Source organism: Canis lupus, chromosome 21 (genome assembly GCF_003254725.2).
Source record: "Canis lupus dingo isolate Sandy chromosome 21, ASM325472v2, whole genome shotgun sequence".
Taxonomy (NCBI): Eukaryota; Metazoa; Chordata; class Mammalia; order Carnivora; family Canidae; genus Canis; species Canis lupus.
The window spans coordinates 38,953,911-39,075,806 of record NC_064263.1 but is presented as its reverse complement, the minus strand read 5'-3'; the positions used below and the strand labels follow the sequence as shown (position 1 = coordinate 39,075,806).

General features: G+C 46.3%; 1 long non-coding RNA gene across 2 annotated transcripts; it reads left to right on the top strand.

Moving 5' to 3' along the window:
- Window positions 1–3,890: 3,890 nt before the first annotated feature.
- On the top strand, window positions 3,891–116,053 carry LOC112667681 (uncharacterized). 2 transcript variants are annotated; one of them, XR_004807868.2, is made up of 5 exons: window positions 3,891–4,659; window positions 104,785–104,882; window positions 105,603–106,594; window positions 112,405–112,485; window positions 115,090–116,053. It is a non-coding gene; the product is annotated as an uncharacterized LOC112667681 (long non-coding RNA). The 2 variants fall into 2 exon arrangements; XR_004807869.2 differs by having other exon boundaries at window positions 3,891–4,664.
- Window positions 116,054–121,896: the final 5,843 nt, after the last annotated feature.

Here is a 121,896-nt window from a genome sequence, read left to right as displayed (position 1 = left end):
GACATGATCCTGGAATCCTGGGATTGAGTCCACATCAGGCTCCCTGCATGGAGCCTGCTTCTCCCTCTGCCTCTCTCTCTGTCTCTCTGTCTCTCTGTCTCTGTCTCTCTCTCTCTCTCTCATGAATAAATAAATAAAATCTTTAAAAAAAAAAAGTACCCAGCACAATGCCTGGCATGTATAAGGCACTGAATTAATATTTCTTGAATTTCTGCTGGTTTGAAGAGGTTTATCTGCAGAGACCTTCACATTGGGTTTTGGTAATGCATTCACTGAACGGTCCATTATACAACCAAAGTTCCTGGCCAAGCACCTGCTACAGCCAAGGCCCCGAGAAAGGCTGAGGATGTCCCTTGGCACACGGGGCAGTAGAGGCGGGCCAGAACCCCCTTCCTGCAGGCTCATGTTTGCCTACGATGCCATGCTGCCTCCCCAGCTGGGATGGTGGGAGCCAAGGTCCAGGGCTGGCCTGAAGCAGGAGTCTCTGTGCTCCTGAGGAGAAGCATACCTTGCTAGCATGTTTTTGAACAAGAAACAAGAGGAAGGTTTCATCATGCAGCACATGGCGGGCCTGGAGTGCTGCTTCTGAGTGAGGGTGCTGTCCCCCTCGCTCACAGCTGGGACCAGAGCATCCCCTGCTTCTCTCTCCATCCCACTGCTGTGTTCACACAGCCTCCCCCGCCCCTGCCCCTGCCGCCCTGCTTCCACTTTAAGTCTTCTCTCCACCAATTATTTGCCTGGGGTGACATCAGTGGAAAATGTGAGGAGATGGGAGCAGAGCCGAAACCCTAGCCTTCCCTGGGAGGCCAGAAAAGCCTGTTTTTAATGCTTCTTTGGTACCCGATTTCCCCAGCTCATTTGTGCCATGTAATGCCTTCGGCACATCGAAGCAGTGTGCCTGGGGTGATTCGAGGCCACCGGGACTTGGGTCTCCCTGCCTACCAGCCAGATGCTTTGCTGTCTGGCCTCCTTACTTAGCGGGGACACCCCGAAACCAGCCCCAAGGAGGGTTACTACGGCAGACAATTCACGTGATAGGGCTTCCTTCGCCCCTGGAGTGCATGCTGCAGCCTCCAAAGCTGTGGGTGGGGGGGCTTGTCACTGCCTGTCTTCCTTCCCTCCCAGGCTCCAATCTTCCCACCCCTCTCCTCTCCCTATGAGCTTCAGGCCTGTCTGCAGGCTCTGGATTTTCTGCCAAATTTGGATCCCTTGAAAGGAACATTGTTCAAATTGGAGACTCGAGGAAGGTGCTAATCTTCCACTGCTTATCAAATTTGAGCAAAAAATGTCGACATCCCACTTTTCCAAGTGCTAGCTCAGCTCTTCTGTGTTTAACTGCGAGAGGGACCAGCTGTGTGTCTAGCTGGGGATAAAGACCCTCCTGGACTCCCAGCCCTTCCCACCAGCCGTGCAGGACCCAGAGGCCAGCCAGGGTCGTGGGTGGCTCTGAGGTCTTTCCATCCCCGGTAGCACAGCCCTGCTTGACTCCAGGAGAGGCATCCCTTTCCTCACTTCTGTCCCTGCTACTGCTGAAATTCTCAGGGAAAAAAAAAAAAAAATTGCCACTGAGAAGTTACTGCTCTAAATGTGGAGAGAGCTCTTCATTTTCTCACGATGAAAGACATATTTGGGATCATCTGGTTTTCCAAGCAGATGCCCAGTTTATCTCACTTTAAATCAACTCTTTCTGACTGGACCCTTTCCTGGATGAATTAATTGAGCGTGGCTAAAACCAAAATGCTCTCGCGATTAAGGAGCTAGGCATCGGGGCGCTGTGTCAAGGATGTCAGCTTGCGAGGAGGGTGTCGAGTTGTTTACTTCTATTCTCATAACAGAAGGAACAGGCAGGCTCAGCCCACTGGAAATAATTTTGAATAATCTCACTCTATTACTCGAAGCGAAATTGAGTCTGCTCAAGCTACCCTAGTGATCCGACATTTCAGGGAAACGGGGAAACTAATATCCAATTCACGCGGCATAAAATAAGTGACATAAGGAAGAGCAGGATGAAATCTGGAAGTTTGTAGTCTTCGATTTGTGTGGCTTGTCTTCTATTAGTGGATCAGCTCACGGATGTGGCTCACGTTGGGGAGGGGGATTCATTAAGCGGCTGGTCATTAGTGGTGGTGGGCGTATGTGCGTGTGTGCGTGTGTGCAAGTGCGCACATGTCGGGGGGCAGCTATTGATGACTGATGCTGCTCTCTGATACACATTGCCCTGCATAAATCAAATCTAAAAAGAGAATTTGTCTAAGAAATGGAAGTGGAGCCCTGACTTACCAACTGGAGCTCTTCTGGCGGAGGGGGCAGATGGCCTGGAATTTAGATTTGACCCTTTAGAAAATGCTCCCAGTGTGAGAGGATCGGCTCATTAGCTTCACTCACCCACCAGCCCTGACACGGTCTGCACTCCCCCGTGCATGCTCTCTGCTAAGGGAACTGTCATCCTCCGAGCCCAGAGGAAAACCTTAACATCTCTCTTAACTCTCTCCGTCTCAGCCCTCACACCTCACCAGTCACTCAGTAATTGGTTCTGGCTTCAAATTATGGATTGGTTGCACTCTCTCCTCTCCATACCGTAGTAAGACTCTGATCCCACTTCTCTAGTAATCCTCATGGCTCTTTACCCTGCCGATACCCCCCTGATGTCATCCGGACCCTTTCTGATTGTGAAGTCATCCTGGGCACAGCTCTAATATGTCACTCCTTGCTCAAAAGCATTCCATGGCTCCCTATTGTCTGGTAACTCAATCCAAGCCTCCAGACCTATCTTCCAAAACTCTCTGCAGTTTGGCTCCAGGCATCCTTTCTAACTGAATCTCAGACACTCCTGGTCACTCATCCTGAGCTGAAGCCAAGTAAAAGTCATCCTGACTCTTTTGCACACACCCAGTTCTCTGCTTCTGTTTTTGCTCACAGTTCCCTCTGCATGGGGTATCCTGCTCTGCCTGCCTTTCTCCGTATGTTTAGATCCTACCCCTCCTTGAAAATCTAGCTTGAGGTGATACCTCTTTCAGGAAGGCTTCCTGGATCCCCCGGTTGGAAATCATACTACCTCCTCCTTTATCTTTTCTTCTTCTACAGGCACCTCATTATCTTCTCCCCCCATGGCCCATTCTTGTCCAGACACACTATCTCCAGTCATAATCAAGTGCTAGGGAAATCCAGTCATTCTCTAAATGAGAATCCTAGTTGTGGGACCTTGTGCATGCCATTTACATGCCCTGTGCCTCAGTTTCTCTTCTGTGACAGTGTTCACCTCGCAGAGAATTCTAGGGAATGAAGTGAGGGACAAATGCAATGCACTTAGCATGTTGCTGCTTACCTGGCAAAAGTTCACCAAGTGTTTTATCTTAGACACTTTCTCTTCTGCAGTAGTGCAAGCTTTATGAGAATTGTTTAAGCTCATCCTTTCTTTAACTCAGCATTTACTGAATGCCTACTAGAGTCTTTTTTTTTTTTTTAACTCATTTGAGGCTGAATAGAGAACACTCAGATATATTACCTTCCCTCAAGGAGCTCATGGTCAAGGGCAGAGGTACTAGTAGTAACCAGATTATGGCAGCACATTTGGTTAAAGACTCCGATAGAAGTGAGCACAGGTGAGGCAGTCTGGTGAGGGGCCAGACTCCTGGGGCTGGAATCCCAGCTTGGGCACTTCCTCACTGGTTGACCTGGGGCTGTGTAATCTGTGTAAGCAATCTGTCCTTTGGTTTCCTTGCCTGTGAAATGGGAAGAGTAAATGATAGCTACCTCAGAGGGTGTTGTAAGGATTCCACGGCTTGAGAACCCAATCACTCCTAGAACAGGGCCTGACACGTTTTAAGAGCTCAGTGATGGCAAGTTACTATCTTGGAGCTCTTTGAGACCTAACTGATGCTATGGCTTTGGGCGATTTCTTTCTCTGCCAGAATGGTGCGCTTTTATGAGGATGCAGACATCACTGTTTGTAGAAGTTACCATCAGAGGGGGCATAAGCCTTTGGCCTCTGCCTCCTCCAAACTGACCCCCCTCATTTTGGAACACACACTCTCTCCAGCCTGTGTCTTGAATACGGAGAACCCCCCCCGCCCCACTCCCTTTTGCTGGGTGTGGTTAGCACGTGTCTTTGGCCAGAGTCCTTCACTTAATCTTTTATTAAAGTTTCCAAGTGCTGAGGAGTCTGCTTCTGCCCTCCTGGGCTTCTGTCCAGACAGTTTCTATTCAAAGAACCCTGCCCCCACTCCCTTCATTATGCATGGACATAGAGATATTATAAGACAGGGAAGGGGTGGGGCTTTATCAGGCAATTTTAACTGGCCTCAGCTCTTGGTACCTGCTTTTGTGGCTCTGATCATCGGACCTTGTGAAAAATAGCAAGTGCTCCAAAGCCCACAGCTTCATTTCCCAAATCCTCATCTCTTCACACCCTACGGGAAGTTCTACTTGGTTGAGAAGGGCTGGATTCACAGCCCTGGGAACCCTTAGTCTGGGGTTTGCTTTGGGTCCTTCCTCATCTGAGATGACAGCTGAGGACATTCCCAGACACCACCATGGTCCTTGGAGACCCTACCTTTTGACCAAAACAGGGCACATCCATCTCTGACACGAGTCTGGTCTCTGCCAGTCACAGAGAGAAGCATCAGAAACAACGGGAGCCCATAAAGGTCTGGAGAAAAGGTGCGGTAAGTGTTGGGGATAAAGTGGAGAACCCAGGTGATAAAATAGAGGATTATACAAACAAATCTTTTAAATAGCAACTCCAACAAGTGGAAAGGAGTGAAAAGACTGTTTTTCATTCCTGAAAAGTCAGGCTTTGTACAAACAAGACTGGGTCCAAGGCGTGTGTGTGTGTGTGTGTGTGTGTGTGTGTGTGACTTGTGGGAGGAGAGAGCAAAGTTAGCCTGAAGTTATTGCTTAATTGCACATCCCTCATTTCTTGAGTTCACCTGCACTCAGTGAGGGAAGCCCACGGATACCTGGGTATGAACGTAGAAACCATCCTGACTCCCCCACTGGTCCTCTCACAGCTCACGACTCACTGGCACTCCTTGGTGGGCATTTGTGTTCTGCAGCTCCTGTCTTGGATACTGACCCCCTGTTTGGATTCCTCTTGCTCTCACAAAGGGGGGCCAACCCATCATTTCAGTTAGAATTAGACTGTCACTCAGATGCCGCCCCCTGTGTGGTGGGAAAGGATTTCCTTCCTTCGGTGTCTCAGTTCACTTTTTAGGCTTCCTGAGGAAGGACTTTGCCCTTTTTCCTACATACTTTTTTTGACTTGAGGACCTTGGGGCTGAGTGATTAGAAGCCCCTTGAGGGATATCACCCAGTGTCTCTTTTCAAAGCCCTCTGGCCCCCTGGATCTCCCTGTATTGTAAAGCAATGCCCATCTATCTGGGTAACTGGAGAGGCAGATTTTGACTTCTGCCTGGGATCACTGGAGTGACTCGTGGCACCCCACCAGTCCAGGGCACCCCATCCTGCGTCAGTAGAACACATACCATCCTGTGTCAGTAGAACACATACCCATGTCACTGAGCAGGGCGCCCTAGGACTCAGTGTGAGAGTCTTGGATGTGTCAGGCAACCCAGCTTCCAACCCCACCTTTGACCTATCCTAAGCAAGTGACTTTGGCCAAGTAGTTGAATCTTTTCAAGTCCCATTTTTATTAAATATAAAATAGAAATATCTTCCTTGCAGGATTGCTGTGGCAATTAGAGACGGCCCATGTAGAATGAGTGGCCTGGTGTCTGGCAGGTCATAGCAGTGATGATAGTAGCTTGTTTTTATTTAGTTGCTTACTAAGTGCCAGACGCTATAATGTGCTCTTTATATATTTTAGTAGTCATAGTTTTCATAGGTCACGCACTCTTAGTCAAATATCATTCTCTGTATTTTCCTACAACTTCTATTATTTTTATTAGTTACTCACTCGTTTATAAAACTTTAGGTCAAACCCCCATTCTGCATGATGGCTGACACCCAATCCTAGTCATCACAGGGGAATCACAGTGACTTTAGTATTCTCTGAGTTGCACTGAGTTCGGGAAACTTAGAATATTTTCCTTTTGCTCCTTTCCCTTAGCATGGCATTTACATTTTTGAGTAGTATTCTGGCATGAGTGTGGGTGAAGAAAAAGCTGAGGCTTGTGGCCAGAGGTCATTTTTTTCCAAGGATGGTGCTTGCCCAGATGTATCTCCCAGTGTTTGATCACTGGTATCCTTGCCCCAGGCGTACAGACACTGCTCTGTCCCAGCTGGTCCCTGGCCACATGGTCTCTGACATTTTCTGCTGTGGCATCTTTCTCTCCTAATTATGAAACCATTCTGTGGAGTATAGGAAAGCCTGGCTGTTATCCAGTGCCATGCTGGGGTCACTGGAAACTCATGGGCACCCAGGGTCTCTGCCTTAGGAAAACTAGCCTGACCACTCTTTCCCTCTGGCAACCGCCTCCCAGGGCCGGGGAGGCTGGTGCAGAGTGAAAGAGCCACTACTCTGAGAGTCCTATTGCTTTCTCTCGGATGCTCTCTTCCTCTTCCCACCTTGGAAGATTTTATGGGGGTAGGTGGTGGTGAGTCAAGAAAAACTAGGTCCAGTTGATCACATATTCTCCTAAGTATTTTCTGTCTTTTTTTTTTTTTTAAAGATTTTATTTATTTATTCATGATAGTCACAGAGAGAGAGAGAGAGGCTCAGAGACACAGGCAGAGGGAGAAGCAGGCTCCGTGCACCGGGAGCCCGATGTGGGATTCGATCCCGGGTCTCCAGGATTGCGCCCTGGGCCAAAGGCAGGCGCCAAACTGCTGCGCCACCCAGGGATCCCAGTATTTTCTGTCTTACTTCTGGACAGAGAGCATTGACCTTAATGGCTAAGAATGGGATGTCTCTGTTCACAGGCTCTATCATGGCACCTTTCCTAAAGTGGTAGGAACTTCAATCTCACTGACCCAGTGAGCGAAGGTTGACATGAAAGCAAAGAATGCAAGGTGGCCGGGTAGATACACTCTCATGGCACAAAAACAGTCTTACTCAGTTTTTCACGTAATCCTATGATGTGGTTTCTATTATCAACTGCATGTTACAGACAGTGAGCTAAGGCTTAAAGAAATGACTTGGGTGTTGAACTTAATTCATTCAGCCATGAGATATTTAGAATGTCCACTCTGTGCCAGGCAGCCTTCTGGGTTTGGGAGAATATGGCAGTAATCAATACAGAAAAAAATCCCAGCTCTCCTGGAGCTTCCATCAAAGTGGGAAGGTTGGTGGTGAAGGGGGGTGGGGGGCAGGGATTAGGGAAGAAGCAGCAAGGAAAAAGATCAACAGGTAAACCATATAGTTTATTCAACTGTGATAAGTTCCAGGGAGAGACATAAATCATGGAAGGGATGGGTTGCCTGCGTGGCTCAGTGGTTGAGCATTTGCCTTTGGCTCAAGTCGTGATCCCAGGGTCCTGGGATCAGGTCTCACATCAGGCTTCCCTCGGGGAGCTTGCTTCTCCCTCTGCCTATGTCTCTGCCTCTCTCTCTGTGTCTCTCATGAATAAATAAATAAAATCTTTTAAAAATCATAGAAGCGGGCTAGGAAATGCCAAGGAGGATATGGCTTTGAACAGCAAGACTTGAGATGATAATATGAGTGAAGATGATAAGAGTAGGCAGTTAGTTAGTCATGAACTCAAGGCAAGAACCATGGCAAATAAGTGACATATTAGAAGACTTGGGGCACAACATCCTGACTTTGTGACATCCAAGTCCTCTCAACATCCTGGCTTTATGGCTTCCAAGGCCCCTGAGGTTAACAGACTAAGACCAAGATCCACAGGTGCAGAACATGCGCTCTTCTCTTCCACCTCTGCCCCAGGGTAACCCCTAAATTCTGTGTAGTGCATTTGCATTATGGTATTAGCCCCATTCCCCCATGGGGTAAGGCTGCCATGATGGTTCCAGTATAAACCTTGTAGGCTCAAAAACTCCACTTCCCAACCAATGGGAGGAGTCCCCCAAATGATTAAAAGCAGCCTCCATTAGAAACCACTCTGTCAGAGCACCTGGGTGGCTCAGTGGTTGAGCGTTTGCTTTTGGCTCAGGTCTTCATCCCAGGGTCCTGGGATTGAGTCCCACATCAGGCTCCCCGCAGGGAAAAAAAGAAAAGAAAGAAATCACCCTGTTTATGACCCAAGACCCTGCTCACATAAAAGTCCCATGTAGCCTCAGAGTAGTTGCCACCTCTAGGACTGGTACCTTCCTCAGTAAACTGATCTACTACTTTCCTTCTAGCTGTCCTTATTCAAGTGTGGATTCTCAAGTAAATCTTTTGTGGGGAATCCAAGAACCGAGACCTCCACTCACACAATACCAGTAACCAAGAATCCCATGTTGGAGGGAAACGAATCCCAGGGAGAGAGATCAGCAGGCACAAAGGCCTTTAAGTGAGAATCTGTTTGGCTGAATTGCTAAGAAAAGGAAAGGCTGGGGTCTGAATGCAAAGTCTGTATGCTTCACTACCACCCTGTGGGGCTCAGATTATGACAGTCGTTATTGCTATTATAATGTCTCTGCCATTGGCCTGACATCAAACCCCTCTTGCATGTGAGACGTATTGGTGGGTAGTTGAAAATTCCAGATACTCCCTCCTAGCACTGCCTGTAACTAAGGATGGCTATAAGCCCCATGTGCAGAAACACCACCTGGGTTTCAAATCAGGAGCTAGCAATACAAGGAGGGGAGACTGAGGGGAAGAGGCTCTCGGGGCCTGGCAGTCGAGGACAGGAGCATCATTCGTAGCTGAGTGGGAGCCATGATGGACATTGCCCAGGGCTGGTCAGTTCATCAGTGTGAGCTGCAAGGTCAGCTCTAGGTGAGGCAGGACTCGTGTCTGCGCTCGACCAGTTCTATGCGTGACCTTGGGTGTTCCTCCTGGCTACGAAGCCCTGAGCCAGGTCCCCGAGACTTCACGGCCATTCGTTGAATTAGCTATTATCCATCTGTTTTCTCCTTCAAAAGAGAAACACAGATTTTATTTTTAGTTAAGAAAAAAAAAAAAAGGAAAAAGACTGATGGCAGAAACATTTTCATCCTGCCACCTTATCCCCCAAATTTGGGGTTTGCAATTTTTATAAGGTTTGCATGATGATAAATAAGAAATAGAAAAGTTATTAAAGTTGAAGTGAATTTCCTTTCGGGATGTGGAAAATAATGAAAAAGCTATTTCATCTGTTTTCTTTCCTATTTCGAAATATTGAATGGAAGATGAGGCTGCTTGCTGTTTTGACATTGTCAGGCATGCCCCAAATGCCCTCAGTGTTCTCACGTTACTCCAGTGAGGCTTTGGAGCAACCGAAAGAAATGGGTCCTGTTTCCCCTCCTCTGTGCTGTCTTCCCAGAGCAGTAAAAAGACCAACATGTCCTTGGAACATTTCATGTCGTCTGAAATACAGTCTTTTTCTCCTCCCTAAAATGTATCAACTAAAATAAACTAAGTGCAAGAAAAAGTGAACACAACTTGGTATACATTGCCCCAAAAAGATTACAATACTTGGGGTAAATTCATAACCCACACCGCAGGCCTTTCTCAGTATTATATTTCCCTTTTAAGTTCTTTTGTTCATTTTTATTTTTTTTAAATTAAAGGTAACTGGAAACACATGGAGAATTAACTTTATAAAGCCAATTACACCAAACTGATCACTCTGTCCTCATCTCTCCATCATCTCCCTCTTAGAGGCAACTGCTTTTCCCAAAAAAAGCTGACAATTTTGTTACTTATTCCCTCATTCATATGACTGCTTTCTGAGTGTTTGTTATAGGCATCATCTAAGGATTGTTCCATGATGGAAAACAGAATGTAGCTGTCTCTGCTCTCCTGAACCCACTTCACATGCTTCTCATACCCCACATCCTTCTCATCATAATACAGAACTATTATAGTTTTGAGAGAGAAAAATCCAGTATTTATGTTATTGTTGCTTGTAATGATCTTTACAGGTGATTCATTTAGCAAACTGATTATTTTTCCTTTCCTTCACAACATTTGACTTTTCCTAGAATTAGTATTTGTCATATTTTTCATTTGCCTAGGATTGCACGTACAATCAGTAATTGAATTCCAAATTCTTTGCCACATGTCGACACTTAAGACATCCATTCATGTCAAGTGTTTCATCATTTTCTCTCCCAGAGCCTCCTGACCTCTTTCAATCACCTCTGCCTTGTGCACAGCAACTCTGCAGGCATCTACCTTTCCGGCATCTTAGGGGGTCTGCCCTCACCTCTCTCCCACAGTGGCCTTCTCATTAATTGTGCCCTATGTCATCCTCTTTTTCTGATTACTCCCTCATTTTATTGGAGCACATCCTCTAATGGCTTCCTGAGAAAGTAGAATGGAAGGCAATTTTTTTTTTCTTTGTGAATGTCCTGATCTAGAAGTGTTTTTATTTTACCCTCACACTTTATTTATCTATGTAGAGTTTAGGAATAGAATTCAAGATTGGAAATTACTTTCCTTCAGAGTTTTGAAGGAATGATGGCTCCACTGTCTTGCATCTTTCAGTTTGGTATTGTTCTGTACCATTCTGATTCCTGAACCCACATGACCTGTTTTTCATCACCCCATAGGGGAAACTTAGGGAATTTTGTCATGAACTTATTATTTGGAAATTTCATAATGATATGCCATGGTATAAGTCTTTTTTTTTTTTAGTTTAGAAATTCTGTTATTTAATTATGAGATCTCTTGGACTTGTATTTTTATTTTATACTTTACTTGGTGATTTTTCCTATCTTTACCTGTCTACTTTCTTAGAGATCTTACTTTTAAAACTTTCCGTTGTGGTTTTTTCATTTTTATTACTTTATTTTTTAATTTTGAAGATCTCCTTTTTGTTCCTTGGATGTTTTGTTTCCATCTTCCTGTGCATGGTCACAATAGTAATTTTGAAATGATATAAATGAGAGGTATTCTTAAAAGTTTGCCTTTCCCCAACCTCTATATTCTCCATGTTGCATCATTTTTTTCTTTTATTAGATAATAAAATGATGCAACATTTTATTGATGTTATCAGAACATTTCATGAAATGCCTGGATTTCTGATAGTTCTCAGTTGTCTTATCGTATTTCATGATGGGAGACTTCAAAGCTGAATAGAGGCTGTAAATAGTATGGGCTTTGCCAACTGGGAGACTCAAGGTAGGGTGATGTGAGTGGGATTTAACTTGTAGAACCCTTCATGTCAGTATCTTATGGTTGGTCCCTTTTGTGTTTGTTAGATGTCACGGAGAAGACGCTGGTCCCTTTCCCAGAATCTGTGTACTTTATCTGCCAGCATTCTGGAGTCACGGAAGAAATAATGCTGAGGGTCAACAATTTAAGTGAACTTTTACTAACTCCTCTTATTTTTAATATGCACATTCATCTCACTTATGCTTAATATCCCACAATTCAAAAACCCTTTGTTTTAGAGCAGTGATTCTCACACTTCACCTATAGGCCTCGTTAAAAAAGTTAAAGGGGGGATCCCTAGGTGGCGCAGCGGTTTAGCGCCCGCCTTTGGCCCAGGGTGCGATCCTGGAGACCCGGGATCCAATCCCACGTCGGGCTCCTGGTGCATGGAGCCTGCTTCTCCCTCTGCCTGTGTGTGTCTCTCTGCCTCTCTCTCACTCTCTCTCTCTGTGTGACTATCATAAATAAATAAAAATTAAAAAAAAAATTAAAAAAAAAAAAAGTTAAAGGGGTGCCTGGGTGGCTCAGTTGGTTAAGCACCTGACTCTTAGTTTCAGCTCAGGTCATAATCTCAGGGTCCCAGGATCCAGCCCTGTGTCTACTCCACTCTGCAGGGAGTGTGCTTGAGGATTCTCTCTCTCCCTCTCCCTCTGCCCCTCACCCCACTCGCGGGTGCACACACACACACACACACACACACATACTCTCTCTCTCAAATAAATAAATCTTAAGCAGATTTAAAGTTTCTGTTGTAGGAAGTCTGAGGTGGGGCCCAATAATTTCCATGTGTAACATTCTCAGGCGATGCTGAAGCTGCTGATCCTGGGACCCTACAGTGAAGACCACTGCTTTAGAGAGTGAAACTCTAATCTTCTGCTGGGTGAGCAGGAGCGGCTGCCTGGCTATGAAGAATGGTGGGATCTCACTGATATTAAATAGACTTTCAACCCAGTTCCCCAGTTTTTAGCCTCATCTTCCTCTGGAGTTCGGAAGTTCTTAGTGGCTGTGAGTTTCTGAGCCTTTGGCGAATTCTGGGATATAAATCAGGTTGCCTCTTCACTTTTCCCACCACTGTTTAGGATTCAGCTTTCTCATGTTTATTGAGTCAGATTTGGATTTGGATTTGTAGCTTCCAAAATTGTGTTGCTATTGCCTTCTCTCTTGTTCTTTTTTGTTTTGCTAAGTATATGGCTTTTAAAATCCTTTTACTGTCATGTTACTGAGACTTTAGGAAGAATAGAAGTATAATGAATGTACCTAGTCCTCTATGGTTAGCCAAAAAGTCCTCCTATCTTTCTTTAATCCTCTTCTGTCAAGTGTTACTTTTCTTTCATTCTATTATCAAAAATTCCAATTACATGTATTTAGAGCCTCTCAATCTGTTCTCTGGGTCTGTTAATAGTCCTTTTTATCAATTAAAAAAAAAAAAACATCTTTTTTCTCTTCCTGCTAAAGTGAGTGTGAATTCTTTGTTGTGAACTTTAGTTAATTCTCATTTCAACAGTTTGATTAAGTTCAAGTGTTTGAGTAAGAGTTTATTTTATTTAATATTTTATTTCAAGGACTACGTTGTTCACCTCTAAGTTGGTTCCTTTTCATATATACTTCACATTCATTTCCTGATTTTTTTTTTGTTTCACCAATTCTTGCATTTATTAAATAGAATTTATTTCTTAGTTGTTCTCTTCGAGAATTTTAAGTATTCGTACTTTAATATATTTGGTAAACTGATTTAAAATCAATTTTATATGGAGAGAATACATGTTCTGATTTTTAATTTTGTTGGCTTCTTTATTAGTTTTGGGGTTTTTTAAATGTATTTTATACTTTTGGTCAATAGAGTCATTTTAAGTGCAGGTTTTGTTTTAGGCTGTTTTCCATCTCTTTCTAGGTGCTTCCTTTTCTCTAGATGCTGGTTCTCACAGTTACTTTTACTGGGAGCCAATTCCCAATCGAGAATCAGGTCTCCTGTGTCACACAGCAATACTTTACCCACGGGGATATTAGATTTATTAATGAATGAATCACTAAGCCATCAGCCTCCTTATTTGGGGGATTAGAGCTGTCCTCTAACATCTCTGGCTTCAGTGTAAGGTGGGAAGCATTTCAAGTCAAACAGCCATATCCCAGCACAGGCCCTCATCTTGTGTTGAGCACTTTCAGCCCCCCTTGCTCTGCTGAAGCCAAACTGGTCAGAACCTAATTTCTGACCTGGCCTTTCCACTAGGGGTTCACCTTTCTTTTCTGTTTCTGATACACAGCTATGGTTACTTATTTTATAACAGTATAGCCTAGCTATACTGTTTTGAAATCTTGATTTTTATCTTTTGTCTAGTAAGACTCTCAGATGAGGATCTAGTGTCTCCAGGCTTCATGCTGGCTGAAGCTCCACTAGGGGAAGATCCCTGTTCTTTTGTCCCACCCTCTATTCCTAAGACTGGTGATTTGGGGGGCCTGAAGCTGAGCATGGCCAGCTCAGTCCCCTCCTCCCTCTCTTTTTTATCTATCTCTTACAGATATTATAGATCCTTCTCTCCTTCCTCATGTAATTTTTATAGGGAAAGACTCTGTCCCTTAGTGGGGGGACTTAAGGGGGTTTAATACTATCCATCACTGGGTGAGCCAGTCAGCCTGACTTCTGGGCCTCCATGCAAGCAAAGCTGTGTTGTCTGTCACACAACTGAGAATACCATGGAGCAGTTATCTGCAATAAAAGTAATACTTTGATTTCCATATATCTGGTTGCTGTGCCTGTGTCTCAATTGGTACTGAACTTGGATGGGAGAAGGGAGAGAAAATTATGTATTTTCCCTCTAAAAGCCCTAATATTGCCAACATGTTCAGAGAAGAAGGATCTTATGAAAGCCTGAACTAACAGATCCAACTTTTTTATGCTTACTAATATTTAGGAGGAATATCTATATATCTATATAGATATCTATATAGATATATATGATATGTATTATATATTCCTATTCTATAGAAATAGAACAGAAATAGACTAATATATATTTATATTTATTTCTGTTCTATTTCTTTTTTCTCATTTTGCTTTTTATTTCCTCTGATTTTTTAAATTCCTGCTTCTTTTGTCAATCCCTGTCTTTTAATGAATTGACCATGTTTTCTTTATCCTCTAACCCCATCACAGGTTTGGAAATTTTTCATCCTGTATCTTTTCTTGTAGTCATTACTCTTAAATTTTTTAACATGCTTGCCTGATGTCACCAGAGTGTAAATATAACAGCAGCAGCCTTAGCACCAGTCACCCTTCTCCCTTTCACATGGTCTTTTGCCCTCTGTGTTAGTTTCACTTTCTTCTTCTACATTCAGGTTAGTTGTATTGTAATTTGTAATAATTTAATGTTTATTTCAATTTATTCACATGATTTCCAAGTTCCTTACTCATCATTCATTTTTGCAACTTGGTCACCTTGATCATTTCTCTCATTGCTTCTGAGATCTTTCCTTTGGAATTACAAAGTTTCGTTGTAATGTCTCTCATTGTGCATATCTATCTATCATCTATGTATCTATCCACCTACCTACTCCTCTATATATCTAATCTCTTTCCTATGGCTACTTGTGAATCTCAAATCTTCTTAATCTATAATCTATGCCTTTTATTAAATACAGAATGTGCTCCACTATTAGCTATTCACATATTGCATCTCTTTCATTCTCTATATTGTCTCTCTATGGGACTTGTCTCTCTTTGGGACTCCGAGCAGACATGTCATAGAGTTTCATTCTGGTCTTTCAACTTGCCTTATCTGTTTTCATTTCCTTCTTTCTTTGTGCTGCATTCTACGTAATTTTCTCAGATATACCATTGAGGTCACTAGTTATCTTTTCCTTTCCAAGTAACGGGTTCTTTAACTCATGGAGGTTTTTGTTTGTTCATTTCAATACCTTCATTTTTTTTTTTTTTTTTTAATTTATTTATGATAGTCACACACAGAGAGAGAGAGAGAGAGAGGCAGAGACACAGGCAGAGGGAGAAGCAGGCTCCATGCACCGGGAGCCCGACGTGGGATTCGATCCCGGGTCTCCAGGATCGCGCCCTGGGCCAAAGGCAGGCGCCAAACCGCTGCGCCACCCAGGGATCCCAATACCTTCATTTTTTAAAAAATTTCTATTACTGTTATTGGTTCTTTTAAAAATCTGTGTGTTTTCCTCAATGTCTTGTTCTTTCTGCATGTATTATATTTTTTCTTTTGTGCTTCTAATCACTTAAACAATTAATTTATAATCATTTTTCAACATTTATATTATCTAATTGTTTTTTGGCAGCAGCCTGGCTGTTTATTTTACCCACTGACTTAACTCATGGTATAGTTTCCCCTTGTTGCATTAGTTAGGATTTGTTTTTACTGTGAGTTACAAAAATAAATAAAATAGAAATTTCTTTCCTTCTTGTATCAATGTCCTCATGTGATATAAGCAGTCCAGTGTTGATAAGGTAACTCCACAGCTGTCCTCATGGTCTAAGATGGAGCAACAGCCATCACATTCATGTTCAAACAGCAGGGTGGAAAGAAGGAGCAAATTTTGGGGAAATTTATTGGAAGCTCCCATACAATACTTCTGTTTGTAATCTACTGCCTAGAAGTCATACGGCTACCCCTAGCTGCCAGAAAATTTGGTAACTTTTAAGATCTAAGCAAGGGAATATGGAATTCTTGAGATAACTAACAAGGTATCTCTGCTACACTCAAATACTTCATAATATTGAGTTATGCACACATCTTTAGTGGATTATATCTGTATGACTGTATGACCCCAGTACCACTTGGATTGAAGGCTCAGCTCCTTCCACCCATTTTCCAGTCTTGTTTCTGCCAGATTCCCAAAGTATCCCTTGTTTCAGTCGAGTTTTTCTGTTAATTTCTTATATTGGGAGGACAGGATAACATGGATAACATAAATTTGAATTCCAAACCTGTGTGAGGCATGCCCTTATGGTTACATATTCTTAGAGAAGATTTTATTTTTGCTCCCAGAACTCAGTCAAGATAGACAAGCAAACTTATAAACAAAGAATGAATTGAGTGGATTCTTAAGTCTGTTCTTTTACCCAGAGTGTCCTGGCTTTGTGCCTTTGTTCAAGCATCAAATTGTGCTGGGTCACTTCTTCCAATGTAGGCATAAAAATCCAAGCCTTTAGGTTGATAAGACCAATATCCCCATGCCCCTCCCCACCCTACTTACCAGGGAAGTTGCAGGGCCAGCTCACAAGGTGTAGTTTTCCCTTTATTATAATCCCCTTGGGCTTCCTCTTAGTTTTTAAAAACTCTTCTAGGCTCATACACATTTTATAATTTCCTTCTAGCATTTCTAGGTATTTTTTTAGCAGAATAATTTCACATCTGAAATCTACCAGTCTACCCTTTCACACTTTTAATCTAATTATAATAGCCAGAATGTGTTTCCGTTGCTTGCCACCAACACTACTGACAGATGTAATTTGTGTTTTAGAATCTGCCCCCTTGCGTCTGGGCCTGATTCTTGTTGACCCCTGAGGTTTAATGTTTTACTGGCAGGTGCTAGCTAGAAAATGACAGACAGGCCTCCCAGGATCCTGACATGTTTCCCCACTAGAGCACTTTGTAAAGAGTATCCTATTCCAAGCCAACTTAGGCAGACCCCATGAACTCAGCCCTCAACATGTATAAGCTTTGTGGAGCTCCAGTCCCAGTGCTCTCCTATCTGAGCAGCTTAGGGATTCAGAAAACCCTAGCAAGAAGCTCATGTAGTACTTAAACAGGAACTAGAATCCAGCCCATCAATGCCAATTGCACAGAGTAATCAGAATTTGGCAACAAGGCTTTGGAGTATAAGGATGAAAATGTATTCATTCTGTCAGGGTGGGGCAGGCCCCTAAATGCCTACAGCTGGGACAGAACTGGACCAGGTGCTTCCCTGGCAGCCCTGAGCAGCCATGGGGTGGCAAGAGGCACTGGGGGGTAGGAGGAGTGCCCAAGGTGCTTGGACAGAGGAGTTAGGTTCATCTGCCCTTTGGTCTCAGGCCGGCCACTCATCTGCTAAATCACTTTGGGCTCACCCTGCCCCCTCAGGTTTTTTTGGTTTTGGTTTTGTTCTTTGCTGAGGAAATGAAGATAAGCTCGCCAGCCATGCCTACTTTGGGGTGTTATGAGGACCAGATCCCTGGCAGATGTTACATATGTGTGGGAGAGAGTTCATGTTACCATCGTCATGTTACAGATCGAAGAAGCTGACGCCCAGAGACATGACATGAGTTCTCCGACATCAGAGAGCCAGTGAGTAGCAGAGCTGGGGCTCAGATCTGAGGCTTCTAGAACCCAAGAACTCACTCCCTTTCCACCATGCCACCACTGTATAAACATATGGTAAAAGAGGGGAGAAGGGGATTCACAGTTGGTGAGCACCTCCCCTCTGCCAGCTGCTTTATGTGCAGCATATCATTCACTCTCCATACAACAGTCTTGAGGTTATAGGTTAGTTTTCTTATGCCTATTTTACAGATGAGATTTCCCGTGATTTCTCCATTTAGGTAACAGTGATTCAAGAATGAGGATTAGAATCTGAGATTGTCTGATTGCAAAGCCTGTGCTCTCTCCGTTTCTTTTTACAATAGTCTCCAGATATTGGCATGCTCCCCTAAAATCCATATGCATTTAGACAAGGTTCAAATCAATTAGTTCACACTTTGCTGCTGAGGCTCCTTTGTGCCAAAGGTGATCAAGGTGCTTCCAGTTTTATGCATTCAAACCCAAGGAGGCCTCTTTCCCGTACTTCTTGCATGACAGCCCAGAATTGAGAACCACGGTGCATATGGTGTTTGCAAAATGCCAGTTGTGTATGGGTGTTTAAACTTTAGTTTTGCTGCTTTTAATTTATTTATGCAAGCAAGCCGCCTTTCATGAATTTTAATCTGCGCTGCCTTAAAGAAGTGCTTTCCAAATGGGACAGCATTTGTGATCACCACTAAGCCATTCTAACTGCTTGCAGGCCTGGGGAGACAGGCAAGGGAGAATATTAGCAAGCTCTGAGCAGTCCCTGTGTCATCCCGGGCATTGTGGCGTAAAATGCGCTTCGTGTCTAGAAGAAAAAAACCCGTGACTCGAGTCTTGGTTATTTTTAATGCTGAGCGGCAGAACCACGGGGAATATTATGAGTTCCCAGATTTCTGACAGGAGGGACTCGCAGCGAAGTGCTTTCTTCAGGAGAGAGAGAGAGAGAGAGGGAGAGAGAGAGAGAGACTGCTACAAGTCTTTATTCATTTATTTATCATGCTTCAGTTCCCTAAAAAAGAAAACACTTCTCCTGTGCAGGGGAAATTGCTTCAATGGATAGATTGCATTTAAATAATTTAAGTATAAAATTACTCGAACAGGCCGACTGATATTTCGAAAACGAAACAGTCACAATCACTTAAGTGCACTGGCGAAGTTCGTGATTCGGTGTGTAGATGAGGTGTGAGCAGAGGCTTCTGTCTGGCTGGTCTAGGAGCTCTGTCCTGCCTGTTGGCTGCCCTGGGGGAAGGGGGTTTCTGATCAGGTCCTGCAAGGAGAGGACCAGCAAGGAGACGGTGGGTCTTGTAGATGCCCATGCACTTGAAAGATGGGGGAACTGCTTGCAACTTTCGCCCACCTTTCTGGGTTTTAGTTTTCATGGGAGCAGTGAGGAGAAACAGAGGAGGCACTGGATTGGTGTCCAAGAGACTCTTATCTTGTCTGCCTGAGCCCACTGGTCAACCTCCATGGTCTCTGATTCCTCGTCTGGCCATAGGAAGATAATGCCAAGCTCACCGGGCTGTCCAGGGCAAAATTAGCTTCCAGAGAAGACCCTGCATGGTGCCTGGCACATATTGGTCCATCGCGTCATGTCTACAGCACATGCTGGAAGACCATTCCTGCTGAGGTGCCATCTGGGCCTAGAAAGAGCCTCTGCATTCTCAGAAGTCTTCATCTGTGCCAACGATCTAGGCTCTCTATACCCGTGCAAAATTAGACCGAGGTTCTCCCTTTGCTTCCACAGAGAGCATTCCTTTAGATGGCTTTTATGGTCCACTAAGACCCTGAAAAGCCTGGCACGGAAACATCTGTGCGGTCAAAGGCATTTGCAAAAAGCAATGCCCGATTGGCCCTTTTGGAGATTCACCATGCACTCTGGCTCTGAGAAGTCCTGCTGACAAGAAGCCTTTTTACTTTAAAATTAACTCCACATTTATTAGTCTTATTTGGCAGTGAGAGCCTTCCCATCCCACCGTCCATGCCAAGTGCCCTATTAGTATCCTTTGGAATAGGACTTACTGAAATATACTGAGAGAAACTGCCCTAGGATGCTGCTTCCTCCTCCCATCCAGCTCTACTGCCTCCAGTCTCATTTTTCGTTGGACCAGGTTTAGAAGTGTCTAGAGGCCTCTTCTGTTTACTATTAACTAATTAATTAAGCAAATGCACAAAGTGCTGAGTTTAGGGTCAATAAAGAATCATCAGTATCATATCACGTAGAATCAAGACTGAATAGACACATAACTGGGAAGGATTGGTCCCTGGGCAGATGGTTAGTGGTGTGTGTGTGAAGTAAGTGAAGGAAGCGCTGGGCAACAGGGACACCTCATGACTGACCTGGGAGCATCAGGTGGGGTACTGGAGGAGACGTCACATCCTGTTGTCTGGCGTCTGCTGTGCCTGGGGGGAATTTTGCCTTGGAGGTATTCTAAATTCTAAGGAAGCAGCCTGTACGGGTAGGGGTGGCAGCTTCTCAGCAGCACCAATGTTTACTTTGAAGAGAAAATGTCTGCTTTGTAGGCAAATGTTTTCAGCATGGAAATGATCATTGCAATTGCTGTGGTTGTCACAAATGTTTCATCAGAGCCGATAAAGCAGCTGAGTGTTGGCAAAATCGATGAAAACATCTTGAGAAGTGTTCGCTGCCTACTTAGCCGTCTGTGGCTCATCTGGTGTGAGGGAGGAGGGGGGCAGGCGGTGAGCTGAGGCCACACATGAGACTGGGAGGCAGTGTGGCATGCTGGACTGGCATGCAGGCTCTGCAGTCAGACTGCTTTGTCTGCTCCCCTAAGCTCTGTGACCTTGGGCCGATTACCTGACTTCTCTGTGCCTTCATTTCCTTGTTTGGAAATGAAGTGCTAACTTCATTGTCATTGTGTTGTTATAAATATTTAAGTGAATCAATACATGCTTAGCATTTAATAAATATTAGTTCACATAGTAATTCTTGGAGATTCAAAATTCTTACGTAAACCCATCATCTCATCCAATAGAGAGGCTTTCTCAGCGCTGTTTAATCAACAAGTATTCATTGAGCATCTTCAATGTGCCAGATCCTATCCTAGGGGCTGGGGACCCAGTGGTGATTGAACCAGGCCAGGTTACTGTTTTCTCAGAACTTTCTCTGTCCTAGGGTAAACAGACTAATCAGATACATAAATAAGATACCTTGAGAGAATGACAAATGTTATAAAGAATGTAAATCAGAGAAATGAAAAGGAGATGCAATGGAGTCACAAATTGCCATTTGTACTCAGATGGATACAGAGAAAATATATTTTATTTAAATTTCTAAACTTCTCTGGCATTCTTCATGTGTTACCTGATGGTTAGACTAGAAAATAATTAGGGTTTTTAGTCCACAACCTGTAATTTTGATCTCATGCAAGAAGCTGAAGAAGCCCCTAAGAAAAAAAAAAAAAAAAAAAAAGAAAGAAGCCCCTAAGATTGGGCTTCTTTACCATTGACTGCACATCAAGATGACATCTAGGTGTATCTGTCATCTTATGCTATTCTTAGAGAATGGGCCTCAGATCTTGGAGGCTTCTTGTGCTGTCCTCCGGTCTCTGGAGTAATGATTTCTTCAGTCTAATGGCATTCATCCCACTTATATCTGAGTCTGTGGCAAGTATTTAGCCTTGTTTTCTGTCCCTCGGTTTAATCTGGACCTGGTAGCTTTTCCTGCCAAATGATCGTCATCTCAGCATTTCTTGGCACTGGAGACCCCTCTGAGGCTCTGCATCCGCCAAAACACCACTGGCCCTGGCCTCCATTCCGAATCCTCTGCTGGGACTCACCACTCTCATTTTTACAGTGGACTGCACAGCAGGTCCATTTGCCTCCAAATCAACTGCATTTTGAGTCCCCCTTTCAGAAACTTCTAAGTCCACACCCCATGGGAACCAAGAGAAACCTAGGAAAGCTATAAGCCAGTACCTCTTTCTACTAACTTTTCCGCACTGTCAGAGTGCCGGGGTCAGCTGCCAGGAGATGTTCTGTCCTGTTTCAGATACAGGGAAAGAACATGCCCTTCTCATGCCAATCTTGATGTTTCTAAGTCATTTCTCTTAAATTTCAGTTGTGAAATGAAGGGGAGAAGAAATGAAAGCCTTGGGGCAGCCCTTCCCCTACACCTCCTCTGTCTCTATTCTTTTCTTCAAAATCCCCTATATATTTAAAAAAAAAAAAGGATAGAATTATCCATCTTCTATGTCATAAACTTCTGCTCTAAGGTTAAAAATGTTATGTAAAGGGCTTACAGATCATTGCCTCCATCTTTACAGCAAAAAAGAGAGAGAGAGAATGAAACATGAATGACTTTTCTTAGGCCACTCAGAGTGAGGTAACAGGGTAAACAAACATCCCAAGATCTGGGGAGACTAGTGTATCCAGAGAGATACAGGTGATATCTACTTACTTAGAGCTGAAGTTGCTGAGCCATAAATTCGTGGGAACACGAAAACAGTAAGCGATGTTGATGAATAGTCTAAAGCTGCGTGTGGGTCAGCAGGAACATGGAAGAGTCCTGGGGGCTGCAATCTTGGGGAAAGCAACACACATTCATGAGCTTTCCCTCAGGAAAAGTGAAAGACCCAACAAGAATTCCCTAGTGGCTCTGGCAGGAAAAAAGGAAAAATAATTATTGTGAAATATTCCCAAACCATTCTCCACAACAAAGGCTTATTTACTTTCCAGGAGGGAAAAAATTACCAGAGTCTTATCCTATCTGGGAGTAGGGCAAGTTGCCAATTCCAGCTCCCTCTAGTTTTCTTGTCCCTTGTAAAGGTAGAGGGAGCTATGCTAACATAACTTAGCTATGTTATGTAAGTGTAAGTATATACTTCGCATAAGTATAAATACTTGCGAAGACCACAGCTCAGTCACAAGCCTACTAAAAGACCGAGATGTAATCATTAGACAATTAGACAATGCTATCCCTCCTACCCACCTTAGCACCACACCAGCAGGCCTCTGACATAATAGTGGATTTTAGCTAAAAGAACTGTAAGACTCTCTTTAGGAAAATTATTTGGGGAAGCCCAAAGATGACAGAGGAGACTCTGTAACAAGGACATGGGGAAAATGTGAAGCCTCTAGCACCTATAGCAAACATTAAACATAGCTTAAATTCTACCCAGATTAACCTAAATCCTCACATTTTTTTTGTTTTAGTTCCCTACCCATAAGCATGTCTAGCTATCAACAAAAAAACTACAAGCCATGCTAAAAGTCTTGAATGAAGCCAGGGTGGGAGATGGTCATGGGAGACTTTACCTACCAAAGAATAAGATAAGAATAAAGGAGACGTCTCATTAGAAATCATTTAGGTAAAAAGAGAATGGAGTGAAGTATTTAAGTCTTAAAAGAAAAAAAGTATCTATCTAGAACTCTATATTCAGTATAATTACCCTTTGAAAATGAAAAAGAAATAAAGATATTGTCTGATAAACAAAAACTGTAAGAATTTGTCACTAACAAATCTTTGTCACAAGAAACATTAAAAGGAGTTTTTTAGGCAGAAGAAAAATTTTCTAAGTCAGAATTTGGATCTACATTACAAAAGGAAAAGTATCAGAGAAGGAATAAATGAAGATAGATAAACAATTTTAATATTTCTTACTTTTAACTGATAAATGCTTAAAGTAATAATAGTAACAATGTATTTGGTGATTACAGCATATGGATAAGGGAGGGAAATGAATGACAATCCATAAGGGAAAGGATGGAAGAATTAGGAATATTCTGCTCATGTATACAAATGAAGTCATATAATGTTATGTGAAGGTGCAATTAGAATAGTTAAAAATGTATATTGGAAACCCTAGGGAAACCACTGCAGTTGTTCTTTAAAAGAAGTATAATTGATATGCTAAGAGAAGAGATAAAATAAAGGTAAATGAAATGCCATTCCAATTATATGATATTCTTGAAAAGTTAAAACTACAGGGAAATTTAAAAGATCAGTGGTTTCCAGTGGGGAGAGAGGAAGGGTTGAATAGATGACCATTTGTCAAAACCCATAGACCTTTATAGCAAAGGAGTAAATTTTAATTGTATAAATTTTTAAAAAATTATTTGGGAGGTCAGAGGTTCCCAGAATGGAATGTAGAATGTGGCAAACAATCTAACTTTTTAGTATGTGTATGAAACAACTTCATTGAACGGGTTAGGGCAGAAATGTGATGACATCTGTAACATTGGAAATGAGTAGAGTCTGGAAGACCGAAGTTAACAGAAACTGAACATAAGCACTGCTTTCTAGTTGATAAAGTTGTTTCCCATGCTGGTATGTGTTAACAGTTTTGATACTACTATCTATATATCTGGAATTAAGCAACTAAATGAATAGTGGATGATGAGAATCAGATTTCATACTGCTGGAGTGGGAGGTTAGAGATAAGAAAAGGGAAGAGACAAGAATGATCCATGTGGTGATTGAATAAAGTTGGAGACATCAGTATGAATTCATGTTTAAGCTTCATATGGATATAGATGGTTACATATGGAAATAGGTTATTATACACACATATAATTCCTTGCCAGGTCAGCCATGGGGTCTAGAAGCAATGACAATCCAGCAGTGAGCATCCCTAGTATCCAGATCTTGATTTCTAGTACGATTCTCCAATAAAAGGAGAAATGGCTGATTCTAGAAGTGGGACTGAAAATACACAAGGTGAACATGAACATTTTGTATTGCCAGAAACTAAGAAATTGCTAAAAAAAAAAAAAAAGATTAAAACCACACACACACACAATGATAGAGATTATGTCAAAGGGTCACAGGAGCCAACTGAAAGAGATCCCAGTGTTCAAAACTGGAGTAGCTTGAGCAAAAAGTAAATAAAATAGTGTTGGATTATAACCCAAGGCATAAAAAATATTTGTGAGTCCATACTAATATGAATAAATGAATACACTACTGAGCTGAGAGAATGGGAAGCCAAACCTTTTAAGGGATGAGAATAAAAACAGGTATAAGTGGTTCCTCAGAAAGAGGGAACATCATGAAAAAAATATAAGAAAATTTGACATATCTGGACGATTTTGTTAGAATTTGAATGAAGCGTGAGTAAAAAGGAGAGAAGAAGGAGGTGAAGCTGTATGGGCAAGAGATGGCCTTGAATGCTATTTTAGGAAGACTGGGTGTAAATCCTCTTTAGTGGTGATGCAGTGAAAGTTCCCGAACAGGGAAATCACATAGTTGGATTTCTTCTTTTTGATGATCATGTCGAGGTGCTCAATATTTAACAGCAGACAAGGCTGTTATGTCTAAGGACTCACCTTTCAAGGCCCACAAAGCCTACCTTGGCCAAGGTGTTTTTGTTTTTGTTTTTCTTTCCTTTACTGATATTTGCTTGCTGGCTAGAATTCCTGGTGTTGTGGAATTCTGGGAAAGTCACCTGACCTGACAATTTACCCATAATACCCGAAATAATGTTTGTTTTGCTTTTTTTTCTGTGTCAAAATGTATAAGACAGAGACTCCTATTCATTAAGAGATAATCACAGAGTAAGTTCTTACAAGCCATTCAAATGAGGTAAAAAATAAACAATTTAATCAGACTATTGTCCTCACAGCAAGCCAAGATTAATTCTTCACCTTGAGGAGAAGGGGAGGAGAAAGGAACATTTTTTATGAGAAGGAAGAGTAAGGAAGGAAAAAAAGAGATAACTTTTTAAGCATGAGGAATGAAGGGCAAAATATTAAACTTGTTTTCTAGAAGTTTCCTCATTTGAAGAACTTCCTTCAGCTAAAAACAATAATGCCAACTTCCTGAGGATTTTTTAAAAAGATTTTATTTATTTATTCATGATAGACATAGAGAGAGAGAGAGAGGCAGAGACACAGGCAAAGGGAGAAGCAGGCTCCATGCCAGGAGCCCGATGCGGGACTCGATCCCAGGACTCCAGGATCACGCCCTGGGCCAAAGGCAGGCGCTAAACCGCTGAGCCACCCAGGGATTCCCCCTGAGGATTTTTTCAATAAGGATTAAATGAGATAATAAATGTAAAGAGCTTTATTATTGTCATTGTTGTTCTTATTGCTATTATTACTGTGTATTTCTGTGTAACTTAACCCTGGCTTATCCATCTCTATTATGCTTATCTCTATTTTCCTTCTACCTCATATCCACACATCCTCCTTTTGTTATACTGCAGTATTTCTAAAAGTTGTTTAAAATCAGAATTGGAGCAATGTCCTTTATAAGTAAATGTTATAGATTGTAAACAAAGCAAGAATACTATTTGCCAGCCCTGTGTTAAACCCTCTTGTGGAATCCTGGAACAGAGAAATTTATACTTAGGTACTATCTGGCTTAAGTGAAATGGTATCTGTGTTGAATGAGACCCCTCTCCTACACTTTGCTGTAGCTCATCTTTGGGCAAGAACTCAGCTAAGGACTAGGAGTAGAACTAGCATCATACAGTGCAAGGCCCCTGCCTAATGCCCTCATGCAAGGCAGAGAGGAAAAGAGTATCCAGCCAAAGGCCCTGCTTTCAAGCAATGCTCGGCCAAGGGCTGCTGCTAGGGAGAATTTGGGAAGAAATAAAAAGAAAAGAGAAGTGAAGTTGAAAGAATGACATGTGGAAAATGATCATAACAACAATAGGCCTAAGAAGTGACTTCATGACTCGTGCAGGCGAGACATTTAGCTCTTGGTGCCCATCTTTCATCTGTGAAATGGTGATTGTGATTAAGGGGAGACCCGTATTATATCTTGAAGGGCTTCTTTTACATTTTGTTGTTGTTGTTGCCTTGGTCTCTTTTGGTAATCTGCTGACCTGTCTATTGACCCTATCTTTGGATTCTTCCAGAAGCCAATCTCAAATACAAATAATTTATTTGAGAGGTGAAGGAAATACCCACTGAGAAGTGGGAAAGGAAAAGCAGCCAATTAGGTGGACAACTGGCCCTTAGTTCTCCAGGCTATTCTGGGTCGAGGGATGCAAGACCGCTTCTGAGCAATCTCCCACCTGAAGGGAGAGGGAGCTGGGGTAATTATACACCTGCTCCCAGGGTGTCAATGCCCTGGCACTTCCAGCATGCCACACGTGGGCAGCAGGCAATGCTCCTCTGCATCATTGGTGGAATGGAGAGATCTCAAGCACAGGAATACAGATGCTGGCAGTTGGAAGCCAGCCCCAGCACACAGAAAGGTACAGGGGATATGCAGAGGGGCACTTTCCAACATCTGCTACAGACCCCCTTCTCAGAATAATGTTTTGAAATGCATAAAATAAAATTCATAGGATTACAAAGAAAACCAATTATATTGAAATTCAGTTCTATCCACAGACCCCTCGGGGGACCCCAGGTTAAGAAGCCCTGCTAGGGTTTCTTTTCAATGTGAAATTATATGGTTTTATGACCTAAGAGCATGGATTGTGTTACTCTGCCAGGAGGTGGTTGAGTAAAGCTCTGCGCAGTCTGTGTAGAAACCATTTCAGAAGAAAAATGCGCTCACCCAACCTGACAATCCCCCACAGCTCAGGGACTCTGAACGCTGCTGCCGGCCTCTCTCACTCCCTTTTTATATTTTACAGTGTTTGTTTTGCATTGTTTATGTTTTTGCATTCTTCACGGGTCCTTTGTTGGCCTCCAAAGCACTGCGGGGCCTCAGTTCGCCCGCACTGCCCTGGCAGCCGCTCCGTCCTCCTCCGCTGTCCCTGGGAAGCTCTGTCCCTAAAGCCACGCCTCTGAAGCACCAGGGCCCTGCAGCCCTCCTGCCATGTAGCCACGGTGGGCCAGGGCCCGTCCTGTGGCCTGGCGGTGCCAACAGGTGGCTGCATGCCGGGTGTCAGAGCAGCTGCCCCCCTGGGAGCTGCGCGCCACTGAGACACCATCCACCTCCTAATGTGCCTCCGTGGCTCTGTTACTCACAGCTAAATTACAGTATTATGACTTCATTGTTGAATCCCAATTCTCCTAATTATAGCCTAGAGATCTATTATTTGATTTGGTAACACCAAGTGCTTCTTTTCTAAATCATGTAATCTCTTGTAGCTTATTAATGTCAGGTTTGCGCACACGCGGGGACTTGGTTGTTTGCCAGGCAGAATCAAATTTTCAAATTTTCGCTGTGTTATGTTACAGGGCTTTGCTTGTTACAATCTAATTATATTGGCACTGAAATACCGAAAACCAATTTATATTAGAAAGCTCTTTAACTCTTTCTTTGGAGAGAATTTACATGCGTAAGTGTGTGCCACACCATTGGTCTTTTTGTTTCTCCACCGGGAACTCCCTTCGGGGAAGGAGGTAAAAGTCACAGTCCCTCTTTATTAAAAGGTCTGCTGATCGAGGACCAGAACTGTGAGTGCGGCCAGTCTCTGGGTGGAGCTCGGGGAAGGGAGGAAGCACCTCTTCCATCTCCCTGTGGGCTACTCCAGGCCTCCCAGCTGGGGGCGCCCCTCGTCCCAAACACCCAGAAACCCATCTGTTGGTGCATATCACCTGGTGGCAGTACCATCCCCAGCCTTGGACCAGTTTACCTCCTCCACGTCCCCTTCTCTCCTTCAGATATATCGCCCATGCTCCGTCTGCTACTAGGGCCCCAGTGGATTCTCTGTCCTGAAGGCATTGCCCTTTGCAGACCAGGGGGCGGGGCTTGCAGCCTAAGGAAATTGTTCTGGCAAAGGGGCCTCCCTCTGTCTCCTCAAGGGGTGCTGTCGGGTTATTTGTCTTGTCAACTCTGTCCATCTCCCCAGGGATGACCTCAGCTTTCTGGCCCCAGGCGCGCTGTTCCTCGTCAGACTGTTATCACCAGGCAATATCCAAATATATCTAAATCATCCAGTATCCCACCTTTGAAAAGGAGCCCCAACCTCCTCCTAGTTTTTTTTTTTTTAAGACCTTATTTTTTTTTAGAGCGGTTTTAGGTTAACAGAAACCTCGAGATGAAGGTACAGTCCCACCCCCACATGTGTGTGGCTTCCCCCATTATCAGCAACCCCCTTCCCCGCGGAGTGCTGCCTATGTGGCCTGGCTCTAATCTCACTCCCCTGTCATTCAGAGCTGTGCTATTGCTCACTCATCAACTCCAGCAACACCGTTTGGTTTGGTTTGGTTTGGTTTGGTTTGGTTTCTTCCCGATTGCTCTTTTCTACTCTATGGTATTGGTACGCATTCTTTCCTCTGTCTGCAAATACTCTTGGCATTTATGGCTTCTACTCATTCTTCACACCTCAGATAAAATGTCACTTCCTTAGAAAGAACCTTCTTTCCTTCTATTTAACCAGATACCCCCACAAACACTCCATTTCATTTATCCTATCTTGTATGTATTGTTTTCTTCCTTATTATCCCTCCTCCACTCTTGACCAAGACTGTAAGATCCGTGAGGGCAGAGATTTTGTTTTGGTCGGCGGTTTACTTCCTGTGCCAAGCCCAGTGCCTAGCATACAGACGGATATCAATCAATAGCTGCTGAGGAAAGGCCCCCAGGTCATGTATATTGTCTCATAATGGAGAAGAATCAATATTTTTTGACTCTTTGGACTTGTCTGGCTCTCCTTCATCCTCCCTTGGTCAACCATGTGGACATCCTTCATTCTCCTCGAGGCTAGAGGGTAAGGCCCTGTCCTCCTTTCCTGAACAGGAAAACAAGGAACCATCACAGGTTGGCACAGCTGTGGATTACTGCTCCATCTCAACTTTTCTACTGGAGCCTGGTCCAATGACTCAGATCCTATCTGAACCAAATGCCTTGTCTTCCATGGCACCTTCCCTGGAGGTGGTTCTCATGTGGTGACTGCATGTGCCACTTGACCAGTGGCTAGTGGCAGCACCGGGCCCATCAGGGGCCATGTCAGGAATCACTCTTATTTATCTAGGTGAGGGGTAAAGTGGTGCAAAGTCAAGAACCCCCTCTCATGGTAGTCAGTGAGTCACAGAAGGGTTCAGACGGATGGGAAGTCAACGAGACCACCCCCAAAGCAGGGAGAGAAGTTGGCCAGGCACACACTGCTCCATGGAAGAGGCCCACAGGAAACAATGACAGAGCAATCTCTGCACCCATCATGCCTCTGAATAATACAGTTGTGGAGCTGATATGTGGAGTAATATACCTACTTAATTATAATTGTAACAAATCATTGATCAAATTTATGAAACTAGCTAACTCCTTTTTGCTCCTTCTTCTAGTATGTTCTCCATAAAAGTGAAAGGTAAGGGGCTCCTAACCCACATAGGAGTACAAGAGAAACCCCACCCCCTGGGATGAAGAAAACTGAGGGTCTCTCTTCCCTAACCTATGGGTCTCCTAAAACATCCAAGATGCATTAAGAATTGGAAAGGTGTCCTCTATTCAGAAATCTCAGCCTTGAAACACATGTCACAAGACAACCACTATCTCTTATTTAGAGAGCCTGTTTGCTTCTCACTGCCATATCTTTGTCCCCTCTGCCCAGAGTGGTCTCCTGCCCCCACCCCATTTCCGCTTATGGAAATTTAATCCATTCTTCACAGCCTGATAGAAAAGGCATCTGCTCAAGGGAATAGTCTCAGATCTATGCGGACAGAATCACACTCTGTCCACACTGGCCCCATAGTCAGGTGCTTGTGCTGTTTGTGGATGGGTTGATCATACATCCTAGTTTTGCTTGGGACAGTTCTAGTTTATACCTGTCATGCCAGCATTCATTAATATTAATAATTAATAATTCACTTTCAAAAATGTCACAATTGAACAATAGACTGTATAGCATGGTGGAAACACCCTCGGGTGACCACCATGAGGTCATATCCTTTCATCCTCTTCCTCTAATGCAGACAGAACCAGTGATTTGCTTCTGGCCAATAGAATGTGGCAAAGGTGACAGGATAGCCACTCCCTTGATTATGTCACTTTTCACAAGACTGTCTTCGTGACAAAAGAGAGTGATTCCCCTCCAGGCCTTGAAGAAACGAGGGGCTGTGATGTGAACCACCTGTGGGAAGGGTCTCAGGAACTGCAGGCAGGACCCCTAGGTAGCCTTGAGATGCCAAAGGCCCTGCTTCTGGATGGAAGCAACTGAGTTCTGCCCCAGTCATCTGGGCCAGAGGAGGACCTCAAGCTCCAGAGAGGAAAACCTCTGACCCCTCGATTATGGCCCCTGAGATCCCAAGCAGGGGACCCAAGTGAGCGGTGACTAGACTCTCCTGACCCACGGACCCTGTGAGGTAAGGAATGGGTGCTGGTGGAAGTTTTGTGGTCATTTGTTTGCAACAGTCAGATCCATGTGGCTGCTCATTGTACCCTAACCAAGAGCGCAGACGGCCTTCTCTCCCTGACAGGCTGGTATTTCCTTGAAGTCTGGGAGCATAGTCGTATGTGCAGAGCAGGAACTTCCCACCCTATAGGTACCACACCACATAGTGTAACAGAGTACTTAGAGGAGCACGGTTTCTGGGGTCCTGGTTCCCAATTTGAACCCCAGCCCTGCCACTTAGGAGCTCTGTGGTTTTAAATAAATTATTACCTTCCAGGGCCTCAGTGTTCTCATCAAAAACTTGGGTTACAACATAGTGCTTCCCTCTGTAAGGTAATATCATAGTGAGGGTAAATCAACTCACCATGCAAGTGTTTTATGACCCATGGCACATAGTGCTGTGTCAGCTTACTGTCACATTCTTTGTTCTGCTTCATGCTCGTGTCACATCTGCTATTATCATCCCCGTTTACAGATGAGGAAACGGATGCCCAGAGACATGAAGCGACTTTCCCCAAATTGCCCACTTCCTACATGGCAGAGAGACTCAACCAAATCCACACATGCTTTTCCCCCACTCTCCACACCTGCATCTTTCTTGTGGACACACATTTAAAGCAACAAAACCAAAGAGGACTTTATGCAGAATTCCACAGTGGATTTCCCAAGAACCGGGTCACAAACACACAGATGTCAAGTTTGGCTAAGTAAGTCCCATGTTCTAGAGCCACCTCTTCAGTCCCGTGGGTGGGTTTTCAGAAGCGCCAGCAGACAACTTAGTTTAGTGGAAGCTGGTGACCCATAAATGAGCTCTGGGGCCATTAAGCTGACACACGACCTGACAAATGACGGGCTTTTAGACAATTCCAGTCTACTAAAACCTGGATATTTACATAAGTGCAGATTATCGGGATCCATAGATAATTTGCTACCTGTTCATTTTTAATGTGTTTGTGAACACTCATGAGAAGCTCATTAGTTGTAAGTGTCTGTAAGCTTACTGGGATGTAAACCAAGGTTGACAGCACAATAGTCACCACTCAAGGGAAGTGGCCCCTTTGCCAGCCAGAGGAAGCAGACATGCAAATGGGCCAGCGGTGATGGACAAGATAGCTGGGATGCACCCAGACTCCTTACCTGAGCCGGTTTTATGTCCCCAACCCAAGGCAACCAGCAAAAGACCCAAATCGTTGTCCTGACAGTGATTCTAACTGCATTTCCTGTGGTGGAGTGACAGGGTCAGCCACCAGGGCCCAAATAATCGGGGAAATCTGTGAAGGCCATGGCCTGACAAGGCTCAAATCCATTTGTCATTCTCTGCTTGGGATGCCCTTGCTCCTTTTCTAGACTGGCATGTTCCCACTCATCTTTCAAGACACTTCCTCCTCAAAGTTTTCTCTGACTTTGCCAGGGACAACACTTCACCTCTGGAGCTCTGAGAGCCCCTTGTCCATCTTCTGGAATCACTCTAACTATATGGGTATCTGATATGCTTGCCTTTTCTCCATGCCCAAGGAGCAGAACTCAGAACTTTGTAGGGATGCCCATCCAGATATGCTACTCAACGGAAGCACTGGTGAGCAAAGCAGACCTTGTGAATAATACAGTAACCATGGGGAAGGAACCACACCGTGCAACACCTTGGCTTTTCCCATTTCCCATTTTGCTTGCTTCTTCCCCTTTTGGGCCCGTGGGAGGGAACCTACTACTCTCCTGGTCTCACAAGGGAGGGGCTACAGAACTGAAAGCCCTGGGTGGGGCGACCTCATCCTGCCAGGCTTTTCAAATATTTATTTATTTTTAACAAAGGTGAGTTTCTCTAATAGTACCTTATTAAAGACTGAAATAATATACTTGTATTGATCTTATTATATGTATTCACATGTATATTACAGCAGACATGGGATTCCAGAGAGGCAAAACATCCATTGCACTTCACAGGTACATGACTGAGGGGCGCCTGGATGGCTCAGTCAATTTAGCATCTGACTCTTGATCTCAGCTCAGGTCCTGATCTCAGGGTTGTGAGCTCAAACCCCGCATTGGGCTCCATGCTGGGTGTGGTGTCCACTAAAAATAAGTAAATAGATACATGATTGAATCCCTTGACAGGCTAAACTGCTACTAACAAATACGACCAGATAATGTAATGTCACCTCTCACATGACAATGCCACATGGGCATCCAGGGGACGGTCAGCTCTCTTCCATGCAGTGATTCAGGGATCCAGCCTTCTTTCATATTCAGACTCCATTATCTTGTAGGGCATCATCTTCTCCTGCACCAAAGCGGCAGAAATGGAAAGAACATGGAGTGAGCCATGTGGGAGGTTCTACGGCTCTGGCCTCAAAATGGCCACTTTGTTACTTCTGGTTATATTCTACTGGCTAGAACTTAGTGACATAGTTCTGCCTAACTACAAGCACAGCTGGGGACCACCATTTGCTGTGTGCACAGGAAGGAAAGGAAATGGATGTTAGTGAAGAGCAAGCAGTCTGTGGCACATCCATCTAAGTTAGTTCTCTCCTGTCTCTCCCTCTTCATAATCTGCGTGGAGGACACAGATTATAACTGCAGTGGGTTGCACATGGCCCCTCCCACGGGTGTCCCTTATATTTGAAGCATTCCTGAAGAGCTTCATGTTTCCAAGTATTATTTATATTAATCTAAGTATTTCCCACTTATTTCTATAATAACTTTGGAGATAGGTCACCAAACACAGAATACAAGTCCCATTTATGAATTCTTATATTTACACCAACCAGATACCCAATTTTGCCAATAGTTGATTCCCTGGTATATGGTAGCCAAATGTACAATTTGTTTCTCTGATCTTGCAGAAAGATTTCAACAAATTAATGTGTTGAGACATAGTACACAGCAAATGGCCATTTTGCTAACTCTGTGGGGCTTGACTTTCCTATCTATCATGACTACTTGGCCTTTGTTGTAGCACAGAACAAGAATCTCTAACTGCAAGAACCTCTTGAAGGTGTTATTTCAGATGCATCCAGGCAATATCTTTGACAAATGACAAGCTTAGTCTCTCTCAATGGAGTTTCTGAATAATGGGCCATTTGATCGTATGGCTGTTTGGCCAGACACTTACCATTCTCAGTGAGCAGGGCTTCTGTAATGGCTGCAGGAAATGACTTATATGATCTACTCAAACTTGGGAGTTCCTGGAACATGCTGGTGTCTGCTCTTAGTGACACCACAATTATGCAAAATATAAGACTAACCCAGTTAAGGCCCATTATATGTCTTTCAACTATTGTCAAATCTGCTGGAAAAAGTTAATAACAGGAATGAGCTGAAGGGAAATATTAGCCCTTTGTTCTATGTTTACTTAAGAACACTTTTAGCTGAATATTATAGACTGCCCCCATCTGAAAAGCAGCTTTCAAACATTCATTCAGCTCATATAACAAGAAGTTAGAAGACAAGGCTTTGAGTCATCTTCTCTGCAATTTCTTGATTTTCTCCTCATGGTTCCAAAGTGGCTGCTGCAGCTCAGTGCATCACATCTTCATACAACATCTAAAACAGGAAGTAAAGACCAGGTCTTTCCCCTGGAGTGTTCTATTTCTTCTTGTCAGAAAGTTTCTCTGCACACTCACTCTAGCACACTGTTCTTTCGTCTTATTTTTTGTAGGCCAATTTATTTCTATACTGGTCACTCCCTTATGAGAATGCAAATAGCATAATTGATTTAGAATTAGAATGATTCATGTTCTGGAAATGAGTATATTGCACCAAATTTTGTCTTTTACCTGGAAAAAAAATTTTGGTTGCTGCTAGTAGGAAGAAGCAGGGATCATTGGTAGGTAAGCAATCAGTGGTACCTACCACATTCCTCAAGGAGCTTACAGCTTTTTTGTTGTCCTAAATCAGATGAAAAGAAAACACTATTTCTTTGTTACCACTGTGTCCACTTACTGAAAAACTTTCATGAGACCATGTTTTAATGTCATAAATCTCACCTTCCACAGAAACATATTGTTTTATTGCTAAAATAACAACTACAATTACTGAGTGCTTAGTATGTGTTCAGTGCTATAGTAAGGGATTTATGTGCATCATCTGATGATAGAAACCAAATAAGCAAGTTGAGGTTGATACTATGAAAGCTTGATTTTGCAGATAAGGAACATGAATTTTTTTTTAAGATTTTATTTATTTATTCATGAGACACGGCGAGGGGGCGGGCAGAGACATAGGCAGAGGAGAAACAGGCTCCCTACAGGGATCACGCCCTGAGCTAAAGTAGACGCTCAACTTTAATTCATTTGCTTTTTTTTTTCCCAACCAGAGATTCTTTTTTTTCTTTAAATTTGTTTGTTTATTTAAGTAATCTTTACCCCTAGCGTGGGACTTGAACTCACAGCCCCAAGATCAAGAGTCACGTGCTCTTCCAACTGAGCCAGCCAAGAGCCCCAGTCAGAGAGTCTTCATAAACTTTGCTCTCCCCTCATCTTGTTTCTATTTTTTATCTGTGTCTTTTATAAATCTTTTGACCCTAGTATATCCATTCTTTGGTCAGAAGCCATTTTAGAGGAAGAAAATGATAAAAGCAAATCTAATAGTCATATGATGTGCGAGTTGAAGGTTAAGGAGTGAAAAGTACTAATGTCCAGAACTTATTATGAAATGCATCAAAAAAAGTTAAATTGATGCATGGATGGAGGGATGGATAAGTGAATAGAAAAGATGCATGATGAAGCAAATGTAAAATATTAATTGTAGGGTCTAAATTGTGGACATATGGGTTTCACTGTATAATTCTTTCAACTCCTCTGTGTTGAAAATTTTCATCATAACATGTGGGGAAATATGTCAGTAAGATATTAGATACATTTTTATAGAAGAATATCGCAACAGGATAATTCTGAGTCACAACAGCTAAGCAGAGGTCAAATAATGGAGAGTCCTATAGACTGGGACTTAATCCTCAAAGTAATCCAGAGACTCTGGAGGGTTTAAGCAGAGGGCTAAAATGTAAGCCGGACCTGGGGGCGTGCTGGAGGGATGGGTAGGAGCAAGATGGAGAGAGAGAAGCCAGTCAGGGGCTGCTGTAATAGTCCAGACAGGAGTGAATGATCGTATCCGAGCAAAGGTGGCTACAGAGATAGAGGTGATTTCAAGGAAAAAACTCAAGAGAAAAATAAAGGAGACTTGACACAGGAAGACATGTAGGCCCATGGGGCTATCTAGTATGACTCAGGTTTCCAGCTGGGGGCAGGGGGAGGGGGAAGGCCACTCTTCACTTGCTGATAGGCTGGCAACGCAAGGAAGCCCCCATAACCTCGGCACAGACCTACCTCCCTCTGGGGAGCCCACCAGCCCCACTGTGGCCTGGGATCTGCTGAAGCTCTGAATTTCTGCCCCACAGATATTTTTCCTTTTCCTGCTTCCAAGTGAAGTGAATCCATGCTCTGCCTTCCTCCACAGTCAGAGCCTGCTGAGAAAGAGCACTACAAATGGCTTCTGAAATGCTTCCCCAGCCATCTGGAGCACAGGCTCAGAGAAGCTCCCCGCCACGGGCCCAGCTCTGATTCCTGGGTCCTTGGCTTCACACCCCTGTCTGCTCTCTGTCAGAAGCAAACCCACACTTTATTATGAAATTAAAATTGTTTCCAAGGACCTCAAAGGGGAAAAATGAAATTGTTTTCAGCTTTGAGTATAGTCATAATAAAATAGCTATTTAGAGAGGGGATTGCGTTATTCTTGGATAAATGAGAGAAAATACTCTTTTACAGTTTGTCATAAAGACAGCAATAGCATTTTTCATGACAAACACAATCAATGATCAAGGGAAGCTGAGGGCATCTATATTTGTCCTTCCTTGGACATCATGCACAGTGGCTTATTTGGTCTCTCCCAAGTGGGGAAAGTGGCAGGACAGGCTTCTAGTGTGCTTTCCCAGTGACACCAGTTCCCTCTAGAGCTCAGAATCCTGGCAGCTGGCCCCTGAGGACTCTGTAGACTGGATTGTGGGTCTTCTTCTCATTTCCTGTACCCCTTGCCTCTTTCTTATACCTCTTTACCAGCTTCCTTGTTGGCATTAGTGTCTGGAGCCCACGCCAGGTTCAGCTTATTTAGATGGAGCACCAACCACATAGGCTAAGCATGCACAGAAATTCTCATGTGTCACCTCATCTGATCATCACAGCAACTCTGTAAAGTAAGGAATGGCCAAATAAGACCAAGATCCAAGAGACTGTCCCAACCAGTAAATACAGATCCCTAAAGTTCTCTTCCCTATCCCAAGCTGCCTCTTCTCCCCTTTGGGATCCAGCCATTGTAGGACACCAGCGACTGGCAATGTCTAGTGGAAATCATGCAGCATTTAGTGACTGAGCCCTGTGACCTTGGGAAAGCCATTCTGAGACTTTTTGTGTCTTGGTATTCAAATTGGTAAAAAGGAAAGAAATCTCTTTGACCTTGGAGGGTTGGATTTTGTAAGGAGTTTGTTAGAACATATATAAAATGTCTGCTGAAGAGTAAGGGCTCAAAAAAAAAATTTGTTCTTAATGAGGCATTGGTTAGCTTGTTCTAAGGTGACGTAATGCCTTAAGTCTCATGAAGACGGGGGAAGAAAAGATTTTTTTAAATGGTACTTAAAGAAAGCAAGTCCCATATGATATCCCAGCACAGGAAGTGGGGGTTACTTTGAGCCCAGGTCCTGGGAGTAACCTGTCAAATCCCACCAGGTTGTCACCTGGTCAGCGGCCACTTCCTTCGTCAGTGCTACACCTCTCACTCTATGTGACACATCACCACACGCTCTCCCTCCCCATCCTGAGCTGCAGCCTGTGCCCAAAGGCAGAAATCAGTAGAGGCACTTCTTTCTCTCCCATCCTGAAAGCAGGACAGTCTAGTCTGTTGCAAAGTGCATTATGTGCTGCAAGAGAACTTCCAAAAGTTAAGTCTCTAACGCGGAGCAGAGTTTGCCTCCCAGATGATCCAGGTGAGTAAGCCTTTTTGACACTGACGACCAGTTTTGAAAAAAAGGCTGGAGTCTCAGCACCCTGAGTTTGGGACCAAGAGCCTCCAGCCTGCCCCTTTCTAGGAGCTGTGTGAAGACCCACAGCAGCCTCGCCACCCTGGCTCTAGGAGGAGAGGAAACAGCAAGGACTATGGCCTTTGTACCTAGCATGGCGCTTTCCCTCTGTTCCCACTTAGGCCCCCTTCAGAGACTGACAAACAGCTCGCATTGCCCCCTGCCACCCTCTCGCTCCTTTCCCTACTTAGTTGAATGACTCTGCTTTGAACCAAGCTGGGGACTGCAGGAAACATGCCACCTCCTAATGCCCAGCGCTGCCCTTCCCAGGCCGGGTTTTGCACCTGTAAGCTTGAGTTGATGCCGAATTGCATGCCTCTTTCTCTATCTCTCTTTTAAGCCTACACATTTAAAGGCCTGGCTTGGACACTTCGTTGGCATAAAGTGTCTGGGATCTTTAACTTTCCAATAATAAATAAAACAGAAATTCGAGGAAGAGCAGCTAAATCTCAGAAATCGGCCCCTGGTTTATCGCAAATCTCCTTATGTATTCAGATGCTTTGGATATACACATTAAAGTCTTTGGCCCATATTTATGATTTTGAACACTGTGTTAACTTTTTACAAATATATCAATAGCTGACATAGGAATAGGGAGGGACCCACTTTAGCTGATGCCCTAACCGTTGGCCTCTCTTGGCAACAACTACTGATGCTTATGAGGAATTAAAAGCATCATGGAAAAATCCAGATTTTTCTCATGTCTCCTGGGAACTCAGACACCCCTAGAGAAGTAAAATTATCCTTAGCATAATCATCAGAAGACGAGGTAGTTAAGAGTCCTCCCGTATGAAACAGGGCAAGGAGGGTTGGTGCTAGGAGGATGAAGGGTTTGCTCATGTAGAGTCTTATCAGGGCCTTCTGGAGGCCCACCCCCTCTCACTATCTTCTCTTGCATTTGGATTGAATTCAATAATATGGCCTTCCATGCTCAGAGCTATTAGCGAGGAGGTGAGTCAGGGACCCATGAAGGCACAAAGAGTTTGAGATTGGGGTGGGAGAAGGGAAGACACAGAACTGGGGAGAACTTTATCACCTCCAGAGTTGGCCTTCTGATTGGAACAATGACACTGTGCAAGGCAGGGTACATGCAGACTAGAGAGACCAGGCAACAGAGAGGATGACAAACCATGCTGGGAGTAACTGAAGAGCCCAGGGCTTCCGCTTTGTGTAGTGGGAAAGGAAAGATGGCAGAGGGGCAGCGAGAGATGTTTATCAACGTCTGCCATGTGAATGTGTGGTCAGAGAAACCAGAACCAGAAATGCACAAAGGGAGATATTCCCACATTTTAAGGGTCCCACCAGCGATGGAGGGGAAGTGGGACTAGTACCATTGGCTGAGCACCTATGATGAGCCAGGGTCTGTAGGAGGCATTTTGTGTCTTTTTTGATCATGAAGTCCTCATCTTGTTTCTGAAACTATATGAGAGAACTGAAAGCCAAAGAAGTGATGGGACTTACTCAAGAGCCGAGAGCTAGGGAAGAGCTAGGGAACAGCATGTATTTGAACTCCCACTTCACTCTGACCCTATTACAGTAAATGACCAAGCAGAGGCTGCATGACCTCATGGCGAGGGATTGATGAACTCAAACATGGAGCGAGGCTCACACTAGCTGCTCTCTAAGGTCCCTTCCAGCTCTGAACTTCTGTGCACAGTCCTGGTGGCCTGGCGACATGTGACTGGAGTGCTGCAGAGAAGAAGGCAAGGGGATGCTTTGTGGGCAAGTCATCTGTTCAGCAGAATGAAGTGAATGACAAATGGGCCTCCCTGGAACTGATTCCCTCTAAGTGTGCCTAACAATAAAATGCTTCACAAAGAAACCTGACAATTCAGTTGTTAATTTAAAACATCCTTCTCTAAGCTGCCTATAACTATAACCTAATTGTTGCAAGATGGTGGTTTATAAAAAAAGAAAGTAAAATCACATAAAATACAAATGTGCATTTCTTCTGCAATAATTCACTCTATTCTTGTGTTCATTTTACCCCGTACTCTTTCATGTTACCATCAGATTCTTAATCTGCACACTAAACATTTATTTCTATAAAAAGTCTAATGTAATTTCAAGAATTTAAAGGATTCCTCCTCTCTCTTCTGAGAGTCAACTCAGTGGTAGATACAGCCTGGGCCTTGGACCACAGGATGTGATTTTGGCCTGGCTCTTTAACTTCTCTGAATTTTGGTTTCCTCATCTATAAAATCAGATTATAATATCCACATTGTAATTGTGTTGGCAGGGTCAACTGATGAAGTCTATGAGTAAGTCTTTTAAGCTCTAAGAAGTATTACTAATATTTGTTTTTCTTTTCTAGTCAAAGGCTTGGCCTATTGCTATGCTCCTGGGGTGGTTACGGACTTACTGATTTATTATTCATCTGTCACCCATCCAAGCATCCATCCATTCATCCACCCACCTACCCACCCATCTGTCCATCCACCTATCTAGCTTTCTGTCTGTTTAACAAACGTTGATTGAGTTTTTGCCATGTACCAGATACACAATCAGGAGCCAGGAATTTAGGCATGAATTAGATATAGTATGGTTCCTGACTCCCAAGTCTTTCTTTCCAGAGAGAGGAACAGATACATTTATATATAATGATGTAATAAAGTAGCCATGGTGTAAGACTGTACCTCTTAAACCATGGGAGATATGTGAGCATCTCCGATCATTTTGTTTTTCTAATTGTCTATCAGAAGCAATAGAGAATATGGCAAGAATTTCGATGTCAGTTGGTCCTGGAGTGGGAAGTAGAACAGGCCTTGGACGTAAAAGTGGGAAAGGCTTTCTCTGGACCTATGGGCTGGAAGAGGAACGATTCTAGTAGCAAGTGTTTCTGACTCATGGAGCAGGCTGGGTGAGCAGTGCCCCCATTTCTATTTGTTTTCCTCTTCTTGGGCCATCAACAGGAGTGCCAGGGACAGTAACTATGGTGGGTGCTTTGTTTCCAAATTGCTTATCTCGACAAGCAACAATTCAGAAAACAATAATCTGAGGACTCCTGGAGAACAGGTACCACCCACAACCATGGGGGAGAACTAGTCCTCCGTACAGTGCTACACTCAATCCCCGTCTCCCTGACACCGGGGGGCACACCTTGGGAAAATGTTTGCATGTGAAAGATTAGCCTAGCTGGTTGCACGAGCAAAGCAACTGGAACAGGATGATCTTCCTTATTTGCTGGGAAAAGTTCCTTCTCTGCCCCTAGCTGAAAACTTGGACTATCCCTTGAATTTCCTGGACACTGTTTGGTAATTTAAAAAAGAAAAAAGAAAAAAAAAAAGTTTGCCAGTCACTTGAAGTCTCCAAAAATATTCTCGATTTACAAATTAGATTGTCCAATCTCATGTAATTGTAGAATTTTCTCCCTAGATTTACAAGGCATAACTTTTCTCCTCTTCCCACCCTGGATCTGCTGCAGAGGGCAAGGCTGCACCAAGAGAACAGGCTCTGAGGGGCCACCCTTCCCTTGCCCATTTAGGACCTTTATTCTTCTCTCCCTTTCCTGCTTTGTCTATCTCCAGGGCTTTTCATATCCCAAATGTAGCTGTCTCTCATTTGCTCCTCCATGTGAACAGCTGCCTGGGCATAATATCTGCCCCTGTAGATTTATTAGACATGGCCACACCATTGAAGTCCCCCCGACCCCTGCCCATAGGACACATATTAAGGGTGGCTAGTCATGTCTTTGAAATTCTTCTCCTTTGACTTGAGGTCAAGGTAGAAGGGTCTTCCAGTTCTCTCCCTTAGAGATCTCAGGCTCAAAATACATAGCCTCACCTACAAAATTCACTTCTAAACTCCAACTCAACTCATTTTCAGTTTTGCTGTGGCTGAGAGTTAAGACTGATATAGCCTAACTTTTGCATACTTTTTGCAAATCCTGCTCTATGGCTTCTCACCTCCCTTTGGAATGTTGCATATTAAGTTAAAAAAGAAGAACCAGGGGCACCTGGCTGGCTCAGTCAGTAGAGCATGTGACTCTTGATCTTGGGGCTATGAGTTTGAGCCCTACATTGAGGATAGAGTTTACTTATAAAGAAGGAGAAAGAAAAGGAAAAAAAGAGAAGAAAGAAGAAACCATTTTAACATTATATGAGTTGCACACCGTGGAGGCTAGATGACACGGATGGAACATACAAAATTGTGCTCTCTTGAAGGCTTGGGTTCCTGATTTTTTTGTGATCCTTCTTCAAGACAGTAAAGAAGGTATGACATGTCAATTGCTCACTACAAATCCCAGGCTGGAGAATCACAGATAACATTCCCTCCCTCTCCCCCTGCCAAAGTTAATGCTTCAAGATATAATGAGAAGTAAGGGGCAGCCTGGGTGGCTCAGTGGTTTAGTGCCTGCCTTTGGCCAAGGGCCTGATCCTGGAGACCCAGGATCAAGTCCCACGTTGGGCTCCCTGCATAGAACCTGCTTCTCCCTCTGCCTGTGTCTCTGCCTCTCTCTCTCTGTCTCTCAGGAATAAAGTTTTTTTTTTTTTTTAAGTAAGACGATGACTTGTGGCAAAACTGCTTGATATAAATGAGTAAAATAAGTGTTAAACGACACAGAAAGGGTCATGAAAGAAAATATGTTTCAAGAATGAGAGAGTGTTCTTCACTCCATGATGGATTCATTCATCTTTACACCTTCCTAAGCCCCCAACGCAGGGCCTGGCACATAATAAGGGCTTATAGATGTAGCTGATTTTGTTCCAAATACAATCTCAGGCATTGACTTCTGAGCTATGGACATGGTCGGTTAGTTCCACAGTTTGCTTATGTGCCTCGGGCTGGTTGTTGAATTAGGCCAAATAATCTAAAAGCATCCACTCATGTCCCCCACCTACAGTTATTACCTACTGTCTTCCAGGCCCTTCCCTTCTGCTGTTGAGGATTTGGAGAGTTGATCACAATCTTTCCATTCCACAGTCTCAGGGAATTCTAATATCTACATCGGACACCTATCGAACAGTTAGTTTCATCAGTTCTGGGCCCCCTGGACTCCTATTACCATCCTCTCTACAACACTTCAGAGCCACATCTTATCACATGGGACTGTTCCCTCGAAAAGTCCCCCTCCTGCTTCTCACTTTGACCATAACCGTCAATTCCTTCGAGCAGTCTCATCCCCTGCTCCTCACTACACCTGCACAGACTGGCCCTTGGTCCTGCCATTCTCTCCTCCACTCCCACATCCATCAGGGATCCCATGGCTCATCATTGCAATTATTTTCTCAAAGGCATTCTCAGTTTCCTTGCCTTCCATCTTTCTGCCGTATCTGTGTCAACTCTAGATTTCCTTCCTTTCTACTTATTCATCTTCTACATCTGTACAGCTGAGTGATGTTGGAGAAGCAGCAAATAACCATAAACTTCAGTAGTCTACAGTTTCATGGTCTTAATCACCATTGGTTGATTTCATTTAGCATCTTCTTTAAAAGTATCCCAATCTTCCTCACCCTGCAAGCCTCCAAGTCAGCCTCTATCTACCCCACCTCCACCCCCACTCTCAAACAATAGCATTTTCTTGTACTTTATCAAGATTCACCATGTGCTTGGAGCCTGGACATGGGATTTTGTAAAAGCTCCACTGGTGATTGTGATGTGCAACCACTATTGAGGACCACTGATCTAAAGGAGCCCTGCGAACACCTGAAATCCTGCTTAGGGGATCTGTTTCAGGCCTCTGGCTCCAAATCACCTCCACTTGTTGTGATCACCACCCTTTCAGCATCCCATGGTCCCAGCTGGGCTCATTTTGGCTCCTTTTATCTCATTTTGTTCCATTAGTATTTCCTGACCTAACTTGAGACTATGGACCTGTGTACTGCAATGATAAACCCATGGGATATTTGTGATAGTCTCAGCTATGCGCTTGGCATGGGACACCATGCTTCTGTGTTCCTGTCTATATAGGAAGGAGTATCAGGCCAGAGGGATTGAAATGTAAATCCCTCTTAAAATTAGGCTGCAGAATAAGACATGTCAGCCCGGAGACTGTGTTCTTTGCAGCCCCACGCCCAAGCCCTTCTGAAGATGAATCTCCTTTCCTGTAGAGTTTTGGGTTAGTCTGCTGACGAGAAGATGCGTGGGGTTTGGAAGGTGAAAAAGAACCAGTTGTTTTTCTCAGGAGGCTGTGGTGGTCCCACATAACAGGCCTCCAGATCTCTTCTCAACCCCTCCATGGCTGCAACCTGCCTCTGTTCATCAGGCTTCATCCTGCTGAGTGTATCTGATCCTCAGACGGTATAGCCTTCTAGACCTTCATTTTTCTAGCTCTTCCCACACTGGTGTAGGTCCTATATTAATGACCTTTTTATTCTCATAATGACATAAAAGCTCAATCTTTTTTTTTTGACTGAGCCTAGGCTGATACAAGGGCCTAATATCCTGGATGATGGAGAACTTCCAACCATTCTAGGGCAGAAGGCCACACCATAAAAGGAATACTTAGGGAAAATTGCATATTGGGAAGCCAGAAACCTATCCAACAGTGATGTCGATAAGTACCTCAATTTTTATATGATCTTGCTTTGGAGATGCCAGCTGGGGAAGGTCTAATGTCTGAAGCCGAGGCCAGCTCTGCTGGCAGGCCCTTCTCCCCTGGCTCTGGTTGAGGGCATGTCGGCATGTGCATTTGTGTGGAATGGGGATGGGACGTGTGAGGAGAACTCGGTTCAGCTCTCTGTTTACACCAGTCCTTTTCTGTCACCAGCCCGCACACACAGCTGACATGAGTTCCAGAACACTTGGCTCTGTCTCTTGTCAGCCATGTGTCCTCGAGCATATCACTGCCTCTGCTGATGCTTAGTTCCTAGTTTCCTCATCTGTTAATTGGTCAAACAAATCAATTACCCGGAGGTGCCTTTCAGCGATAACATTCCTCACTAGACAGCAGTTTGGTTCCCTTGGCTCAGAACGTCTCACCAAGCCAGGCCTGTGGTAAGAGCAGCCGGGGCAAGGCCAGGCTTCGGAGCAGAAAGCCTTCTCCTGGGCCTCTGGGGGCTAATTTATGGACACGACCTTGTTCTGGGATGGGATCTGAGGGCAGCCAGCAAGGTGACAACCCACAGGCACTAGACAAGCAAACAAATGTGCCTGCTCAGTCAGAGCCCAGGGCAGGCTTGGCCACACCAGCTGCTGACAGATGGACAAATGGACAAACATGCCTCATCTCACCTCTTGCCCCTTCCCTTGCCAGGGCTACTGCCGCCTCTCACTGAGTGATGAGTAGGTTAAGGATAAGGTTCAGCATACACTTATGGGGTCTATAGGCCACCTGGGTTTTCTCAGGGAAGATTCTTTCACCAACCCTCTCTCTCCCTCATCCCAAGACCCCAGACCTTAGTCACACACAAATCCTGTTTGCATCAGTTGTCTGTTCCTTCAACTGTTCCGATTTTCCCTCTGAAGACACATGCTTTTCTCTACATGTTTTATTATTCCCCCACTGCCTCATTTGCTCACGAGTCCCTTTCTGGGGAGCTGGGACACAGCCAGCATCTTCTTACAGCAAATAGGCCCAGAACCCACAAGAAAGCCCCCTCTTCTCTTCAGTGTGTCTCTTCTTGTCATTAAGGGGAAAAAAAGACAATAAAAATCTCTCTTCCTCCTGCTTCTCTTTATAGATTTTCTCATTAAGAGAATTAAGAGCAATCAAAGCCAAATCCATAGCTGCTTCTCTTTACACAAATCATTTTGAAACTCTTTGACTTGAAACTCAAGTCAAAAATGATGATCGTTGGCTGCCAATACTGAGCTCCTAGGGTCAGCTTCTCATCCCCTTTCCACAGTGCAGCCTAGTGACAAGGAAGTTGGTAGCATTTGAGGCTGCATGTTTCTACCCAAAAACCATTCTCTTCTGAGGTGGAAGGGAGCTCTGTGCTCGGTTTCCAATTAGTCTTCTGTAATGGACCCATATAATTTCTCTTTCTGGAAGCCATCCAGACTCAAAATGGATTGAGGTAGTGAGCTCCCCATTCTTATAAAGGTTTGCATAGAAGACAACTGATCCTCTGTTGGCCGAGCATTCACACTGGATGACTGCTGAAGTCTACTTTTACATGGAAGTCTCCTGAATCCAGGGCCATGTGCCACCAGTCTTACAATGGTGTCACAAAAGCAGGTCCAACAAGAAAGAATCTAATGGAATATAAGGCCTAGCTGGAGCTATCGGGGATGGCTGGGTCCTCAGGAAGAGGAGCCCATGGCAGGCAAGGGGAAACTCTAGGTCAGGGTATCTATAAAATTCTATGCCAAACCAGAACTTCTCAGGGCAATGGTGGGCATTCCATAATATGACATGCACAATGCAATGCATTGTCACATTGCAATGTAGGTTCCAGTACATGAAGAGAATTTGGTTATGGTGACATTAGCTTAGTGGATGAGCGACACTACATTATATTGGAGCATTGCAACCTTCTGAGAGGAGAACTTGCTTACTGTTCTCCTTTTGTGTGTGCTTTTGGGGAAAGTACTGTCCCTTTGTAGATCTTAATTTCCTCATCTGTAAAAATCTAGGATTGGTCTCTAGCTCCTTTCCCAAAGAAGGTTCCAGGGAAACTTAGTCCCACTAACGAAATCACATAAAATGATTTCATGGTAAAATATGCTTGGAAACCCCACGTAAACCACTACCCCCCTTTGGGAATGACAATGCTGATGTGCCCGTGAGTGGCTCCAAACATCCTGCAACAAAAATACCTGTTTCTCTGTGTTAAACCTTGTGTGTCTGGAATGGTCTTTGAACGTAAATGTCTGTTTTCCTAGTACATGCCTTTATTGCCCAAGGGATTAGTACTCCTCAGCACACAATCAGAGAAATAGTGATCTAGATCATCTCTGTGGTTCCTTAGTCCTAGGATATTCGGTGCTTCTCTAATCAACAGGAGAATCATCAATGAAAAACTAGTTCATGATGTGCATGAGCAAGACCCAGGGCACCTGCCTCTCTGGGTTAGCATCGCTGATGAGTGTCTGTTGCGGGCTTCTGCTGACACTCTTTCCTCTGCCTGAAACACCTTCCATACTTTGTAGTTGGCTAACTCAGCCTTCTCATCTCGGCTTCACTGGTATGTGCACTGGGCTGCCTTCCCCATGCCTCAGCTCTGGCCCAGTTACCCAACTGATAGGTCTTTTACTTTCCAGACCATGTCTCTTCACTGGAATAAAAGTTCCATGAGGGCCAGAGCCTTGCATGTCCTGTTTTCTCCTTCCCCAGTGCCCATTACTGGGTTTGACACACTGGAGGCCCGATAAATATTCATGGAACAATTAGATACAAAGTAATTGACTTCTGGGATTGCTTCTTCAGTTGGGACAAGGAAACAGTGATGACCACTTATGGGGAAGGAGGAAGAAGAGTCTTATTTTCTTGATACACCACAGAAGTTACAGATAGACATCAGAGTTGTTCTAGAAGGAACTGGCTGCCTGTCTTAAGAGAGAGCTTCCCATGACTGAACATGTTCACGTGAGGGTAAAGGAGACCATTACCAGTAAGAATTTTGAATGAAATGACTCTGACATTCCCTTCAAATGCCAAGAATCTCAGACTGACTTCTTCTTTAATCAGTATTGTGTGTAATTTACATATTCCTACATATTCAGGGCTTTTTTTGGGGGGGGAGGGGATGGTCACATATTTTTTTTTTTTTGAGAACTACAACTAAATTTAAACAATAATTAGTTTACTAGCCATCTATTATATTAATAATAGCAATCTAATGCATTAATAAAAATGCAGTTTAAATGCTAGTCAAGGAACAATTAAGCTATATTATGCAGCTCTCAGTGATAATAGAGACTAATTTTTTTAAGTTTATGATAAATGTTAATTGAAAATATGTAGAATTAAACAAGCATTATATGAACACTATGATTGCAACCTGGCTGCATGCAGAAGATTAAAAAAAAAAAAAAAAACAGAAAACAAACCCTAGAAATTCGGAGTATTTGGGTAAGAAAGAGGGGGCGAGAGGAGGTGAAGTTTGTCCGTTTTATAATTTGCTTCTGCAAAAATTTTCTCAAATTCCTATCAATGTGCTTGTCTTATTTGTAAATTTTTTGAAGATAAAAGTGAGATTGGAAACAACAGGAAATATATGTTTGCTGGCTTTGCAAACATGATTTTGATTTTTTTTTTCCACTGAGGTTTTGGGGCCTTGTTCAAAGTTGACTGGACCATAAGGGTCATTCTGGTCTCACTCTCCTTTCCCAGCTGTCTCGAAAGGCCCTCTGGAGCAAGACAGAATGACAGCCATCACCCCTGACTCAAATTCTTCCTGGAGTCATTGACAACTGCCAAAGGCATGTGGCTGGAAACTAGGTTAGAGTGTAAAGTTGAGAGTTTTGGACTTCACCTCCCCTCATTGCCATTTGTTACTTGTGAGTTATGTTGCTTTTTTTGGAGGGGGGGGTGGGCAGTTGTCCCAGGTCAGTAACCTTTTTTCTTTGTCCCAAGATAAATCCCCAAAGCAATTACCAGGAAAAAGAAAAAACAAAGTTTCTGTTTGGCTTTTTGCTGCTCTGGCCATAAACAGCAGTCTGGGATCAAGGGCGTTGTGGGTGCGCAGGATTTAATCTCCGCCAGGTTTTCATCCCATAAACATCCTTTCAGCTGTCCTGGCCCCAGACATCTTTCCCTTTGTGAGGCTGATACATGGCTTTCGATGGAGCGGCCTGCTACCATTGCTCTCCATGGACCCAACTACCATGGATTCTGACCCTTCAAGCCTGGAAAATCTCAGCTCATTCATGCTTGAGATATTTGGACCCAAGACAGTCCCTGACTTGGCAGTTAAATATAATTCAATGGAACAGAGAGGCCTGGCATAGTAGAAAGAGCACGGCTTTGGGGAGTCAGGACAATTTAAGTTTGAATCCCAGTGTCTCTGCCTACAAACAATGTGACTTTGGTTAGGCCAGTTACTTAACTTCCAGAAGCCCTTATTTCTCCTCTGATTCCTTCTACGAGAGCTGTTCCACAGATTGAATAAAGTATCACTTGCAAAGTGAGTGGTGGAGTAAAACCGAGTTCTCATTCCCTTTGGTCGCTAGTGTCACAGACTGCAGTGTTGAAACTACACTTTCAAAAGGTCTTTGATGAACTGAACTGAGTCCTGAAGAAACTAAGACAATGAGGGGTCCAGAAGCCAGGCCCTGGGCTGGGTGGGCTTAGGAACTGAACATTCAGTGTGGAGAAGATGAGGGAGCTGTACTACTGCTTTCACAGCCATGACTCACTTGAATCTGAAAGCCAGAGCTGACTTGGTCTACCTTTTTCTCTTCTGTTGGCAAAGAAATATTTGTTGGATGTCTTCCATGTGCCAGACTCCATGCCAATCATGGTGGGTACTTTGGGGGAACGAGAGATCTTGTGACCTCCTGGAGCTGAAAATCTACTTAGAAAGACAAACACCCAATGAGTAATTTTAGGTGTGGTTGGTAATCAACAGGGGAGAGACAGGAGCATGGAGGGGTTTTATGACTGGTCAGAATTAGGACCAATGAATGTGATCTCTAGTGTGATTAGGGTCAACATAGTAGTCAAAAGAGAGGCATGTAACTGCCAACAGTGGGTCCGTTTGTGTACTGCACGCAGTTTGTACTGAGGTGTGATGAGGACTGAAACCTGTGCCTTCCTTTACTTTGTTCTTTAGACAGCAACCACAGGGCTGTCTCTGCCTTGCGCTAGGGCTTTTTCCAATTTGCACAGAGCCATCACAGAGTCCGCTAGTAGCCCCGAACTGAGGTCATCAAAAGGCATTGTCTGGGCTACAGATATTCTTTGTTGGCCTACCAATTATTTTTCTTTGTTTTTGTGTTTAGTTTGAATTGGCTGTCAGATTTTAAAGTTCGGGAGATTTCCCACTAGCATCTAGATTTCTGGCACCTGTGGAAAAGTTGGGAAATATGGTAATACTGGCCCCCACATTCCAACAAGGAAGAAATTATCTGGTGGTAAGTGATGACAGTTCCCCACTCCAATCCTTTCACTCAAGTACTTTCCCATCCTGGGTCCTGAACACTTGAGTTGGCCACCCACCGCTTCTTACACATCTAGAACTACATGGAATGGGATGTCCGATGAAGTGATGGACTCCATCTCTGCTGCTGTTCAAGCTACAACCACAGGCTCTCAGTCAGAGATGCCAGGAAGGAGCCTTGCATTCCAGGTGTTTTGGACCAGGCTTTAGATTTCACAGATGCCTGAACTGTGGATGAAAGTCTGTCCTTGGTCTCATGACATTATGTACGTGGTGCCAAAATGTATGGACCAAACTAAGAGCTCTCCAAACTAACATGTCTATGTTTTTGACATGACCAAGCCAAACATCTCCATGTATTCAATACACCTATAGTGAACTCCCAGCATGGACCCAACACTACACTGTGTGATATGGAGGTTTACAGAATTACAAACTTAGTTTATTTTAGCTTTACTCTTCAGCCTACCAAATGACATAAGGACCAACTAACTAGCTAACTAACTAAACTAACTAACTGATGTGGACTAATTGTGTCCTCCCTCCCCTGAAAAATATTCAGGTGCGATGAATTCCATCCCTGGTGCTGGACACAAAATATGGATTATTATCCCCCTACCCGGCCCTCAGAACATGCTTATATTTGAGGATAAGGTCTTTAAAGTCAAACGGGGTTGTTAGGATAGGCCCTAACCCAGAATGATCAGTGTCCTTATAAAAAGAGGAGATGAGGACACAATGGGAAAGTGACCATCTGCAAGCCATGGAGAGAAACCTGAGAAGAAACCAAACCTACTGACACCCTGATCTTGAGCTTCTAGCCTCCAAAGTTGTGAGGAAATAAATTTCTATTGTTTAAGCCACCCAGACTGTGATATTTTTTGTTATGGCAGCTGCTATAAACTGAATGTTTATAGCTCACCAAAATTCATATGTTGAAGTCTAATCCCCACCTTGATGGTATTAAGAATCGGGGCCTTTGGGAGGTGAGGAGGTCATAAGGATGGAGCCCCTGAGTCCCATTAGTGCCCTTATAAAAGAGGCTCCTGAGCCTTCCCTCACCCTTCCACCATGTGAGAGCACAGTGAGAAAACAGCCCTATCTATGAACCAGGAAGCAGACTCTCACCAGACAGTGAATCAGCTGGAGCCTTGATCTTGGACTTCTGACCTCCAGAACTGTAAGAAATAAATTTCCATTGTTTATAAGCCACTCAGTCTATGGTGTTTTGGTCCAGGAGTCCAAATGGAGTAAGACAGCATCCTTAGCAAACCAATACGCTGGCTCACTAGCTAAATAATACAAACCCAATTTCCGTCACTCGAAGAGTTGCTATTACAGGAGGAAAGGTTTATTTGTAAACATTTCCATCAATAGACAGTGAGGTCTTACAGTGAGAACTAGATCGCATCATTCCCCTGTCTTCAACCCTCTGATGGCTTCTCCTTGTCCTTGGAGCAAAACCAAGCACTGGCCTGCAAAGGTCTTAGTGTGGTCTAGTACCTGCCCAATGGCTCACTTCAGTTTGTTGTCGCCACCCTCGATCTTGCTCACAACACACCCACAGCGCATCCACCCACAAGCTGACACCAGGCTCTTTCCCACCTGAGGTCTTAGCATGCTTTGCTCTTCCACCTGTCCCATTTGAACTCACTCCCATCACTTCTCCCAGCCAACTCTAGAGGAGTTCTATTAAGAGAAAGAGACTTTTCTGAGCAACAACTGAACACGGCAGCCAGGCACTGGGCTCAGTGCTCTGCATTCATTATATGAGTATACACAAAACTTTATGATGTAAGTAAGATGAACCTCATTGGACAAATGAGGGAACTGAGATACAGAGGAGTCACAAAGCCGAAGTAAGAAGAGGCCATGGGTGGAGAACTTGGAGACCTAAAAGGTGATCCAGTGCATAGCCCATAGGTATAGACATTAACCTTTATCCTAGCTGGGGTCAGTGTCCAAGGAGATCCCAGCTGGTGAACAGAGCTGTGCTCTCTAAGCAGTGAGTGATGACCAAAGTCCAACAGGTATCGGCCTTCAAGTCGGAAGTGATCATCTCATTGAGAGCATGACACCAGCCAACGAGCTGGGACACATTGATTCTCTCCTGTTTCCCAAGGAGAGGGGTCAGGAAGAACTAGACAGTTGTTGGGCCATAGTCAAGTAAGCTAGGGTTGAAGGTGGGCTTGGGTAACTAGTATCCTGAGTGGGAAACTGAAGCCAAAAGCCAGATGGGTAGAAAGTATAGCCTGTGGATGCTGTGACATGCCTCTGCTTCCCCCTTCAGAGAGCTTGTTGCCTCACCTCAGAGACTCTCTTGCACAAAGTAACATCCTTTATCAAAGCTTGACTGGCCTTGATCAATCAATGATTGATCAGTGCAGGGCTGTAAAAGCCTGGTCATCTCACTGCATCCAGGATTCTGAAGAGCCATTCTATATCCACAGGGCCCAAGGGGTTGGCCAAGTTTGTGGTTGGGCCTGCATGGCAACTAGACTTACCCCTCCATCCTCTCCTACTTTCTCCCCTTTCCTTCCCCAAGTGTTGAACCCAAGGGTGCCTTAATAAACATTGTGTGTGTGCGAGACTCTGCCTCAGAGTCAGTTTCCTTGGGATCTCAATCTACAACATATGCCCCTTAAAGTTTAAATAAATATATAGTAGATTCTAGGGTTCTTCTTAGAAAGAGAGGATGCCAGGGCTCTGATGGCACGGCTCATTCCAGATATTATAGGCTGGTCCCTTCTGTCATTTTTAGGGTTAGCTCAGGGATCGGACAACACGAAGTAGGCAAATAGAATTGTCAGTAAATGCATATGAGCAGAGATCAGAAGACAAGCAGAAAGGGCAAACGCTCATGGGTTCACCATCTCCCACTGCTCAGGGTTTCATGCATAGAAGCCACACACTCAGGCCCAGAGTCTCAATAGTACTAGTTATCAAAGGTGAGGTCTTCCAGGCCCAGGCCGTGTGTTGCAGATGTTCTTCCTGGACTGCCAGGATGCCAAGTGGACAAAGCCCTGAGTTGATAGAACCAAGACATGTCCAGGAGCCATCCTGGGTCCTTCTGATCAAAACTAATAGCAACAGACCTTATAGTGAACCAGAAGACACTGTGCTGAGTGCACATCATAGATGGTCTCATTAATCCTTGCAACAAATCTGTGGGGTAGATACTTCCTGTCTCCACTGTACAGATGAAACACCCGAAGCTCAGGGAAGGAAAAGAACAAATTTGTACTCCCAAGTATTCTTTTATTGGTGTGGAATTTGTCCCAGGAGACCCTTCGACTTCAACTTCACAAGCTGGTATCTTTGTGAGAGATTATATCCCCCCACGCCGCGCCTTAGAGGGGATGAATGGAGTTAGTTATCTGTAGGCATCAGGTCACCCTGGGCTTCCTAGTCTTTTGGACACAAGAGCTGTCATCCTGCTTATCCACAAAGAAGCTGCATTTGTTCCTTCCAAGTCATAGCATCCTAAGTCAAAACTCTGATCAGAAGCAATGGTGTACCAAAAAGAAATCAAGATGGGAGAAGATCAATCATCAGATTAAAGGGCTTATCTATGATGGGAAGAAGGTAAACGTTTGTTAAATAAATAAAAGTATTGAATGAATAAAGGAATTTACTTGAGCTTATGAGTTAGAGGGGTTTACTATGTATGTGTATGAATGTGAATTATTGGTCAAACCCTGGTTTTTGACAAGCTGCAAGAGAAATCAAGAGAAAACGCTGACATCAAAGCAGTATTTGGTTTGAGCTATCTCTTTGATTGCATTTATTCATTTATTCATCCATTTGATAGGTTTTTAAGTACTGTCTTAGTCTGCTCAGGCTGCTATAATAAAGCCTTATTTCTCCCAGTTCTACAGATGGGAAGGTTCAAGACCAAGATGCTGGCTAATTCAGCACATTGTGCAGACTCGCTTTTTGGCTCAGATGGCCACCTTTTTTGCTGTGTCCACACATGGAAGAGAGAGAGAGAAAGACAGGGAGAGAGAGAGAGTGCATGAACCTTCTCTGGTCTTTTCCTATAAGGGCACTAATTATATCATAGGGACCCCACCCCAATGACCTCATCTACACCTAATTACATCTCAAAAGCCCCATCTCCACATATCATTTCATTGAGAACTAAGACTCAACATGAATTTGGGGGGAACACAATTCAGTCCCTCACCAGTACCCATTCTGTGCCCGATACAGTTCTCGAGCATTGAAATATGTCAGTGAATAAAACAGATAGAAATCTCCGCACTCAGCAACTCATGTGTGTGCGTTGTGCGTGTGTGTGTTCTGTGTGTGTGTGTAGTGGGGCGAGGGGCAACAATGCAACAGACATAATAAATTATTTTAGAAAATGATAACAGTCAAGGGAAAGCAGAAATAGAGGAATTAGCACAGGAGATGGTGTGGGCTGTTCTGTATATAAGAGCATCGTCAGGGAGGGCTCTTGAGAAGGTGACATTAGAGCTGAGACTTTACATAGCAGAGTGGAAGGTGTGCACTACATGGAGACCTGGGAGAAGAGGGTCCCAGGCAGAGGGCCCAGCTGTGATAAGGTACTACATATGGTGGGGGCGCACCTGGTGTGTGGCAGTAAGGACACCAGTATGGTTGGGGGAAGCGGCCAGGAATTAAGAGAACAATCAGAACGGTAAAAAGAGGCAGGATCGCATCGTCTTCATTGGTGTTTCCACTGAGTGAACCGGGGCTTGTGGAGGGTTTTGTAAGAAGAGTGACGTAATTTAACGTTGTAGAAGGATCCCTCTGGCTGCTGCAGGGACAGATGGTAGGGAGAGCACGAGACGTGGGCACCACTGCTTATCTTGCAGCTGCTCCCCCGTCAGAGAGGAAGGCCCCACTCATTGACGCTGCAAATGTTTGGACTCTCATGGGATTCTGGGCTCTCCTCCAGGCTTGGGGGTTCCAGGCCCACGCTGCATCTGTGGGGATGGTCTGTCCTGCTCCCCTCCTTCTGGACAAGATCGGATTGCACCCAAGGGAGGCGAGATTGCATGGTTTGCTCTCATTCTCTGTGGACTCAGATGCTGGCCTTGCCGCAGAAGCAAACAGATCCTTCTGCTGGGTCCTCACTGCCTTTTTCACAGTTGTCTTTACACTAAAGGGTACTTTGGGCTGAAATTACTGGCTTTTTTGTCTGCTTTTCAAACTGACTCTGCAGAAATAGAAACTTCCTCATTTTTATTTTAATCTCAAACACTAGCAGAATGTCTAATACAAACAGTTTCGTTATATGTTCAATAAGTAAAAGAGTGAATGAGCAGAGTCGGTCTTAGATTGCTCAAGTTACTATAGGAAAATACCATAGACTGGGGTAGCTTAAACAACAGAAATTTATATCTCGAAGTTCTAGGGGCTGACAAGTCAAAGATCAAGGTGTCAGGAAGGTAAGTTTCATTCTGATGCCTCTGCTCTTGCCTTGTGCGTGACATCATCTGGCTGTGTACCGCCTCCCCTCGGCGCACTGAGGAAAGACTGAGCTCTCTGGTGTCTCTTCTTATAAGGGCTCTAATTCCATCACGAAATCCTCACCCTCATGACCTCACCTAACCCTGATTATCTCTCCAAAGTCCCATCCCAAATATCATCACATTAGAGGTGAAGCCTTCACCACACGAATTTGGGGAGGACACAGCAGAGCCTATGAGTGGACATTATAGGATATTTCAGCCAATTAAAAAAAAAAAACAGATTTAACACTCAGAGCTTTCCAACAATGTCCCATCACTGGGAGGTCAAGCAAGGCTGGATTAACAGCTTGGTGGGGCTATTAAAGACAATCCAGTGAGGGTTGAATTAGATCTGGAACGCCATCCATTAAAAATGATCTTGTGTAAGCTCCATTTTAAGGATGCAGTTTAAAATATATATATATAAAATATATATACAGATGAAAGGTCCTATATATATATATATACACATAAAGGGTACTATATATATACATATATATGTATATATATAGGACCTTTCTTTTTTTTTTTTTTTTTAATTTTTATTTATTTATGATAGGCACACAGTGAGAGAGAGAGAGAGGCAGAGACACAGGCAGAGGGAGAAGCAGGCTCCATGCACCGGGAGCCTGACGTGGGATTCGATCCCGGATCTCCAGGATCACGCCCTGGGCCAAAGGCAGGCGCTAAACCGCTGCGCCACCCAGGGATCCCTATATAGGACCTTTCATCTGTGTCTTTAGAGGAGAGCTTGAGGGATATGGAATAGCCTATTTGGTAGTAAGAATTTGGGGGTGATATTAATCCCATCTCTCTTCATACCATAGGTCAGACCATTTGAGAAAGCAGTTAGAGTCAGAGAGATGGAGATACAAACACTAGGATAAAGCTAATTGGAGAAAATTGCTTGGATCTTTACCCAGACTGACTCCTTCATTCCTCCTGCTCTGGACTGAAGCTCCCTCTCCAGTTCTGGGGAAAGGTGGAGGCACCATGACTGACCCTCCAGGTAGACATCCAGGACAGAACTCAGAGGTGGAACTACACAGGCTGGTATCCTTCTTCTTCATTCCATCTGCTCCTTGAGGAGTAAGTAGGGGCAGGAGAAGGGCTCCGACTTTGCCTTCCTTGGAGTAAAATGGTAATTTGCCCCCCTGGATGAAAAGCTGAGGATGAGGAATGAGAAATCAGCCCCCTAAGCTCTGTGAATGCAATTAGATAGCAAATTGGGTTCCCTTTTTTTTGCGGGGGAGGCCCTTTGCCAGTACCCCTGGCCTTGAGGCAGCTGGATCCTGCAAGGGGTGAAAAGCAGGAGCCTTGGTTCTGTTTGATGGGGAGGAAGGGCTTTCCCACAATGGAAGCTTTTACCTGAAAACACAGTAAAAGACACTGGCATGCTGTGTAAGCATTGTTCCTGGCTGTAGTTATTCCAATTATGTTTTATGTTTTCTCCATAAATGAGGAGCATATCAGACACTAGCTCAAACACGGAGATACCTATTTATGCTTCAGAACAAACAGTTTAAGGGCATTATATACAGATGTCTAAATATTTAGAAAGTGTCTGTTTATGGGAGCAAAATGAAAAGTACCTGTTTTCATTTGAAGGATTTTATGTGACATTTGCATGTAAAAAAAAAAAAAAAAGGCAGCCCCAGTGGCAAAGGACTGTTAGAAGTATGTGCACAGGCATGAGGCTGAGGGCCGGGGGGCCGGGGAGGAAATGTGGGGCAAGTGCTGCCTTGGCTGTCTCTGGCCCTGCCCTGACCCAGAGTCCAGAATCGGTGGGAATCGGCACGGAGGCTGGGCGATGCTTCTCTTAAGGGGGTTGCGGGGGTTGTCAGTAAATGCCTTGAAGACATCAGGGTGTCTCAATGACCTAACTCACATTATCTTCTTATCAGACACTCTTTTTAGCCCCAAAGAAACATTTAAAGAAAAATAGGATTCTGATTGCTTTGGAAGAGTGTAGTAAACCGGGGATTGTTAGATTATTTGGGGGCGCTCTGGGTGCTCCCAACCCCTAAATATCAGAAGAGTGCTCAGTTGCCAAAGCTGAGAGAGAGTCTGACACTTTACCTCGCGCGAAGGCAGCTTTCAGCCCAATGTAAAGGGGAATATAATATGTGAAGGTGGTGATGTATGACTTTGTTAGGTAGTGAGCTCACCGTTTGCTGAGGCAGTCTAAAATGTGATGACCTCTGATCAGAGGTATTTTAAGGGCATCGCTGGAGGGCGACCTATCTGGCACTCTCAGTCCTCGGGACTCAGAGAAGTTCAGGAGGCGCTGTCCTCCTCCAGGATTCTGATTCCTGGAGGCAGGCTGCTTGCCTCGGGCACTTGCCTGGATGTGGGCGTGGGTGAGAGAGCCACAGCTGTCCCTGGAGTGACTGAGAAGCCTCAGCGCCCCTCCGAAGCCCTCCACCCACCGTTCCAAGGACTCCACTCCCTGCCGAGGGGTCTTTCTCTTGCTTGACTGACGAGGTGGCGTCAGACTTCTCTCCCCCTCTCCAGATGGGGTGGGACCTCGTATCAAGTGTTCTTAGCAGAACCAGAGATTGCAGGGTCCTGTGAGAACAGAGGCCTATGACCCAGGGACAGAGTGGGATTCTTGGCCTTCTCCATTTATTTGCCTGATCTCTCAGGGAGGTGATGCTGCTGACACGGGACCTCAGGGAGCCGTGGGGAAGTGTGGAGTTCCACAGAAGCCTCACTCAGTCCTGTCCCCTCAACCCTCACAGCGCAGGGATTTAGGGAACGGCAAAGGGCACCGTGGAATCAGTGGTGGGGCTAGAGGCAGAGGTAAAATGCCCAGTGCTTCTAGACCCCTTTGCACTCATGATTGAGAGCTGTACCCTGGAAACACAATATGAGTAACTGGGGGAGCTTCCCAGGGACTCTGCTAATGAGGACCTGACCCCAGAACGAGGGTCCCCGCCAGGTGAGGATGAGACCCTCCTGGGGTCCTCACCTACCAGGGTCACCACCTGGTGACCTCACCTACCAGGGTCCTCACCAGGTGGGGACGTCCCTCCCATTGGCAGAAGCCTTGTGCCAGAAGGGACGGACTGGCCAAAACAAGGGGAGACAGGAAAGAACTGGGGTGTTGGGCATCGGGGATGGCGTGGTGGGGACAGAGAGCTTAGGCCACGATGGAGATTGTTAGGATCCACAGGAGGAGCCAATCAGAGAGAGTGCAGAGTAAGAAAGAGACAAAAAATGAGATTTCAGGCTCCAGTCTCGAAGGCTGTGTTCCCACTGTTTCCCTTGTCCTGTGGAAGGTGAGCTTTGAGGCCGGGTGTTCATCCTTTCATTTATGTATTTGACATTTCTTCAGTGGCATACACAAGACAGGCCCTATCCATATTCTGGAATGAAACCCCTGTCCTCAGTGGTCCCTGAACTTGCCAAACCCTAGTGGGGATTTTATACTCAATTTGTCAAAGCCAGAGGTAGCTAGCATCTGGAGCAGACCCTAGTGACCAGCTGGGGGTCAGGAGTAGCACTGCAGTGACCAGGGAGAAGAAGCTGGCAAAAACAGAGCAGCTCTCCCTCTTAGAGGAAACTAGTGAGTGGAGAGGCCACCAGAACTTGGGGCCAACTGGGCTGGTCTGGTCCTAAGAACACCTAGCCAAAAGGTCCAGCTCAAAACCCGAGTTTTGTGGAGGTGCCTTAGCTAGTGGGAGGTAGGAGGGGGGCAGCCCAGAACCTGGGTGGTAACACAGACCACCTCCCAGGTCAGCCAGTGGAGAGGCAAGTCGGGAAAAACAGTGGGATCCTGAACTCAGTCCCGGGAAATGACTCAGACACAAGGTCAATAAACAGAGTGAACAAACACTAAGCCCCATTGGACTGGGTTCTGGAGATGCTTAAGGACTTCCTGCCTTCCTGGTACGATTTGGTTTGGAGCTGGGGCAGGGCCAGGCCTGCAGGTGGGAGCAGCATGAGCCCCAGCTGTGAGTCACTTGGGCCTCTTCCTTTCTCAGCCAGGGAACCGGACACCTATGCTGTCAACTGTTTCATAGGGAGATTGGCATTTCCTTGTGCTCATCCTCACACCTTGCACATAGGGATGAAGGAGAGCCCTTTGCTCCTGGGGGTGCAGGACTCTTAAACAGCCAACTGCAATCAATGTGACAAAGGCCCTACATGGATTTGGATGGATTTGCTCACACAGAGGGAGGAGAATCTGCTGTACAGTAGGCACCCAAACAATACTCACTGAGTGAATTAACTATTATTAGTGTCATTATCATCACCTTTATTTAGTTATTTGTATTTTGGGGGTAGAGGGAAGACTGGATTAAAGAAGGTGTCATAAGAAAGGTGAAATTTGATCCTGGATTTGAATGATGTGTAGATGAGGAAGACTAGTCCAGGCAGAGGGAACTCTTCACACAGTGGTGGGGGGGGGGAGGCTTGGGAAGAAGGGAGTCATTCAGTGTGGTTAGAGGGAGAGGAGGCTAAAGAGGGGGGGTGAAGACAGATGGAGCAAAAATCTTGAAGACAGCGTTAGTCAGCTTCTGCTGTGTAACAAAAAGCACAGAAAAAAATGGGCATTGATTTCTTGGACTTGCATTTTCAGTTCACTGAAACAGCGCTGCTTCAGGCTTGGGGGTGAGTTCAGGTCTGCTCCATGTGTCTCCCCATGGGTCCATGCCAGAGGGTGACAGTTCTTGAGAGTGTGTTCACGCGGGAGGTCAGAAACTCTCAGAGGAGCAAGTAGAAACATGTGATGCTTCACAACACCAAGGCTCAGGAATTAAAAACTGTCCCTTTTACAAAAACAGGTCATGCGGCCATGGCCAAAGGGAATGAGGGAAACAGATGATGGTCAGGAGACTGAGTTAACAGTTGTTTAATAATCCTCTAGCCTGCCACGATACCATGAGATTTTGTTTTGATTAGGGAGAAAACAGGGGGGCTGTTGCCAGGATAATTTTAATAGGAATGTCTGGGAACACCTGCCATAACGCACAGGGACACTGTGTTCATGCGTGGATGTAGTTAACACACTCTACTTTGTTTACAGAGTGGCGTTTCTGAAGGGCAGGGACCGTGATTCATTTTTCTCTCTAACCTCAGCACCCGGTGTCGCACCCAGCACAGAGGAAGCGCTCATAGTACCTGCTGATAGACAGATGGCCTCACACTGTCCTCAATGTGTGGTTGAAATTTAATAGGAAATGCACTTCTCTGGCCTCACTGCAGGTCAAGGTCAGGGTGGGGTGGTAAATGAAGAGTAGTTCTGACCCACTCTGAGGTGGGAATAAAATCGTTGAGCAGGGAAGCCAACAGTGGCAGGAGGCAGGTGGCCCAAAACCCAGCTGCCATAGGCAAAGGGCCATTTGACAATGACAGCCAAGAAGGACTTCTAAATAATGGACTTCTTCAGGTCACTGTCAACTTGAATGGTATGGATTTCTAATGAGACTGGCTCACATGTATGGAATGCCTGACACAATCTTAATACATTTTACATATTGTTTCATTTTATTGAACCCTCCAGTGGACCACGGTTATTTGTAGGGAGCAGCGTTGATGGTGACGATGGTTTGTTCCTGCGGTGCCGGAGTTGCCGTTTTACGTGCTAGTTCCATGGCCAACCATGGACATGCACCATGGACAAAAGCAACATGCAAATACAACTGACTGCTGTACGCACCACTGACAAAGCCAGCAAATGATGAAGTAAGGTTGTGCAATTGCAGACAAGAGGCAGAGAACGTACTGCAAATCATTTCAGCTCTCAGACAAAACCATGAGCAGGTCAGTGGACAGCAGATGACGAAGATAAAGGAAAAAGGGGATGGGAGGATTCTCTCTCGGTCACCTTTGGTTCACAATTCCATCCGTGTTCTGGCAAAGAGAGATGGGGATCCCATGCCCCCCACTCCCGGCAGCTGCACTAAACTGATCTTCAGACCCTGGAGGGCAATGATGTGGTTGTGTTCTTCTGGTGTCCCAGAGCATGGTGTGGGGATAGCTACATGGTACACTCAGTACATGTCCAGGATCTGAACTCTGGCCTCACGTAGGCCAGAGGCTTTTGAAAACCCACACACCTCTGAACCTAGTTTCTGTAGACAAATGCCTCTTCCTGCCCCTCTGGAGATGTCTCAGTGGTAACAGCACTACCACCCCAAGGAGGCTTAAGGGTAACTACTCTTCTGTTCTCTCTTTTAATATCAGAACATAACCTTTGCTCCAGCCCTGCCCCCATTCCTCACTTCTGGCCCCAGGTGGCAAGAAGCCGCTGGGGGCTGGGGAAAGGCCTCCTGTGCTCTGAATAGTGCCAGACTGTGAGGATGTACTCAGAGGTGTTGCGAGGATGATACGAGGAAACACAAAGCCAGTTCTTTGCCCTGCAAGGGCTGAACGGTGTGAGCACCTCAGTCCACCACCAGAAAGGGTGTGTATTTCTCCTAAAACATTGAGAATACAAAAGTGGTACCAAAAAACAAAAAACTGTTTTCAAGTCCACCTTGAATGGAGCCCCTGGTTCTCCTCCACCATCTTCGTCTCTCTTCCTCCTTCTTTATCATCTTGCCTTGGAAGGGTCTGGGCTTTGTCTACTGTGCTCCGAAATGCAAGTTCTGTTCCAAGTTGTTTCCTCCTCAGGCTAAATTGGCAAGTCCTACTTATTTTTAAATGAAAATGCAGAAGGGATCTGTTCGACTCTCCCAGGTTGACCACACTTTAAATGAGGAAGATGGAGAACAAGCGGGCTCAAACAGGGAACAAGAGAGGGCAGGTACAGCCAAGACCCTGCCCAAGAATGGTTGGCTTGGAACCATGCTGGGGCCACTGTCTTGGGACACTTGGGCACTTCCCAACACTCCCACCATGTTGCAGCTCTGGGATGCTCGCTGCTGCCTCTGGAAGTGATCTCTGAAGACAATGCCCTTTTCCTTTTTCATTTCATACTTTTCAGAGATGTTTGCAAACTTTTAAAGTGAGATCATCTGGTTAACAATACTTTGATGTATTAAACAAAACCAGCACACACACACACACACACACACACACACACAAACACACACACACTCTCCAACTCTCTCCTAGATGGAGATGTGGAAGAGGGTGGAGTACCTGGTTCTCCTCCCTGCATAAAGTATCTGTCACATAGCAGGGGACCAATAGATAAATCTCTCTTTGTGACATATGCTGAATGACTTCCCTGGGGGGTTCTTGTCCTGTGGGTTTTCAGTTTTGACCACACTGATCCATGGTTGGCAGATGCAGCTGGTTGTATTAAGCAAGTTGAGGACAGCCTTGCACTTAAAATGTCTTTGCTCCTTGGAGCTGAATGTTAAGAAATACCATGAAGGAGGAAATGAGGCCACACCAAAGAGAGCAAGATGGAAATCACTCCATGGCTGTTGTGATGTTGAAGTTGTACCTGTGAAAGCCCGCACCCCAGTCCCGGCAATGCCCCTATTCCTTTACCCATTCACTCACTATGTGGTTTTTAATATCTGTTATGTACAAAATACCCTGAACCATCCAGGAAAGATAAAGAAGATTCATGGCCCTCTAGTGGAAGAGTCAAGGGGATAAGCCAGCCTGACTGTGACATATTATGGCAGAGGCAGCCCCAGAGCACCTCGCACACACAATGAAAAGGGTGTGGGATTGGGGCAGTCTTCAGAGAAGAGGTGCCACTGAGCTCAGTTTAAAAACAAATGTGCATATTCCGTAGCCTGGCAAAAGAATGAACTGCTTTCTGGGTAGCGTGAAGGGCATTTATAGGGGCATGGGGGACTGAAAATGCATATTTGGGGAACTCCCAGTATTTCTATTTGGCTAGGGTCCATGGTCTCCACATGGAAGCATGCCAGGGGACGAGACTTGAAAGAAAAATAGAGTCGCCTGACGACTTGGGTACATTATGTGCCACTGAGGACTTGAAGTAAGTTCATTTATATAATTGGACTAGAGGTCCCGCCCTCCCCTGATTCACAGGGCTAAGCTTTGGGAGTATACAGGAGACCAGGACGGGGATTTCAGGGCCATCTAGCACAGAGGTTTTCTAGCTGACTTTGGGCATGCTTCTATTGGGATGAGGGTCAGCCGCCTCAGGACGGGGACCTCAAGGCTGGTCGCAGTGGGGAGAGGTCTTACCTCCAGCTTCCATCAGAGCAGCTGCACTTTGCCTTGAGTATGGGGCTCCCGGCTGTGAATTGAGGGGAGAAAGGGTAAGATTCCCCTGCTAACAAGTGAAGTCTGGAAACCACTGGGCTAGTCCAAGCCTCCTACTTTGTGGAGGAAGAAAAGGGAGAAGCAGGAAGTATAAGAAAAGGACCTGTGGGATCCAGTGAGCCTGCTCAGTGGGCTTTGAGAACAGACTGGGTTTCACAGAACCAGAAGCCACATTCTCACACTGATGTTCTTAGGCAGGCTCCAGCCCACAAGATCTTCCACAACACTTAAAAGACAAAAGATCAAAGTGCAAAAACAAATGCTAATGCCCCCAACCTGCTGCCCACCTGCTGGGCCCAAGAGGTTCAAAGCTTGCAGACCAGGGAGGGGAAAGCCCAGCCCCTCCTATCACCTGGGCTCCCTGCTGTTTCGCTGACCACCACCCCGACCCCTCCTTCCACGTGACTTTCCAGAGCTTTCCTGACACCCTGGGCCCAGAGAGACTCCCAGAAGGCTCTGCCCCTGAATGTCTCCTTACCCCTGAGGCTAGGTGTGCGCCTGGGGTTGAGGGCAGTGGACGAAGAAGGCCTCCATCTGTTCCAAACATGTTTACAAGGTGCAGGCAGGGAAGAGGACTGAAAGTACACATGCTTCAGGCCGCTGAAGAATTTAGTTAAAGTGCTCTGGGTGTTTTTGGGCAACCCACTCCAGTTTTCTGGGTCTTGGCTTTCCACTTTTGGAAATGAGCAGCTGGTGGAGTTATTTCCAAGGTCCTTATCGGCTGACGAATGCAGCTCAGCCTTGGTCTTTTCTCTTCTCTTCAGGCATTCTTTGCAGAGAGCTTTCCCACAAGGAAAGTGCTTTGGAGGGGAAAATATGTCAGGTATGTGTTCCCTGTGGTTCTGTCAGGTCAGTTTGGAGTACAGGAATTGGAGACGACGGGAAGGCGAAGAGGAAGGAAGAGTCATGCCAAGTCGGGAATGGGAATCCCCTGCTCCTTTGGAAGCGGGGAAAGGGCCCCTGTGTAGGGAGCTGGGCTCTGAGCCCCTCACAGAAGCCACGGAAGCCCAGAGATGGCTTGATCTGTTCAGGGTCTTAACTGGCCCAGTCCGGCCCCCATAACTGGTACCTGACCCCACTGGACTGCAATGAAATTAGAGCCAGGATGCATCCTGAGATTAAGTAGCAATGAGCACAGGGTGAAAATTAGTGAGAGGCCATCGTCTCTGTGCTGTGTGCTTTTGTAATTCCTGCTTTGGATGTTCTTTTAATACTCATAAAAATTCAGGTCAGTCCCTTTTATGTCGTTATTTTAAAAAGCCTCCCGCAGGCAGGGCTGATAGACACCGGTCCACACAATTCTGGGTAGTAGAAATCAGTAGAAATCAGATCAGTTTCTGATTTGATTATCAGTGCAGTTCTCTGCAATACTGGATTGTTACATATTTTTAATATCACCCACACCTCCAGGACATTTTAGCAGAGAGACAAAAACCCTTAGGGAGGGCAGCCCGGGTGGCTCAGTGGTTTAGCGCTGCCTTCGGCCCAGGGTGTGATTCTGGACCTGGGATGGAGTCCCACGTCAGGCTCCCTGCATGGAGCCTGCTTCTCCCTCTGCCTGTGTCTCTGCCTCTCTCTCTCTGTCTCTCATGAATGAATGAATGAATTAATGTATAAATAAATAAATAAATAAATAAATAAATAAATAAATAAATAAATAAAATCTTTAAAAAAACCCTTAGGGAGCCTTTCCCTAACTACACCCAAATTTACTAAGCACCTACTGTGTGTCAGATCTTTCAACGTGACCGTAGTCCCTAAGCCTCAGGTCTTCTCCAACAGGATGCTCTCAGGAAGGAACTAGGATTCCTTGGTATTATCAAGTCCTGGAAAGGGCTCAGTAAGAAAAAAGGCTGCAGAACCAGCCCCGACCAAATCCTAGAGTTCCTTATGCTGTACTAATGTCCTCTCCCGGCTGCCTTCTGGGTGGAGCCTGTGCGGGCTCTATGCCACCAAGTTGTTTGCAATTCCCCAAAAGGGAAGGGAAAGGAATGGCAACAGTAGGGTATCAAGTCCTCCTAAACTTTGGTTATCCCCCCTTCTTTACTCATCTTTTGGGAAGGTTATCTTCCCTTTGAAGTTTTGTTTTCAGATATTTTTTTAGAATTGACTCCAACTTCTTTCGTGCTTCTACCACTAGCTGTACATCAACCCTCACAGTGCCCATAACACTTTTCCAAATCACTGCTTAAAATGTCTTCCCCAAGGGATCCCTGGGTGGCGCAGCGGTTTAGCGCCTTCCTGTGGCCCAGGGCAGGATCCTGGAGACTCGGGATCAAATCCCACGTCGGGCTCCCGGTGCATGGAGCCTGCTTCTCCCTCTGCCTGTGTCTCTGCCTCTCTCTCTCTCTGTGTGTGATTATCATAAATAAATAAAAATGTAAAAAAAAATGTCTTCCCCAACCAGACTGCATTTCCTCTGAGAATGGACCAAATCTGATTTGTCTCTGCCTTCCCAGTGACAAACAGCGCCTGCCACATAATGGGCCTTACAAATACTTGTTGAGTGACAAACAGAGTGACTAAATAAAAAAAAATTTTAGGGGATCCCTGGGTGGCTCAGCGGTTTAGCACCTGCCTTTGGCCCAGGGTGCGATCCTGGAGCGTGCTTCTCCCTCTGCCTGTGTCTCTGCCTCTCTCTCTCTCTCTGTCTATCATGAATAAATAAATAAATAAATCTTTAAAAAAAATTTTTTAAATGAACAAATAAATCCACCCTTAGTCTGTTGCATGAAGGCATTGCTAAGTTATGTTGCCTACCTGGCTCCTGGTGGCATTTGTCTTCCAGACGCCCCGTGGTAGATAATAATTCATTAGAACTGGCATCAGCTAGAGTGTCAGTAAACCCTGAAATATTGATGGCTTAATCAGAATAATAGTTTATTTTTTTTCTTATGTGACAGTTTGGGAAAGTAGGGTTTGTAGAGTGGCCCATGGTATGTTTCTGTCTTACCAGTGCATGACACCTTATGGCCTAGAAAGGTTACTCCAGCTCCAGCCATCACATCTGTATTCCACCTTGCAGGAAGAAAGTATATAATAAACAGCACACTATTTTCCTAATTTTAGGACACTGCTAAAAAGTCACTCACTCCATTTCTAGGTAACTCTCACTGGTCAAAAAAAGGAAAAAAAAAGGGGGGTTGGGGAGCGCCTGGGTGGCTCAGGTCATGATCCCAGGATCCGGGATCAAGTCCCACATCAGGCTTCCTGGGAGGAGTCAGCTTCTCCCTGGGCCTGTGTCTCTGCCTCTCTCTTTCTCAGTCTGTGTCTCTCATGAAAAAAAAAAATAAATCTTTTTAAAAAAATCTCACTGGTCAGACCCGGGTCATGTGGCCATGCCCTACTGCAAAGAAGGTCGGGAAATGTGATCTTTATATTGGAGCAGCCTTGGGACCCCCTCAGCGATTTAGCCTCTGCCTTCCGCCCAGGGTGTGACCCTGGGGTCTCGGGATCGAGTCCCCCTTCTGGCTCCTTGCATGGAGCCTGCTTCTCTTTCTGCCTGTGTCTCTGCCTCTCTCTCTTTCTCTCTCTCTCTCTCTCTCTCTCTGTCTCAGGATTAAATAAATAAAATCTTTTTAAAAAATAAGTGAATAAAATAAAAATAAGATCTATTAGAGCCGCCTCCTAAAATGCGAGGGTTGTACTAAGAAGATCGGAGATTGAAGAACAAGAGACCATCTCTGTTGCAGGAACCACTTGATTTGGTTTTTGCTTTTGTCTTTGTTATTTGGTAAAGGTGCACCTGGCTCGCATTAATAACTTAGATTAAAACGGTGCCTGGAAAGGAGGAGAGATTAGAGGAAGGAGATGGGAGGCAAGGAGACGGCAGGAAGCGGTCCTGCAAGGCCAGGCGGGGGATGAGGGGGCACGACCTTGGGCAGAGCAGGGGACAGAAAGAAGGGGGTGGGCTTGTGAGGAGGTTTGGTGTTGAAATAGGCGATGCCCGCTGTGGTGGCTGTGGCAGGAGGGGACCCGAGCCTGGAACCCGCCCGAAGCCAGGCAGTCGCGAGGATTTGGAGGAACGCAGGGCCCTCGGGCGAGCCCTGCTCTGAGCCCTGCTCGGACCTGAGGCCCCCAGGGGCTGGGCACCTCCCAGAAGGGAGCCCCAGGGGGCGCGCGGGCGGTGGCGGGGGGGCAGGGGTGGGGGAGCACGAGCCCCGGGTGGGGCCAGCCACCTCCCGTCCTCCCCTCCCTGGTAGCCTGGTTGCCGCCCCGCCAGCACTGCCCCCGGCCTTCTTGGGGGGCCAAGGACGCCTGCAGAGTTCCGAGACCCAAGGAATTTCAAATCCTCTCTAATTTAAAGGAGCTTCATGCACTGGGAGCCCCGGCTGCGGGGGAGGGGAAGGGAAGGAAGGGGGAGGGGAAGGGAAGGAAGTGGAGGGGAAGGGAGGGGGAGGGAAGGAAGGGGAGGGGAAGGGAGGGGGAGGGAAGGAAGGGGAGGGGAACAGAGGGGAAGGGAAGGGAGGGGGAGGGGAAGTAAGGGGTAGGGGAAGGGAGGGGAAGGAAGGGGTAGGGGAAGGGAAGGAAGGGGATAGGGGAAGGGAAGGAAGGGGAGGGGAACGGAAGGGAAGGAAGGGGGAGGGGAAGGGAAGGGAAGGGGAGGGGAAGGAGAAGGGAAGGAAGGGGGAAGGGAGGGGGAGGGGAAGGAGAAGGGAGGGGGAGGGGAAGAAGAAGGGAGGGGAGGGGAAGGAGAAGGGAGGGGGAGGGGAGGGGAAGGGAGGGGTAGGCGAAGGAAGGGGCAGGAGGGGCAGTCTCCCCCACCCCCAGGCCGGGGCGCGGACCCGGGGAGCAGCGAGCAGCGGCGCCGGAGCCCCGCGTGCCCAGGGAGCAGCACACCTGCGGCTCTGCCTGCCGTTTGCCCTCGGCCTGGCGGACCTAAGACCCGCGCTCGGAGCCCCACGCGAGTCCTGAATCGGGAGCAGCGCGGCGCCGAGGCAGCTAAAATCGGGGAAGGCGACCAGGAGCGGAGTCCCGGTGTTGCTGGGGTCGTGGGCGGACTCGCGGGGCGCCCCCAGCCGCAGATCCTGAGACCCTGGGCTGCAGGGACGCGGCGAGGTGAGCGGCTGCTCAGCCCAAGCCCAGGTCAGAGCTGGTCATTTCCTAGATCAAAAGCTGACCCGGGGCATCCTTGTCTCTAATGCCACGTTTTCGGGTCCAGCAACTGCCCCCCACCCCTCGGCCACCCCGGCCAGGCTCAGGGCATTCCGAGCAGCGGGAGCCCCTCTCTCTTGGGTCTCCCCCTGCAAGCCCAGCCCTCCATTTGCAGGGCGCCCCTCTCCGCTCTCAGCCTCTGACTTGGCCTAGAAGGTCCCCTGGGTCACCGCCTGGGGCAGCTGTCACAGGCCATGCTCCGGGCCCCCCGCATTTCCTTAGGGCTGGCACGCCTCGGCTGCCCCTTCACAGTTCACCTGCCCATTCCCCCCGCGGCCTGTGAGCCACCCGAGTGGAGAAGAATCCTGTCCGCGTCTCTATCCTGGCAGCTAATCGATGCCTGGCACAGAAACGCTCTTAATAACCGTCTGTCCAAGTGAGCGCACGTCGCTTAGTGCCACCACGGGCTGCCTCAAATGTGCCACCGTTTGAACGCGCTTGGATGCTAGAGGCGAACCCCAACTCCCGCACCTCTGACTAGCCATGTCCCCTTCCCAAGCTGCAGTCTGCTTCTTAGATTCCATGAGGGCGACTCAAGTGACAACGCCCTTTCTTGTGTGCTCACCTTAAGTTCTCTAACGCATATTTATTTTGTTCATGATGATCATCATTAGAAGACAGAGCTCCAATCTGGGAGGGCCTCTTGGATGGGGCACCCAGGAGGGGCGCCTCTCAGAAATGTTCTCCTGAGGCCAGATTTTTGAGAAGTGCCCCTTGTGGGGGTCCCAGAGTGTCATCCCCAGGAACCTCTGTCCACGCATTTCCTACAGGCCAGGCCGTAACCCCGCACTCACACTCTGGACATCTCCTCTGACCACTGTGCCTGGTGGGCAACGGCTCAGAGTGGTTAAGCACGTGGGCTCTAGAACCAGACAGCGTGGGTTCAAATCCCTCCTCCCCTTGACTGGCTCTTTCTTTCTCTCCCGGTTGGAGCACTCTCCCATTCCTGGCCTTGGGTGCAATCCCACACCATGGAATCTGATTTTTGGAAAGTACTGCTTTCAGACCGTGGGCTGTTGTGCCCAAGATTGCGAATCCGAGAAACCACCAAGGAGCCGACACCGATGCAAGCGCACGAGGGTTTATTAGCAAGTTCGAGCTTGGGTCCAAGTGTGCCCGACACAGCGGAGCAGGGACTTGGACCCCGAAGTGTGTTACAGCTGGGTTTTTTATAGGCTGGTCTAGGGGATTTTCAGAAAGGGTGGAGGAATTTCTCAAGTTCTGTTTACATTCTGATATGGGGCTTTCAAGGGCATTGAGCACTGTTCTCATTCTAATATGGGACTTTCTACCACGGGCGTGGGCTCTGTTGTCTTTCTGATATGGGATTCTCTGCCGAGGGCAGTTCTGAGCTCTGTTGTCTTTCTGGTATGGGATTCCCTGCCAAGGACATTGAGGACATTCTGCAGTTTTTCCCGTAAAGTTCAGCTCTTACTCACAGGGGCCTAAGATGGCTGTACTTGTGCTAATGCTAAACTTTAGGTGGGATGGCCTTAATTTTTCTCAGCCTCCACAGGGGAGCCCTGCCCTGAGCCCCACACTTCAGAGGGCTCTACTCCGGTCCATCCAGGCCAGTCCCCTTAAAGAGAGGAATTTGAGGAACTGAAGGGATGTGTCAAGCTAGAACCTTCACCTTCTCCATCTAGACTATGTTATGGGCATCTGGCACCCCATAATTCCAGCCTAGATGACCCTGAGTCTACTTCAAGGCCTACAGTGGCCTATACTCCCTGGGGGGACCCCACCTTCAGTGTGCACACCCCTAGGCCTGGAGGCTGGCCAAGCAGTGGCTGTTTATAGAGGTTGTGAGCAGAGCGGAGTTCCCATACATGGTGTAAGACCAAGACAGGGCATGGGGAGCACAGGGGTGAGGGCAGAGGCTGGGGGCCAGAACTGGCTCCACTGTACCTAAGCAGGCCTGGCACGGAGTCCTGAGAATTCCAAATTCTAAAGTAGCCTTTCAGGTCTTTGCAAGGGCATGTGGGATAGGAGAGAAACATTTTATTCATCAGTTTATTCTCTTGATGTATGACTTCCAGATATTTAGGTATATGGTATGTGAGCCTCTGTATCAGTCATCAGGCTGCCATAACACAATACCATAGAAACTTATTTTCTCAAAGTCCTGGAGACTTAAATCCAAGAGCAAGGTGTCCACAGGGCCGGTTTATGCTGAGGCCAGCCTGACTGCTTGTAGATGGCTGCCATTCCACTGTCTTCACCTGTGTTCCTGGTATCTTTTTGTGTCCAAATCCTCTTGTCTTACAAGGACACCAATCAGATTGGATCAGGACTCACCCTGAGGGTGTCATCTTTCACTTGATCACCTCCTTACAGGCCTATCTCCAAGTTCGATCACATTCTGAGGTATTGGTAGTTAGAACTTCAACATACGAATTTTGTAGGGACGTCATTTAACCCATAGCAGCCATTCTCGAGTGCTACCTCTTTGTAGGGCGACCAACTCATCCAAGGCTGCTGGGATTTTCCCAGCTTTAGCACTGAAATACCCACATCCCGGGAATTCCCTCAGTCCCAGGAAAACTGGGAAGATGGGTGACTAGCTTGTGCAGAAGCCTTACCTGAGTCTTTGTCAATATGTAAAACCTAGAAGGAACAGAGAAACCCAGTATATACGCAGAAGCCATACTTCTGAGTGAACTCTGACATCCCTTAACTTCCTCAACGTTCACTTTGGCCTTGTGAGGCAGGTGGGGCAGGAAGTAATATTCCATTTACACAGATAAGGAAATGGGCTCAGAAAGGTTCATTTTTTGCCCCTGACCCTATTTATCTTTCTCCTGGTTGTTTCATTACTCGGTGCTTCCTTAAACAAGAGCCAATCACGGTTATGCTTCTTGTCACCTGCCCCAGGGCCTGGACTAGAGGTAAGTACCAGGATGTATCAGTGAGGAATTACTGGCATTATCTTTGTATTCATGTGAATTAAAGAAATTAAACTGACCATCACACCTGTACTGCTTGGTGGTGGTATATATGGGGCGGGGGGGCGGGGGGCGGGTGACAGGTGTACCACAGGCTGGGCCTTGTAGAGCAATTGCCTCTTACTGGAAAGCAGGGGGGTTTGGAGGGAAGCAGGGAGAGATGTAGGCTGTTTGATGATCTGCTCTGAAAGGCAAGGAGGGAAGCCATTGATTAGTGAGCTTTGTTTGATGTGCTCAAGGATCAAAGGGACAAACACCACGTACAAAGATGAAAGTTGAACTGGAAAACCTGCGTCCCAGCCCACTGGGATGCCAGGCTGCCCTGGGCCCACAGGTCATGAAAGACTCTCATAGGAACCATGGACACGATTGTAAGCCCACCTCTTCCTCAGCTTGACCCCTGACCCTCTCCCCACCACTGTCTTTCAGAAGGGCTTCCTCTTGCCCCTTGGGCACTCTCTGGAGTAAAGGGGAGCCCAGGGTTGTAAGGGAGCCCAGGGTTATCACTGTAGGGTTGAAGGATTAGATTACTTCTGAGCAAGCAAGTAATAATGCGTGATGAATGCTATGGTTAGGCTGAGCTTGGGGAAATGAGGGCTTACCACCAAGAAATCCCTCAACCTATCCTGGGAGTGGAGGGGCACAGAAGAAGGTAGCCCAGCTGATATCTCAAGGAATAAGTGGTAGGTGGAGGAGGTTTTTGCTTTTTGTTTGGGAGGTGGGAGAGGAGAAGGACACGTGAAAAAGCAGAGGAGGCGATAGACACCATGGTACCCTGGGGAGCAGCCAATATTAACTGAACGCCTAATGCGTGCCAGGACCTACATCATCTCAAGAATCCTAAAGGCCTCCAACGAGGTAGGCCCTAGGATTATTCTCTTTCATAAGGGAGGAAAATGAGACTCACAAAGGTTGAGTAACATGCCTATGGACTGTTGGCATCTAGCAGAGTCAATTGATTTGAACCCAGATCTGCCTACTTGAAAAGCTGGCTTCTTACCAGTAGAGGCAGTCTTATCCGGCGTAATAAGTGTCCCTCGGGTTCTGATGTAGAGCGGAGGGGCAGGAAGTAGAGATGGAGAGACCATGTAGGACGTCACTGCAGCAGTTAGGCAGCTGGTAAAATCTGCCAGGCCACATAATGAGGTGTGCAAACAAACAAACAAACAAAAATGGAGTTTATTTTCTACAAATTTGAACCCAAATCCACTCTTGGCAGAAGTTTAGTCTTAGTTCAGGCATTTCTCCCTCTTGTCCTTCTCTGCGTGTTTGTATGAAGTTCTGTGTGGGGAGGGGGTTTACATAGCATGAAGCTAGGGGGTAAGGACAGGATAGGGATAGGGGGGCAGTGGCAGTGGCTCTCATCTCTTTGTGCTGGCATCTGCTGGGACACCCAGGCTCTTATCTGGCAACAAGCCTGATGCACACAGGTCGTTGTGTGGCCTTCTCATCTTCTAGACACCAGGTCCTTTTGGTCCACAGCATTCAGATTATTCTGGAAATTCTCTGGCTACTGTGAGAAGTTCAAGGGATCTGAGATAGGCCTTATGTCTAGATTTCCTAAGCAATGATACCAACCATTCTGTTTCCATTCCTGGGGTGTGGGGGTGGGAATCAGAGCTCTGGATGCTACCATCTTGTCAGGCTGAAGATGAGAAGTGGGGCCCAGGCCCTGCTTGCTCTCAGATCCCAGAACTGAAGAGGTGAACAATGGCCTCCTCCTCACCCCTGGACTCAGCTGGGCGGGTAGGACACAGGGACCCCTCTCAGAGACCCACACAGGCATCCACTCTGCTCATTTCCTCTCTGACCCTCTGCCCATTCGCCCAACTCCATTAAACCTTATCCTTGCAGTAAGCTTTCTAATCTACTATTGAGCATAGGGCTTGGCTGCTACGCCAATAAGGAATTTCCTTATTTCCCCTTGCATTTCTGCTATAACTACCTTAGTTTGAGGCAATGGATGTTCAGGCTTTATGTTCTCGTTTTAATGAGGGAGAAATAATGATGTACAGAAATAATAATGGGAACAAAATCACTGGGTTAAAATTTCAAATCAGTATTCTGTTCATTCCTACAAGGTATTTGAGGATCTGAATTACGCCAGTGGCACTGGGGATAGCAGTGAGGGGTTGGATTAGAGAGAACTTCCAGTCAGATGCCAGATGTTTTGTGACTGATTAGATGCAGGGGATGAGGGGGAGGGAATGACTCGTATGTCTCATTCAGTTGTCCCTTCATCCCTCGCGAGTCTTCTCAGAATGTCTGGAATTAGCCACCAGAAGTCAGGCTAGGTAGGCTCTGCTGGGCTACAGCATAGATGCCAAAGCAAGGCTCCTGGCTTACTGAGGTCTGGCCCCAAATTTGGTTTCCTTTTGTCATTTACTTAGCCCCCTGGCTCTTTCTGAGATGAATAGACACTAAAGCCTGATGCAAATTCAGGGTGGCTCAGCTGAGAGTCCATTCCGAGCCTGGGACCCAAACGCTCCCAGTAATGGGGGCAGGGGTGTCACAAATTGGTTCCCACCTAAGCCGTTGCAAGTTTAAATCTGCAGTCAGGGATGGACCTGATGAAGATCTGAAGGAGAAAAACTGGATCTAAGCATGGGGAGAAAGCTGTTATGGAAAAGACTCCAATGATAAGGGGGTGAGGCAGTAGAGATACTGACTTTGCTCAGAGGAATCTAGGCCCCCACATCTGGATCGCCACTGGAGTCCCAGAAGAATAAGTGCTGGGGGGGAGGGGCGAGGCTTGCCACAGAGGCCAAGGAGGTAAGTACCGAGGCACATCGCTGATTCTAAGTATATGGATAATGTGTTTCGTGGTGGTAAGTGCTATGAAGAAATGCCAGTGAGAAAAGGGTGCCGAGTATGGCAGGCCTGGGACTGTGGCTTTTACAACAAGGGTTAGAAAAGGCCTCTTGGTTAAGATAGCATTTGGGAGAGAACCAAAAAGAATGAAAAAATCCTGGGAGTCCTTATTGAAGAGGGATCAGCAAATGCAAAGATCCTGTGGCAGGGACAGGCTTGACATGCTCAAGGTGCAGCAAGAAAGGCAGTGGGGCTGGAGGGGAATGGACAAGGGAAGGGAGACAAGAGGTGAGCTCGTACAGGGAGCAGAGGGCCACACTGTGGAAATCCTGAGTGCAGGGTAAGGGCTTTGGATTTATTATTATTATTGTTGTTGTTGTTATTATTATTATTATTATTTTAATAAGATGGGAAGCCACTGGAAATTTTTAAGCGGGATGCCTGGGTGCATCTACCTTTGACTCAGGATGTGATCCTGGGATCCAGGATCTAGTCCCACATCGGGCTCCTTGTGGGGAGCCTGCTTCTCCCTCTGCTTGTGTCTCTGCCTCTCTCTCTGTGTCTCTCAAAAATAAATAAAATCTTTTTTTTTTTTAAAGAAACTTTTAAGCAAAGAAATTGACATGATGGAATTAGGTTTTGACAGATTATCTCCATGACATGTTGAGGAACAGATGGTGGAGGTCAAGAGCACAAGTATGGTGACCAGTTTGGAGACGGGTCCATATTGCAAATGGGCCAGGAAAGAGATAAGGAGATAATTTCATACCAGAGTGGTAGCCATGGAGGTGATGAGAGATGATGACATTTGGGCTATATTTTTAATGATTTTGCTGATGTTTGGGTAAGAGCTGTGACGGAAAAAGGGATATATGGGAACATCGGAGTACTGCCGAAGGATGCTGCTATACGTCAAGTTCCCTGGGAGACAGATTCCAAGTCTCTGAGGTTTGGATGCATGACACTGCTTGGGAAGTAATCTTAGGAGCAATACCTGGGTGCCAGGGAAGGAAGCTGGAGCGAGAAAGAGGTTGCACTGTGATGTGTGATGCGGGTGCAACAGAGGCCTTAGCTGATCCCATGGAAAGTTGTGAAACTGAGATAACCCTTTATTATTTCCCCCCTTAGGGAAAAGGGGTGGACATTTATACCCTCATACCAACCAGTTAAAAGCAGAGAGGCCCTTCCCAGATGTATTTGGACGCAGGTTACCCCCAGGGAAGGAGTGTACCCATGGATGAGGTGGCTTCTTCCTGCTGAGGGCAGTTCAGGAGACAGATTCTGCTGTGAGCTGTCAGCAGCCAATGCCCCCAGCAGCTGGGGAGAGAGCACCTCAGTCCTCAGGAGAGAGCTGGGTGACGAGCCACACTGTCCTTACAGATGCCACTCCGGGCTGGTGTGGGGAGGCTCAGGGAGGACTGCCAAGAGGACTTGATAGTTAGACTGGTTTTAAAGGACTCCATGCTACTTTTCTGAGTCCTGTGATTTTGCCCCATGAAAGAGAGGGCATTTGAACAACTTCCAAACCGGGGTACCAAGACTGCTTTGTGTACTCACTTGTCAAATGTTTAATGAAATTCAAATCGGATATTAATTGCCTTTTAAACTAAAGTGTTTTTAGCTTACAAAATTGTAACAAATCCCTCTGATTTATAAGTTAGGCAGAGAGAGAGAGAGAGAGGTGTATATGTGTGTGTGTGTGTGTGTGTGTACACACCTCTCTCTATATATACACATACATATATACACACACATATATATGTTCTATTAGTTCAGGACATATACCAATTTTCTGAGGCAAAATTGATATTTCAACCGGTTCAAATTTCTGGCAACCAAGTATTCCTCATTGAACAGAATTCTAATGTGCTGATATTTTCAATAGCTCTTAGGGGCAAGGAGGGCTTTCCAAGAGCTGACACAAATCCTGTTTGCTACAATTTTGGACATTTCCTCTCGATTTTTCTACAGAGGAGTTGGCGAATGGCTGGCATCAGGATCTGTGTAATAAGCTATTTCTGCACTTAAAGCCTATTTATGAGGATGATTCTCACCTTTCTGGGAGTAAAATATTGGATTCAGGCCCTGGAAGCTAGCAGAATATATTATAAGGAGCATATGCTCCTGTGTGAGTAAGCATGTATATGTGTGTGTTCATGTACTTGCCTTTTTAGGTACATGTTTGGCTGTGTGTATGTGTGCACATGTGAGTGTGTATGTAGGCAAGTGTGATGAATGTAAGGGAGCATATGCGTGTGAGTATTTTTGCTTGTTTTAGTATGTGTGAGAATCTGCATGTGTGGAGGTGTGTTTATCACGCATGTATGTCCAGGTGGGTGATACAGGTGTGTGTACATATTTAGGTGTGTGTGTGTGTGTGTGTGTGCGCGCACATGGGTATATGAGTGAGAGTGAACATGTGTGGGCATGTTCAGCAGCTCTCCCAGCTGCATGAGGTAATGGGATTCACGGTCACACGGCAGGAATATAAATGCCAAGGTCAGGTTTCTCGCCTGCGGCAACTTTCCTCTAGTGATCCTGTTCCAAACATTTTCCTTAGGGGCCTCTCCAGTTCTTCCCTCTCTTCCCACCAGGGGTTGACGCCCAGAGGGGCCTCAGGCAGCTTCCTGGCCTTTGGAGCTGCCTCTCTGATGTCCGCCCCAGGAGCCTTGGCTGTGGCAGTCCTGTCATGTTGGACCCTCTGCTGTCACTGCCAAAGTGACAATTGATGATCAGAACTAGAGCTGCCCAGAAACCCAACTTCTGCAGAGCCCTTTGATCTGCCCAGCCTTGGAGTGGAGCAGGGCCTGGCCCAGGCGCCTTTGATGGGGCCTGGCCAATGAGGGGGCTGCAGGCTGGCCCAGCCTGTCCCCACTGCCTTTGCTGCAGAAGCAGGCAAGTTGGGGTAGGAGCCAGCCACGCTACTCCCTCTACCCTGGCCTCTGTGGAAAGTCACTGTCTGCGTGCTGGGCCTGGTGATGCTCAAACCTCAGGATGCAGAAGCCAGTCCTTAGCAATGTTGCTCTTTCAACCACCCATTTATGGATTCAGCTAGTATTTGGAGCACAAGGTCATTATATATACACAGTTCTTCCAGCCAGGAAGCTAGGATTAAACTTGGCTAATTATTAGTTGTTCCAACTTGGGTGAGTTACGACACTTGCTTGTGCCCCTCTGTACCTGCATTTTCTCCTTTCTATGGGGTTGTTGTAAGCACTAAGGTAGGCAGGCAAGTCAAGGCTCCTGACACCTAGTAAGCCCTCACATGTGTGAGCTATTTTCATTGCAGGGAGGCTGCATGGTCAAGTAGTGAGGGTGCATCAGCCCTGAAGTTGTATGACTTGGATTCAAGTCTCATGGCCCCATCACATTCTAGTTAATTCACCTCATAGGATTATTATGGGGATTAAAGTGGTACAAGGGCCTGCCTGCACAGGACTGTGAAGGTCTTTGCCACTTCCTCCCAGAGAAATCTTATTCAGTCCTATGGTTTACACTGCACTCCCTGACTTCCCCGTCCCAAATTCGATCATCCACTCCTCTGCTTAAATTCCTTTAGTGGACTCCATTATCCAAAGAATAGTCTAAACCACTTGACATGGCATTTCCAGGTACCCTACCTCCTGTCCTCTGCCTATAATAATTCAGGATCATAATTTATAACCCCTCCTCTTCCCACCTCGGGTGTCTCCACCCTCCAGGCATACTGGGCTAATTGCAGGTCATGAGAATGTAGGCTCTTCTGCACCTTTATGTGCTTGGCACTGTTGTCCTTTCTGCCCAGAATACCCTTTTCTGTACTGAGGGCCCATGAACACCTTCCATTCCTTGAGATTCACATCTCAGACCCTTCCTATAAAAAGCCTTCTTTGATCATTCCCCACACAGTACAGTTGGCCATTACTTCTTTCATGCTATTCCCTAGACCCAGGACATGCGTCAGCTCCTATGACATGGTAGGATACCTACTGGTCCATCCCCCTTTGAGACTGTGCAGTCCTTGAGTGGGATCCTGAGTTAGCCCCTCTGGATCACCCATTTTGAACACAGCGCTTGCCACATGGTGGACACTCAGTGAGCATGTACCCAACAGATTAATTCAATCTCTCTCTCTTATCTCTGGTCCACTGACCTCCTAGACATCTTTCCCTTGGGAGTTCCATGGTCCTCAAGCCATGGTACTATATGCCACACTCCCTCAAGTTGCTCTTCCTTAATTCAATAAATGTCACCAGCCATCCCAATCATCCAATATGGAATCTGGAGAGTCATCCTTGAAGCCTTTGCTCATAGTTATTATATATACATCCCAAACCTTCATGAGGACTTACTGATTTGATCCCTTAAATGTTTCCTCTGTCCCCTCCACTCCCTTTGTATTTCCACTTCCACTCTGTGCTCTGTGGATAATGCATAGGTAAATTTTACTGCATTCCTCAAGAATTTAAAATGTTTTCATAATTTTTAAGATCACATCCAAACTCCATGAAATCACTTGGAGGGACCTCCAGGATCTGACTCTGGCCTCTCTGCTCTCTCATCTTTCCTCATTCTACCCAATGTTCTTGCCATGGCTGACCACTCATCCCTCCAGGATGTGCCAACCTATACCTACCACTATCCCCCCATTTAGACTATAAGCCTTGTGAGGGCAATCATGGGAATTTAAGTTAATAATTCCTTCTGAGCTTCACGTTCTTCTATAAAATGAGGATAGCCGTAGCCTTATCTTCTTCACCGGGTATTGTAAGGGTGAAATGACACAATGCGTGGCAAGGTTCGGGCTCATAAGAGGCATTTGGTAAACAAGACTATCTTTATGGTTCTTGCTGGCAAGAGCAATGCTTGATGGGATAGGCTGCCAGAGAGGGGAGCCCAGAGATGTCTCAATTGCCCCAGTGGAGTACTGAGCAGCTTTGTGGTCCTTCCAAGGAGACTTAGTAAAATGGCTCCATCAGTTGCTCCAACTCTCTGCAACTAACTTCACATTGTCATCTTGCCTCTTTGTAGCTTAGTTTCCTTATTTGAGATAGGAAGATAATAATAGTAGTGTACCTATTTCATAGGGTTGTCATGAGAATTTAATGATACGACGTGTGTAGATGTTTGTATTAGCTGTTGTTATTATTGATGAATAAACACCATTGGAGTAGCTGGATTTACATTTGGAAGATATTTCATAAATGAATAATTAGGATCTTAGGGGCTACTTTGAGATAAATTTATTTGAAGAGGTAGAAACTTAAGAGATTCAAAGCCAGTTGCAGCAATGTCTGCAAATAGCTACACGGTGAGCTCTGGAATCCCAGCCCAGGACGTGACTCCTGCCCTACACATGGATCAGCTCAAACCTACGGAAGACTAGGGAGACTTTTGTAGTAAGGCCAAAAATGATGCTATGATCCCCCATGATGGGCAGAGTCCTCTGAAGGAATTAGGGCTGTGCTCAGGAGCTCTTGCTGGCTTCCAGTCTTGCCTAGCCTTTCCCCCACCCTGCCAGCACTGCGGGTAAGCACTGGGCGTGGGACCCAGGCTGCCTCGGGCACCTTAACACTTACTAGCTATACTTAGGGCAAGCTGCTTAACCTGTTTCTACCTGTCTTCTTGCCTGTAAAGTAGAGATAGTATCAGTACCAATCTTATGAGTTTGTTGGGAGGATTACATTGGGTAATGCAACTAAAGACCTGTATTTGGCATATTGCAAGTGTTCAATAAACGTTACTTAGCTCTTTTGATTAGTTGCCTGCAAGCTACCCCACCTGCTCTCTCCGGGACCCAATAAAAATCCAGTTGGTTTTTATAAGATACCTCTCTCCTTGCTAAGTGGCAAGAAAGATCTGTCAATGCCAGCACATGCACTAGGTCACTTCTTGCAGAGAAACAAAGCCCAGACTCCCCTTTCTGACATCCAAGGGTCCCCAACACAATCTCCAGTGACCCTCATCCACATGGCTGACACTCCATCACATTTGGGCCCTTTCAGGTGATCCCACCCAGCACTACCTTTCCTTCTTCCTGAGCCTTTGCGCATCCTGTTCTACCAACCTAGCAGATCCTCCTCACCCACAATTCCCTTCTCAAATGCCACCTCTTCTATGAAGACCCTTTTGATTTATCCAATGAGATGGAACCACTCCTTCCTTTGTCTCTTCCTACTTTACTTTTAGATGTTTATCTCAACCCTTCTTGCTACTCTAATCACCAACACTTACTGAACTGCAAGCTGTGGTTGGGATATGATTTTAACTTACTCATTGCTGTACGCCTGCCAGAGATCATAGCACATAGGTTTTAACACATGGCATTTCCCCCTTTATTACATAGTCATTAAGGAGAATTCGTCAGGCCCCAAATTTCCATGCTTTGAGAAAGATCAAGTTGTAGGAGATGGAAACATCCACCTAGCTGATGATGGTACTTAGAAGTTTGGTTTCTTTCCAAGCAGAGCCTGAGATAAGGACTTTGTTTCAGGAGTTATGCGGAGGTGTTTCCAGTAAACCGGAATTGGGGCAGAAAGTCAATAGAATATATTAAGTTTGCCCCTTTGGACATCAGGGGCTATATTCCCCTGGAAGCTTTGGAAGAGCATCCAGAGTGTCTCCCACAATGATACACCTGAAAGACAGATAGCTGGGAAATTTATCTCCTGGCTCGCATATACCCTCAGCGAAGGCCTGCTCCCTTGAGGTCATTAGCTCCTCTGCATTTCCAAGTCCTGCACATATAAGGCCAAGAGGCTTCTCAGGCAGCTGCCAAGGGCTGTGAGTGGGGCAGAAAGTGAAAAGATGCACAGCACATGGTTGAGTGGGACCCGGCTGGTTTGAGGTGAGTCTGAATCTGCGCCAAGCATCCACTGAAGCTGTGGCTGAAGTCCGAGGTGGGCTCAGAGGGTGTGATGGGGGCAATGTCTCTGGTGGAGATTCCTAGAATCAGACTCGAGGTGGAAGGGTTCTGGCTTATTGGGAGGTATTCTGGACAAGAATAGCTAGCTCTAGGGGAGTAAGGGAGGCAGGATTGGGCAGAAGCAGAAGTGAATGCTAATCACTTGCACCAGGGGCTTCAGCCGGTGCCAGAAGGATCTCTGGAGCTAGGATCTCCTTTAAAAATGCTTTGAATCAAGTCGGGGCACCTCGACCTCGGTGGTGTCACATCCATCAGTCATTGAGCATGTGCTGTTCCAGAGAAGGCATAAACTGGGTTCCCTCTAGCACATGGCAACTCCACGAGAGGGTCCCCATGGCAGCCATCTGCAGGCAGCGCTCCCAGCAGCCGGGGGAAGGAGCCCTTGCGTCGTGGAGCAGGCCTCTAGGTGGTGCCCGCAGCAGCCACCACAGTCACCGAAGGTGTCTCCAGAGTCCGCCCTTGGCACAGCTCAGGCCAACTTATGTCTCCCATTACCTCCACTGTCAACCAAAACTTCAAAGTATATTTTAGCTTCAAACTCTGAAAACACTTAATGCAGGAGGCTTGCCTGCACAAATTCCAGTCACACGAGGGTTTTTAATTGACTTTTGTCATCTCCTTCTTCTCCCACCTATTCTAAATTCTGCTCCCCCTGCGGTAAGCCCTGCAGCTGCTCAGGGCTACTTGTCCCTTTCAGTGACTTTATTTTTTTTATTTTTTAAAAAATATTTTATTTATTTATTCATGAGAGACACAGGCAGAGAGAGAGAGAGAGAGAGAGAGAGAGAGAGGTAGAAGAGACACAGACAGAGGGAGAAGCAGGCGTCCTTCAAGAACCCCAATGTGAGACACGATCCCAGATCCTAAGATCATGCCCTGAGCCGAAGGCAGACACTCAACCACTGAGCCACCCAGGCGTCCCTCAGTGACTTGCATCTAGACTTTCACCTGAGAGGACTGAAGCTTCAGGAGCCTGGCTCACTGGATATGCAATTGTTCATTCACCATTTTCCCCGGGTCTGAAAAAACCAAAAGACACCCTGTGACTCCTCTGCTTTGTAGCCATTCTTCACTGCTCCTATTTTGTAGCAGCAACCCTTGTCCCTCTAAAGAACTCCTTTCTTTACTGGCTGCTGCACAAGTATGAGCAGCAGTTGTATCTTCAAGGTTAGTGGCCCCTTTATTGTGCTTCCGGTTGGAAATGGTCTTTCCCCTGGAACCAGGACCTCTGACCTAGATGAACCTAAGGTATGGAGGCCGGAAATACAAATTCTGTAGATAGGTCACTGGAAGTAAATGAATCCAACTTTACTTTTGCCTCCCGGATCCTTACTTTGTAGCTCTTGGAGACATTAGTGAGCTCAATAATGGCCCACAAAGATAACAAGTCCCAATCACTGGAACCTGTAAATGTTACCTGATAAGGAGAAAGTACATTTATAGATGTAGTTAAGGATCTTGAGATGGGACCATTACCCTGGCTTAGCCAGGTGGGCCCTAAGTGCCATCACAGGTGTTCTTCTAAGAGAAAGACAGAAGATGGAGGCAGAGCCTGAAAGATGTGGACACAAGCCAAGGACTGCTGGCAGCCACAGGAAGCTGAGAGGCAAGAAAGGATACACCCTAGAGTCTCCTTGGGAAGCACAAGTCTGCCAACATGTTGATTTGGGCCCATTGATCCTGATTTCAGATTTCTGGCCTCTGGATCTATGAGAGAATGGATATCTGTTATTTTAAGTCACCAACTTTATGGCAATTTGTTATAGCAGCCACAGGAAATGGATACCGGGACATAGCCCTATACACTGCTCTGGATTATTCTTAAACCACATACTGGAAACAAACGGCCTGACCCCTCAGGGATCCTCCCCAAACTGGTGCCTTGCTGGGTTTTTAATGTATCATTCTATTATTCTGGTAGACCTGCATCCTCTGATTCATCAACAATATTTGTCAGAAAATAGATCTTTATAGACATTTTGACAATAGCATCTCTGAGCTCAGTGGATGGGAGGTGATGAGAACTGGTGCGAGTTTACATCGAGTGCCTCTTCCCCAGGTGCAGAGAGCCTTCCCTAGGCCACAGGGAGACAAAGGGCAAATGAGACATGAAGCCAGAATCTATCTCCTGCCCCTTTCACCTTCTCTGCAGAATGCTCAGTTCAAGTAGATTTCTGATTTTTAGTTGTAAAAACATGCCTGATGGCAGTGTCTTTAGTTTATAGAAGGTTCCACTTTGCATATGTTCTATTTTCTACGCAGGTGTCATGCTGAATTAGGAAGTAAAACATCTGAACCTCAGCAGGACCTTTTGTTTTTCCCTTCTTTCCTTCTTTTTTCCCTCCCCCAATGTGGAAGGATCATTATAGCTTAAATCTTCCTCTGCAAAGCGAAATGAGTCAGTTTATTCTCCGAGCCGACAAAGCCTGGGCCTGCCTTCCTCTCTGTAGCTCTGAGTGCATGTCCTCCTTGGCAAGGAGAGAAAGAAAGGCTATTGAGTACTTTTTTTTTCCCGTCTGTTTGATAAAAAAGTATGTTTGTTTTTGTTCATAGATTTAAAGCCCAAAATGGGCCAGTACTGTAAATAAAACATGCGCTCTCATTTGAAAAATTTATTACAAGGAATTTTGTTTATGATTTCATCTTCTCCAGTAATAATTAATTGGAGGTCTTCTGTGGTCCCCACAGACCAACAATCATTCAGACTGTACGAAAGGATGATCCAACACAGCCTCTCTTCTATCTCTCATCCAAAGCCAAAGGAGCTGTCTCTGGGCCTGCCACCACGTTAGCCCACACTGGAGGAGCTAAGTTGATGACATGACTGGCCTGTTCCAGTTTGGGGGGTGTATTTACAAATCTATATGTGACCTTGAAGTCAGATCACCTTTTCACGGATTCCTCAGATAAGGAAAGTCTACCTTTAAGTTGTCCTGGTAGTTTAGGAGCTCCCCCCACTTCACTTCTCAAGTGCTGAGAATGGAAGTCTACTCAACTGTTTGGTTTAACAAAGGAAACATACATGTCTGCACATACGCATATCCACATAACCATACAAGCCATAATATTTGGTGAGTATATTCTGTGTACCAGACGCTATGCTTAATGCTTTTCAGGTGAACGATCTCATGCCATAAAACAACTGTTTCAGTCAGGACAGGCTGGGTTATGATGTGGTAACAAACCACCCCAAGATTCCCATGGTTACAGTGACAAGGCTTATTTCTCTTTCTTGCTACCCATGCACATGTGTTGGTGGAGCCCTGTTCCACCGCACCCTCACTCTGGGATCCCAGCAGCCAAGCAACCAATATCTGGAACATGGCCTTTGTGGCAGAGGACAAGAAAGTTCCAGAGGATCTTGCATCAGCGATTAAGTGACACACATTCCTGGCCAACGAGACTAATCTTGTAACCCTTCCCACGAAGAAGTTAGGAAATACAATCCTGCTCTGTGTTCCACAAGTGCGGGGCATGGCAACTGGAAATCAATTGAAAATAGTAAATAATTTTACAATTTGCACACCACTTTATAAGGCAGGTATTTAAAGATCTTCCTTTCCATTTTATAGACTTGCAGGTTACAGATTGGGAAACTGAGGAACAGGAAGGAAATGTATGTAACTTGTTCTGGCTCATGCATCCAGTAAAGGGGGAGCCAAGATTCGGACTCAGGCAGTTTGACAGGATACTTCCCCGCCCCCGACATGTGCACTCACACGTGAGCAAGCACACACACGCATCCCACGGTGCTCGTAGTTAAGTGAGCCAGGGGCTAGTAGGTCACTGTATCCTGAAAATGCATCCAGGAGTGGAAAGAGTGGTGAGTGTGGGCCAAAGTCCTTAGAAAGAATCGAAGGTCAAAGCGGGGAAATTATGTTTAGTCACGGAGTCCAAAAAGAAGGCCAAGAAGGAAAAATAAAGAAACTAAAAGCCAAGGGTCAAGAACAGGACACACTGCAAGGGGAATATGGCTGGCGGCAGAGAGGGGACGGTCCAGTGCTGGACGCCAACCACACAGAGGCCTTTGTGTTTCTGTAGCGTGGGTGGGCTTGGCTGGGTTCAAGTCCGAGGGAGGAAGCAGAGCATGACAAATACTGCTTCAAGGCTGATCCTCTCATCCAATCCCCACTCTCACTAGGGGAGTGTGTCCTCCCCAAATGGAGTGGGAAAGAGCCCAAAATGGTAGATGGAATCTTCTTTGCAAGCCAGACTTGGCCATGTTGCTGCTTTAGGAGATTGTTTTAGGCATTAACCTTTTGCCTAGAACTAGTCTGACCCCTTGTCATAGGGATTTTAGGCAGAAACTCTGCTCTTCCATGATTCCCTTTCTCTCCAATTCTACCTCCCTGCCTCCTTTGACCTCTCACTTTTGCTGCTAGTCAAGGGTTTTTTGAGATGTGTTTGGCAAGGTCCTTCCTGAAAAGGTTGGATGAGAGAGTTTAACAAAGGGACTATTTACAAAGGACCAGACAGGGTCGAGGCAACTGACCAGGATGATACGGTGCCCTGAGGCTAGCAATGGTGGGAGGTGTTACCTAGTGGAGAGGGCTGTTATCAGACCTGGGGGGAGCTATGGCTGTGAGAGACACCTCCAGATTGGAGTGAGACCTTAAACAGAGAAACATGGCAAGAAGGGAGCTGGGGAAATAAGTGCTCCAATTTCTCCCTTCTACATTCTTATCTACTGATGAACCTAAATTCAAACAGAAGCCAAAAGAGCAAGGGAATCTAGGTAAGGAGTCTGTAAAGCTCATCTTCCCAGAGTACAGAGCAGGGTAAGAAGGGTAGAGAGGGCCAAAATATCCAGATCACATGCTATTCTGGCCTCTGGTCTTGAGGCTTCTGATGAGCCCCTTCTCATCAGCTCACATGACCCCCATCATTGACTCCAGTGACAGCACCTATAGTCCTTTGGCTGGCACTCTCCATTCAGTTGCTTGCTCATTCACTGAATCAGCCATTTGAAAAAATTTTTGAATAGCTAATGTGATCCATGCCCTGTTCAAGATTCTCAGAATCCCGTAGTGAACAGAACCTAGTGTCTGCCCTCACGGAACTTACATTCTAGTGAGGAACATTGATGATGGAGAAATTGACACAGGGCTATGTTAGAAAACACCATCTGGGAAAATGAGGCAGGGCAAGAGAGTAAAAAGCGACATAAGCCACTGTGTTAGGGTTATCAGAAAAGTGCTCTCAGAGGACAGTGTCATCACATACGCTGCACACAGAAATGCAGTGGTATCTAGTAGTACACCACCTTTATCATTTAGGAACTTTTAATGCCTATGGGGAACAAAGCATTACATTAAAAATTGAAAGGACAAGGCTAACAATTCCAAAGGGATATTTCACAAATTAAGAGAATGAAGTGCTCTTTCGAGCTGAGAGCTCATAGGAAGAAGTCCCCTGCCCTAGAGAAATCAGCAGAGACTTCCTGAAGGAAAACACTTCTAAGTTCTATGATGGGTTGACTAGCATATAGAAAATTCTTTTTTTTTTTCGTATAGAAAATTCTTTAGCAATAGGGGAATGATACTACAGGAAAATTTGGAATATCACAAATAAGGAAAGAACAAGAGTAATGGTAAATGTCCAGCTAAATATGATAAACTATTGATCTCCTCTTGAATTATTTACAATATATATGATGGTTGAAAGCAAAGATCATAACATTGTGTGATGGCGTTTTCAACACATGTAGATATAACACCTAAGAAGACTACGACATAAAGGAGCAGGGAGGATATTGTGGGTGGGGAAGGGCAAGCCAGTGTGAGTAATGTCGCAGAGGTGACAATGAATTATTGACAATGGCGGGGGGTGCCATGTGTGAGAGCTAATGAGTTTTGCAGGCTGTAGGCAAGGATTCTACATATGCTTTGAATTACCCTCCAGCCAATTGGCATCAAAATGTGTTAGGGTAGTGGCTGGTTTAGTAGCCGAGTCAGGCTAGCTAGGTTGAAATTTCCTCTCTGCCCATAATGAGCTGTGTAACTCCATGCAAGTTTCTCAGCTTCCTTGAACTTCAGTTTTTTTTACCACTAAAGTGGAGGGAAAAACCTAACTGGGACGTTCATTGCTATGCTTGGATGTGAAACATCTGGCACAATGTTGGGCACATAGTAGGCACTATTCTTCTTGGCCTAAGAAATGAAAAATAAAATATTCTATTTATCTGGACCAAAAAAAAAAAAAAAAAAAAAGAGCAATTCAGCTTCAGGTAGGAAGCCAACTTTGATGATAGTGGAAAGCACAGGTTCTGGAGTCAGATCGACCGGATTCTAAACTGGGCTTCTCCGTATTCCAGTGAGTGGCCTGGGGTAAAATGGTAAACTGTTTGGACTTTGGCTTTTTTGATCTGTAAAACAGGATGCTTATAGTGACTATTATGCCTTATGAGGAATCAATAGAACGCTGAAGAGCCTAGATGCACAGAGCAAGTCCAGCTATAGGGTCTTTATTGTGATGACTGTCATTACTGACTCAGAACAATCCTGCAGTGCTCTGATTCCCATCTGCCGTGGAAGAGAGCTTCCACCTGAGGCTGGGAGATGATGGTTGTGGTGGGGATGCAGGTGTACAGCTCTCATTGGTGAGATGCGGATGGACTCACTTCTATGCAGGAGAGAAGAGAGTGCGTGTGCGCATGCGTGTGAGGCAAGCCCGTGTCCCAGCCAGTGCACAAACAGCCCCACTCCTGCCTTAGCTCTTACCAAGCCAATGTATTACAGAGTTGGACACACTCTGGGAAGCCCCTTACTCACACAGTATTACCGCCCTATTTAGAGATGGGACAGCTAAGACCTAAAGATGGGTGATGGCAGATGCCCTCTGATTCCTTCTGGCCCTTTCTCTTTGCTGGGATGGTAAGTGCATGGCTGACTCAGGATCAAATCTAGACCCACTGAAACTCCGGGGTGTTACTTGTCCCATCAGCATCTTCCCTTTGTTCCTTCAAAGATGCCATGCACCTTTCAGAGGCATCCTTCCTGAAAACAGCCACCTCAATCACTCGACTGCCTTCAGGTGCTGTCCCTCTCCAATCCTGTGGAAAGAACTTGAAGTAGCAGGAAGAGTAGGGGAGGAGATGGAACAAGGAATGCAAGCAAGGAACAAGGAGGGGCTGCTGGGCACTTTCCAGCTTGTGGCTCTGCCATCCAAGGTTCAGGCTGGGGACAGGGCCCTGTGTACTGTCACTTTGCCAAACCCACTTATTCGTTCTAGAGCACGAGAAGATCTTTCCTGGCATATTCTCATGGATTTTCAACATAGATGATAATGTCACCTGTGAATAAAGACAGCTTTATTTTTTTTTCCTTTCCATGCCTTTTATTTACTTTCATAGCCATATTTCACTGGCTAAGACTTCCAACATGTTGGACAGGAGTTAGGAGAGTGGACATCCTTCCTTTGTTCCTGATCTTAGGGGAAAAATATTCCGTCTTTCACCATTAAGCATGATGGTAGCTGCAGGGTCCTTTGCTGTTTTTGTTTTTGTTTTGTTTTGTAGATTCCTTTTATTAGGTTGAGAGAGATCCCTTCTATTAGGTTGAGAGAGATCCCTTCTATTCCCTGTTTACTGAAAGTTATTTCCTTCTTGCAGTTTTTTTTAATTTATTTATTTTTAAAGATTTATTTATTTATTCATGAGAGACACAGACTGAGAGAGAGAGAGAGAGGCAGAGACACAGGCAGAGGGAGAAACAGACACCCTGCAGGGAGCCCGATATGGGACTCAATCCCAGGACCCTCCCATCATGACCTGAGCTGAAGGCAGGCACTCAACTGCTGAGCCACCCAGGCATCCCGTAGTTTTTGTTTTTGTTTTTAAATCATGATTGGATGAAAAATTTTGTCAAATTGATAAGATCATATAGTCTTTCTTCTTTAGAATATGAATAAAGTGCTTCTGTTGGTTGATTTTTGAATATTGAACCAGTCCTATATTATCAGGATAAGCCTCATTGATCATGGCTTTAATATTTAATTTGGATTCACTTTGCTAATTATATGTTGAAGATCTTTGCATCTATGTTCATGAGGGCTATTGGTTTTGAATTTCTCTTCTTATAATATCTTTGTCTGGGTAAAGTGGGCCTCATAAAATGAATTGAAAGTCTTCCCTTCTATTCTACTTTCTGGATCAAAGCATGTAGAATTGGTGTTATTTCTTCTTAACTATTTGTGGACTTGGCCAGTAAAATCATGCATGCCTAAAGGTTTCTTTTTCCAAAAGTTTTAAAAAAGTATAAACTCAAACTTTCTCATAGTTCTAAAAGTACTTAAATGGTGTATTTCATCTTGGCTGAATTTATGGTTTTCAAGGAATTGGTCCATTTCACCTAATGTGTCAAATTTATGTGTGCAGGGTTGTTTTACGAATGCTTATTAGCCTTCCCCTGTCTGTGGGTTTGTCATGACATCCTCCCTTTCAATGTTGATATTGGAAATTTGTAGTTTCTTACCTTCTTTTCTGTTAATATTGCTAGAGGTGTATTAACTTTATTGATACTTTCAAGGAACAAAGTTTTATTTTTATTGAAATTTCTGTTTTTTCCTGGTTTCAATTTTACTGATTTCTGCTCCTTTATTTCTTGTCCTTCTTCCTGCTTTGGTTTCATTTTGCTCTTTTTCTAGTTACTTAATGTGGAAGCTGAGCTTATTGATTTGAGGTATTTCTTCTTTGCTTCTATAAGCATCTGGAGCTATAACTATTCCTCTAAGCAACGCCTTAGCCACATCTCACAAAATTTTAACATGTTGTATTTCCATTTTCTATTAGTTCAAAGTATTTTCTAATTTTTCTTGAGACTTCCTATTTGACCCATAGGTGATTTAGAAGTATATGGTTTAATTTCTAACTATTTAGAGGCTTTCCTGTTATCTTTCCAGTACTAATTTCAAGTTCAGTTCCATTTTAATCAAAGAGCACACTTTATATGATTCAATGCTTTTAAATTTGTGAAGATTTGCTTTATCATCCAGGATATGGTCTGTCTTGGTAACTGATTCTTAGGAACTTTTTAAAATGTGGCTTACGCTGTTGGATGACGTATTCTCTAAGTGCCGGGCAGTCAGTGGTATTATTCAGTTCTTATACACCCCTGCTGATTTTGTCTACTTGTCCTGTCAACTGGAGAGAGAAGTGTCGAAATCTCTACTAAAATTGTGGATTTGTCTATATTTTCAGTTTGGTTCATTTTTGCTTCAGATATTTTTAAGCTCTGTTGGTAGGTGTATACACATTTGAGATCATTAAATCTTAGTGAATTGACATTTTTTTAAGATTTATTTATTTATTTATTTATTTATTTATTTATTTATTTATTCATGAGAGAGAGAGAGAGAGAGAGAGAGAGGCAGAGGGAGAAGCAGGCTCCATGCCGGGAGCCCGAAGCGGGACTTGATCCCAGGACTCCAGGATCGTGCCCCGGGCCAAAGGCAGGTGCCAAACCGCTGAGCCACCCAGGGATCCCGACTTTTTTTTTTTTAAGTAAGATCATTAAATCTTCTTGGTGAATTGACTTTTTTTTTTTTTTAAGATTTATATACTTTAGAGAGAGAGCACACGTGTGCAGCATGAGGGGCAGAAGGAAAGGAACAGAGAGTCTTAAGCAGACTCCACCATGAGTGTGGAGCCCGACTCAGGGCTCAAACTCATGACTCTGAGATCATGGACAGAGCTAAAACCAAGAGTCAGATGCTTTAACGGACTGTACCAACCAGGTACTCCTGAAGTAACCGTCATAATACCTTTCTATATCACTTACCATTTTCTTTGCACTGAAATCTACTTTATCTGATGTTTTATAGCTACTGCAGCCTTTTTTTGATGAGTATTGATGGGCATGGTATATCTTTTCCCATGCTTTCATTCCGAATCTTTCTATACAACTATATATAAAGTAAGTTCCTTGTAGACAGCCTTAAAGTAGGTCTTTAAAAAAAATCCTTTCTGAGAATCTCTGACTTTTAATTGGTGTATTTAGCCCATTTGCATTAAATGTAATTATTGATGTATTTGGATTTAGGCCTACCATATTATTATTTGTTTTCTATTTGTTCCCTCGGATTTATTTCCTTTGTTTCTCCTTTTCTTTTTTTGAATTGTTTGGAAATTTAAAAAAATTATTCCAATTTAATTTACCTATTTTGTTTTGGCTATATATTTTTGTATGTTTATAGTCGGTGGCTACTAAGATATAAAAAATATACAGGCATATTCTCAAAGTCTACAGGAATAAATGTTTTCCATTTTAAGTGTAATATAGAAATCTTATCACCATATAGGTGTCACTTTATGTCAATAGTCTTCTTAGGTGTTATATCTATGGGTGTTGAAAACCCCATCATACAATGTTATGATCTTTTCTTTCATTCATATATATTTTAAATAATTCAGGAGAAGGTCAATAGCTTATCATATTTAGCTAGACATTTACCATTACTCTTGTTCTTCCCTTATTGTGATATTCCAAATTTTCCTGTAGTATCATTTCCCTTTTGCCTGAAGAATTTTCTATATCAAATATTTTAAGGCAAGTCTACTGGCAACAAATTTCTTTATTTCACCTTTATTCCTAAAGAATATTCTTATTTCTAAGTTGACAGTTCCTTTCTTTCAGCAATTTGAAAATGTTGTTCTACTTCTCATGTTGAAACTTTTCATGCAATTTCACATATCCCCAAAGCTCTCCTCATTTTTATTTATATACTTTTTTTAAATTCTGTTTTTCAGATTGGGTAATTCTTATTGATTTATATTCAAGTTCACCAACTTTTCCTTTGCGATATTAAGTGCATCAAATGACATTTTTGTTTTGGCTATTGTATTTTTCAGCTCTAAAATTTCTGTTTGGTTCTTATTTATGTCTTCTATTTCTTTCTCAAGAGCTTATATCTTTCCATTTGTTTCAAGAGTGTTCAGTCTTACTTCTTGGAATACATTATAATGAGTGATAATTTCAACATCTGTGTCATCCCTTCATCCACTTTGCCTATCCACACTCCTCTCTCCTCTGGCAACCTTGAGTTTGTTCTCTGTATTTAGAGGTCTGATTCTATTTTTTTCTTTGTTTATTCACTTATTTTGTTTTTTAGATTCCACATATTAGTGAGATCACATGGTATTTGTCTTTCTCAGACAAATGTCTTCACTAGGCATAATACCCTCTAGGTTCAACTACGTTATAGCAAATGGCAAGATCTTATCCTTTTTTTATGGCTGCATAATATTCCTATATATATCAATCTTCTTTTTTAAAATATTTTATTTATTCATGAGAGACACAGAAAGAGAGGCAGAGACACAGGCAGAGGGAGAAGGAGGCTCCATGCAGGGAACCCAATGCGGGACTCGATCCCAGGACTCCAGGATCACACCCTGAGCTGAAGGCAGACACTCAACCGCTCAGCCACCCAGGCGCCCCTATACCAATCTTCTTTACCCATTTATCTATCAACGAACACAGATTTTTTTCCATATCATAGTTATTGTAAATAATGCTGCAATAAACATTTTGAAATAATGTTTTCGTTTTCTTTGGGCAAATATCCAGTAATAGAATTGTTGAATCATACGGTATTTCCATGTTTAATTTTTGAGGAACCTCCATTCTGTTTTCCTTAGCAGCTGCACCAATTTACATTCCCACTAACAGTGCACGAGTGTTCCTTTTTCTCCACATCTTTGCCAATATTTGATATTTCTTGTCTTTTCTATTTTAGCCATTCTGACAAGTGTAAGATGCTATCCCATTGTGGTTTCAATGTATTTCCCCAATTATTAGTGATGTTGAGCATCTCACTTACTCTTGAGAACCCATAACCTAGTGGAGGAGGGCTTGTATGTGAGCATGTGGAGTTTAAGTCCTATGTCTGTCTGAACTGGGTTTTTGGTTGTTGTTGCCTTTTTCTATGGGTATTGTTAGAATAATAAGGGACCCCAGTCTTTCTGGTCTCCCCTTCTCCCCTCTGTCTGAATTATAACAACAGCCTAGAGTTTTCAAATGTTCAGGGACCAGGCTCATCATAGATCCAGGAGGCAAACACTCTCCAGAGTTGCAGGGGGAACCATGCTGTGCAACTTGCATAAAAGATGGCCCTCTACCTCTTTTGGCAATCACAAGATGGGCCCTTTATATACAACTCTGGGGAGTCCTTGGGGACATCTTTCCGTTACAGAGATGATGAATTCAGCCACTGCAGTAAAGTCTTAATGGAAGCGATTCAGGTCACAAAACCAAAAAATGTATTAATGACTGAGAGGTTTTCTAGGGCTGAAGAACCACTGGAGGGATAGAATAGGGAGAAGGAGGTGCATGTGTGGTCCATCTTGACTAATCAGTTGGCAGTGCCATAGAGAAGTGATTTGATACAGACTGAACACTGTTCCTCTAGTTCCTAAGTCATGATAACTGTACTATAGACTTAAAAAATGTTAGAAATAGAAGGTTCAGAAGCACCTTATTCTATGCTAATCACATATGGCACTCCTCCTCGTTGAGCCTGTTCATAGCCCCAGAACACTCAACAACACAGCTACCAGAGATGGGACTCTGAAGAAATTTGTCCTCCTGGATCCAAACCAACAGTCCATCAAGAGAGAGGCAAAACTGGGACTAGAATCTAAATCTTCTGGTGTTCAGTCCATTGCTCATTTATTTGTATCACATCATCTTTCTGCCCCCAAAATTGTAGTGGTGGTAAGATGGTACCTCTACCCTGGTGTTGGCTGAACTTTGTATCTCCTAAAGGAATTGAGAAATTTCCAACTGTCTTCCTCAAAGACCTGTAGGAAAGACAAAAACAAACAAACAAAAAACCCTCACCCAACTGGTTAAAAAATAAAAAGACTGCTAGTTTTGGGTCTCAGGAGGACTTTCTGGAGCATTGAAGAGGATATAGACTCTGATGAGAGATGAATCTTATAGGCTTATATGCTGTAGAGATGAATCTTATATGGAACTCTTATGTGACTTTCACAGCCCAGACATTAGCCAGACTTAATTTCTAATGTGTCAGTGTGAGCTTTGAAATGTAAGGCATGTGGGAGCCCAAGAGCATGCCCAGCTCTGTGTGTGCATTGTGCTCATGACTCCTGACAGTGTGATACCCACAGGGGCCATGTCGACATGCATGTTTTACATGCTGACCCATGCGTGTGCTTCCAGGGAAGTATGAGGGCACGTGGGTTGATGTGCGTGCTTGTATGTGTGTGAATGTATGTAGATTTGACCTATCATGTTTGCCTCAAAAGCTGCAGGTACAGGAAGTCGTGTTGCAGCAGATGCCACCTCTTTGCTTCTTGGCTGACTCCCCGGCCCTCATTAACACCCACAATTGCTCCGCAGCCTTCTTATCACTAAGCTGTCCCAGCAGTCTGGATGCCTGCCAACTAGAAGCTGGGACTCCTGACGTTATCCAGGGGATGCACAGATCTGTCCCTGTCAGTCCTGGCTTCACCCCAGGACTGAGAATACTCCCTAGAGTCAGCAAGAGGGAATTCACAAAGTGCAGTCCCTCCCACATCTGAAATGTCCCCCCTGCCTGTTATTCTTGCCTCTGCCCTCCCCCACCGCCCTCCACTGAGCCTGCACTGAGGCCAGGCTGGGCCACAGGCCTCAGCCCAGAGTGTTCCAGACATGAGCCCAATGGCAGACGGAGCTGTGACCCTGCTGAGAGGTATTCTTTGCTTTGGGGAGCAGCTGAGAAGGAATTTTATCATGCAAAAGGAACTTTCCTCCCACTACAATTTCCAGTGCCTAACACATAATTAGTTCTCAATATATGTTGACTAAATTACGAACTGACTTCCTGACCGAGTACAGATAACGCAAGCTGAGGTAAAGGACGGGGCACCGTTTAGGGACAGGGCTGTGAACTCTTTGATTTGCATGTTCTACTTGAGGCTGGAATAGTCGGAATTAAAAATGAATGGGCAGTTCCACTGAGGTCAGCATTTACTGGGCACCTACTGTGTGTCAAGCCCTGGGCCAGACCCACAGGAAGAGCTCCTTCCTCACAGAATGCTACGACGTGTTGGGGTGGTAGCTGCATCTGTTTGCTAGGGCCACCATAGCAAAGTGCGCAGACTGGGTGGCTTACACAACAGAAGGTGTCAGCAGGGTCCCCTCTGAGGGGCATGAGGGAAAGTTCCCGACTCGGCCTCGTTCCTCAGTTGGTAGATGGCCATCTTCTCCCCGTGTCCTCACATCATCTTCTCTCTGTATGTGTCTATGTCTAAATTTCCTCTTCTTAAGGAGACACCAGTCAAGTTGGATAAGGACCCGTCCTAATGACCTCATTTTAATTCAGTTCCTTCTTTAAAGACCGTATTTCCAAAGCCAGTTACGTTTTGAAATGCTGGAGACAAAGATTTCAACATACAAATTTCAGAGGGGACACGATTTAGCCCACAAAATAGATGCAGATAATATAAGTATCACTTCATCCATGAAGATTTCTTGGGCTTTCTTCAGTCCAATGTGATACGCCCATAATAACTGCTGTCTGATTTTGTCATGGTCACGATGTGTTTAGACCACTATCTTCCTTCTAGTCTGAGGCCTCACAAGCTGGGCTTCAAGGAGTTCATGTTCTGTTTCTAATACGTGGCATAACACGAGGCGCCTAGGAGTGAAGTAAATCCTTGTTCTATGGATGGATGGATGGATGGATGGATGGATGGAACTGATAAACATGGAACAAAATAAGGCAGGCACTTCTGGTAGATTCCATGGTCTAAGGGAGCAGAGGGGAGTTGGATGGGACTCTCAGAGGGGAGCCCCTGCATTGGGTTCTGTCCATAGCAGTTAATCTTGCTTTGCAAAGAGGGCAATAGGGATCAAGTGTTCCCACACCAGGGATCTCTCTGCCAGTGGGGACTGCATTACTCCTGGCTTCTCAAGCTGCACCTGGGAGATCAGTCTGATGGCCCCATGACTGCTGAGGTCACTCTGACAGAACAAAGAGACTCTGCACCATCTTATCCTCTTCCAGTCCCAACTTTCATCCCACCTACCCATCCCAACCCTGGTTGTCATATTCCTTTCCTGGAATCAATGTGGGGGCAGCCTGGCAGGAGTTTGCAAATAACAAAACCCAGAATGGAGGCTGAAAACAGTCAGTGATACTCCTTCCCCCCGGGACTGAAGTCCTAAGTGTATCAGGGTCTTTACTGGGTGGTAGCCCCTGTTCCCATACCGCTTGCTGGTCTTGAATGCAGCTCTGGTACAGCCGGGCTCCTGGCTACCCCCACTACCCAGCGTCCTGTGTCTCTGGGGTTGCTCTCTTCACTCTATATACTCCTCCAGAAGGCCCCAGAGTCCAGAGAGGAAAGGTCCTCCTTCTACACCCCCTTCCCCCATCCTGGAGCTACTCCCCTTGACTCTCCCCAGCCTTACCACTCAGGCCTTAGCCATCTTTTGTGCCTATTGCCCTACGACGGGCTGGATTCCTAGAATGACCAAGGTCAGTACACAAGGCCAGGCCTCGCCCTCATCCCTTCCCCCTCTGCTGGGGTGCTGTGCTCTGTGATGCCTGGACCTGAGCGGAACCGGGGCTGCCTCTTTGGGGACAGGAGGTCTCATTTGATTGCTAATTCCCTGCAGACATCCAGGCTACAGCTCTTCCCCTTCTGACTGCTCCTTGACCCTGGGACACTGGGGGCCTTCGGGAGCCCAGGCTCTGGGGAAGGAGAGGACTGTCTCAGCGGAGTGGGAGTCCAGGTGGCCCTTCGGAGACACGGCCGGGGGCGCACCCTGGCTCCTCTCTCGGCCTTGCCAGGGGGGGACCTCACTCTAGCAAACAGAGCCGTGGCGCAGACAAAAGCCATGCGACATCACGAGGACACCCGCCCGGTGCCACGTTCCGGGCATAAAGGGCCGGGGCTCAATACCTTTGCAAAGCCCTCATTGTGCTGCATCCCGCCCGCCCTCCCCGCCTTCCCCCCACTATCAAGCCTTTCTGGGGCCCTTTGTTGTCAAACCAAATATAGCGCTACATTGTCTGGCCTCCCACCCATCCCGGCTGGATAAAGGGGCCCGGCCGGCCGGGCGCCCCGCTCCTCAATGCTATCTCCCCGCCGCAGCCCCGCCCGCCCGCCGCCCCGGGCCGCCGCCGGCCGCTGATACGCCGCCCATTCTTCTCCCCGGTTCCCACGAGCATGTCACTAACCGGTTCCTGGGCCTTATCACCGGGAGGAAGAAAAGGAGCGCCTTTGAAGAGTGGAAACAAAACATCAGGCCCCATTGTTGTGTGACTTCCCCGGCCGCAATCTAGGCTCTCCATCGCCGCTCGCAGAGGCCCCGACCGCGGCCTAACGCAGATGCTCCAATCGGCAATTTGACCACCAGGACACTTATTGTCCTGTATCTGTCATCTCTGCTCCGCGGGCCTGTGGCTTTTAAACCATCCTTTTCAGGGCTGGCTCTCTCCTGGCTCCGAGCAGGTCAAAAGCCGCTGCGGGTGGCGGTGGCGGTGGTCGGGGCGAGGGCCACCGAGCGGGCGCCCTGCCCTGCCCGGCCGTTCCCTCCTCGCCTGCCTCCTCTCCGCCCCACCTTTCTCCTCCCGTCCTGTGTCCTGTCTTGCACTCCGCCTCCGGCCTCTGCCTCCCCTGTGGCAGCGCAGCCCCGGACCTGAGTGGCTGGGGGCAGGCCCCGGCTGGCGGGGGCGTTCCTGCCCTGAACCCGGGCGAGGGGCCTGCCAGGGAACGGCTCTCGGTAGAACCACCAGGATCCTGGAGAGCTAAATTCCAGAAAAGGCTCCGGGCCAACCCGTCCATCCCACTTCTTTTGCCCGGGGAGCAGCAGCAGAGGTTCAGAGGGTGACACAAGCTGCCCTGACGTCACCTGGTGAGTTGGCAAAGGCCAGGACTAGACACCAGGTCTACCTGGCTCTCTGACCCCTGCCAGGAAATGCTGCGTCCCAGGGGTGGCTCACCATTCCCTCTGAGAAGCCCAGTGACATGTCCCTGTGTTAGGTGTCTGATTGAGAGGCAGGCAGGTCTGAAACTCATCTGTCACTCATCTTCCACTTTAATGAATCCGTTTCCCAGCATAGCACAAAGTGGCTAGGCCCCGACCATGGGGACACAAAACCCTAGGGAGAATATTGGCTTTGCTGTTTTTAGCTGTGTGACAGTGGGTGAGTCACTAAACCCCTCTGTGTCTGATTCTTCACTTTAAAAATGGGTACAAGAAAGCAGAACCTACCTCCTTTTTGTGAGGATCCATATAGAGTCCCAGACCCATGAGAAGCTCCGTGCAGATATTAGCTATTAGTGATCCCTGGGAAGAAGCCTGTTACCAAACTCCATTTTGGTATCAATCACTCTCTCCTTTCGATATCTTGTAAATGTGGACATCTCAGAGCCTGTCTTAGAGTAGTAGGGTCCTTGTACTGGGCGCTTTAGTTTCCCCCTGAAGCTAGGGCCCTTGCCCACCACTGCAGTGGCAACATCACTCAATAAAATGCCTTCCCCCCATCCAGCAGCATGTACTGGGCACATGCTATGTGCCAGATATCGTGGGTATCCTTGCCCCATAGAGCTCAAGGTCAAGTCAAAGAGATGACATGAAGCACATAAATACACAAATAAACATTCAACTCCAAACTGTAAGATGAAGCAGAAGTACAGGGTGTGATTGAAAGTGATATTGGCAGACCAAATCTAGAGTTTAGGGAGGGCGTACCAGAGAGAAGGACATCTCAGTTGAGTTTGAAAAGAATGATGGAAGGTGGCCAGGCCAGAAATGAGTGATAGCTCTAGGCAATGGCATGATGAGGCCCGTCTGAGGACTTGATCAGAGCCTAAAAATCTGGCATGTCTGGGTAAGAGGGCATGAAGTCAGCAGAGGGTACACAGGTCACTCAGGGTTGCATGCGAATTTGGGATCTGTTTTCCCCCTAAAGGCATTATCAGACTTCAGGGAGGTTCTGAGTAGCTCCTTTGGCTCTGGACAGAGAATGGATAGAGTGGGGCAATTAGATGCACACAGCAAAGAGGCTATTGAGGTACTCCAGGTGAGAGAGGGGAGGAGCTGGGGCTTGCACAATGGATGTGGAAATGCAGACAGGAACTCACGGGGTATCTGCAATAGAATCTAGAGAACTCAGTGATGGTTGGATGATCGAGTGAGAAGGGAGAGCAACGAATAGAGGAAGCTTCTGACCTCAGCACCCAGGCTTATAGAGACTCCACTGACTGGGAAGGGGAACCTGAGAAGCTCTGGACATCAAGAGCTCTGGTTATGTCTGAGGTGCCAAACCACAGAAGGATACTTGGATCTGGAGGTTAGAGTAGCAGTCCAAGCTCGAGATGCGCATCTGGGCATAAACGGCACGTTATGTGTGCCGAATGCTTCCATGAAGGAATAAAGTGTTACTAAAATTTGAACTCATATTGTCCAACTGAAAAGCTAATGTTTTATACACTATTCAGTCACCTTCTGATCAACTCAATTCAGGAAAATGGTGAGTCTTCCAGCATCCAGTGACTAAGTCCCGAGCAAAAGGTGATACCTCCCAGACCAAGGCGATAGCCTGGATTCTCAGGAGAACTCTACAGAAGAGAACCCAGGAGTATCCGGTGTCAGAGATTCTGGCATAAGATCTGGAGGTACATTGGAAGAAGAAGAATCTTGGGGGGTGGGCATGGGAATTCCATCACATCCCCAAACTAGGCCAAAACTCTCCAGAGTAGACATCCATAAGCACATAGATGGTGCTCAGGTTGGGCAAGCATGAACAATCCCTACATCTCGATGACATAACTCCATCAAGTGCCACATGGGTCTGGCAGCACTGGAGACAGTTTTCCAAAAGCAACTCCCGAATCAAGGCTATTTCCACCCTTTATCACTAGTATCTTGATGGTCTTCGCTTTCCATACTGGGGAAGGGCAAGAAAGCATGGAGAATTCACAGCTGTTCCTGACAATTTTGAACTGGAAGCAACATAAGTGCCTGCCGTGCGCAGCCTGTGGACCTGGCGTGTGGCCTCAGCCCAAATGCAGAGGAGACCAGGCGACGGAGAGGAGCATGTGGAGACTTAGAGAGGATTGATTGTCCTCCCTCCTTGGCAGGTGCACACGCTCTTTCCTTCTTCCACTGGGAGAATTGATGCAGGAGACAGAATTGGAAGATCCAAGTAGATGATTGAAGAGGATCAAGGCCGGGGATGATGGCCTTCAATCAGCCTTTGACTAAGATCGAGGATCAGAAATCTGTGCCTAAAGCCTTGTCTGTTTCTAGGCACGTGGATTCCATTTTCTCTTATTCACTACATGTGCTACTCATTGGAAAATGCTGCTATTTCTGTGACCTCAGGAGAGGTTAAAGTGATTTACTCTGTCACAGTGTGAGGTCTGGGCCCTCTCATGCCTGCTACCACCGAGGATCTGTGTAGAGGGGACAGCTGCCAGGGTGGGACAAGAGGGCCTTCACTGCGCAGGATCCTAACAGGCCACATGCAGGGAACTCCCCACAGGAGCAAAACCTCCCCACGCCAGAATCATGGTCTCTGCCTTGAGCTGGGCTCGCCAGTGAGTTTCCGTATCCTTCTGGCACAGTGATCTTATCATAGCAGATTAAAAATGAGAATGGGCCCATAAAACATGCATTATGGTGTCTCAAAGCCTCATAAAAGGCAGATAAATGCCTTGCTCCAGAGGTCCCTACATTGAGTTTACACCTTTCTTTCTCCCTTCCCATAATGGAATCGTCAACAACAGATAATTGAAGTTAAAAAAAAATCAGTAACTTGTAAAGTTCAACTCAGTGGGCTGATTGTTTGGCCTCATGGATGGCCTGGGGTAAAGATCGTGCCAGAAGATACCTGCCTTTCCAAATGGCTCCTCCACATTTTCCAGGAGGCTTGGAGCAAAGGCACAGAAAGAAATCTTAGGGACAGCTCTCCTTTTCTGATTGCCTTTTAGCATGCCTTTAGCACTTTCCCACTGGTACCTGAGTCTCCAGCCCCAAACCAAAATGTTTCAATTCAGGTAAATACTAGGCTTCTTAGGAGTCTATTCTCAGGATTTTAGACACTCCCCTGAGAATCAGCCTTGACTGAAAGAAGAGAGGGCTGCTAGACATTGGACAGGTGGTCTGTCCCTGTATCTCTGACCACTCCCAGCCGCGGGTGAGTTCCCCACATATTTCAGCTCAGCCTTGCTCAACCGTTCTCAGGCAGGGAGGATCGAAGGTGCTAGAGTTGAACAATGAGGCTGGCTCTTGGCGTACTCTGACTTTGGCCAAGCTGCCACTTCATGCTCAGGCTTGGCAAGTGGCTCTGTTCCTGGCTCCTCTGCACCCAAGTCCTTTGACTTGCTACTGTGCCCTCTGAGAGTGGAGATTATCCCAGGGATGAGCATGCTGCCTGGGCTTGACCCAACTCGGCCATTCGGCTTCCTTCCTGTCCAACTCCCCCAGAAGCTCACTTTCTGGGACACTGGCCTTCTTCCTACTGTTTGGATAAATCCTTCCCCCGGCTTCCTTCTCTGTGCTGATCCTAGGTCCTGACCCGACCTACCCCTCAGCCTCCAGAACTCAGGGGCCCCGTTGTGGCCAGGAGCAGTGAGAAAAGGAAGGCACGGCCTGGGTGGGGTTTGGGCCCAGGTTCATGGCTCTCCTTTGGACCGAGTATGATAATTCATGCATATCAGCCCAAGGCTTCCCTACCAGGCAAGGTTAGAAGAAGACATGTTCTTTTGAACTGAGTATTCGGGCCTTCCTTACTACACCACCGACAGCCGGGCTCTGGAGATGCGCCGGCATCTCTTCTTGCTGGAGCTTTTTTCTCTTCCAGCTCTAAAGCATAGACACCATCTGTGCAGAGCACCCCTCATGCCAGCTATGCCATCACAACCACGATCTCCAGATTGGTCCTCGGTCCTATAGCATATCATGCCAACCATTGATTGAACCCCAATTCCCCTGTATTGGAATTGTTTCCTTGCACCTCTGCCTCCTAAGCTGCGGGAACGTGGGCGGCAAGGACCAGCCAGCTCTGACTTACTTTTGTATCTCCAGAGCTTTACACAATGCCTGGCACCTAGTACCTGCTCAATAAATATTTGCAGAATGAGTAGACATATTTCATTGTGTCTTCTGAGTCCCATTCGAAGCAGGTGTGAACTTCTGTAATGTGTTGAGACTGTTTGCCCATAAACTGTGTAGGGAAGCTCACTGATTCTGTGACCTCCCGGGATGGGCTCTAAAACACAACTGAGACAGAATAAATGTCTAGCTGTTCTGTTTTGACTGGTGACAAGAGTTGCAAGCTGATTAATACATTTAAAGTGGTGATCAATTTGTCTTATTCACATCCTCTTATCTTGATTGTAATGAGTAGATCTTTTAACATAATGAAAACTGCATATTTCACTCAAATTCACAGTTTTGCATTCCAGAGGAGATGAAATGCTGTTTTTATTTAACGTTAAAATGAGGTGTACGCTCTTGTCTTGGGAGGCCAGGGAAGGTGACAGGCAGCCTCTCTCCTTGAATGCCAGAGGTGTGGCATCTCCTAAGACCTCAAATTTGACTATAAAGATTGGTTTCTCAAACTAGGAAATGGGGCTGCACCTCCTCGGTCACCTTGTTTATTTTTTCCCCATTGATGAGAGTGACCTATAAATCAGCCCTGGCTGAGGCCATCTGGTTTTGGCTTGAATACGCTTCAGTATTCAAATAAAATCTCTCTCGATTTTATTTTTCAAAGCCTTGAACATAAGAATAATTCTTATCCTGGTCCAAAATAGATACCTCCTATCATTCCTATTTCCATGGGCTTTCCTTTTTCTCTTGATCTCTTTCTTCCTTCCTCCTTTTCTTCCTTTTCTAGCTTCTTATCACTTTTACCTAAAAATGTCTTTTTTTTTAAAGATTTATTTATTTATTCAGAGAGAGAGAGAGAGAGGAGAGAGAGAAAGGCAGAGACACAGGCAGAGGGAGAAGCAGGCTCCATGCAGGGAGCCCGATGTGGGACTTGATCCCGGGTCTCCAGGATCACACCCCGGGCTTCAGGCGGCGCTAAACCGCTGTGTCACCGGGGCTACCCAGTTTTCCCTAAAAATGTCTAATATCATAATGACCTCTTACAATTTTGCAAAAGCTTAGAGCTTTCACTGTGCATTTCAAACAGCCTTGCAGGGATCCCTGGGTGGTGCAGCGGTTTAGCGCCTGCCTTTGGCCCAGGGCGCGATCCTGGAGACCCGGGATCGAATCCCACGTCAGGCTCCCAGTGCATGGAGCCTGCTTCTCCCTCTGCCTGTGTCTCTGCCTCTCTCTCTCTGTCTCTCTCTCTCTCTGTGTGTGCCTATCATAAATAAAAACAAAACAAAACAAAACAAAAACAGCCTTGCAGACCTGGATGGTGAGTGGTTTGCTTTCAATTCTCTGCTGATGCTGCTTCTGCTGGATTGACCTCTCTGACCCACACCCCTTTCTGCCTCACTCACTGCCTTATCTCCAGCACCCAAAAAGTGCCTGGTTCAGGGGGTTCTAGTCAATAGTTGTTGAATGAATGAACAAATGCATGTGTGAATGAATAAGTGGTGCCCAGAAGGTGTGGCCTTCTGGTGCCCCGTGCCCCTGTCCATGGTTGGTTGTGTGACATCTCCACCTCTGCACTAAGCAGCTAGGACCACACAGGGGCAAAGCGGAAATGGGGACAGAAAGGGATATTCACACACTCTTCTGTGGCCACACTCAACGTAGGGAATGCTCGCATGCTGTGAGAAGGCTGTGCCTTTGCTGTGGAGACCAAAGAAGGGACGAGAACAGCAGGTGCGCAGAGAAAAGCAGAGGTGAGAAGCAGAGAGTGAGCAGAGAGCTTCCCAGTCCTGGCTCCCAGGGGCGCCCAGGCCTCAGCCATATCCCCGTGGGGGCTTCAGGAGATGATCCCTGTCCTTATCCAAATCCCCCTTCACTGCTCCAGCCAACTCACAACAATTTCCTTTACTTGCAACCAAGCATGTCCATCTAAATAAAGGTGGACATGAAGATGTCTGTTTCTTAGACTTGGAAGGGAGGCTGGGGAGGGCAGGAAACTCTCCCAAGGCCGCAAGAAACAGGAGCGGCCAGTCCGGGCTGAGTGCCCTCTGTCACTGAAGCGCGTCCCTGTCCCCTGCTGGAGCTCTTCCCCAGCGTTGCATCTCGCTTTTAACAAAAGAAAGAGTGACTCCTGGAGCAGCCAGATGTAGCCGAGCAGTGGGAACCCAAAGCAAGAGGAATTCACTCTCCATAAATTATGCTTTAATAGATGTCAATTATTAATTCCTAAATAAATATTTGTTAATATTCAAAAGAGTTTGCCTACTAAGAAAAACTCAGGCTACACAGAATAATTAGGGCTTCTCACTGTGCAATGGCTGTGGCCCATAATGATTTTTTCCCCTGTTCTGCATCTTTATTTTTTCTGAAGTGTGAATGTCTCGCTGTGTCAGGTTTCCTGGGGAGGGTTCGGCTGGCCGTGCGCATGGTAGGATGCAAAGGGCTGACGCTCCCAGGGACGTTTCCATACGGGCCAGCGGATCTTTCTCTTTCTTCTTTGCAGAACAGGATTCTGTGAAACACTGAAGTTGTCCCACGTGTGAGGAGAAGAACTGGAGTTCCAGCCAAAACTGGGAAAATTTAACAATCAGCTTGACAATGGCCTGGTAACGTATCACAGTATGGAGCGCTGTGCTAGGGCTGCGTTAGCCTGCAAGGGCGGGAGTGGATAACGAACAGAATAGATGAGTCTCCAGGGTTTAAAGAGTGTGCAGACTAGCAGCTGAGAGCTCCCTGATAAATTCTTAGCGCAGGGGAAAGGGATATTAGTCCACGGGAGAGGGATCAACAAAACATACAGGGAAGCCAGAAATATATCAAATTGGGGACAAGGGAGCAAATAGATTCACAAAAGAACTAGAACCTGAGACAGACCCCTCAAGATGCATAGGTTTTTTGATGGGCAAAGATTGGCTTAGCATTGGAGTTTGAAAGGACACTCCGTCATTTTCTCACCTATCTAAAATACATTTATTTGGAGCAACTGGTAGATACCAAGTCCTTGTCTAGATACTGGAGATATAAAGAAACACCAAACTGGGTCTGTGAACGTAGAGATTACAGCTCAGTGACGTATAATAACTACGCATACAATGCCACCTAATACTATCATATATAATATAAAAATAGTTGCAATGCAGTGAATTATGGATCCAAGAAAATGACCACCTCTACCAGGGGAATGAGAGAAGGCTTCAACAGATGGGGACACTCATTTATTTACAAAAAATATTTACTGAGTGCCTACACGTGTCAGGCGCTCACTGTGTGTTAGGATAGTGCAGTGAACAAAACAAACTAAGCCTTTTTTTTTTTTTCAAATTAAGCCTTTTTATGTCCTAAGAGTTCAACAAATTAAAGAGGAAGGACATTCCTACCAGATGCTCAGGCAAGGGGCTTCTCAAGAGGTAAGGCTGGAGAAGAAGTCAAAGCCACATTTGGAAGGACCTCACAAGCTAGGCTGAACACTTAGGACTTTATCTGGAGAATTTAATGCAAAGCCAAAGAAGGCTGTTAAAGCAAAGTGTGAGGAAGGTGACCTTGAGGGCTCTGTGACAGCCAGACTGGCCAAAGATGAAGCTGGAGGCAAAGAGTCTCATTAGGAGGTCATTGCAATAGTCCAAGATATCCATGACCAGGGCTTGAACCTGGGCACAGGTGGTGGGGATGGAGGAGGGATGCATTTGAATTGAAAGAGTTATTCTTCACTGTGTGTGTGTGTGTGTGTGTGTGTGTGTGTGTGTGTCTAAGCTCTAATTGAAGCTTCTTGCTCCAGAAAAATTCTCATACTCTCCTACACGTGTTATTTTGCAAACGACTTCAAAGGGCACTGATTCCACCTTAAGAACTGCTGAGTTATTATGGAAACAGTTGGGGTGAATGGGGGTCAGGTGGTGAACATATAAAATCGAAGGTTGCAGCAATGATTTGGGTGTGGATCTGGCACTGGTCTAGTTGCCCTGTCAGGCCCTGCCGTCCTGAGCCCTTCCTCTCACTGCCTAATGAGAGGCATACCTTTGATGGACCCATACCTTTGATGGACCCAGGCCACCAAATATGCGTGTCCCTCATTCCTACCTGTCACTCGGCCAACCACCTGAGCCACAGGCCAAGGGGGTAAGTTCCCTCCTGCCTCTTCCATTCTGAGAGTGTTTTCCTAGTGATACCAATACCTCAGGGTCCAGACCCAAGGTTCGTCACAGATGCCACAAGCCTAGACTGAGAAGACCAGCAGACGTCCACAAACCTCATTCCCTCATTGCACAGATGGGAAAGTGAAGGCCCAGAGAAGAGAGAAGTTTCTTCAAGCTCACCTGCGGTAAGTGGCCATGTGGGACCTAGAACCACCACCTGCTAATCTCGCTCATCCTCTGCCCCTCATCGTATACAATGGTTCCCTTCTCTGTGTGTCCAGTGGGACAGCGCACGTCTTGTCAATGGCACCAGTCAGGTTCAGCTCATGCACCAGAGCCTTTGGACACAAGCTCTGAGAGCGTGTCCATACCCAATGCCAGGACTCCAGGAGTGTTGAGTAGAGAAAGAGGGGGTTTTGCTTGCCCCTGAAATCTCAGCAGTTTTTTTCTGCCAGCCTCACCATCCCAGGCCCAGGAAACAGGAGCCCTTGCAGTTAACCCCATGAGCTCTGCGACTCCTCAGCAGCACCGTGAGGGTAATGACTCCCGATTCCCAGGGGTGGCCTGTGTGCTGAAGGGAAACAGTACACCCATGGACTCGCGCAGAACACTCAGGAAGTGCTCCTTCCTGCCTTTCTCCTTGCCACTTCTTCCCACACTCAGCAAGAACGGGGCTGTGGGAAGAATCAGGGCACAGGAAGGCTGGGTTTCTGGTCAGAAAAGGCAGAAGCCGAGTTTGGCCTTCGTTGTGGCCCAGAGCCACATGATTGTCCATATATCATAGTTGCATACAAACTGACACAGAACCAAGTCAAAAAAAGCAGTACGCAGGAGAAGGAGCTGAGGCGTCCTTGGCATAAACCAGCCCCAGGGGGGCTGAGGCCCTGCCACAACCCATCAGGCAACACAGAGAAAACCACATCTCTGCTCGATTGGGCCAGCCACCTCCAGGTGCACGACCCTGGCTCCTTCTGAAAGATCTCTCGGCTTCATGGGTGGCCATGCTGGTGGGAAGGGACAGGAACGGGGACCAATGAGAGAAGGTAGGGGCCCGAAAGGCAGGATCTGGACCCAAATCAAAGGGAGTTCGTTGTAACATCCAGTTGTCCCGGGTGATCACCATTCCTTTGATTCTGGAGCACGGACATGAAAGATGAGGGCTTGGACACATATGCTCTCGGGGGCAGCTTTTGGCTTATGTCTCCGTAGCTGTGTGCGTTTGGGAGAGTTATTTAGAGTCGTTAAGCATCCGTTTCCCCAGTGTCTGCATCCATCGGTTAGGATAAATAATAGGAGCCAACTCAGTGCTGAGTCGTAGACTGAGTGAAATAAAGCATGGGGAGCAGCTGGCACGGAGCCGTATTACCTAATGGTCAAAACATCTACCAAGGCACAAACAAGAGCAGGAGGGCAGTGCTGGCCCTCCTGGAACCAGCTGCTGTTGTCTCTGCCCCAACAGCTGCCTGAATCCTTCTGTGGCCCTCTTTTTTTTTTTTTTTTAGCTAAACTTTTTAAGAAAGGAAAATACATGTACAGAAAAATATGCAGCTCATAAGTTGGCTTGATATATTTTCTCGAAGTGCACACACACATCCACGAAACTGGTCCCCAGATCAAGAAAGAGCTCCTCATGTACCTTTGGAGTCAATGCTTAGTCCCCTTTGACTAGGGTAACTGTTTTCTGACTTCTAACACCATGGATAAGGAGTGTCTGAATTATCTATCGTGGAATCATACAATACACACACGTTTGTGTTTGGTTTCTTTCAATCAGCAGTGGTTGAGTATAGTTACACCTTATTTTCATTGCTTGCCCTAATCTATTACATGAACAAACCATAACTTGTTTATCCAGTCCATGGTTGGTGGATTTCTGCCCAGTGTCCAGTATCTGATTATTCTGAGTGGTGCTGCTAGACCATCCTCATACACAATTTTGGTGAGCATATGTATGCATTTCTGTTAGTTATGTATTAGGTCGAATCAAATTAAGTTGCCATTTTTGTAGATCAGAAACAATCAAATATTGGCAAGTTCACATGGTTCAATCTACTACTTTCGAGTAGAAATGTTGGGTCATAAGACATTACATTCGACTTTGGTCTTCGAAAGTGGTCGCACCAGCTTACCCTCCCACCACTACTGTGTCGGTTTCCAATTTCCACAGCCTGGGCTACCCAGAGCCTCCCGCTGAGTCTTAGCTGCTGACATCCTCTGTTCCTATGGGCCCCTTTGTATCATGCATTTACAGCATGCTATGTGTTTGCTTTCCCCTTGGGAAGGTCTTTCTGACTGTTCTAACCCTAACTGAGCCATGTTTTAGTATGTGAAGAATGAGGCTGAGTAGGATGGTGGCAGAAGGAATCAAACCAAGAGGACAAAGAACAAAGGTCATCCCCCTTGCAATGATAAACTTGGAGAGCCTGAGCTTGATTGGTAGTAAGGGCATTTTTTTTACACCAGTAATTTTTAACCTGTCCCCACACAAGAAATGGGAAGTAAGAGGATGGGAGATAAAGAAGCTAGATATTTTCAGAGTGTTGGAGTTGATGGTTGGGGTCCATCCACCAAACAGAGGCAGAATGGGAGGCTTTGTTCTCCTTGGGCTTCATGTCCTTAGGCCTGGCAGGGCCCATGTGTCTATTAGCCATAGCAGGCTCAGTGCCCAGGACCCACAGTACATTTAGGTGCCCATGAAAACATTTCAGTTCCTTTCTTATTAAAAAAAAAAAAGATTTTATTTATTTATTTGAGAGACAGTGTGTGAGCAAGAGAGAGAGAAAGAGAACAACTGGGGTGGGGGAAGAGAGGGAGAGGGAGAAGCAGACACCCCGCTGAGCAGGAAACCTGATGTGGGGCTCAATCCCAGGACTCTGGGATCATGACTTGAGCCAAAGGCAGGCGCTTAACCAACGGAATCACCCAGGCGCCCTTTAATTTCTTTTAAAACCAGAAAGAAAAAAAAAAGAACTTTTAGGAAGAAAATGTTTTATTTTTTATTAATGTATTCTTTATATCGATGGAGTGATAAACTAGGGCTTATGGAAGTCATAACGAGGTCTTGTAGCCTGGACCAGAGAACCAACCAAACTGTGGGAGAAGGATACCCAGATTCATGGCACTCTGGTGTCAGTCAGCTCCCCTTGGGAATGACTCAGAAGTCTCGCCCTGTCTCAGCCATGCCCCAGGTTTAAAGAAAAGAAAAGCACGTCTACATATGAGCCAAACACTAGCAGGGGCACACTGGGAAGTTCTTCATTTCACTTTATGGCCAAGAGTAGGGTAGGGTCTAAAGTTCCCTTAGACCTGTCTTCTGAGTTAAATCTGAATCTTGAGACACCATAGACGCAACTCCCTAGAGGAGCACGGGATGGGCGCTCTGGCTCCGAAAAGGATCCCAGGATGGGCGCCCAGCCCATCGCGATAGCTAGCCCCCAGGCCTGCTTTCAGTCTGCTTGTTTCCTTTTTTTTTCTTCTTCCCTACAACATACACATATCCAGAGACTAAATTAGGGGCTAGAGTCTGAGACTTCCAGATCTTATTTCTTCTAAACATGTCTTTGTTGGGCTGGCCTTCAAGGAAATATCAAATGATGAATAGCTATTTGCTGGCTGGAGGAATTTGGGAAAGAACAAGCTATTTAAGGCTCGGTGAAGAGCAACCAGGTTGGGGAGATATCTTGTACTATATAAGGAGGTTAAAAAAGTCATTGTGCAAAATACTGATTATTTGGACGATGTCCAGCATTGACCTGATGTATTCTGTTTCTATATTTCTGTTTGAGTCAAAGTGGAAAGGAGATGGACAGAGAAACCAATTCGGGACAGTGAAGCGAGCACAAGGGTGGATCAGAGTCCCGAAGCCGGGGTTCTCCTGCAGCACTCATGCAGCTCTGCCACAGATTTGCTGGGTGATCCAGGAAAAATCACCCAACCTCTCAGAACTTTGGTCCCCGCATCCACAAAGGAGAAGTGAACGTCTTCTCCAGCTTTCCAATATTAGCACATACTAGGGGCTCCCTCTGTAATTATGAAGGAAGGAGAGACTGAGTGGTTGTGGACCGATGCCATGCACCAGCAGTGGGGATGGCAAGTGCATCAACAATGGGGACGACGGCTGGGAAGCTGCGCCCATCTGTAGACAGCATTTGTATTGCCATAAAAATAGCATAACAAGATTATATTGAAATACCCCACTATTTAACTTAATAATTTAAATGTTTGCCTAATGAGGTGGACTTGATTGGATTAGGGCATTCACAATTAATTTTGATAGATCATTTTACACATTGGAGGTGCATTCTTCTGAACCAGGAGGTGGAACGGAAGTGCAAAATGTTTACGTTCAAACGAGCATGTGATTTTGCAGGAAACATTAATCCCAGATCATGCACACTAAGTCAATTTCAGAAATGGCTTCTAGATATATTATTAGAAATTGCTCTTCAAATATAAAAAGCTTGTAATAGAGTTCTGTCCATTTTTCCTTTGGCTGATGGAAGTTGTTTTATAAATATGCCTATGATATGATGTTTTCTTCATCCAAGCCTTTTGGTACTAATTGCAACTTTTTAAACAGTGTAAGTAGTGGCTGTCATGAATACTTTGAATCCTATTACAAATACTTTCTGAACAATTTCACATTTAGGGGTGCATCCTTTCTTCAAATATCTTTAGCTACCTTTTCCCCCCATTTATTTTCTGAAAAGCATTCAAACTAGACACGGTGGACCCCTCCCACCGTTTTGGTTAAGGGAATGATTTTATTATGTAATAGGAAAATGTCTCCACTTCTTAGCTCTACCCCTTCGGAAAAAAAAAAAAAATCAAAGAGCCAGTATTGGTCACATATGCTCTTAAAGTCAAGAATGAGCAAAGGCAAATGGATTCTGGAAAAACAGATTGGAATCAGGCCATCAGTGCTGTCCCAGAGTTGCAGGAAAACATGTTCCTCAGCATCATAGCTGTCAGGTCAGAGCTGCATCTCTGTTTTCTATCAGAAAGTTATCTGATGGAAGGCATCCATGGCAAGATGCTTCCTGGAGAATTCTCTGGGGGTCAGCATCCTCCTCTGAAAAACCGAGGTAAGTTGCCCGTACCTCGAGCCAGTGCAGGTTGGAGATGCGACATGTGACCACTTTTGGTGGCAGTGGTGACAGTGCAGCCGTGGGACCAGCTGACCACAGATAGAATCCTGACTCTGCTCCTGTTAGCTGGCAACCTTGGGGAAGCCCCTGTCCCTTCCTGAGACTTAGGTGCGTCACTTGGTAATGGGGACAATGGCATCTGAGTGTTGTCAGAACTAAGTGCTGCGTCCCTGACGCATGATGCACGATAGCAGCTCAGTGGGTTCAGGTGGCCTTTCCTGGCCTCCTTCCTGGGAGAAGAGCAGCTCCAGATTTGGGGCCCCATCCCGGTTGCCCTCTCCTCACCTGCTCCCTGCAGGACCACAGCGGGCGCCCTGGGTGGGGGGCCTGGGCCTCTGGTCCCAGTGGGCGGAGGAGGTTCACGCCGCAGGCTCTGAGCCACCTTGGTTGGCAGGGGTGCCTGAACCTGCCTCCTCTCTGAGGTTCACGTTCAGTGACGGCGCTATGAGACTCATCCTCAGCGAAGCTTCCATGACCTTCGGACTCAAGTCCAAACACTTTGCATGACATTCGGGAACCTTAAGAAACCCCTGCCCTCTGCTGGCCCCGCTAGCCTCCTTTCCTTCTCTCCTTGTGCCATTCCATTCCCTTTATTCATCCACCGGCTCCTCCTCCCTGCTCTCAATGCTCCCAACACCCCAACTTTCTCCGACCCCAAATCCTTGGATGCCATTCCCTTTATTCATCCACCAGCTCCTCCTCCCTGCTCTCAATGCTCCCAACACCCCAACTTTCTCCGGCCTCAAGTCCTTAGCATCCCAGGATGCTCTTTCCTTTCTTCTTCAACTGAAGAAGCTCTCTTATTTCAGGTCTAGCTAAAATGCCACCTACTCCCTTATGTCCTCCAGGGTACAGCCGGCGTGGCTGATCGGGTCCTCTTCAGATTTGTCATTTGCCCTCGGCGTGGATATTACTCTGCGGACACTCAGGTATGACAGGAGCCCTCGGAAAACTGCCCTGTCTCTTCATCTCTGTGTCTCCAGGACCTTCAGAAACCAAGCTGACTGTAGAATTCTTAAAATCTTCCCAACAGCCTGTGGAAGTGGCCACTATTACTGATTCGTTATCAAGCCTCAGCGATGCTGAGTGACTTGTCCAGAGTCACATGGCTGGTGGGTCATAGAACAGAGATTTGAACCTACAGACTCTCGCTTCAACGGCTGTGCTCTTCCCACTCCTCTGTTCTGTAATAGCAATAATAATAATAATAATAATAATAATAATAATAATAAAAGTGATGTCAGTTTTACAGATAAACTGAGGTCAGGCATTGCCCAAGGTAACAGAGAGAGAAAATAAGAAAAGCCTGGAGGTCCTAGTGTCAGCACAGTGCCAGGCACTCAGCAGGGACAAAACCTATTCTGTGAATTGATAGTTGACTGCTGAAATGAAGTCACTTTTTTTTTTTTAAAGATTTTATTTATTCGTGGGAGACACACAAAGAGAGGCAGAGACACAGGCACAGGGAGAGGCAAGCTCCCTGCGGGGAGCCCAAAGTGGGACCCGATCCCAGGACCTCGGGATCACCTCCTCTAATCTTTCAAACAAATCAGTGAGCTGGGAAGGGAAGGCATCACCAGGGCTTCATTACAGATGAGGAAACTGAGGCTTGAACGGGGACGGCCCCTTCCCCATCCTACACAACAAGGGTGCCCAGCTTCGGATTCTGGGTGCGGGTCTCTGCCCAGCCGCAGGCTGCCTGCCTGGTTAGAGCCCCGCGCCCCAGCGGCTGGAGGGGGCCAAGCTAAGCAGAGGAGGTGCAGCCCCGGGCTGTTGCAACACGGGAGGAATTCCTGTGCCTCTCAGGGCCCCTCTGAGCCCCTCACCACGGAGGTGAGGAGTGACAAGGGACATCTCTGCTCCCAAGAGATTCCAGTCACGCGAACTCCTCCAATTACTGCTGGAACGATGTCATCTCCTGAAATAGCATTTTAATGAGTGATGGCTCTGGGATAAATTGTCATCTCGTGATCTCTCGTTAGAGAGCTTAATTAGACCCATCATAAAACATATTGATCGATGGCACTGAGCAGGTCCACAGGACATTCGCCACCCTCTGGAACATTCCTGCCCACTGCTTGGTGGAGCCAGGGTGGGACTGTCCCGGGCCCTGACAGCTGCTGGGGACAGGTTCTTTTGGAGCACCTGAGCACCATTCACCAGGCTCTTTCCTCCCTCCCTTCTTCTGTTTCACAAATATTTGTTTAGCGCCAACTGTATGCCAGGCACTATGCTCACCTCTTATGCTTTACCTCAGTTTGTTCTTGCAAAAAGCCTGTTATTTCCCTATTTTGCAAATGATAAAACCAAGGCTTGGAACCCTGAGCTGCCACTAGGTGCAGCCCCAACCTACTGAGTTCTCTCTCCAGCGATTTCTAGTGGGGTGACTTTCCCTTTGAAGGACAAAAGGAAAATTGAAGGGGAAAATGGACTTTATTAGATCCTAATACATGCCTGGCATTCTCCTGGGCACATTATTTTATAATAATGCCCCACCCCCTTTAACCTTTATATCAATCCCATAAGGTGGGAATTTTTAATCATTTTTTAGTTGGGGAAACTGAGTCTCAGATATGCTACTTGCTCAAAGTCACTCAGCCACTGACTGTCAGAGATGGACTAGAACACAGCTTTGAGGAATTGCTAATTCAGACACATGATGCTTCAAATCCAAGCCCTATCACGTGTTAGCTGTATGATTTGGGGCAAATTACCTAAACCTCCTGAAGATCATACTGGATGTAATAACTGAAACCATGTCAGAGTTACTGTGAGGATTAAATGAAATAATGCCTATAACGCATTTAGATAGTCTCTGACCCATGGAAAGTTTTCAGTGAAAATTATTTTTCAGTGAAGACCCCAACTGCTTTCTCTTGGAGAGAAATGACCTATTTCCTCATCTATAAATTGGGCGTAGAACCCCTGGCCTAACACAATTCATAGGGAATGCTTTATAAAAGGTAAAGTAATCCAAGTGCACTTATTGATCACTTTCTGTGTACTTGCGTGTTGGCAACAAGCTCAAAGTGACCACCTACTTGATGGGCTTCCAGAGATGGTAGGAAATGCTCTCAGGCAAATCTTCTCTAAATTATTATTATTATTATTATTATTAAAATAATATATTAGCACAAAATGGTGGTGGGAGTGGAGGTGGATCAGAGGAAAAGGTGGGGGGAGGTTTAATAAGATCAGAGCATTGTTGAAACTTCAAGGGAAGGTAGTGGTTACTGTGATGGCTCAGAAAGTGTCAGCAATGTGGCACGTGTGCGGCGATGTAATAGCCTGGGCTCAGGAGAGTGTGTGTGCCTTTGTGGTACATCACTGTGCCTGCAGTGAGTGTGTGTGTGTGTGTGTGTTTAGGTGTGCACACCTCTGTGTGTGTACTGCGGCCAATCTCCATGAGAGGGTGACTTCACCTGTGTGCACTTGGACATTTTTCCGTTTTTTATTACAGTAAATGTAGCTTGAAAGCTGAGGAGAGCACAGCTTTTCCCCAAACACAGATCACATCACAATTTTTCTTTCAGAGAAAAGTGCTGCAAAATAACCTGCAGATGGTGAGTCTGCCTCTTTTTTTTTTCTTTCTCTTGCCGTCTTGCTCTTTCTCTCTCTGTGTCTCTCTGTCTCTGTCTCAGGATCTCTGCCTCTCTCTCTCTTCGAGGCCCTATATATAGCGTAAAATGCTTTCGTATTTTCACACTTAGCATCTGAACCATCTCTGTGTTGCATAAAATAACACACATTCGAGTTTGTAATTAGATCAGTGTTTCACCCCCAAGTTCTGCCTATGAAAACCCTGGACAGTGGTCCTCACCCTTACCCCCACCCACAAACATCACCAGGCCTGAGGATCCTGCCCTAACCCGGCTCTGGGTTCCAGTTTCCCCAGTCCCGGTGACAAGCCTCCCCCTGACCCTCTCCTGCTGCCTCTGACAGGGGTTCAGTGCTCCAGGGGCAGCTCAGAGCAGGGCACCTCCTCTCCCCAGAGCCTCAACAGCCGCAGGAGCCATGCAGATCTCTGAGCACAGCCACAAAATTCATTTCCCCAAACTGCCTCAACGCAAACACTGCCCAGAAGGAAGGGAAAGCCACGTCTCTTTTCCCTAAAATAAGAAGAAACAATTTTTTTTTTTTTTTAAGGAGGAAGAAATCGAGATGCATCTCTAACCAATCTGGACATGTGTTAGAGAATATTGTTGAGAACAATTAGGGATGTATGAGTGAGGGGTTTATTTCTCACTTGCTTGTCAGGTCAGAAGACAATCTGTTTATTTTCCCGCTACGATTTTATTCAATAAACTGAAAGGATGTGCGCCGGGAAAGAGGGTATGAACAGGATGTGTGCTATCAATTTGTCAAATAAATAATCGAGCTTGGAAACAACAGATTTTATTAATTAGACAGGATGGTGTATTATTACCATTAAAGTGTTATATTGCATTGATTTTTATATTTTACTCGGCTACTAATTACTGTAAAAGATTTCGGGAATGAAGCAAAATAAAAATCACGCAGCATTATACATAATGTAAAGATAGCGTGAATTAATTTGCCCGCTGCTCCCTGCCTGCCGGCGGTGCGAGTGGAGGAGGCCGCGAGGGCGCCCCCCGCTGCAGGGGACCCGCACCCGCGCGGCCTCTCCTGGGGCTGCGGCAGGGAAGACCCGGGTTCGCAGCCCCGCCCCGGCTGTGCCCCCCCCCCCCCCCCCGCCCCGTGGCCCACGTTCTCCCTTCTGCGCGCGGGGAGGGCGGGGAGGCGCAGGGAGCTGCCCGCGGGAAGCGGCTCGGCGCCCGCCTGCAAAGAGCCGGCGGCGGGAGGCCTGGCCCTGGGGACCCGCCGCCCTGGGGCCCAGCAGCCCGAGCAGCCCCAGCCGCCCGGGGCCACGGCGCCGCCGAGCCGAGCCCCTGGACGCGCGGCCCAGGCGGCCCTCCCTGCGCGGGAGCCCCGGGCCCTGGGTTCGAGTCCTGCACGGCGGGCGCGCGCGGTGGCCGCAGCCAAACCCCTGGACCTCCCTGGAAGGCAATTGCTTCTTCAGTTAAAAAAAAAAAAAAGGCCTATTCGCTCGGGATGTAGATTCCCACGCCGGGCACTCGTTCTGGCCCAGGAGGCAGGGGACAGGGCCCTCCCCTGCCCCTCCCCCGCCAGGGTCCCCAGGGCGCCCCGCGGAGCCCCAGGGAGCCCTCCAGGTCCTGCTCCGGCGCTGCCTCCCAAGTCCTCGCTGACCTCGGCTCGGGCCGAAGCCCCGGCCCCCCGCCCCGCCCGCCCGCCCCACCCACCCCGGGGCGCGCATCCCCGGGCGCCGCGGCCGAAGCCCAGCCAGGTTTTTCTGCAGGCTGGGTCCCCGCGCCCGGCCCGGCCCCGCGACGCCCGAGATTCCGCACGACCCACTGCCACCTACTGTCCGCGGCGGGGAACTGCAGGCGCGGCCCGCCCGGGGGAGCGGCGGCGGGAGGGCCCCGGCGTGGGCGGGCAGCCCAGCGGGGCCCCCCAAGCCCTGCTCCTCTGCCGCGCTCCCAGGGGGCTGACGGTGACTGGGGCCCTGCCCCCCGGGAGGGAGCCCCAGGGCCCCCCCCACTTGCCTCCAGCTCCCTTGGGAGCTCTGAAAACCCTGCTCTGGGTGTAGGGGGGGTGGGGGGGGGTGCCGCGGGCCGCCAGACAGACCCGACCCGACCGGGTGTTGCAGAGAATGCCTGCTCCCCGGCTGAGCCCTCCGCCCTCCGCCCGTCCTGGAAGCCTGACCTCATTCTGAGTCAGGCCCGGCCGCAGCCTTCTAGGGACTCCCCGGCCCGTCTGTCACCCTCGCTTAGGGCTCGAATTCGGAGCTCTGCTGTGGCCTTACTGGCTGTGGCATCTTAGGCCGGTCACTGTAGGTTGTGAACATTTTTTCTTTCTAAAATTTTTATTTATTTATTCATGAGAGAGAGAGAGGCAGAGACACAGGCAGCGGGAGAAACAGGCTCCATGCAGGGAGCCCCACGTGGGTCTCCAGGATCACGCCCTGGACAAATGCTCAAAGACAGATGCTCAACCGCTGAGCCACCCAGGGACCCCACTTTTTTTTTATTGTAAAGTGGGACTAATCCTGATATGCCTGCAGCCCATGGAAGAGGGCAGGGTCAAGACCCGTGGAAGCAGACTGACACCTGCAGATATGTGTGCAGATTTTTCTTGGACATTCCAAAAATTTCTCATTGTCCCGGGCTGATGTTTGTGCCGGGCCGCCAAGGTTTGCACGTTGAGATTCTAACCCCAAGGTGAGGGCGCCTTCAGGAGGTGAGTAGGTCACCCACCCGCCCAGGAGGGTAGGGCTCTCATGAATGGGATCAGTGTCCTCAGGAAAGACAGTCCTTGCCCCTCTGGCCGTTCAAGGTCACAGTGCAGAGACAGCCATCAATGAGGAAGTGGTCCCCACAGACACCCAGTCCGCTAGGACTGTGATCTCGGACTTGCCAGCCTCCCGAAATCCCAGAATTAAATGTTACAAGTGACCCAGTTTGGGTGTTTTGTGATCGCAGCTTCCATGAAGTAAGAATCAAGCTAATACAAAGCTGGACAGAGCAGAGGCCTCTGGTGTTTGGGATAGCAGGGGATGCAGCAGGGGATGGGGTGGTTGGGAGGAGTGGGGGTTGGCGGGGTGAGGGGGGCGGGGAAAGTAGGGCATTGAGTCCTCCAGTGTGTCCCCACCTACCCAATGCTGTTTTCCCTCTTGGAGAAAATTCTTCGGGACACCTGCGTGGCTCAGTGGTTGAGCATCTGCCTTTGGCTCAGGGCGTGATCCCAGGGTCCCAGGATCCAGTCCCTCCGGGGAGCCTGCTTCTCCCTCTGCCTGTGTCTCTGCCTTTCTCTCTGTGTCTCTCATGAATAAATAAATAAAATCTTAAAAAAAACCTCTTCTTTTCCTTGGCCTTATAGTTCATAATAAAGCATTTTAATGCTGCATGCATTTGTTCCGTGTCCGACTCTCCGTAGACGGGAAGCTTCGTGAGGATCCAGGCTGTGTCTGTTCTGTAAACCACCCCAGGGTCCAGCACTGTGACTGGCACATGGGACACAATAAATATTTATTGAATGAATGAAGGACTACGACTGTCCATTTAACCTGAGACCATTAACTATCCCCTGGGCCTTTTTCGTTCTTCCAAATAATCAGTCCCCTTACCCTTAGCCACAGAGAGCTCTTCTGCTAAGCCCTTCTTCCTTTTTGGGCTCTTTATTATACACTCAGGCGCCCCACAGAGTCTCTTGCTTCTTTTTTTTTTTTTTTTTTTGAGAAACCGCTCTACATAATCAACAAAGGAAAATAAGTAGCCAAAATGACTTTGATTTCTCTTTGGCTTTGCCTTTTGACATTATGAACCACTTTCAGCTCAGTTTAACCCTCCGAAGTACGATAGTGTAGAAGGGACTATTGTTCCCATTTTCCAGATGAGGAAAAGCGGGGTGAACTGACGCGCCCCATGTCACAGAGAGCGAGTGGCAGAGACACAGCTAAGTTCCAGCTCTCGGGACTCCCCATCACATGACCCCAACCCCTCCCCACTACTCTGTCAGTGGCCCCCTGCGCCCCCTGCACCGAGCAGTCCCCGCTGACCGTCTGGGGCAAACTACGTGAGGACTGTCGTCCAGAAAACGACTAAGGAGAAAAATGTAAAAGTCTTGCAGGAACACTGTCTGTCCCCACGGCTGGCATTGACTTCCCTTCCAGTGCCATCGAGAGTCCGGGGGGCAGCGCAACCCGGAAACCCCCATGGGTCCTTGCACCGGCCAGCTCTCTGACCTTGGGCGATGTCCTGGACGTCTCTGTGCACAAGGGCCTCACCCGTAAAAGGGGGAGACGAATAGGGCCTGCTGCACAAGGTTTCGGGGGGCTTCGAAAAGCTGGCTCCAGGGGACCTCATGCATGTTTGCTGACCTGAGAAAGAGATGAAGTAGAAGAGGAGCAAAGGGGACAGCGGGTATGGGGGGTGGGACCCAAGAGGTGAGGGCACAGTGAGAACGATAAGCTGCTTGTCCCCAGTGTTTGGTTCTACTCCCCCCGTAGGAGCCACCCGATGGGGAGCCCACCCCTCCGCCCTGGGGCTGCGCGGCCTGGAGCGAGGCAAGGGGCTCTCTGGGCCCCCCAGCACCTGTAGGGCAGCAGCATCACACTGGATCCTTCCTGGGGATCCTCCGACTCCGGGGCTGTGGGTACGGATCCATCAGCGTGAACCTGATGTGGAGGCTCCCCACCGCTTGAGAAGGGCAAGTGGGGTGGGGGGAACCCAGTGTGCATTTCCGGGGGCAGGCGGGGACGCCCCAGGCGGGGACCTCACATAATGCAAGGGTGCACAGCGCTCGCCCGTGGTTACTGGTGTGCGCGGGCCAAGGAGTTTCCCACGAGCTGGTATTTGGGCCGTGGGCTCCGCCAAGCATTCACTGCAGATCCACCAGGTGTCAGAATTTGAACCAGGTACAGGGTAGAAAAATGCATAGGGGCGAGCTGTGATGTCAAAGTTCAAAGGGCCGCACGCACCTGGTCAGGTCCCGGGACATCCCGGTGGGCCCGAGAGCCCTCCTCAGCCCTCCCAACCACGGGGCGGGAGCTCCTGCTGGGGCCGCAGGAAGGCGTGAGCCAGAGGAGGCTGCAGAGCCCGGAGGGAGGGGGCACGGGGTTCGCAGGGCCCCGCCTGCAGCACCACTGCCCCCACTGCTGAGACCTCCTTGGCCAACAGTCAGGGAGCTCCTGGGGGGGGAGCCCCAGGGGGACCCCAGGGTGGAAACAAAGAGAGGGCCTCTGGTGATTGCTCTCAGCCCCCTCTTTGGGCCTCCTGCCCCCCCTTCTAGTACTCCTTTCAGGAGGGGGGCAGCCCCATGTGTACTGAGCAGGTGGCTGTACCTGTGGCCTTTTCTCTCTCCCAGGGAAACCCTTGCCTTTGTGGCTTGATGTGGCCTATCTTTGCGACCAAACTCCAGGCTGCCTCATCCCTACCTATTAGAACCCAGAGGCCTTATTAACCCAGCCCTGGGTTGCCTGAGATCCTGCCTGCCTCTCTCATTCCCGCTCCAGACAGCTTACCTGTGGCTTACCTGTGGCTGTTCTTCTCTTATCCCAGCCCAAAGGCCCCGGACTACTCGCGCACACCCGCATCCTCCCCATCCTGCTCCCTCTGCTGGATGTACTTCACGCATCCAAACCCTGCCCTCCTAGGCCCAGCTAAAGGATCACCTCCTCCAGGAAGGCCTCCTTGATCATCTCATGGCTGGAAATACTTTTTCTCTCAGAGAAATTCTGAGGGCCACGCTTCACAAATTTTATTTTGGATCTGATTTTTTTTTTCATATGAGTCAGCTCAGGGATTTTGTGAAAATGCAACCTCCGATATAATAGGTCTGAGGGGGATCCCGAAATTCTGAACTGTAAGACACTCGCCCGTGACACTGATTCTTCCGGTCTGTTGATTGCACTGAGTGGCAAGTGATCTCCAACCGTACTTGTGTATCGGAATTACTTGGCAGGCGTATTAAAGCTCTAGATCCTGGGGGCCAGAGGTGGTCCAGGTTTTATGAGGCCTGAGCTCATTCCATATGGAGGGTCCTTTTAAATAAATAAATATATATATATTTAATATATAATTAAATTATATATTTAATCATATATATAATTTAATTATATTAAACATATTACATATTAATAATATATTGATAAATTTATAATATATAATTATATACTGATATATATTTATGTTGATATATAAATAATACATATTTATATTGATATATAGATATAAAGATATATTTATATGTAATTAAATATACAATTATAGATAGATAGATAGATAGATAGATAGATAGATAGATAGATAGAAAAATGATTATAAATAAGAAATGCTGGAGCTCCTCTCCGGGCGCAGGAATGGGGTGTACAAGGGAAGGATGCTGGCGTATAAGCTCCAGTAGCTTCGGGGCGAGTCCATCTTTGCCTGGGTCCACACACTGACAATCTCAGGAGGGTGGAAATATGTGTGCTTGATTTTGCTTTGTTTTCAGAATTTCTCCAGGTGAGTCTCAGTAGCCCATCTCTGGACTCACCAACCCTCCCCCCTGTGGGGACAACTGTCCAGAATTTCTTGACCTCTTCCTGCCTGTGGGTTTCCCTCTCTCCAACCCTTCTGTCACCCAAGGCCCCCCCGTCAGGCACCGTGCTAGACCCCTCCAATCGTGGGATCCATGAAGGGTAGGCATCTTCCTCAAGAAGCTCGTGGTCTACTGGAGAACTGGTCACAAAATGATCGTTGCATCCACTGTCCAAATGCTGCGGGGACAAGAGGAGGGAGCAGAACTCCACCTGAACAAGA